The sequence below is a fragment of the Cucurbita pepo genome, chromosome 12, assembly GCF_057944985.1.
Source record: "Cucurbita pepo subsp. pepo isolate OVF chromosome 12, ASM5794498v1, whole genome shotgun sequence".
In the NCBI taxonomy this organism is placed as follows: domain Eukaryota; kingdom Viridiplantae; phylum Streptophyta; class Magnoliopsida; order Cucurbitales; family Cucurbitaceae; genus Cucurbita; species Cucurbita pepo.
Genome location: NC_141809.1, coordinates 3,108,916 through 3,252,364, shown reverse-complemented (window position 1 = coordinate 3,252,364; position 143,449 = coordinate 3,108,916). Strand labels below are relative to the sequence as shown.

The window sequence follows — 143,449 nt, the reverse complement described above, 5'->3', positions numbered from 1 at the left end:
TGCGCTGAACTTGCATCAGTTGTTGTCGATCGTCCCAGATCTTGAGCTGTCCGTGGTCGATGGAAATGTACTAGGTGGCCTCATCGAGTTGACCCAGGCTCACAAGGTTTTAGCCTTGAGCCTCGGGATGAAGTAGACGTCGGTCAACTTGTGATGCTCACCTCCCTTGCCAAGGAACAGGATGGTGTTGCGCCCTTCAATCTCGACGATGGAGCCCTGTCGAACTTCACCGTCCCGCAATCCTCGAGTCAAGCTCAAAGAATGCAGACCTGGGCCCAGTCATGTGGTTTGTTGCCCCCGGGTAGAGGACCCATCACTGGTGCTCATGTTGCTCACCCCTTTAGTCGATCTGAGCGAACACTCGATCCTCCTTCAGCTGAATCAGCTCCCCAGCCGGTGCCTTAGGTACGCCCAGCTGGAGCACTTCTTCGGGACCTATCAAACCCTCATCGACGAGGCTCACCAGAGAAGCACCACCGTCGGTTGCTTCTGTGGATTTGGAATCGAAATTGGGGAAGACACTGTTTCTTGCCACCTTTGCTACCGGAGGACCCGTTGCTCTCGCCGGAGTTGTCGCGGAGCTTCAGGCGTGCAAGTCATTCCTCATCAGTGAGGAGAAGACAACCCTGCTTGTCTACAACTGAAGTAGCATTCTTCTTCCTCTACTTGATGTAATTCGTTCTTAAAGCGGATCTCCGAGAACTCCTTCCGCAACTGCTCGATGTTGGACTCCCGCACTCGCTGCACACCAACCCGGCGGGATTTGATACCCTCCCAGGCCGATTACGCGGTGCGCTTGGTGGAGAGTGACGCCAGTATCTCCTGTAGGTTGTCGCGCATCAACAAAGCCTACTCGACGTGTGCATTTTCATGCTTTGATGCATTTTCTTCTAACTCATAATTCTACCTTAAACATGGCCCAAATAGCCAGCTAAAAATATGCTACTCCATTGGATCGTGTATGCGTCAAATTGTTAATAAAATATTCAACTAACTGATTTAAGAAAAACATGAATAAACTAAATAAAGAAAACCCCGAGCTTTTAACTAACAGATTAGCATTTGAACAGTTATAAAGTTATGTGTAGACCCTATGGGCTTTGCTATTGCCCATGACCTCGATCTCTGCGATAGGTGTTAACCTGGTGCTATAGGCACACTTTTGTCCTACTGCGGCTGTCAATGCGAGCGGCCCTTGATGTTTCCCGACTATAGCTCTCTCCATAGCCTTAGCTATTCTCAAGAGGGCAACGTATGATAGATGTTAGGGCCTTAACAGTACAACGAATCTTCTCTTCCAAACCTAGGATGAACCTTTGCGCCAACTTCATCATCGTGTTAACCAGTTCAGAGGCAAACCACTTCAATCTCATGAATTCTCTACTGTAGGCCATGATGAAGCATCCATTATGTGTTAGTTAGGTAACTTCTTGGTTTCTTTGGAGTCGAGCTACCTTCGAGTAATATTCCTACTGAAAGGCCTCTTTAAATTACAACCATGGTATCACACCTCCAACAGGGTTAAGAATCTCTCGAGTTATTAAGAAAATTGATTTAAGATATAAGATTAGTTGGGAATATATTTTATACGGCTGTAATGAATTAGGAATTTGTTGATAGTATATTTTATATTATTTCTAAGAGTTGATTATGAGTATATTTTATCTTATTTGTAGCAGTTAGTTGGTAGCTTGTATCCTATTTAAAAGTTGTGAATATTAAGATTGGACTTTCAATCCCACTTTTCTTTCTCATTCTTAACACGGTACCATACCAGAGCAAGAGAAGAGGAAGAACAGAATAAAAGTGACATAGATTGGAATAGATGACGACGGATGAATTGGGATGACCTTTCACATGATAAATCATCCTTTTAAGGCTACATCTCAAAAGTTTTAATTTCTGGTCTCTATAGCAATTGTCTCTGATTGAACACAGCAAATCATCAATATTTTTCCTGTCAACAATAAAATCAAGAACATATGCATTGTCAAAATGTTTGTGGCGAGCTATCCAGATTCTCTTACCAATAGCTAGCTTCCTAATATCAATCTGGGTCTTGAATTGGTTACAGATATTCTCAATCATTCTCCTAGACTGAGAACTATGATTGACAAACTGTTCTCGATCGTCCAATATCAAGACTATGTTATAAGCATCTTCAAATTTCTCCCCAAAACTCAAAGGTGACATACTCAAGATGTTCGTATTTTCTTTCACAACCTCTTTACGGGATTTAGTGATGGAATGATTAGAGGATGAGCAAGATCATCTCTCCATTATCACTAACAACTATCTTTGGCACATGCCTCTCATTAGGAGAACCTGTCAACCTATTTTCCTTTCCAATTGCTTTTACTTGACGGTCAACAAGATCTCATGAGCGCGACATAAGACTGCTGACCAAAGTGATGAGATATCCTTATTTGATTTATCCTCTAAAACTTCTTGAAAGGAATAATGAACTTGATGCTTAGAGTAGCCCATGCACATAAACCTCTCTAAGTGATTCAAGGGGAACATCGATCTTGATGTTCATAAATATTAAAATTTTCTTTTGGGCGAAATTAGTCAAATCCAGCTTCAAAATTTCGGAGGTTGATTTAACCCATCCTTATTACATTCATCACTCTAATCAGCCAGGATATTCACTTGTTCCAATAAAATTAAATATAAATAAGACAAATTACAAATGCAGTAGTAAATCATTGTAGTCTATTTCTGGGTTTTGCATCATCCTATACAATTGAATTATTTCTTGTAAGCCTAAAAAGCAAACCAATGGGTAAAGATCATCCTAGTTTTGCATATTCTTGAGAAATTCAATTATTTCTCGGAAGTCTAAAATACAAATCAATGTGGCAGATGTTTTCACTAGCAGATGCAGTTTTGAGAAGACAACAAATTGATTTTCTGAGAGACAAGTTGGGTGTGACTGACACTCTCAAACTTGAGGGAGAGTATTATGAAATTTGATTTAAGATATAAAGTTAGTTAGGAATATATTTTATATAATTGGAGTCAGTTTGGTAGCTAGCATCCTATTTAAAAGTTGTGAATATGAATGAAGATTGAACTTTTCATCCCACTTTTTTTTCTCATTCTTTAACACGAATATCTACCCACAATATCTCTCTCTTGTTCTGTAGTAGGAACGAAGCCCAAGATACCTTCTAATCATCAAGACAATTCATCAACTAAAAGATTATTTCCATTGATGACAACCATAATTGTGACACCATTAGATCCTCTAACGTTAAAGACACGAGGGTCATACCTCTTTAAGTCTCGTAGGTATCTGGCCTCTCGTGCCGACAACGACTGTTGGCCTACTTGGTGGCAATTATTGTTTGCTTCATAGCCTCAAAGAACTCACATATCAAGGTAGTTGTGGGGTCTACTTCAACTTGAGGCATTGCTAGGGTGGCATTATTGGTTCTACTTGAGCGACCGATCCCTCACGGATCGAGCTATCTCTGCCTTGCCTCTTCCACTTGCACGGGGTCATCCTCTAGGCAGCATGATCTATAACCAACGCATAATATTTTATCTAAGTCTATAGCCCTTAACACATGTATATAACATACACATCATAGTATAAGACTCTTAGGATACAATCCAATATATAATGATACCATATATAACATTGCATTGCACACATGAAGCAACCATAAACAACAGGCATACCTGAAGGCAACAGTGTATCGGGATGGAACTATAGGAGCATGTTAAGCCTACGTCGAATGCTTATCTACAGAATCTATAACCTAGAGTTCTGTTACCAACTATAACATCCCTATTTTTACTACGGAAATAAAGTCTCTACTACATACCTGATATGACTATTAAGTGAGAAAAAATTCATTTAAAATATTTCATAACAACGTAAAAGAAATATACGTTCATAATAAAGTCATTAAAACAATATGATGAAAAAATAAATAACGTGAATTTAAAATAAAACAAGAAAATAAAGCATTGTCGTGATCTACCTATAAGGGATATGAAAGAAAAATAACATGAATGCAACTACCCTAACTTCAGTCCCATCGTTGTCACTACGACATTGTCATCCATGTAGACGCACCTTACCTTTACCTGAAAAATAAGAGTAACACGAGGCTTAAGTATTTTAAAAAATACTCAGTAAGTAACCCCACTACTAAAGTCAGAAATTGCAATTATATGCATTAATATTTTGGGACCTATCATTTCATAAAACATAATTTCATGGCCTTAGTCTAAACTTTTAGTTCAGACATAATTGGATGTATAAACTTCTCTACACATGATCCACGCATGTGCATATGGATCGAAGGCAAGCTCGTATATGTACCCCCTAAAACTGGCCTTCTATTAGCGTACACTCACGTTGTCGAGTTACCACAGAGGGAGGGGAGTGCACATAGCATCATGGTGTACATAATATCGTATCATAACATCGTAGTGGGTGCATCCGTACTAAACATAACAAAAAAGTATCCCAATGCATGTAAATATGCAATATGCATGAAGTCTCATAATTCAAAATCATGCCATGTATCTGTTGTGCAAGTTATTACTTCATTCATTTCATACGTAACATAATCATTTTATATCGTTTCACAATATAGTATATGACATGGTATCACACTTTCATAGCATAACACAGTCACCAATGACATAATGTGTCAACAAGATATTCCATTACATGATATACCTCATAATTACCACATAACATAACATAATTAACAAACCTTAAACAATCACAACGTACAACATGCATAAGGACTATAGGGCAAGCACCATTCATATTTCAAGCAATTCATCCAACCAAACCAACCAAACCATAGTAAAGCCACTTATTTGAGTAGCTTAAAGTAGAGTCGTTAATTTATCTTTGGTGTTAGTCTAAATTTGTCTCTTGGAATTCAAGTCAATCTATGTAAGTTCTTGACACCATATTAGAACATGTTAAATGCCGTAGTCTACCTATTACTCATATTTAAACTCTAATTTAGTATTCAATACTTTAATTTGGCAAAAAAAAAAAAAAAGAAAGAAGAAGTAGTCATACGCATCTCATCTCGGATGCTTTTCAAAATTCTAAAATCAGCTCCAAAAGGGTGAAAAATGGTTGGTTATGGTCTAAAAAATGTCGAATGAGCCTTAAAATAGGTAACCTGAGTTGAATGCACCAGAGGATCTACTGTCGCACTAAGCCGAGCAACAACAACATTGAGTCGAGGATAGAAGGCATGGGTCATAGCTGGTATCGAGACATGTGGTAGGATCAAATTCTGGCGCACGCTCGTGGGTAGGAGTCAGGCCAAGGCGCGAGTATCGGGTCACCGCAACGGGTTATGGATGAGCTGGCCCTTAGGTCATTGGGATTGGGCTAAGGCTACTAGGCACATGGATTGGACATGTCTAAGGAATGGCTGACAAATGCGTGCACCACTAAGTGTCATGGTTGTGCTCATGCAAGACGTGTTGCCTGTGGTCAAATGTCAGATGTCCTGGTCATGCTTGTCGACGTGTTTTCCATGGTCACATGCTCATTTCAAGCCCCTTTCACTTGCTCTCATGTTATATATGTCTTTACTATTATTATTGTGTCACTACGGGGGCGTATGATCGGTCACCAAAATCATGTCTACACCCGCCAAGGCTAAAATGCCTCAAAATGTGAGTAGTTGTCAATTCTTACTATCCGATTTATATGCTATCAAATTCGTTGTTGTTGCTCATTCACTTTTAGCTTATAATATTGTTTTCTTTAAAATAGTATTCAACATATTTCCTCGCTCACATTTTCAAAAACATCCAAACGTGACACGAGGCACGAGATATGTCGATATTGTCCACGAAGTCTGAATCTCAAACAGTTAACTTGTTTGCTAGGTTAGAAGAAGTGTCGCACAATCGTTGTCCCATTGCTGCAAGAGTGTGATTGTGACACTCGGCTGGCAAAGCTAGTTCCATGCAACCAAACATATATTTTATTCACATACACTTATCGTAAACAAAACTTTCAACAAAACGACCTTTGAGGTGTTGAAACACGACACTTATTGCCTTTATTACTAATTATTTCTTGGAGAGCGTCTTAAATTATGGAGTCATATAAACCTTAATGATTTAGATTAAAGTTTCCAAATTTTCAGTTTCCAAAAATTCAATCTAATCCAACCTAACATAACTTTAATGATTTGGTTTAAGTAGACTGAATTGATTAAATTATAGAGTGAAAGGACTGAATTGATTAAATTATAGAGTGAAAGGAGGGATAATGAAAAAAGTACTAGTTTAGTTTCATGTACATGCGTGTACTTAACCATAATAATTGGTTAAGTACAAGTGAGTGTACTTATCCACAATAATTTAGATAGGTACAAACACTTGACCAAGTTGCTTGTACTAACCACGCAGTGCTTGACCTAAATTCACAATTTCAAAGGAAAAAAAAAAAAAGCTTAAAATTGGCGGTTGACTACGTAGTGTTTTTGTTCATTGTCAAGGGAGAAAATGGATGTTCTGAAGTTATGGATAAAATGGAAAGTCAAAGTAAACGCAATAATGCATGATAAAGATATTTTAAAAGAGAAACAATAAAATAATGAGGAAAACATACTTAATATGCAAGTTTTGGTATGTTTATTATTAAAAAGGTGGTAGCAAACATGACTTGATGAGTACACAAGTCATCTTCATATCGATTATCATAACATACTAGATCTAAATTTTAATCATCAACGGAGATAAAGAATTTTCTCATTTAGGTATATATTTGAAAATAAAAAATTAAGATCCATTGTGTTAAAAGCTATCTGGAATGATATATATATATATATATCTATATTTTTTTTTTTTTTTTTTTTGGTAAAGGAGACGATTAACATGTCAATAAATTATTTACAAATTGTCAATTATAAATTTGGTAGGTTATTAGGAGTTTCCTTGTAAGTAAATGACGAAAAATTTAAAACCAAGAATAGAGATTTTTGACGAACGGGAACAAAATTTATTAATATCAATGTCTATAAGATAAAATGGTGGGCGTTATTCCCTTTAGTGTGCGTTGGTCTGTAGTGCTGGGGTAAGTTTGCAGCTGACCTAGGATGTTTGCCCATAGTAGGCTTGTGGTATGGACTCCTATGGATGGGCTTTCAGGCCATTGGGCTTGGTGGATTTTTCCATAACATTAGCCCCACTAGTGAGTCCATCAATGTTGTCAGGTTAGGTCTTCCCTTCATATGGTTAGGATCGATACCAGTTGTTAGCTCTAATACCAATTGTTATGATCGTTCAACAATGCACACACTTGATCAAGATGAACATAAAGAACAGGAGAGAGAAAATACAAGAAAGAATGTTTGCTAAAGGTTTTATTACTGATGACTTGAGCACATGTATGTACAACAAGATAAAATACAGAGAAAAAGAAAACTTTTTGAAAGCACCGTCTAATAGTATATATATGGTTTCAATTTACTAAATATAGATTCCAAACATTTAAAGATATGTCTATCAAATCTTTACCAAATATCTATCATATATATCTATATCAGATCTCTATGAAATATCTTCCAAATATATCTGTACCAAAACTATATTTGATGTTCTAAAAGTGTCTAAGATCCAAATTGCTTCCGCATGTGTTATATTAACACCATCAAAGTAGCTATGTATTCACCGTCGAGCATTCAAACCCGGAACCATCAAAGATTCCTCAAGCAATCAAATGCGTTGAGTGGTGGGGTATGCCGGATGGGACTCGAGTAAAAGCGTGACAAAGGAACGGAAGACCGAGAGCATGGGATGGAGGAGATTGGAGCCATCGTTTGAGGTAAGCTCGGTTTCTTTCCTTAATAACTTTTGACGCTCATATATCTCTCAAATCTCAACCAAAATCATGCAAATCTTAGCTCATTGAACTCAGCTTTAATAAGGCATCATCTTTGCTAAAGAGGGTAGGAGATTTCGAGGATCGAACGCGATTGGGACGGGAGTATGAGCTGATGGATGTGCGGGTAAGTTTGAAAGAAACCCCATGAACTTTGAACACTCATAACTTACACATTTCTTAATGAAATAACGCAATCTTAGTGTCTATGGATTTAGAACAAAAATTCGTCCAAGGCCTAGAACGAGAGATACGAGCAGCAAAAGTAAACAGTAAGGAAAAAAGAGTAAGTAAAAAGGAGGGTGGCGTCAATGCGTGTCAGCAGATGACGTCAGTGGGTGCAGCAAGATAAAATAAACCTGTCGCAGAAATTTTAGCCTAAATTGAGTTAATTTGGTGTACGAAAAAGTATGTTACATTTTAAGCTTTAATTTGAATGGAATTAAAAACATGTCTTTAGTATGATCATTAGCATGTTATAGATCAATAGCATCTTATAGGAAACATTTTATCAAGATTTGAGCATGGAAGGAGTGGATTTATTGTATGTAAGAGCACGTTACACGTTAGATGCACGTTTTTCTAGAAAGACATGAGTTGCTCGAATAAGAGCAAAACTGAAATCATGACTAGGGGTTCACCAATAAGATCACGTTAAACGTTATGCTTAGGTCACTATGTTGCGTCTCTTTTATATATGTATATGATTTTAGCGGTTATAAGAGAACGATTAGGGGTTCACCAACTAACCCTTAATCATAAACTTGACTCGATTGTGAGGGGTCTAGATAACTATAAAACTGACTTATGATATTTTATGATTTCTGAATGTACCCTGTGGGGATTACTGGAAAGTTTATCAGTTAGCTTTCTTGTAGTGAACATGTCACGAGCGGTAAAGGTCGACAATTGTACCCAGAGTTGGTTGTCCTTGAGACTTATGATTATTGTTCATGCATGCAAGTTTAGCAATTATATGAAGACGGTTAGGAATTCGCCAACTCGCTTCTAATCGTAAATCTAACTCGATATCTAGGGTCCGGATAACTATAGAACTCGTGTATGATATTTTATGACATGATTTGTGCTCTATAGGGATTATTAGGAAATTTGTCCGTTAGTTTTCCTTTAGTGATCTTATCACAAGGGACAGGGGTCCATAGGTGTACCTTAGAGTTGATTGGGCCTTAGCATACATGAATCCTATGAGACTAATATCGGGGTCGTGCCTCAAGGGCCTAAAGTTACGATGATGAAAGAGACTAGCAAAAACGATTAACCAAGAGACCTACAAAACTTAAGAATATTTCGAGGGTTGGAGGTCCATATAGGACAAAGAATCAAGAAAATAAAATAAGTAAACCTAAGGGTAACCTAGGAAAAGCCTATACTTGGGAACGAAACCCAAACGAGAATAAGACACCAAACGAAATAAGATCAACCAAACTTAAGAACGAACTATAAACTACCAACAAGGTGCTTATTGAGTATATTTTATATACTCGGTTCATGCTTCTTCAATTTCCTTTTTATGTGGAGCTTGATGTAGCAGTCGAGGCGAAGGTGCATGTGGGATTTGGCTATAGGGAGTCCCGTCACACTTGAGTCTAGATTTCCTTTGGTACTTATCTTTAAATCTTGTATTTCATGTATTTTAAATAGTTTGATCTTGTAGTAGTGTATTTTTGTGGTCTTCGTTTATTTATTTATTTTGGTACAAAAAAAAAAAATTATTGCTACTTTAATTGAATTTCAAAGTGGATGCACGTATGTAAGTGTTTTGAATTTTTCACATTTTTACTTATTTCTACACCATTGTGTAACCGTCCATGGCTTGAGTCCCTCGAAAAGTGAGTTGTAACATGGTGGTTAAGTTTGGCGCCATAGATTTGTTGAGTGACAAATCCCGTCTTTGAGGAGAATTATTGTTATCTTTGACTTTAATATTTGACTTTGCTTATGTAGTAAATGTCAAGCATCTTGGGTTGAGGCACTACTTTATAAAAATGTTGGGGGTGTAGTATGGTGTGAGCTAATCTAAACATCAACCAAGAAAGGTTAGCTAGGTAGACCAAAGTTTAGGGAATGTAATCCCCACGTGCCAGCCAGCTACTAGGTCAACCTATATGCTCCCACGTCCCCGTTTTCAAGAATACGTTTATAACACAGTGACGAGATTCATGTCTAGCCATTTTCTCAAGGTTGAGGCACACACTACCCTAATCTTGAAGTAGATAGGGTAGTGGAGAGATTGATGACATCTTTCATACTAACTATAGTCTGGTGAGCTACCTTGGTCGTCCTTGATGGTCGTGGAGATTTACTAAGTTCTTACAAACATTTAGACGATTTGATTCTCAACTATCATTTTTAAGATGCTTAAGATTAACCTCTCGACTAATCCATACTCTAGGTGCATACATTCGACTGAGGTGTACATAATCCTTTGATAGTCGTATAGTGACAACAATTTTTTGACAATGGACCAATTCTGAGTTCAACTTTCACTTATTAGTAGCAAAATTTAAAAAAAAAATATATATATATTATTATTATTATTATTTATGAATATAAATCAACCTTATAAATCACTTCTAATGTTATAGTACTTTAGTCAATCAGGCTTCCGTAAAGTAGGTCAAGTGTTCATTTTAAAAAAATCACAACCAAATATTATACTAGAATAATTCTTATTCTTATAGTATTTAGTTACTATCAGTTTGGTCAAGTACATCATTAACCGTTTTAACTAGCCTTCTGTAAATTTTGACTCATCATTTTAGATCTAGTAATTTTATTCCAACAAGTATGTGTTTAGTAGATTGAGTATTAGAAATAAAATTACAATCCTATCCTTATCAAGAGTTCATCCCGATATTGATCCATGAAAGCAACTTGTGAAGGGGGCGATCCAAAAGTGATCGTGAAGGCCCATATAAATCTCACGTTATGAACCAATGATGGAAGTTGTACGATATGTCGACATATTTTTTCCATTTATTATTTTGAAGATACTTTCTCTATTACATCTTCCAAAGAGAATGATCTAAAAGCTGCCATGACAAACATCTTCGATAGGGAGGATGATCTAAAAGCTGCCACGAGGCTCTTGCATGACTCTAAAGTTGTGATCAATAGTAAAAATTATAGAACGGATGATGAAAGTCCCACATCAGCTCATTTAGGGAATGATCATGGGTTTATAATCAAATAATACTCTCTCCATTTGCATGAAGCCCAAAGCAAGGCCATGAGAGTTTATGTTCAAAGAGGACAATATCATATCATTGTGGAGAGTCGTGTTCGTCTAACCTGGTATCAGAGCCAAAGGAGTTACAGCCTCGATTAAGGGGAGGTGTTGTGTTGAATGATGAAAGTCTCACATCCCTAATATAGGAAATGATCATAGATTTATAATCAAAATGGACAATATCATATTATTGTGGGGAGTTGTATTTATCTGACCATGGGTGGAAGAGATAAGTTCCTAAAATGAACCCAAGGACTCGATGAATATATACATTTCAAATGGATCCTTTCATCCGAACTACCATGACCCTGTAACGAAGTCCGAACGCAGGGTGCTGCTTATGACTCGTGCCCAACACGACACTCCAATGTCTGATTCCAAGCGCAATGAAGCTCCTAATTCTTCAAGCACTCACACAAAGAAGACGCCCAGAGGTTCCATCAGTGGCGGAGACGTCAAGGATACGCCGGAGTATGAGAAACAGAGGCTTTCTAGAATCGCCGAGAACAGGAAGAGAATGGAAGCCCTTGGATTGGCCAAATTGGCGACCTCATTTATGGATTCTTCCAAGACTCTGAGGAAGATTGATAGAAAGGGGAAGCGTAAGTTCGATGAAGATTATAATCCTGGCGAGGATTCTTCGAATTCTGAAGATGATGACTCGGAGGAAGGGGATGAAGGTTTTGGAAGTGAGAACGTTTCTAGGTCTCGTGGAATGAAGGTAATCTCTCTCCATTTTCTGTCATTGTGTACTTTTACCATTGTACAAAAATTAATTTGATGGTCGCTGCATTGTTCATGATTCAGCAATGTTCCTTAGGTTGATTCACTGTTAATTTCCTATTGGGATCCTTAAGTCGAATATTTAACAATTTGCCTGTTTCTATGTCTGTAATATCCATCAAAGATGGATATAAATGCTGAGAGTATATATGTTTTTAAAAAAGAAGACATTATTCATTGGTATGATGAAAAGATGAACTCTGTGTCACCTTTTATCTCAGTAATTAAGGCTTTGAGTGGGGAGCTGGCTTCATTGTTTCATTTTAGTGAAGTGGAAAATATAGGTTTTGGTCAAGGAGTTGAGGGTGCCCTTCTCCCTTCAGAATTGGGGAAGAACCTATTGATGCTAGAGTGAAAATGGTATCAGAAGCTTTGGAAAAGTATTAGAGTTCGAAGGAGTTTTTTAGTTGTTTTGTTTTTTCTTTGAAAGAAAAAAAGTCGAACAAATTTTGGTTCAATTTTAAATGAAAAGAATGAGAAATAGATCAAAGGGGCGGGAGGGGGGATTGAAGAAGTAGATAAGAGGGCTTTCTGGGTTTGTGGAGGATACATCTAGGTTTTTGGGAGTCTTCCATTGGCCTTTGTATTCTTTCTTTTGAGGTTTTTGGTGGATTACCAAATCAAGTATGCCAAAAACATTGTTCAGACCCACCAGCATGATTGTAACAAAGAAGTCTTGTTTGGTCTCTGTCTTTAGATCAAAGAGTTTCTTTCTTTGGTTGGAAGGGATTGATGGAGCAGTACTTCGTTCCCTTCCTACGAAGGAAAGTCGTATATCAAGTAGAGAAATGATGACTAGCGCTTTTTGTTTTCTCAAGATGGAACCAAGATTCTGTTTGTACCTCATTTGCTTCCAATTTGGTGATCTCGGCCAACGAATGCCTCTTGTTTGAAAGCTTTTCAACCCATAATAGCTTGTAATAGTCAACTAACCAGGACATGGTTCCCCAGTGGAGGGTGAAGGAAAAATCATATTATCTTGTCCATATTTGATAATCCATGCTTAACTTTCTTCGTAATTTTCATCACCTCACTGGAGTAAGATTTCCTGTCAACAGAGATCGTGTGTTTTGAGTAGTTCCAACCCATTGGAAAGAGGAGGGAGCTTGTATTTTTGTGCAGGAAATTTCCTCGGTTATAGCTTATATGCTATTGCCTTTTTCTCTTTCTTTTTGATAAGAAACCAGAGGATAACATTAATAGCAAAAAAGGAAAAAACAACCTAAGGGTTGTAGAAAGAGAGCCCCCTCATGAAGAGCTAATCACAAGAACACCTTCCAGTCATGGAGAAATATGTCACTGTCAATTGTATGCTGTATTATAATTTGAGTTGCTGAAATGGGGAACAATTTGATCTGAACTTATATTCTATCAAGAAATTGTGGTGTGGGCTAGTCTTGATGAGTATCCCTTATGTTTACCAGTTGAGAGAAATGACATACAAAATGGTTGCTAAGAGCTCTGGCTTATGTACAGTCCAGTTCTTGCAATTTGACTCCAGATTCCTCAGTCTCAGGTAATTGACAGAGAACTAGCTGGCTGTGTTAAAAATTCCTAACGCAGTTGGGAGTTTTCTTTTGGGCTTCAACTCTTAACAGCATCAGCACTATGAAATGAATATAGTACAAAGGAGGAATGTCTTGTTTCATGCACCTTAAGCTTTCCATTGGTGTTTTTTCCTGGTGTAAAACAGTAGGATTTCTAAAAATTCCTTTAGTGAATGGATTGGTCAAATGGTTTGTTTCTAGCTCGACGCCTTCATACTAGACTGTTCCCCGATGTAAAACTGTTACTCATAGATAGATTATGAAGTCGAAGGGGAATTATTTTTGTACTTCTTTGACTAAACCATGGGCTATAGCTTATCTCCCTCCATCTTTTGCGTACTTTTTCTTTCATTTTATAGATGAAAGCCTTCTTCGTTTCCCAAAAAAAAAAAAAAAAAAACTACTTGTCCTCAGAAAACCATGTATTGTTTCTAGCTTCATTTCCGAGCAAAACCTTTTTTTTAGTTAAACGGGGATATATATTATAGATGAAAGCTTTCTGCCTGTTTTTTTTACGTACAAAATGTGAATTTCATCTATTTCAGCACATTCTAATTCGTGCAGTCTGAAAACTGTTCAAATTTTATTTCAGGGAAAGAACAGAGGTTCAAAAGCAAAAAGGAAATCTTCTGTCGAAAAATCAAATAACTTAAATGATGAAGATGATGAGGCATTACAACAGGTAGATTCATAATATTCCATCAGTACTTTGTAATTCAAGACAGCACAAACAGGCTAACAATATCATATGCTTCCCAAGCAGGCGATCAAACTTTCACTACAGGATTCTGGTGAAACCTCTGATGCACAGATGCAAGGTCCTTTTGAAAATGTTAGAAGGAAAAATGTGAAGAATCAGGAAATGGGAGGAGGGATGAAGAGAAAAGGATTGGTACCCTTTTTACTCATAACATAGTATTATAGCCTTAGTGATCCTTTATTCATCTTTTCTCTTAATTCTTTTTCTTCACGTCTGAACTGCAGTTCACTAGTCGGATGCAGATGAACGAGGATGAACTTATCATGAACTTCTATTGTTTTGATGGTATTTTATATATCTGGTATGATATTAATGCACTTTAAAGTAAGTTTTACTACTGACCTGGTGAACTTGGCTAATAGAGTCATGGAAAGGGAGCATTACTGTAAGTGACCTGAAAAGAGTGGCAGCTGTTCATGATTTTACTTGGTCTGTCAAAGAATTAGAGGATATGATTAATTGCTTTGACAGTGATGGAGATGCCAAGGTTAGTTTCTTGGATTCACGCTCTCTTTTCATATTTCAATTCCATTCTCTCTTTATAAGATGAATTGTAATCTTCGTATAGTTTTCGAGTCTGAGATATATGTTCTCGATTGTTTCATTCAAGATTCGAAATTTTTAACAATACCATCAAACTCAACGGGGATAGGTGATACATATTTAGTTGACTTGCTTAGAAAAAGACATCTTGACGTCAAAGACAATGATGGACATGAGAACCTTTGTATGTTTATATCTCAAACTACTGAAATATTTTTCTGAAGGAAAGTTTTGTTACCAGTTACTTGTGAAGGTTTGTGGCTTGTTTCCGTCAGTAAATATAGCTACTTTTATCTACCATCATGTCCAACCTATCTTGTTTGAATTAAGCTTTGTTTGATCATCCTTTCCGAGATTACGTGTCCATTTTCGTTTCCATCACAGTTAAGTATGGATGACTTTCGAAGAATTGCTAGTCGATGTAACATGATAAAGGAGTCCATTACATGACCGACGCAGATGACGACCAATGTGCGGAGGAGGATGGATATAGGAAGAATGGAAGAGGATGGCAATATCGATTGTCTCTCCCCCTGCTTTTTTCTAGAACAATCAAATGGAGGCATGCTCTTTATCCAATCATTCATAAGCAAATTATGAGGTTTGTTGCACAGAGCATCAAAATTTTCTTTTTGGAGGACAAAGCTCTAACGATCATCATAAGATGAGGGGGCATGATTTTGTTGAAATCCCAGGTATTGTAGAGCATTTAAACTTGTTGTCGTAATTGTGAAATTCTGATCCCATGTGTTTCAATCTTCGAGATCTGTCTTTCAATTTTGATACCCAGGGAAAAGATGTATGATTGCATTTGGCATTGTCATGGGTCCTAGAGTGTGATATTCCTGCTATACTGGTTTCTTGGTTCATTTGGTTTACTACTATTTTGGTTAATATGGTTAGAGGGCACTTATTTATGATTGAATGTTTTGGAATGCTGAATCTGCAAGATCTTTCATTCTTGCGTCGGTTTTGTCGGTTTTGAAGGTTTATTACTGTAACAGCTCAAACCTATCGCTAACAGGTATTGTCCGCTTTGGTTCGTTATGTATCACCGTTAGCTTCAAAGTTTTAAAATGCATCTACTAGGGAGAGGTTTCTTCATCCTTGTAAAAAATATTTTGTTCCTCTCTCCGACGACCGTGGGATCTCACAGCTACCTTCTTTTTTCCAGTTGAATGAGATATAAAATACAAATTTGAACTCATTTTCTCCAAATGATCTTTGCTTTTTCGATACCGATCATTTGGCTTATAGTGATTAGCTTTGACCATACTTTAGAATTGGATTGGTAGGAATTGTGGATATGTGGACCCTCTATTAGAATTTTGTTTTAAAATTGTTAAACGCTCAACTTTTTTACACGTTTATGAAATTTCTTTAAATATAAAGATCGATATAAATCTTTCTCTATTACTTTCTACTTGTTTAGAAATAATTTCTTTAATCAGAATAGCTATAAAATCTCAAACAATTCTCTATTACTTTCTACACGTTTATGGAATTCTAAATAATCCAACTCAATCCAAAGCTTGGTGAAGATCAACTTACTGAAATGGTGAAGATCAACTCAATCCAAAGGAGGTTTATGGTGACGAACATTTTTTTTTTGTAAAAAATAACTTTTACCGTAGAAAATCTTTTGAGGGTAAATCTTTTTTTTTTTTCTGAAAGAAATGAAGAGGTTACATACCTTTTTCTTTCCTTTTTATTTTTATTATTATTATTATTTTTTTTTATCTTGGTTGATTGTTAAATGATCTCTATCAAATAGGATCATTGTAAGTCTGGCTCATTCATTCAAACATCTACCATTTTTCTCATATGGTGTCCTAATCATGGTGTGACCTATCATTTCATAAAAATATCATAGTCTTGAACTCTACTTTTTAGTCCGTACAAGATTGGATATGAACTTCTATACACACAGCACACACATACACATATAGACCTACCAAGGGGGTTCGTATACGTATCCTTCGGAATGGCCTCCAACTAGCGCACGCTCACGTTGTGAAAGCCACCGAGGGAAAGGAGCCCACATAATATCATGCCATACATAAATATTGTATTGTCACGTCCATACTCATCATAACGGAGAAATATCCCGATGCATGTAACATACATAATGCATGAGGTTCTATAATATCAAATCATGACATATACTTATGATGCAAATTATACCTTCATTTTTTTTCATAACATAGCATTTCTATGATACATGTATACTTATAATGAACATATCTTTCATGGTTAACATACATGACATATTGTTAGCATGGCTTATCAATGTCCCTATCCTCTGTCTCTCTGTCTCTGCTCTGATTTCAATCTCCTGTCAAGATCGAGGCTGAGATTCCCCATGAAAAAATCGTAGGGATCGGATTTCCATGGAGAATTTTCTCCATCTTTTTGTATATTTTTTAAAAATATATATATTAATTTTAATTCCTGTTTTTTAATATAATTTCTATTAAAAAAAATAAATATCCTAATAAACTCAATAGTATTTCTTAATTAAAAATATAATATAATATATAATATAATTTCTAAAAATTCAAATTTCAATTTTATACACGTATATGTACGTATATATGTATTTGGCGAGGTTGGAGCATGGATCAAGATAGAGAATAAATCTCTCTTCAGTCTCTTACCATAGGATAACTTTCACACCATTTAAGTAGGGTGGATTAAGCAAACATTCTCAAATTCAAGCGATTGGTGGACAACAATCCTATTGAATATATAAACAAATATCTCAAATTTACCCTCGAGTACCGATTATACAAATCATAATCTTAAGCAAAATCAAGTATAAACAGTAAGTTTATTTTCGATAAAGAAATTAGAAATTCAAATCCTTCAAACAGAAGTGAGAAGACGAGCATTGAATTTACCTCGGCAGCATTCTTGCAAGATCAAGGTGGCTAAATCATCACATAAACTGAGGTCAGCCATAGCCATGAGCTCCTTCAGCTGGTTTCGAGTCATCACTACTTTGATCCTTAAAGGCCTCGAACAGCTTCTCAGTCCTTCGTGGCCTTCAATTGGGTGTATCACTCTTCTCTTTCCAATCCAATTCCCCATCTTCTTTGCCTCTCTCTCTCTCTCTCTCTCTCTGTTTCTCTTCTTAATTGGCGTTTGGAAACTCTCTCATAGAACACCAAAAGCTGAGGGGGTTATTATCTCCATTATTTTGAGCATTAAAGATGGCGGTTGAAACTTAATTGTTCTAAGCTTTAAAGTGGAGTCCCCATGACATTCAATGCATTTAATTCATTGGGTTTGTAGTTAGCAACTTAATGATCTTGTGTAATTCAATTTGGAACGTTGGAAAAGTCTAGAAGGAAAAGAACAATATCTACTAACGGTGAATTTCGACCGTTACAAATGGTATCAGAGTCAGGATCCAACTGATGTGCCAGTGAAGAGGCTGAGTCTCAAAGGGGTGGACATGAAAGTGGTGTGCCAGCAAAGACGTTAGTCCACGAATGAGGTGAATTGAGGGGTCCCACATCGATTAGAGAAATGAACGAGTGTCAACGAAGAGAATATTTACGAGTGGGTGTGGAAACCTCTACCTAAAAAGGGAAAAGTCCAAATAGGGTATTTATATCCATTCATGTCCATTTATCTTCAATTTAGTTTCCAGCCCCTATGTAATATTCAACTTATCCGTTTCTCTCCCACGTCTCGCTGATGCAGTCTGATCTTAAATGTTTCAATTTAGTCATCGATCCAATTTTATTATGGTCTTAGAGCGATAAACATTTTAATTCAGTCTCAATTGAACACATTTTCTATTTTTTTGACGAACGGGTTTGTATAGTTGTAGATGCTAAGTACCATCTCTAGCAATTTGCAAGATTAATAAGGATTGTGGAAGGCTTAATTTATGTACGTAGTGGTGTTCATTGGTTGGGTTGGACATTTTTTAGACCGGATCTGATTGTTTAAGTTGTAAAGTTTTTTAATCTAAACAACTCTCGTTAAATAATGAACCTAACTCGACTCTCGTTAAATAATGAACCTAACTCGACCCAACTATAATTTTTTTTAGTTGAGTTGCTTTAGTTCAAACATTTAATTAAATTTTGGAACTCAATTTTAAAATATATTTTTAAAAATTATCTTATAAATGGTTAAAAAAATAATTAAAAAATATGAAATTAAATAAATATAGGTATATATAATTGTATAGCAAACAAAAACATATATATTTCATAATTAATAATAAATTGGGGTTGGTTTAATGTATGTGGGGAATTTATTAACCAACTAATTCATAAAATTTTCATTTATTTATTTAAACTAAACTCCCTCCTCTTTTGATTATTTTTTTTCTTTTACTGTATTTATTTAATTTAATTCAATCGTGTAGCGTTATGATCTTGACACGCTTATAACAAATCAATTTTAAGGGAAACTCAAGCTCTATATACATTTTTCATCCCCCGCTTTGTAGTTTCGTTGGAGCTTCGACGAGGTTTGTTTCTGTCAACTAAACATTGTTCATTTGAAATTTAATCTTGTTCGGCCACACATGCAGCTCGTGCGTGCATGTTCAATTGTCTGCAACCTTAATCGATTTGGCTCTATACTAGGCTAAATCATTTAACTCGACCTTGCTTCTGTAAAATCCCACTTTGACTAACTTAAGGAATGATTATGGGTTTATAATCAAGATGTGGAAGCCTAAATCAAAGCGATAAGAGCATATGCTTAAAGTGGACAATATCATACAATTGTGGAGATCTGTGAGAGCTTATGCTCAAAGTGGATAATATCATACCATTGTGGAAATCCGTGATTCGTAACTACTCTAGGCCAAGGTCATTTATGTCATCTCAAGTCTCGAGAAATGGTTCATTAGGACATGTTTTTGAGAAATTTAAAAGATAAATTAAAATTTTAAACTTTTAGATAAGAAGATTTTAATTGAATGTTTGATAACAAATTATTTAATCATAGAAAATTTATTTTTTTTAAATTCAAATAATTTTTTAAATTAGATATTTCTAAATGTTTGTGAAGTTGAGTTTAAAGTGAATTTTAACATGAGTTAATAATTAATTAATTAATTAATTATTTTTATTTTTATTTTTTTAAAAACCCTATCCCCTCTTTTCTTCTGCCCTTAGGTTTATCTTCAGTCGCTACCCATTTTCGCAGAAATCCATCACCAGCCAGTCTCCTTCTTCGACGTTAGCAGCTGGTCCTCCGACCAGTGACCCAGCCGCCGGCGACGGACTTGAGAAGTTTTCTTCTCTGGCGCGAGCACCTATCACGAGCCGCAACGCACAGGTCAGCAGCTGGTCCTTCGACGAACGCACGTCCACTGATTTCTCTTCCGAGGTGACATTCGGCAGCAACCCACAACCCGAATGCCTCAAATCGGATTCCCCATAACCTGTAAAAGTGAGATTTAGTTCGAACCTGTTCGAACACATTCCAGCAAAGACTAAAGCCTTGGATAGTGGGTGGGCTCTTTACGAGTTTACTAAGTGTATTAATTCTGATTCTAACTATTGGAAGTTTTTTGTATATAGGTTCGGACTGCTCGATTCAAGTTTAAGGTTGACATTGGGTAAGAAATAGCTGTCGATTAAGGTTTAAAACGGAACTTTAACCTTGAAATCTTGTCTACAATTTCTTATAGTAGCGCTTTATAACGTAAAGTAGTTCTTACTTGTGAAGTCTGTTCCTTGTTATTTTTATGATCTATAAAATTTAATTTGTATGCGATTATAAACTGTTGTGGGTTCTGGTAAGTATAATTATGCTGTAATTATATGATAGTATATGATAGTATATGATAGTATGATGCTTGTGATGATGGACATGTTGGATGTTGAAATTTTCTGAAATTATATGATAGTATGATGCTTATGTCGGAAGCAGGTTCATGTTGTTAATTTTCAGAAATATGGCTCAGAAAGCATGTTAGAATGTGCATACATGGGAATTTGGGAGACTGATTAGTGAGGGAGGGTTAGAAGACCTTAAAAGTGAGGACAATGTCTGGGCGTTGGATATAAATGATTGACGGTTGGTATTGTGTTGAGGAAAGTAAGTGGATATCAGGCCTCAAGTATGAATTGTTAAGGATTGGCGTGTCACTTTTGGGTGTCAAGGCCTGAAGTATATATGGTCGGGAGTCAACATGCCAATATTGGATAAGAGATGTAACAAGGCCTTGGGTATAAACGCTCAAGAGACGGTGTGATGAGCTTTTAGATAAGCATTGCGGCCTTGGGTGTAAATGGTCGAGGGTTGAACTTTGCGTTTTGTAGAGAAGTGTTGAGGATTTCGGTATAAATGATCAGGAGTCAATGTGTCTTGCAAGAGTAAATCTCAAAGATGTGGAAAAGATTGAATGGAATTAGAAAGAGCTAGAAAGAGCTATGAGAACTCACTGATGTTCGAGAGTTTGTTAGAACTTGAGTTCGAGGATAGGCATGCATGACGTGAATATTGTGGACGAGATGATTATGATTCATGAGCTGAATATGTCACATATATTTACTTGTTTTCATATTTGTTGTGAGAGCATGATGTGATGTTTGTTGTATGCTGTTGGTGAAAATTGATACAACTTGCATTATAAATAGACCAATATAAATAAACCATGGGTGAAAGTATTTAAAAGTTCTTGCTCACTGAGTCAAGTATTACTATTATCAAGTTTGTTCAAGAAAGTAGAGCCATTTGTTAGATAAGAGAGTTACTAAGATGAGAATGATCCTTGAGAATTGGGGATAAGAACTTTTCTAATCAGAACGATTCCTAGTTCATTTTTAATGAACGTTTTCAATATCGATGTTGATGAAAATACCAAAAAAATTGTAAATAAAGAATTGAAAAAAGAAAATTAAATTGGACTTAAGAACATAAGCATTGTTCCCTTTGTTTTTCATGCGGCTTTGTTCTTTACACTCTGCAATGATGTTGCTTAAACAGGTAACTTCGATATGATTCTCAATGGATGCACCACACCCACTGGCTTCTTCTTCTCAAATTCCAGGTTGTCTATTCCTAACCGTTCTGCGATCTCACGTAGTCCTGATTGCAGTATGCATGCTGCTGCTAGCATTAGAAGTTCAAGGGAACCTCATTTAGAGCATCAAACATGTCGCTATAGAGGTGCATACGAAGCCTTTCATAATTTTTATTCATCTTTTATTTGATCTTTTTATTGAAACAAGTATAACTGTGGAGGAGACGTAAATGTAAAGAAATTACTGTCTGACTTTTGTGACAATTGCTTCTTGAAGTAATCCATTATTTTCCAAATGTAGGTGTCTTTCCCTTAAAACTAGGTGCTGGATCTTCCCATTTCTTAAGCGGGGATCTAGGTGGCTTGCTACATACAATCCCAAGGTTACCAAGGAAAAGAAATGTTGGCATGACACCACGGGCAGCCAAAGATATCCCTACGAGTTATCGTTTCCCTCCGATGACCACTAAACCAAAATGGTGGTGGAGGACATTGGCATGCTTACCCTATCTAATGCCCTTTCACGAAACTTGGATGTACTCTGAAACAGCGTTCCACCTACACCCGTTCCTGGAGGACTTCGAATTCTTGACATATCCATTTCTCGAAGCCCTTGGACAACTACCAACTTGGTTCTTGATTGCATATTTCTTTATTGCCTATCTAGGAATTGTAAGACGTAAGGAATGGCCACACTTCTTTAGATTTCACGTAGTCATGGGCATGTTGTTGGAGATTGCCCTGCAAGTGATTGGTACAGTGAGCCGTTGGATGCCCCTTGCAGTCTATTGGGGTAAAGTAGGGATGCACTTTTGGACAGCCGTATCGTTCGCTTACCTATTCACGGTTTTGGAAGCCGTTCGCTGTGCCCTTGCAGGCATGTATGCCGATATCCCTTTCTTCTGTGATGCAGCCTACATCCAAATTCCATACGATTAAGAACTCTTCGGTTTATAGTCTCGGTGCGAGTAGACTGTGATATGGACATGTACTTTTGTTACTGCCCTTGTAAAGTGCAGTCGGAAATGAACCTCAAACATTCTGAACTCTATTGGCATTTTGTTGATGAGCTTGTGGGCGAAGTAAAGATGGAAATTTATCCTTGCCGCCTTTTGAGGGTAAGTCTCTTCACTGCTTTATTGTTTGTTTCTTCTCTTAGACTCATTGCCTTTGCTCTTTAACATCCACCTTATACATTTTTTGGTTCTTTTTCCAGCTTAGTTTTCCATGTTCGTTACAGTATTGCTATATTCAGTGACACATCTTTTAGTTGAGGTGTAGTTTGGTGTAAGATTGGTCAGTTCGTCTAGTCGTAGTGACACTCGGATTGATTATGCTAGTTTGAATACAATAATATTTGAGAAAGAATTGCCCAGATACTGAAATTATCAACCTTTGTAAATTGGTTATGCTGAAACGTCCCTTGAAATAAATAAAAAAAACAAGTAGCAAAGGTGAGTGAAATGATTTTTTTTTTTTTTTTTTTTTTTTATAATAAAAGACTGAGTTTTTCACCAACTATATAACACTCAGATTGTCTGTGTAAAGAATGTGTAAAGAATCTTCTCGCATTGTGTCTAGCGTCTAGCTCTTCTAGATAATCTGTCGTCCATATCATTTTCTTTCCAAGTTCAATCATTGATAGGTACTAAGCTTTCGTAGCTTTCGTAGATGAAAGAGAAAAATAATTCTGAAGCATAAACATCTAACTCAGTGTTATTTCATCTATAGTATAGATGTATCCGGATGTGCTCTTGTTAAAATCTACATCTCCACTGAGATTAACATCCACAAAACTTTGCATAACTATTTTGTCATTTTTATAACAAAGCGAAGTACTAGATGTATCTCTCGGATATCTCTGAAATCAGTTCACAGCTTCCCAACGTTCTTTCCCGAGTTTTCCATGTACCTGCTAACAATTCTCACTGCATATGTTATATCAAGTATAGTGTAGGCCATAACATACATCAAACTCCTATATGCATAAACATATGGATCTAATGTCATGTGGTCACGTTCTCAACTATCTTGGGATGACAAAGAGCAGCCTTGGATTGAGCATCATCATGAATTCGGACAACATCTTATTTATGTACTACTTCTAAGATAGATTTAATGTATCAAAACATCTTCGCCTTTAGATTGTTTGTCTCCCTCGTACTGGATACTATAATTAATATATCATCTGCATACAAGAGTAGAAACAGAGAATCAGTTTATTTATTGAAGTAGAAACACTAATCCTTTTTACTCCAATGAAAACCACTGTTGCTCGTGAAGGAGTCAAACTTTTTGTACTACTATCCTAGTCCTTTTTTTCATTCCATACAAGCTCCTATTGAATTTGCACATCAGGTATTCCTATTTGGAACTACAAACTCTTTCGACTGATGCATATAAATCTCCTTATCTATATCTCCATGTAAAAGCAGCTGCTCAAGGTGTAAATTCTCTAATGCAACAATATTTCATAGAATTCCGATACTAGTTAATTTCACAATCGGAAAAAGGATTTAAGCATAATCAATACATTTTCTTAGTGAATATAATTTAACTACCAATCGAGCCTTGAACCTCTTTTTGTCGTTGGCAACCTTGATTCTAAGTACACGCTTATTCAACAAAACTCTCTTTCGTGTATGTAACTCAATCAACACCCACATGTTATTCTTTTAAAGTGAATTCATCTCACCACCTAGACTTTGTTAAATTCTCTACGTGGGTCTCTTCAAAAAAACTCTAGTTCCCCTTCATCAGTCAGCAACAAATAATGTAATGGAGGCGAATACCTATCTAGAACTTGATGGTTCTGGATGATTTTCTCAACACATGCTTAAGTGTTATTTACTAAACTTTTAGTTCCTCACCTAGAAATGCCACAGATATCCAACTCACCAAAGTTTTGTGAGTCAAACTTCCTTTCTTCGCTACCTCGTTCCTGATAGATGGTCATCCTCTTCCACACCATGAGGCAACATGACACATGATCTAGTATCCATACAAAAGGAATTTACGTTTCTCAACAATGAATTTCAACCATTCACAACATAACATAATTTATTATCTTTTACTGGACATATTTAATGGTGACGAGGTGCTTCCGATAAGAATATATAAATACCTTAAACTTGTATGGTAAGTTAGTCTATAGAATCTTTAAGCTTGGAGTTCTAATACCAACTATAATGATCCTACTATTACTTCATGTATGCCTTCACTGATTCGAGTGAAAAATATTTTAAAACATTTTAAGTCTAAATTTTTCATGGATTTAAAGAATCTTAAACTTGAAATCATAGAGAAAATATAGTTGAAATAAGGCTTATAGGAGAGTTTTAAAATTGAAACGTTATTAGGTTATCCTAACAATTAAAACTACACGATCTATGGCTTTCTTAGTGGAGGTCGTAATTTGTGTCTCTTGTCTGTATTTAAAAAATACAAACACATAAAACCATTGTTTCTTTTTAAAATGACCTAAAATCATGTCTATTATCCTAACTTCTATTTCATAGTACATCTACACACATGGTCCACGCAGATCACGTAAACTCATTAGGGGAATACCCAATTTTTTTTTGTAGACCTTAGGTTTCCAAATAGGCTTGTGGACTCTTTGTGAGATCCCACATCGGTTGGGGAGGAGAATGAAACACGTTTTATAAGATTATGAAAACCTCTCCCTAGCAGACGTGGTTTAAAAACCTTGAAAGAAAGCCCGAAAAGGAAAATATCTGCTAGCGGTGGGCTTGGGCCGTTACACTCTGACATAGTTGAACTAAAGGAAGAAATAGAACATGAAATCATTTTTATAAGTACTTGTCCTTACCGAAACTAATCTATGTTTAGTGTAAACATAGTGTCACGATCATGCTCATCCAAGGCGTGTTGCCCATGACTGCATGCCCATGACAAGCCAAACCCTTTATGTCTTTCCATGTTGTACTATTTTACTTTTGTATTTCTCGGAAGTATGACGTTTCAGAAAAATTATGTCTAGGCTTGCCAGACATGAAATGCTTCAAAATGTACTATAGGTGGATATGACTAGTTGTCAACTTCTTCCTACCCGATAGTTATATGCAGTTAGCCGTTGTTGTTACCTTTTGCTCACATTTCCATGTAACACCAATCTTAATTTCTCAAATCTTGCTTTCAAAACTCTCTTTTAAAATCTCTCTGCCCCCGTTTTCTAAGATCTTCTTCTTGAACTGGGGCCAGAGGCTCGAACATACGTCGCTTGGCCGTAGGCGACGCCATAACGAATAGATTTAACTCACTTGTTACTAAGAAGTGAGTGTCGTACAATCGCAAGTCCACTACCATCAAAAGTGCGATTGTGACACATAGCATGCATGAAGGATTTCATAGCAGAGTGCATACAATAATTCCATAATATCATGACATACATTCTCTACACAACTAACATGTATACTCCTAGCATTTAAGTCATATACATTTTAATTCCTCTAGTCTCAATAGTCATAAAACTTTCGTAGGGAAGCTGTTAGAATTAGATTTGATTTAGTTATTTGGAATAGATTTGATTTAGTTATTTGAATTAGATTTGATTTAGTTATACTAGATTTAGTTGGATTTGATTGTAACACTCTAGCCAATTTCATTCTTCAATTAGATGAGAGATTTCTCCCCCATTCCTAACATTTGGTATCCGAGCAAGTTGGACCTGAACAAGAAATACACTAGAGTGAGAGGGAAAACACTCAACTAGAGTGGGAGGAAAAACACTCAACAAATGGCAAGTGATTTAGGAAGCTTTGCTACACCATGTGTTCCTAAATTCGATGGAGACTACGAGCATTGGAGTTTGGTCATGGAAAATCTCTTGCGTTCTAAGAAATATTGGAGTGCTATTCAATCTGGTTTCGATGAACCAAAAGCAAACGAAGCACTAAGCGTAGTCCAGCAAAAGAAAATCAATGAAGCAAGGCTCAAAGATCTCATAGCAAAGAATTATCTCTTTCAATCCATTGATAAGAGTATTCTGAAAACTATCCTTCGAAAGGATACTTCCAAGCAATTGTGGGATTCAATGAAACTCAAGTATCAAGGAAATGCTAGAGTGAAGCGAGCCCAGCTACAACGACTTCGTAGAACATTCGAAACTTTAGAGATGAAAGCAAGAGAAGGCATTTGGTTTCTCGATTCCAGGTGCTCAAATCATACGACAGGGGACAAAACATGGTTCGTTGAGCTTGACGAAAGTTTCAAACACACTGTCAGGTTGGGAAATAGCTCAAAATTGGCAGTTGAAGGAAGAGGCAGTGTCAGATTTGAAGTTAAAAGTATCACACAAACCGTGACAAATGTCTACTATGTCCCCAATCTCACCAACAATTTGCTAAGCATAGGGCAGCTACAGGAGAAGCGCTTGGTGATCTTAATCAAAGAAGGAACCTGCAGAATCTATCATCAACAAAGGGGCCTGATAATAAACACACAAATGATGGCGAATCGCATGTTCTCAGTTCATGCAAAGATGAAGCCATTGGTTGACAAATGTTTGAAAATAGAAGATGAAGACTTGGAGGTCCAGAATGTGGGGACGGAGGTAACAAAAGCAGAAGGGATAAAAGAGAAGGAGCGGAGGTAGCAAAAGCAGAGGGGATAAAAGAGAAGGAGGTCACCTGTGACGACGAAAAGAAGTTAGAAGAAGATGCAAATAGGAGGATGGAAGAATTAATTCAGAAGAATGTGGAAGAAAAGCTAAACTCTGAAGAGACTAAATTAGAAATACAGAGGCGAATAGAGAAAGATCGCAAGAAGTTGTTTAATGATGTTGATGTGCAGCTTGAGAAAGAGAAGGAAGCCGCTCTTACTGCTACAAGACAAAAAGAAGAACAAGCACGGAAAGAGAGAGAAGAGCTAGATAAAATGTTGGAAGAGAATAGGAGAAGGGTAGAAAAAGCTAAGCGACGATTAGCTCTGGAGCTGCAGCAGAAGGAAGAAAAACAATATTGTGAGCTCGAGTTGATTCAGAGACAAAAAGAGGAGGCAGCTCGAAGAACTAAGCTAGATGATAAGAGTTTGAGTTATGTTTTGGTGGGAGTCAGTGAAGAGTCAAAAGTTTACCGACTCTATGATACAAAAGCTGCATATGAAAATACTCAGAGGAAAATATTTCCTCTAGCTCTTTGGCTGAAGCAAGCTCTCCTAGCTCGAATAAGGTGAGGAATAAGAGACCACCCGTCTAGATGAGAGACTATGCAATAGGAGAAGAGTTTTGTGAAGAAGATGATGAAGCGGTCTGGATGAGAGACTATGCAATAAGAGAAGTTTTTTTTGTAAAGAAGATGATGAAGCTCACTCGGCCATGTTTACCACTACTAAACCTGTAAACTTTGAACACACATTGATTTGAAGACGCATTGAAGAGCAAGAAATGGAGGTAAGCCATGGATTTGGAGCAATAAACAGAAATGACACAGGAGAATTGAAGAAGTTACCTCAGGGTGGAAGTCTGTTATGAGGTTGCATGTATAAACCGATTACTATTCGGTGTTCCGGGAGGAATAATTGTTAGGATTAGATTTGATTTAGTTATTTAGATTAGATTTGAATTTGGTATAATTGAATTTGATTTTGTAACGCTATACAATTTCATTCTTCAATTAAATAAAAGATTTCTCCCGAAGGGAAGCACCATACATCAAATAACAACATAGTCATATCAATATACTAAATATTTTTAATCCTTTTCCAATAAATGAATCTTTAAATCACAACCTGCGGCCTCCAATTCAAAAGTAGCCAAACCCACCAAAGAATTGTTTAAACTTAGAGAAACCAAAATCCAAGAACCCCAAGAACCCCAAGAACCCAATAACACCAAGAATCATGTTCTTCTTCATACTAGACCAAACCCATGAGCTAGCCGAAGCACTGTACGTAATCGCCAGCGTTACTGACATAGCCTATCTCAAATTCTCAATGGAAAAAATGTCCATAATGGGCAGTGCCTCACCAGAAACTGCTTGCATCATAGCAATACAACTCTGCCCTCCATACTTCCAAAATTATAGCTGCAACCATCTTCATTATTCATGGATTAACATCCACAAAATCTTCCCTCTCATGTCCGATCTCAACCGAGCCGGCTTCTCTTCCTTGTCCTTCTCTTTTACAGCCCCGAATCTTGCCAACCTCGTATTCGAGGGCCCATCCCGTTTACGTGAAGCCGATTTCGAGTTAAATCCGAGCAATGGTTCGAGGGATATCGGGCCATATGACTACTCAACTTTTGTCACCTTGGAATCAAAAGAGTTCATAAACATAATCACAGACTTTGAATTTTATCGTTATGGTAATACCCCCTTTAATCAAAAGATACACATTTTATGTTGCTAACATGTTCTTGAGTTTCTTGATGTTTGTGGCAGTTCTTGTTACTCTCACCAGCTCGCAAGTCAAATTCTCGTACACGAGGTTTCAGACTATTATTACTCGTGAGGTATTATTATTTGTTGAGGATTGTTAGGAAATGATCATGGATTTACAAGTCGTTATTAAAATTTGGAATTTATTGCATGTAGAGTGGACGATGCGTTATTGGAGGTATTGAAGAATCGGGTTTGATTAAATATATAATCACTGTTCATCCAATGCATACTTTCTGCAATTTGGTTCGTCAAACTGAAAGGGTATGGCTATTCAAGTCCGATGAAGCTGCCAAAGGTGTAATTGCTGCCCCTCTAGGACTGCATGCTCGATTTGTGACCTATTTTCCTGATGATTGGAAAGAATGAAATGGGAAAGTTTGTGTAGCCTTACAAAACTATGATCAAATGCCATTTCTTGACATTCTTTTTTTTTTTAATTGTTCTACTCTTGAATTTGTTATAATCACGTGTTTCAACGTTGATCAATTCGGAAAATGAATCATCGAATGGAGATAGTATTACTTCGATGATCTAAGTGCCCTCATCCTCACCCGCCGTCAAGATTGAGTTTTTTTTTCTAAGTAAGTTGGTTTTGAGTTATTGTTTCAGTACTTTAGTTTTCTTGTTTCGATCAAGATAATTGAGAAAAATCAAACCAATTTGAACCGTTCACATTACAATAGTAGTAGCGTAAAAGCTATAAGTCAAGGGCGGTCGTAACATAAGACTATTACTTTCTCATGGTTTCTGTAGTGCATCCTTCAAGAACTTAGGAACTTATAGACCACTTTATAGCTTTATGGGCGAGTTATGTGGTTTATAGATTCATCTTTGATACTTTATAGGTGTTAGGGTCGACACAAAGAGAAATATACATGGAGGCACTAGAATGGAAAATCCTACGACGGCCGTAGTTACAGATAAATTTAACTAATAAGTAAACATCAGGCTCCACAACCTAAGCATTCTCCGTTTAAAGATTGATACAGTCACTGCATTATTTGTAGAAGCTACAAAAGACTAACTAAGGTTTGCTCAACATCAACACATTTTGTCAACGTTTATATTAGATGCACCTTCTATCTTCTCAAAACATATATCAACTTCATCCACGAATCTGCGAGTGAAAGGGTATTCTCTTCAGATATGTTTTGTTTTTAAATGATAGATCGGGTTCTTCACCAACTATATGACACTTGTCTTGTCTTGTTCCTCACTTGATCGTTTGGGAGCCACTTTTGTGTCACCGCTTTATTTGTTTGCATGTGGGGGTCATAACATATTGCCTCCATAGTCTGGTTATGAAACTCTCTTCTACTTAAACTAGTCATTGTTCACAATAGAACTGCATCGTGGATTATGACATTCTCTCCCTTAATCTCGATATTGTCTCAATGATGACTCGAGTATCAAAATGTCTGATAACTGACTTGCTGGAAATAAACATGTCTTAGAATGAATAGGAAAACTGTGCACCACTTATGGACTATCCCACTGACAGACATTCTCAAGACTTGTAGCACAGTGATAAGGAATCACTCTAAGAGAAAGTAAGATTTGGATTACCTTGTTGATCAAATATCTCACGGTAAGAACACTTGTTTGAGATTCGAATCACTCCACAAGCAAGATTGATCATGTCAAGCTTGAATGATTCTAAACACAATCTAAACAACAAAAAATTGTAAAAAAACTTAGTCCTTCGCCAAAAAAAAAAAAAAAGACACAAATGCACTTTTTACTGTATTTTCCAAGTCTCCTTTACAACTTTTTATGTCTCCCTATCCTGATTTTGACTCACAACTGCTCTTTCAAATCTGATACTCGTGACTCACTATTGAAGTCTTCATTGAACTCTCGGGTTTAATTTTTCTGGCTATCTTGCCTTACAGTTTGCCATACATATTTGACAATACCTTCAACAAATCCAACGTTGTCTTCTCCTTGACAATGTTGAACACCACATTTCTCAAACTAGCCACTGGATAAATCGTGGATTCTACTAATCATTGAGTTTCCACTACATTTCTAGACAGCATCAACTGGATCAACCTTAGAGCCTACCTTTTCTTGAGCTTCCACTACGTTTCTAGGCAACATCAACTAGATCAACCCTAGAGCCTACCAATCCTTAAACTTCCACTCCGTCTCTAGAAAACGTCAACTAGATCAACCCTAAAGCTTACTGGTTCTTGAGCTTCCACTACACTTCTGAACAACGTCAACTAGATCAACTCAAGAGCCTTTCAATCCTTTAGGTTCCAATTCTCTTCCAGATAGTATCAACTAGATCAACCATAGAGCCTACCACTGGATCAACCATATACCTTAGCAATACTTAAGCTTCCGTTGTGCTTTTGGATAGTGTCAACTGGATCAACCAAAATATGCTAATCCTTAAGCTTCCCCTATGTTCCTGGATAACATCAAACTTGATCAAACCTAAATCCTACCAATTCTTGAGCTTCCACTATGTTTTTGGAGAGTGCCAACTGGATAGCATCTCACTCGTACAAGGGTTCATGAAGATTTTTTTAGTAAGATAACTTTTAATCCGCATCTACTAATGTCGGATCCATCAATCTTCTTTATCCCAATTTTTGGACTTGTTATCTTCACAAATCGTGGTAATTCGAAGTTAATTTCTCAATAATTTTCATGAACAACATTATATGAATATATTTTGAAAATTTATGAGTAAAAAAAAAAGGGTAAATTTTCCAAAACTAATACAAAATGGTATTATGATCCAATTCTTGAAGTGGGGCACTAGTATATAAGGAGCAAAAGGCAAAAGAATTGTTCAAACTCGAAAGAAACCAAAACCCAAGAAACCAAGAAAACCAGCGAGTTTAGCAATGGCGACCCCAATCATATTCAAGTTCGTTCTTAACCAAATGCAGGACCTGGTGGACGCGGCGTCGGTGGTGGCCAGCGCTGACGACATGGCGGACATGAAATTCTCCCGGGAAATGTTTGCCATAATGGCGGACTCATACCCTGCCCTCGGCGGCGTGATAGCCCTCCATTTGTGGCCTCAATTCTTTGACGAATATGTGTGCAATGAACTTCTTAAGTCATGGACTTTCGTCAAGAACCTTTTCCCTCTTATGATCGACATGGAAGAATCTGGGTTTAATTCTTTGACTTTCACTGTCACATACCCTGAAAGCGCCGAACTCAAATTTCAAGCCCCAAATGGTTACTTACTTACTTACTTCTTTCACTTTATTTACCTTTACATTCCATTTCTTATGGTGTTATTGCTTTTTTTTTTTTTTTATTTTTTTTTTAGGTCTTTCCAATGACGTTGAGTTCGAATTGATTCCTTCGCTTGACCCGTTGGAGGTCGGCGACTTTGATTTTTCGTCCTTTGTGAGCTTGGAATCAGAAGAGTTCGTAAACATTGTTACTGAGTATCACATGTTCGATTACGGTAAATACGTTTCGAAACTATAGTATGAACCCTTTCTTCCTGCCCTCTTGACTTATATTCCCACTGAGTATTAGATGTTCGATTAGGGTATCAATCCCTTCTTCATTCTTTCTCGATCTAAACTCGTTTACTCTAAACTCTTAATATTATCACTGTGTATCACATGTTCTATTACGGTATCAACCCCACTTTCCTTCCTTCTTGATTTATAACGAGTTTACCCTAAACATTGTCTCAAAGTAATGCACGTTTTGATTCTAGTATGAACCCTTTCTTCCTTCCCTCTTGACTTATATTTCCGCTGAGTTCCGATGTTCGATTGCGGTATCAACCCCTTCTTCATTTCCTCTCAATTTAAACTCGTTTAGAGAAATTATCACCAAGTATCACATGTTCTATTACGGTATCAACCTATTTTTCCTTTCCTCTGGATTTAAACTTGTTTACCCTAAACCCTAAATATTTGATTACGATATCAACCCCTCTTCTTTTTCTTTCGATTTAAACTCATTTACCCTAAATCTTAAACATTGTCGATTAGGGTATCAACCTCTTCATCCTCATCCTTCCTCCTCGATTTATAACTAGTTTCTAACAAGTTTGTTGCCCTTGTCCCAGTTCACGTGACTGTAACGAGTACCCGAGTCATATTCTCTTACGCAATCATGCTAGAGACGATTCTTACCCAAGAGGTATGATTAAATCTTAATTATAAGAGTTGAAGAAAGGAAAGAAAATGAATTGGTTGGGTTGATGTTATGCAGGATGGAGAGTGTCTTATTGGAGGCATTACAGCACCAAATCATATGGAATTTATGATCACTCTCAGTCCCATTGAAGCTTTCTATAGTATGGCACATCGATCCAAGAGGGTATGGCTATATAAGTCAATGCAAACCACTAAAGGTGTAATTATTTTCCCTCTTGGATTGTATTATCGATTTGTGGCTTATTTCTATAATCCGGGGGAATGATATATATGGGAAAACCCTCTCTAGTTTGTGCCAAAATGTTGATGCCATTTCATACTCATTTCCTCTCAATGAAGTATTCAAAAAAAAGTTGTACAACCCTCAATTTTACACACACTTATTGAAATTTCTCGATGTTGCAAATGGATCATTTGAATATTGTTTAATCAACGTATTTGGGCACATGAACGTGTCACTTAAGTACGAGAAAAATTAGACCTCTCCTTCAATATAATTTGCTCGTTGAATTGACACGCTCATGCAATCAATAAAGTGTCATAAAACAATATAACATAACTTAGTCCTATTAACATGTTAAATTTTAGTGATTTTTTTTAATAACAAAAAAGAACATAACTTAGTCCTATTAACATGTTAAATTTTAGTGATTTTTTTTAATAACAAAAAAAAAATGATGGTTCGTTGAATGCCAACCCCAAGGGGGCCAGTTTGGATCCGACTAACATGGCCCGTTATCCTTTGCACTACACAGAGAGGGAGGTGATCGTTGCTCTGTTGAAACCAGCCTCACGCATTGCCCTCCCGCTTTAGAAGCCAATGAGACATGGGCCTTCGCCCAAACCCCATTGCTCACTCTGTGCTTGCAATGGGCGAGCCAATACAAAGTCAATATCGGATCCGGCCCAAGCGGGAGAGGTGGTACACATTCCATCACAATATCGCCCCCACTTGGGTCACAAGTTTGCGCAACCAAACTCGGCGATGGCTTATGCTTCAAGTATTCTCATAAAGAAAAGCAGCGCTTGACACTCTTCCGATGTGGGAGAAATAGTAATCTAATCCAATTAAATAAACATTACCTAATTTAAACAAATAATGAGTTTTGCCACATAAACATAATTTTAATCACTTAAATTACAAGTTTAGTTCTTAAATTTTAAATTTTGTATTTACCTAATTTTCGAAATTTTAAAAGTTTCTAATATATCTTTCAACTTTCAATTTTGTATTTAATAGATATGTAACAAATTTAAAATTTTAATTCAATTGATTTATTACTATAATCTTAAATGGTATGTGGCTATATTAATAAATAACTTAAAAGAGTTTATAATATATGGATAAAGTTGAGTGCATTATCCTAGTGATACTATTGATACAGTCTACTTAGTAATTGATAAATGATTCGATCCAAAATTTTTACGTGAAAATCTGTGAGTGAAGGTATCGTATACAATAAGTTTATATAAAACTCGACCACAAAATATTTATTAACTTCAATAATTAAAAATATTAATATTTTACTAGGTAATCATATGTGAGTCTCTTCTTGGTCTTTACGTGTGATTAATCTGGACCTTGACATACATAAGACAACGTCTCATTCGTCCCTCTACCTCTTCCACTCTCTTCTAGAGAGCAAACAAGTATTTTAGTGCTCCCACGCAGGGTGTTCAACATTCTCAATTAACGGTATTTCTATTTAGGTTTTTTATGGGCCTCTTGCATATGAAGCAAGACGGGTCATATATTTGATAATTAAAATAGTTTAATATATTTGAATATATTATAATGTTTAAATATTAATATATTTGAATATATTATAATGTTTAAATATAATTTTTATATATATAAAAAAATAGATATTTAAGAAAAAAAAACCCTAAAAAGTTTCCAAATAAGTTTTGTTATTGTGGTGGCAGATAAAACGATTTTAGTAAAATCGTGTTTTGAAAAATACCATTTTTTGACAGAGGGATATAAAAGGCTTATTATAATCACGTACCTCCATTTCTTCTTTTACACTTCTCAAACGAAGACGAAAACAAAAAGTCCCTGGTTTTGTTCTTCTTTCTTGAAGGATCATCAACTGAACGAATTCATTCTTCTGCCATCGTTATTCGAATCAAAATGAGCTCCCACCCGTTGCAGAAGACCATGTCCCGCGCGAGATCCAGGCGAATTGTGTTGCCTCCGGTTCAAGAGGTAATGAATGCTCCAAACTTGTTGTTACAGATCTTTTCCCTCCCTCTTCTTCATTGTTTACGTTGTTCAAGAACTATTTTCAGCCTTGAGTGGGAAATTGTAGTGGTATAAGAATTTTGTGACTCTATTTTTGTTATCGCGATTCATTTTGTAACCATTTCTTATGATTTGTTTGAAATGAAGAAATTGCATGACGTTTTGTTTTTGCGATTGCTATCAATTTCTGACCGAAAGCGAAGATAAGCGGTACACTAATCATTGAGGATGTCGTGTTTGGATCAAAAGAATTTCAGTTTCATGGATTATTTAATTTTAACTTTGTCATATACTCGTGGCATCATTGTTTTTAAATCACCCTTTTAGTTCATTCAGCAGAAGCCTTGTCCTCCAGTTAATATGTTCATTGTGTTTGTGTGTTTTTCTTGCTTTATAGCTGGTTTTAACCTCTCCCTCATTGAGAATCGATTAGTTTCTTTAGGCAAATGCATTGTTTTTTAACTGAGTCGAGGAATGTTTAGACTGCATTAACTTCTTTGAAACTGTGATTACAGCATATTATTAAAATAGAAGACGTTGTCGACAGTGGTGACTACTACGGTGCTCAACAGATGTACAAATCTGTCAGTGCAAGGTACAGTAATACCTTCTTCATTTGGTTTTGATCTTAAAAAAATAAATCCTTCCAAATTATTATGCAAAATGGGCACGTAGAAAGTGATTCTTACTAGTAGATAATTAATGGTGATTAGTTGATAACCAGTACTCCCAATGTCTCTGGTGCACTCCTAGTTAAACTGTTTATTACTGGCAATTTCTATCAATCACAAATAATAATAGACATATACTTCTTCAATTATTGTTAAAACCACTGTCTTCACCCAAATGATTATGCAAAAAATGGGGAATCAAGAGGCATGTTATTGAACATGTGTTTGTCTCATTTCAGATACGTGGCTGCGGAAAGGTACTCAGAAGCCTTGGATATTCTTCAGTCAGGGGCTTGTACCCAGTTGAAACATGAGCAGGTCAAAGCTAGTTGCATCTTTTCTGCGTATGTAATTACTGGATTGAATGTTATTTTAGCATTTGTAGCACAGTGTATCCTTATTTTAAAATTCTGAATGGCACTATTACTTAGGCTTTGAAATTGAAATTTCATTTCGTAGCCATATTTGAAGTCCTCAACTCTTGAGAACTGGTAAAACTTGAAAGTATATTGGTTTAAATATTATTCATGAATGTAGACATGACACATTGATAATAAACCAAATTTCATCGAAACTATGAAATTGAAAGGGGTAAAAGCAACAAAAGAGTTAAGAAAACAATAGCTGAGGGGGAGTAATTGCAAGAAAGAAGGGAAAAAAAACAAGAAAATATTAAAGCTTTCGAGAGCTGAAAAACTAACGCTTCCATCCTTAGGATCCTTGTTTTCTTTTCCCCTTTTCTTTTTTTCTTTTTTCTTTTTAGACAAGAAACATAACTTTCATTGTAAAAAGCAAGAATACAAAAGGAGGAGGATATGAGATATCTCCACACACCAACGGGTTACAAAAAAGAAGCCCAGCTGGTGTAAATATGAGTTAGGCTATAATGAAAAAAAAAAATTCCTTTTGAAGTATGAAGACCAAGTAGAAGCAAAAAGAGTAACCAAATCCCAAAAAACGCCCTTGTTAGTTTCTTAACCATGAAAAATTCTGGAATTTTGTTCGGACCACAGTCTCCAAGGGAGAGCAAATACACCATTGAACTATAGGATTTTAGTCTGAGCCTTAAACTGAGGGCTATCAATAAGTCGAAGGAGGGCATCCGATGCTTTGTTGGGCCAACACCACTGCATATTGACCAATTTAAACAACATTTCCCAGCAATCAGCAGTAAACGGGCATGAAAGAAGAGATGCATCAAAGTTTCCTCACCTCTTTTATAAAGATAGCATTAGCTGTGGGAAGGGAAGAATTTCGATGTACTCTTTGGATTTTTCAGCAAGTATTCAGCCTCTCAAAAAAGAAAATCCATCAGAAGATCTTGGCCTTCTTAGGACACTAGGCTTGCCACGTAATATCAGATTTTTGTTTGTCCAAAGCCTCTTGATGCAAAATAAACTTGTGAAAAAAAAAAGAAGAGATTTATTAACCTTCCTTTCCCAGCATTTGCACTTTCAAATCTTCCCTGTTATTCGGTCTAAAAGCAAGTAAGTGGTTCAAGAGAGTTTCCCACTCTTCAATCTCCACATCAGTAAGATTCCTTCTAAACTTTTGATCCCATACACAATGAGAATCCTTGTTTTCTAAAATAGTCATTTAAATAAAAACTTTAAAATTGGAAGAAAAAAAACTAAGCTTTTATATGCTGATGTACTATTCTCCCTTAAAAATAAAATATCTAACAAAAACAAGCCTTTCAAAAGGAAAGTAGTCATATCTTACAGATTTTTACTCGTATCATCTCAATCCTTGTCAACTCCAGCACCATAAGTTTGATGAGTATGGTCTGGAGAACTATAACCTTGTATTTACTTTCTCCTTGGTTACCCTCCGATTTATTATTAGGGATACATTTTCATCTTGGATCTTGTAGGGATGTTTGTTCTTAAAGCTCCAATCCTTTGGTTGGGTTTTCTTTTCGTTCTTTTCCATTTATGTGGTTCCCCCCTCCAAAGCCCTCCTCTTTGTTTTCTTCCTTGTGGAATGTTAAGAGTCCTAAGGATGGTTAGATTCTTTGTCTAGTAGGCCATGCATTGGTGGATTAGCACTATTGAATCTATTCAAATAGGTTTTTCCATGTTGTTGGGTCCGAAGTGGTGTGTTTTGTGTAAGTGTTTTTAAGAGTTTAGACAGTGTGCTGTGGAGTTCGTGTTTATGCCACCTTGATATGGGACACATTTTTTTGGAGACTTTTGGTCTTCTTTTGGTTTGTAGTTGTTCTTGTTGCTTGGTGTCAGAAGAGATGCTATTCCATCCTTAATTCAGAGGGGCATGGGAGGAGCCCTGTGGAGAACAACCTTCTATTTTGTAGAACACTTGGTTCAAGAGAAATAGGACTTTTAGGGGTTGAAGATGTATAGGTGTAGCTGTGGGCTATGACTAGGTTCAAAGGCTTTGTGTACTGATCCTTTGTCTATTATCATCATTTATCAATATTGGAGCGTCTTTTGTGATAGTGTTTTTTTTCCTTTTTTCTGGCTTCTTTTGTTATTGACTGTTTTTTGTATTGCCTGCTTGTATATTCTTTCATTTGCTATCTGAACGTAGGGCTTTTTATTCATTTATTTTAAAGAGAAAGAAAAAAGGAAAAATAGCCTTCAACTTTTGTGCATAAGAGATAAACATAAAGATTTTATAATGTCGTTTTAGGGGGGTCAAATAAGTCTTTAGCAATGTTTCTAGCATTGTCATCGGCGACTATTTCTTTATACACTAGATTAGTAGTGAGTCCAATGCCGGCAAAGAAGCTATACTCCATTTAACTAGATTATATCCTCCCTCCTTTGGAGGCCCTTTCCATGTGAAGTTTTGTATGCATTTTCAAGGTCCTTAGTGACTTTCTTAGGGAATTTGAGAAGAAAAAGATAATAGAGATGGACACAAGATAATACCATTTTTGCAAGTGTCAACATCCTGCCTTTTGAGCAATCAAGAAAGATTACTCCTCATATAAAAACTCTAGCCAATTGGATCTAAGAATTCTCATGGATATGCAAACTCCTAGATCACAAATTCTAAAACCTCCAAATCCAGATGATTTCATCCCAAATGACTATAATTCTTAAACTATAAGTCATGGTAATTCAATCTAACAACCTTATTGAAGAACATTACCCTTAGGTCCAAAATAACCAAGAAGGCTAAACTAATAAAAATACTCCTAAACTTTTTACATTTGTCTAAAAAATACTCAAACTTTCAAAAGTTTCAATAATACCTTAAACTTTCAAAAAGTCTAAAAAATATCCTTACCGTTAGTACTTTGTTTCAAAAAGACCCTTGAACTTTAAAAAGTTTCCTCAATACCCTTCAACTTTTTTAGAAAGTTCAAAAATACCCTTACCATTAGTAATGTGTTTAAAAAATACCCAAGAAATTTTAAAAGACACCATTTGCCTTAAAAAAGAAAAAAAGAAAAAAAAAAAGAAGTTAAAAGAAATCTTACTGTCAATATAACGAAAACCTTCTATCAACATCCCATAGATTATCTTCAAATTTTTTAATGTTACTTTTGAAAGTTCATATTCATAAGTGTTTTTGAAACGCGGTACTAACGGTAAGGGTATTTTAAATTTTTTAAAAAAGTTTAAAGGTATTTTTTTGTAGTTTTTAAAGAAGTTTTAGGGTAATAATTTTTTTTTTTTTTTAAATTCAAAGTGGATTTTTGAAACACTTTTGAAACTTAAAGTGTGTTTTCTAAACACTTTGAAAAGTTAAAGGGTATTTTTGAAATCCTTTTGAAAGTAAGAGGGTTTTTTTGAAACCTTTTTGAAAGTTAAAGTGTATTTTTGAAACAAAATATTTATGGTTTCCATCCAAAGCTAAATGTTAGGGTCTTTTTGAGATTTTCTGGAAGGTTTAAGGGTATTTTTGAGATTTTTTTAAAAAAAGTTTAAGGGTATTGTTTGGACTATTTTTTAAAGTTTAAGAGTATTATTGAAACTTTTGAAAGCTTTAGGGTAGGTTTGAGACAAAGTGCAAATTTCAAGGGTAGCTTATTAATTTAGCCCACCCATGAACCCCAAAACGATAAGTAATCACCCTAAGGGAAAGTAAGATCCAGATTGCTTTGTTGATCAAATATCTCAAGGTAAGAAAACTTGTTTAAGATTTGAATCACTCCACAAGCAAGAAATCATGTCAAGCTTAAATGCAACCTAAATTACATAGGATTGCAAAGAAACTTAGCCATTGGTTAAAAGAAAGCACAAATGATATTTTTAAGTCTAGTTTACAAAAAACAACATACATGCTTTATATAGCCTCAAAATGAAACCTTTGACCTTTCAAGAGTTTAACCTTTAACCTTCCGTGAAATTAAGCCCATTTTCTCTGTGAAAAATCCTTGAACATGGGTCTTCCACTCTATTATTTCCTTGCAGAGAATACCAAATTTCTAAAGACCCTTTCTCGCCTTTTCTGGCCATCTCTATTTGAGATGATAAATCTGCTGTAAATCTTGGCAAAAAATTTCTTCATTGAGAGAGACCCCTTTCTGACCCCTGGTTCAGCCTACAATGATAGTGATTCTCCCATCTTTTTTTTTTTTTTTTTTTTTTTTGTGGGTTTTTCAAATTTGTTTATTAAAATATCTGCATAAATGATCGATTTAACATAGGATTTGTGTGGAAACAAACAATGCTTTTAGTGTTGAAAATGGGGAAAATGAAGTTCATATTTTTCATCAATTAAGTTGCAAATGGCTAACGGTTACTACTTTTCAGGTTACTTGTGGAGGAGAGCTTGCTGTGTTATTTGTGGAGACACTTGTTAAAGGCAAAGTTCCTTATGACGATAATAGTCTTGGTGGGTTCCTTTGACATGCTTGATTGTATTTCTTTTATAAGAGTATAGGTAGATATTGAGGATGTAACTTGGATCTTAGTAGTGCCATAATTGTAATTACATAGGAAGTTCTCAAAACCAGAAAAAAAATTACCTTGGAAGTTGGTCAGACTGGATGGTTAAATAGAGTGCGTTGGAGGTTTGAAAGTTAGGCAAAAATTTGGAATGCCCCATGGTGAGACTTGAGAGTGAAATAGCCCTTTTGAAAGGATATTGTTATTGTAATTTCTCATATTCAATTCTCTTAAATTGTTGTTTTCTAGTGATCTGAATCCTATCATTTTTCCATTGCAGTTTTAGTGTTTGTTATTCAGTATTTGCATTTCAATTTTAGATTCCGTTTCTTTTTGTTAACTTCGTCGTATGTTCCTTATATTTCTTTCTAAGACAAGTCTATTTGAGGATTAATTTGGTAAGCGCAATATGGAAGATTTTTTTTCATATCTTTACTACCTTTTATTGTCTACTGTTGTTTATGAAGTTCTAATGCCCATCTTTTCATGATTATGACGAACATTATGTTAGATCGTGTCAGGAAAATTTACCAGAATTTCCCTCAGATTCCATTGCCTCAACATTTTGGGGAAGATGATGATGTGCAACAACTTTCTGAAGCACTTGGTGCTGCAAAAACACGTGTAGAGGGATGTTCCTCTTTTCTGAAAGCAGCTTTAAAGTGAGCCATTGCCCATTTTCTTCCCAGTAATAATTAGTCATTTCTTTAGGGAATAAGCAAAAAAAAAAAAAAAAAAAAAAAAAAGTAGATTATTTTTAAGTGCAACTTTTTGAATTATGTCATACATTCATAGGTATCAAGTTAGAATTTTGCTGTCTCATCGAATCATTTATATATAGTCCTTCTGTGCTAAAAAAGAGTTCATGCTTTCTACAAATCCTCAAATATATCAGGTGGTCTATGGAGTTTGGATCGCATAAGAGTGGATCTCCAGAAATTCATGTCATGCTTGCTACATACGTGTATTCTGAGTCACCAGAAGTGGTAGGTTTGACCGGGAATATCACTCTTTTAAGTACTTGTTCTTTGTTTCTAAGAATTTGTGTTCTCTGTGTGTATCCACTTCATTTTAGAGGTAAATGACAGGTCTAATGTTACTTCAGTCCCTTTGGGGATAGAATAGTTGTGTTACTTCAGTGTCTAATGTCCATAATGTCAAGATTTTTTAGAATTGACTTATTGGACTTGTTAATAGAAACAAGATGTAGCATTTTGAGAAGGATTGTTGATTGATTTTTTAGCTAGCCTCTTAAACAATTTGGATAGTTTGCTTTATAGCCCAGCAAGACAGATCTTTCATGAGTATGTAATTTGGCAGTGCACGTTGTACTACTGCTGTAATTTATTTTGCTAACAAGTTTATAGAAGAATTTGCATGACCTTTCAATCATTCATTCAATATGATTGTTGAAGCGTGGTCCAGTAACATGAATTGTGAAACTGTTGTTGCTTGTCCACTTTGAATGGTTTATTAGAATCTTCCAGTATTCTACTTGTTGCAGGACATGACCAGAGTAACATATCACTTGGTTCGAGGAAATAACCCCAAGAAGTTTGCTTCTATGTTAGTGAATTTTATGGGCAAGGTTATAAGAGCTTTTCTTTATCTCTCATTTTTTAAGGATCAGTATGCAATCTTCATTCAGTCTCCGTACTTATTTCCATGGTTGAAGTAAGGTTTAAGTCGTGTATTATTCTAATTGCTCCTGAAATTATTATTTTCCTTAGGTGTACCTATTTTCTTTCACATAATTTGCGACCCTTGCATCTTTCAACAGTCATTTAGTTAGTACTTATGCAGCTATTAATCTATATTTTTCAAAGATAGTTTGATTTGATCTCTTATTTTCTAACGGCATGAAAAATTCTAATGATGATGACTATGGCAATGTCGGTGTCATTTTCATGGAACAGAAAACATTTATAAAATATAATGTTAATTGATATTTTTTTAACAAATCATTAAAAATATTTGTAACAAATTTTGTAAATTAATAAGATATTGACATTTTTAAACATGTTAAAGCCTTTTTTTTTTTAATTAGTTTTTATCTTTGATATTTTGTTAATAGTACTTTATTTTGTCAGTACTGTAGAATGAAAATATTGACATCATTGGTTATTTAAACCTTAAGTCTTGATTGTAGATAGTTGGAGTACAGGCTTTCTAGTGTTTGCTATGTTCATGAGTAGAAATAAGATTTTGTTATTCTTTGGAGACAGAAACAACAATAATATAATTTCTTGATATGATTAAATTACATACAACACCGGACTTCCCAGGCCATCGGAATTACAAGAAAAGTTTCCGATGGGATGTAAGATAAGAGGCAGCAAAATTCTTAAAGAATACGTATTTTTTACACCAGGACAACCAACAAAACTAATGAATCAAGATTATTTTTGTTGTTTATCTACTCGAGGTATTGTATTCTGTCTAGCGGATCATTTTGTCATCTGTTTTCTTGTTCTGTTTTCATTATTTAACTGAGCCAATGCTTTTTCCCTCCCTGCAGTGTTATCCAGGTGAAGATGATATGGCTATTGCACGGGCAGTTTTAATGTAAGACTATCAAAAAGTCACTTATAAGCCACCATTTGAAAATTCTCGAATCAAGGAAATTCTCTTGGGTTAATGTAAATTGGAGTGATAATGAACTAATTATATGGAAAAATATTGACACATAGAAAATCTGTTGAAAATGATGGAATTTTTGTATTATGAGTATAGTTGCCAATAGTTTTAGTGGGTACATACTAAGCAATCAATTTTTAACTTTAATGAGTCAATTTTAAAAGTCAAGCTTCGGGGATTTTTATAATTATTGCAAATATTGCAATTTTATTATCAAATTTTCTTTGAAAATTGAATATGAGTAAATAACCAGCATTATGAACTTGCAAACCCTGGAACTATCAATTGATTCATGGTCCATGTGTTTTACTTTCATTAATACGGGTGTATAGAGTGAAGAATTGGAATTTTCGACAATTTCAAAGCCACTAAAATGGAGCATGATTTCACTTGTGACTATACTTATATAAGACTAGAACTACTGTTTCATAGAGCAATGAGTACAGTTTTGTTCTACTAAGAGGTTTCCTTTTAAAGTGTCGAATAGTGTGTAGTTTGCACAAAAGAATTTGAGGATATTAGCCGTAGGTATTGTGGTGTATTGCCAAATCATTTCCCTTGGGTGTTGTATTTTGAGATATTATGGACCAAGCTATGAAACTATTGATAGACTGCAATTGGTTCATTACATGTAGCCTCTTAGTAGCCTTTGAGCGATGGTCCTTCTTGACATATATTTTTTCTCTGTGCTTTGGACGGCTAAAATTATATTTTTGGAGGTATTTGTTTGGCTAGGTGCTTGAAGAAATATTTGAAGATAGGATGTTATACATGTTTGTGCTTACTTATTGGAAACTTCAGAGATTTCCCCCTTTCTGTAAATGATAGACAGCAATTGGTTCATTACATGTAGCCCTCTCGAGCTTTCGCTCTCAAGTTTTTTCTCTCAAATTAATTGGGAACCATGGGTAGTCTTGTGGGCTTGACAATAGTTCTCAATCTCATCCCAAATCCGAGAAATTAGGGAATAGGGTGAAGACAAAAGTTAAAATCCCTTGCGGGATCGGGAATTGGGAGGGATGTCATTGCAATTAAGCATGTCATTTCATGTCTTTGAACTTTTGTGATGACTGTAATGTCCGTGCTAATTTTCCTCTAGACCCATCTATCCTTCTTCTAACCTCTAAACACTGTGTTCCCCCGGTTTGAACTAGGAAACCGTTCCTACAAAGATTGAATGGAAGTCTTCCATGGAGGTTGACAAAAATCATAGAGGATGCGGAGTAAGAATAGTTGAGTTCCATAAAGATAATATTTACTTCATCTCCATCCATTGGCTTTGTGAAACCTTCCAGACACTTTTCTCAACTCTTCTCAACTTGTTCAAGGAGCTAAAACTTGAAAGTTTTATCTTCTAGGTTGAAAGGCTGATGACAAGCGAGTAAGTCTTGGGCTGCATAAATTGTATTATCTCTTCTTCGAAGAATAAGATAGATTGGCCTTCTTTCTTCAAACTTCTTGTACCATTATCTAGAGTGGTGGATGCCCCTAGTGCACCCTACATCACTCACTGAGCCTTTGTCCTATTTTGATTCCAATGACCTCTTTTGAGGTTGCATATGTTGCTTAGAAGTGCCTTTTTCACAATGATCGGCTCAAAATTCAAAAAGCTTTGGAAAAAGTTACTTAGTCCCCTACTGCACCCTTAACCCTTTCCACCTAGTTTGACTGTGAGCAAAAAAAGGTAGGTAAGTGGTTGATGTATTTGAACTTTCTTTGGAGTTTTGGAGTGTGAACGAGCAGTCGAACCAGTTGACATGCTGTCTTATTGAAATCGGATAAAAGTAAGGAAAATCTGTCTTCATCCGTTGAACTTGGAGATTTTTTAAACACATAGGCCTGCCACATTTAGGCTTTATGGATTGCCCCAAAAAGAATTCTTAGAAAACTCAACATTTTGGAAGCCTTGATCAAGGTTATACACTTGGCATGAGATTTTGTTTCATAAGAGATTGTTCTCCTTTCCTCTAATGATTCATCAAGCTCTGTTGCGCTTGTTGCCCCTTTTGTTGATGCATGCTTGCTATCATTGTCACTCAAAATTGTACTGTTCCTTCCGAGCCAAAGGGACCAAGAAGATGCTCTAGTTAAGTGGATCCACATTATTCTTTTAACATTCTTGAACAGATGTCCCGTAGTGCAAATGAGCAGATTTTTGGATCCGTTGGTTCCATATTTCAATGGAAGGTGGAGGGGATAAATGCTCAGGAATCTCCGGCCTTACGGGCAATTGATTTGTGTTTCAGCATTCACCTTGCGAAGAGGGCACCATCAGGGTGAAAGAGAGAATTTTGTATCCTCCATTATATATGTGTGTCTATACACACACACACACACACGGGTACAACTGTGATAGCCTCTACTCCATGTCCTAGCTTGTATGAGAGCTAAATTTGCCTCTATTGTTTGTCTCTTACCCTCAGCTTTCATCGAGCTAGCTTTTGATATTTCAAGAGTTTGCACCTTGAGCTCAAAGGCAAAGTTATCCCATAAAATGGCCCACTTGCCTGTTCCTTTTTTTCCTCAACAATGGAAGAAAAATACTAAATAATTGATAAAAATGGAAAGAGAGGGATTTGAACCCTTATCATTTGGGAAAAAAAAAAATGTCTGAATTCTGTATCCTCTATTGTCTTTGGATGTAATATATAGTAGAATTATTGCTGCATCTAAAATGTTTGGGCATTTTTTTTGGATCTTTTCAGTTATTGTGATTTAAATGATTACATTCAAGGATGTAGACTTGCAGTTACCTTATCATCAAGTGTTCAAACAATTTTTCATCTCGCTGGTTAAGGGTAGTTGACCACCTAGTTTAACTCCAACAATGCCCTCCAACTTGAAACAAAGCTCAAAGATTTTATACCTTAGAAAAGTATCATGGAATAGAAGACAGGATCGAAAACACATTAAATATTAAGAAAGAAGCCTTTTTTTCCCAGGACTTAAAATTATTTAATGTTCAATGAGAGTTCAGAGCTTCATCTCCGTTGGTGCATCCATATGGAATTTATTTCAGATTTTTATGGTTCTAAACTGAAAAGAATGCTTTTTTCGTGATGTAGGTACTTGTCTCTTGGTAACCTAAGGGATGCTAATTGCCTCATTGATGAGTTAAAGAAGCAAGAAGAATGTGGTGAACTTGAGTTTCCTGATTCAGAATTGATTGAGTTTATCATCTATCTTTTGCTAACGTAAGATCCATTTTCTTTGTTTTGAATTAACTAGGCAACAATATGTCTACTACAGCGGATGTAATGTGTGAAGTGGGAATAATGATGGCAATAAAATCAATTTACCGAACAAAGATTAGCTCTTATATGGTTAAAGAACCATCAAATAGTGTATGATGTAAGAAGGCAACTCACAATCCTAGTAAATATATAATTATAGTGTGGCGGTTTGTGCTTTTTCAATATTGCCAAAACTCTTTGATATCTTTCAAATTTTCAAAAATACTTAAACGTACCCTTTCTATTGAAGTAAGTGGTAAGCAATTTTGTTTCTTTTTCTTTTCTTTTCTTTTCTTTCCTTAATATGTTTCTGAAATAGTGTTTCAATTGATTATAATTAGAAGAACTCCCAGACACACTTAGTCTGGCTTGCTGGTTAAATTTTTAGTGTCAGTTCTTCTAGTTCTGTTCCCAGTATTGCAGTTGCCGGTAGATGCTTCTAGGATGGCATTTCGGCAGAACTTAAAATATGCATTTGCAGGTTGCAGAGAGATGCTTTGCCTCTTTTCAATATGCTGAGGGCAAATTACAAGCCGAGTATCGAGAGAGAACCTGCCCTGAATGAGGTGCAACTCCTGTTACCGATACTTTGATAAATCAACACTTTTTGTAGAAAAAAATTGGTTGGAGTTATATAATCGGATTTTAACTTTAGCATTTTGCTTCAGTTTCTTGATGAAATTGCAGAGAAGTTCTATGGAGTAAGACGCAGAAATCCCTTGCAAGGCATCTTCGGAGATTTCTTGAAGGTGATTTTCTGTCTCATAATCTGTGTCCTATCGATTTAAATCTTCCTGAACTCTTATGCTTCTTCTATTTTGGTTTTTAAACTTTCGTGATATAGTTTTGATAAAAAGTTTAGAGACAAATAAAGCATTTGCATGTTGAGAGACTAAAATAGCTCGTTTGGAAGTCAAAACAAAAATTAATATGAAAAATCAAGAACCATAATGGAGTTTAAACCTAAGCCATGGAATGTAGCCATGGAAAGCTTTCTTGAGTGGTTTGTGTAACGATTTAGGTTGTCTCGATGGATGCAGTGCAATGGCTAAAGTTCTGCCAGCTTCTTGTAGACTGAACTCTCTTCTCTTTAGTTTAGGCTCCGAGTTGTTTTTGGGTGGGGGATGGTCGAAATTAACTTCTAACTAGTGGCAACGAAGTTCTTGGTAATTAAGAAGGGCTTATTTTTACTGTATCAATGAAAAATTTGTTTCCTTGTTTTCAACAAAAGAAGAATCTAACCATGGATTGTGCAGATGATGGGGTGATGACGATTGGCGAATAGCGAGGTCCAGTCAACTTCCTACTACTGTTGGCTGGTAAAGCTTCTGTGCTTCCATGGTTCATTACAAAGATGGAATTGGATAAGCACATTTTGGATTGTTTTCCAAATATAGAAGGTCACACTTTCCCTTTCTTGCATGCACTGTTTGTTATTCTTTTATAAGTGACCTTTTTCCTTGAACATTGATGATGAATGACTTGAAAACTCCGCATTATTTAGCTTTATCCTTCCAAAACCTCTCTCTCTCTCTCTCCCTCGCTCTCGTGTGGAATCAAGTAATTTGGTTTGACTGGGTTTTGGGGGTAATCTATTAGAGCTTCTCCTTTTCACATGCCCATCCAAAACTTTGCTCATGTGATGGGGTAAGTGCATGAATACTTTTCCCCCTTGTGCAAGCCACTTTGAGATTAAGTACAAAGAACCAAATATCACTAACTTATGCAATGAAGTTGATAATGCAGGGATTAGTTGGTGATATTTGGTTTGATGAGTTTATTCTTAACAGCTTTTTGGATTATATTCAGATTCTCCCACTCAGAAGGTGAAAATTTTGAAAACAAGTATTATACATTTTTAATGTTTTTCTCACACATGATCTTTGCTTTGCTTATGAGTTTGATGTTGAATGAATAGCTAGTTTCTAAAAATTCAAACAATTAGTAGTGAGTTTTGTGGTATAAATACTGATTAGGTTTAGGTTAATTATCAATTTTTGAATTATGTCTAATTGGTGCTTTAAAATATGTCTTATTTCTAGCTTTCAATTTTTTGTTTAATAGATTTTAGATCTGCTTAACATTTTCTAAAATTCAGGTTATGTTTTATTTAATATAAGAGTGAAATGTTAGGGTTTTATTATATACAAAAATGATGGTAAATGTCTAACTAAATATTAACGTTTAAGTTTAAAGACTCTTGCATATGTTTTTAACGTATAGGAATGTATTTGACATAATTTTGAAAGTTTGTACATATACTTTAAAAAGTTTTTAATAATGTTTTGAATTTTAATGTTGCATTTAATATAGATTTATTATCAACTTTGTCAAATTAATGTTCGTTACTTTCATTTGATTTGAAAGATGGTGTATTAATTCTAGATAAAATTAGGCTAGACCTAAAGTTAAATAGTTTTACTAAAAAGATTAATTTCACACGAGCTTAAAATTTAGACATTTGTTATGAACATCTTTAAGCATATTGTTTTTTTTTTTTTTTTTTTTTACTGGTTAAGGACATAGTTTAAAATATATCTAGTTCTTAAAATGAAGAACGGATGAATAGATTATGTACCATATTTTATTAATTTATCACCTAAATATTGGTGTACGTGTACTTTGTTTAATGATACTGAAGGGGCATTTTTGTGTTGGAACTTTAAAGTTAGATATCACCAATACATATACTAAAAAAGTTGACTGGTACTTCTTTTGAAAGCTTAATCTGGGGCAACAATGGAAATGAACGGTTTTAAAGTTCTATCTTAAAAATTCAACGTGTTATGTCAATGTCCAATCTTATACCTTTATACCCCTTTGTAGTCTTAAATGATGTTCACGTCGAGTATACAAACTAAAGTGGGAGCGTGTATCGTAGTTGACTCAAAATAATAACAATTCTATCTCAAGATAAAAGTATTTTTAAATACGGTATAATTTTTCTATTAAAGATAGATTTGTATCAATGACTTGATAGACCAGTAGCATATTAATAATAAAACATAAGAATAACATATTAATAATAAAACATAAGAATAACATATTAATAATAAAACATAAGAATAACATACGAATATACGAATATTCATGATATGTAAATACTTTTAACAATTTTATTACCTTAATTTTAGATAATTAATGGTGGTTAATTACTTGATTTTTATCCATGAAATTATTAAAACAATTTTAATTTAGTTATTATTCATTAATAAATACACGAGCAATATGTCTCAAAATTTAGATTTTAAGTTTATTTAGTGATATAATCCATCTATTTTTTAAAAGATTATTAAGATCAATTTGAACATAAACAAAATGAATAATTATATTATGTCGATATTTTTATCATAGTTTCATGCACATAATGGACCATATAAAGACAAGGTATGGTGACATGTTAATTCCAAATGAGATTTGATTATTACACCAAACAAATATAATGGTCTTCCATAGCCTACCATGGACATGCTAACTCAAAATACGAATACTACATCATCTAATAATTGCACGACAAAATATAGAAAAACTCTAGATATATAAAAGAGTCGAGATTGTGAGATCCCACATCGGTTGAGAAGAAGAACGAAACATTTGCCATGGTGGGCTTGAGTTGTTACAAATGATATTAGAGCCAGACATCGGTTGATGTGCCAGTAAAGAAGTTGAGTCTCAAACGGGGGTGGACATGAGGCAGTGTGCCAACAAGGACGTTGGGTCTCGAAGGGGGATGGATTGAAAGGTCCCACAACAAATGGTATCAAAGCTAGACACGGAGCGATGTGCTAGCGAAGAGGCTGAGCTCCAAAGGGGGTGGACACGAGGGGTTGAACTTGGGCTGTTACAGACACTATTGATGCCTAAAGTTTATCACAGACAAATATCTACTGACAATGGACTTGGGCGGTTAATAACATCATCCATATCTATGATTCTCTTTACTCATAAAACATCCCAATTGCTAAATTATCACTCCCGTTCGTAAACTCATTTGAACTTTCAACATGTGTTATTTAATCACGGCTTACAACTTCATCTTTTCATAAGATTATGAATGAGAGAGTAAAATGTGATCACACGACATTGAACCATTACTAGATAATAAGATTTTCTTCGAAAAATAGCCCATCAACCTTTTAATAGTCCAAATGCTCGTTCTTTTACATTTTATTTTGCTGAGAAATGCAATCGGTATCCTTGCATCTAATCATTTTAAATGACATCGATACCCTTTGTAAGGTGCCAAAAATCCTTTTAGTATTTGTACGTAAAACCTAAATATACCAGAAAACAACTATTTCGAGTGAGCACACGTTACTATTGCACACATGACTACGTCAAAATCGCTAAATACTTGTATGACTAAAAATTCCATTTAGAATTCAAATCAACGAAAAAAAAATATAATAACAATATCGTATTATATTTATTATACTGTGTAAAAATAAAAAAATATAATAACAATATTAATAAATTATCACTAATGTAAACAATAGGCATATTATTAAAATTAGAATTAAAAAAAAATGCATATTTGTTAATTTAAATATAGGTATTTTTTTAATGACTTTTTTGCACGTGAGAAAGGGTATGTTGACATAACTGAAAAAATTGAAATTATTTAATAAATAATATTTCCGCCAAAACCCCCTAAAACCCTCACTTCACAGTCTCTGCCGCCGGAGATCGATCCATCGGCGTTCAATCAACATGTCGGGTTTCTCCTTCGGTTCTTCCTCCTCCCAATCTTCTTCTTCTTCTTCTCCGTTTTCGTCAACCACTGGTTTCTCCTTCGGATCCACCTCCGCCTTCTCGTTCGGATCATCCCCTTTATCTCTTTCATCTTCCTCCTCCTCAAACCCTAGTTCCTCTTCCTCTGCATTTTCCAATCAAACCTCCAATCCTCCCTCTTCCACTCCCTTTGGCTTTGCCTCTTCTTCTTTTCCCTCTTCCGCTTCCTCTCCTTTCTCTTTCTCCCTTCCCGCCGCTTCCACTGGGGCCTCTTCAGGAAGTTCAGGTTCTTCATTGTTTGCGGCTTCTTCATCCTCAGGTGGGTTGAGTTCTTTCGGGTTTGGGGTTTCATCTTCATCAGGAGGCTCGTCTGCTCCTTCATTTGGGGCTGCTCCGACCTCTGGGAGCTCACCTGTGCCCTCATTTGGGGCTGCTTCGGCCTCTGGGACCTCATTTGCGCCCTTGTTTGGGTCTGCTCCGTCATCTGGGAGCTCACCTGTTCCCTCATTTGGGGCTGCTCCGGCCTCTGGGAGTTCAGTTGCGCCCTTGTTTGGGTCTGCTCCGTCCTCTGGGAGCTCCCCTTTGCCCTCGTTTGGGGCTGCTCCGTCCGCTGGGAGCTCATCTTCGCCCTTTCTTGGGGCTGCTCCATCTGCAGGGGCCTCGGCTCCGTCCTTGTTCGGAGGGGTGTCTTCTGCTGCAACTACTTCCAGTGCACCATTGTTTGGCACATCTGCACCCACTGCAAGTCCGGGGTCATCGATATTTGGAGCTTCTGCTGCCGCTTCAGGTTCAAGCTCCTCCCTGTTTGGGTCTAGTCCCTTTGCTTCATCTTCTTCGGTATCCACTTCGAACTTGTTTGGATCATCTTCATCATCTGCATCGACTACTCCATTCCAGAACTCTTTTTCTTCGAGTTCTTCCCAGAATTTGAGTTCGTCTTCACCATTTGCGGCTTCTTCTTCTGGGTTCTCATTTTCGACCACTTCTTTGTCCAAAACTACTAGTATTACCGCAGCATCTTCTTCTTCTGCTCTTACATCAGCTTCTACTAGTTCCTCGAGCTTCTCATTCGGAACACCTGCTTCATCGGCATCTCAATCTTCTTTCGGGTTCAGTATTAGCAATGCAGCATCGACGGGAGGGTCTTCTGCTCCGGGCACTACAGCTGCGAAGCCTACTTCTCTATCGTTTTCAACTTCTGTGGCACCTTTATTTTCTACGGTTACTACCACCAGTGCTTCCACTCCGGCTGCAACTAGCACCGCTCAGCCATCCTTCTCCATGCCAGCTTTTAGCTTGAGTTCTTCAGCTGCTACTACCTTATCCATAGCAGCATCCTCCGCTCCCTCAGCTACTTCTTCAGGTGCTGCGAGTTCATTCACCGGTTTTGGCGTCACAAGCACGGCTGCTTCATCAAGTGCCATTGTTTCCTTGTCGTTGCCAACCAAATCATTGACTGCTGCTTCATCATCCCAAGCACCAGCCTCTTTCGGTAAGTTTTTCACTTTCTTCTTTTTACTTCGTGATACTTAACTTATTTTATTCGCTGTTCGGAATAGGTTTCTTGAGTCATCTTGGGCACCATTCAACAATCAATTATTATAAAGTTTCCTCCACATTTAAAGTGGATTGCCTTTTCCCTTATGATTATCTTGTGACGTCGTAAGGCGTTTAGAATTTTGGGAAACAAGAGCTCTTATTAAGAATTTTGGGAAAAAAGAGCTCTTATTAAGAATTTCATCTTAAGACATAGTCCCTCTATTGTCATCCTCCAATATTCGTGCGTCTCTAAGATCCTCAATAATCTTGAATCTTTGATATCGACCGGCTTTTGATAAAATCTATCTGGAGTTCAAATCACATTGATTGGACTGCCCTTGATGATTGTGTTCCTGTGGAGGTATTATTATCCTTCGGAACGATCGTTATTTTTGGGCTATAGTCAATTGGTGCTTTAGAAGGTTCTTGGGTCTCTAGAACAGACCTCTCTGCAGAAAAGAATTGTCATATAGGATTAGCTTCTTTTCCTTGCATCAAAAAAAGAAATGTTAGAGAGGCAAAGATTTAAAGGATGGTTGTTAGAGGTGGATGAAAACTTTTTTTCCACAGGGTCATGGCAACAAGGAAATAAAAAGGAAGAGTTCTATTGTTGAAATCTTGTCCAGAGATGGAGCTAGCCTTTTGGAAAAAAAAAAAAAAAAAGAAAAGAAAAAAAAAAGAAAAGAAAAGAAAATAAAAAAAAAGAAATTGAAACGGAGTTCATCATTTCTTTAAGAATCTTTATTTAAAAGCATAGTGGTGCTCGTTCTCCCCCAGCTGTCCCAAATTGGGATCAATGAGCATGACACAGAGCATTGATCTAGAAGGTCCCTTCACAAAACTTGAAATTTGGAAATTAATCAATGACTTAGACACTAATAAGTCTCTGGAACTGCATGGATTCATAGTGGAATTCCATAAATAGTCTCAGAACACACTCAAAGGCAATATCAGTTTCAATTTTTTTTTTTTTTTTTTTTTGAGAAACATTATCAACCGAAGTTGGAATGAGACGTATATTTGTCTTCACCCAAAAAACATTGATGCAAAATTGGTTGGAGATTGTTGACCCATCAGCCTTACCACTTGTCTCTACGAAGTATTGCTCATGTTCTATTTGATAATCTAAATAAAGTGCTATGCTTCATCATTTCTGAAATCCCGCTAGCCTATGTGGAAGGTAGAAAGATTCTAGATGCTTCTCTTGTAGCTCATGAATTGATTGATGTGTGGGAAAACAAGAAGAAAAAAGGAGTTTTGGAATTTGATCATGTTGACTGAAATTTGATAAAATTCTCCAAGCCAAGGCTTTTGGAAAAGGTGGAGGCGATGGATAAAGGATTTTGTCTCATCAACCAACTTCTCCATCATTGTCAATGTTTGGCCTAGGGGGAAATCCATGCTTTAGAGGACTTCGACAAGGGAATACTCTATCTCCATTTTTGTCCATTTTAAATATGGACACTCTTCTCCAATTATGGAAACTAAAGGCTTTATCAGAAATTCAAGGCTTGATTAGATGTTTTCATGTGGGCATCCTTCCAATTCATATAGACCATCTCTTCTTTGTGGATGACAACATCATATTCTCTTGGTGCAAGGAAGAAGTCTTAAAAGAAAAACCATTTCCTTGTCATAAAATGCTATGACAAAGCCTATCAACCGAACCTTCTCCATGTCATAAAATGCTTTTGGGACTGGTCATTAGGAAGATCTGCAAGAGGCTTTCCTCCGCGGGGGGGGGGGGGGGGGGGGGGGGGGGGGGGAGAGAGCTTCTTTCTGAAGGGGGGCAGACTCATTTTGATCTAATTGGTCTTAAGTGGAATCTCGATTTACTTTATGTCTCTCCTTAGAGCTCCTAGTTCGATAGGTAAGGGTCCTTGTCCGTCCAATCGTCTTTTTTGTAGCTCTGTCGTCCAATATTTAATTTGTCTATCCTTGGGGGGGGGGGGGGGGGGTTATTCTATTTAAGAAAGTAAAGTTCTTTGTGTGGTAGGTTTTGCACGGAAGAGTTAATACCTTAGATCAATATTAGCTAGAGGGCCTTTGGCGGAGAAAGTTGAAAGAAGGTTGACTCACTCTTATAAATACCACTCTCACATGCCTCCCGTATTACGTATCTCTGTTAAGCATTCGAAGACTAAAAATGATACTGAGTTTTGAAAAATTATACAAAAACTTTTATGTGGCATGACAATAAGGAGAAAGAAGTATTAATCTGGTTCGGTGGAATAGGACAACTCCCTTGATGTGTTAGGATAAGGGGTTAATTCATATTAATCTTGGTTAAGTCATTGGTTGATCCTTTTAGTTTCCTTGTGGGTTTTTAGTTTGCTTTTAATTCTTTATTAATATGGAGTTCGTCTCATGTATTCTACAACTTGATCTAATTTTGATTCTAGTGATTTAGAAGATGAACTTCAACATAACAACTCCACCTTGCTTGATTTTTTTCAATGATCCTATCAAGATCTGCATTGGAATTCTTATTCTAGTGATTCTAGTTATTTCTAGGAAAACTGTGATGCAATTTCAAGAATGTTCAAGTAATTACCAATAATGAAAATTTACATCACAAGAAAGAAGTTCAAGGTCGGAAAAATTTCCTTCGAATGTGGATCGCACCCATGGGAGGTAAAATTTGAATGAAATCAAGACCGACACTTGCCGTTGAAAGAAATCAACGAAGCATTGATCGACATTGAACATAAGTTGGGGAATTAATTTACAATTTGGATCGACTTTCAACAAATCGACAAGTTAATTGCAAAGAAGAATTCAGCCAAAGCCAAAAACTCATCATCACGTGAAGAAAATTCAAGAGAAATAGGAACACCCTTTTGATATAAAGAATATTGGCCCCCTAAGACCTATGAGGTTGACGTTAGAAAAGGTTCACAAGAAGCCAATATGGTTTCACTCGGAACTTCAGGAGAATTTTAAGAAAATTTCCTCACCAATCTAATTCTACTTTGTTGTTACATACAAGCATTATGCTTGAAGAAATATTATTAAATGGAAACTTCAAGCTTTGGGAAGCCAAATTAGACGAATTTTGTGTTCACTCCAGCTGGCTCGAGTGCATACGTTTCAAGGATATTTTTTCATAACATTATGTAATCACCCATTCCTTCAAGAATATTGGGTCCACTAGCGCATTCAATTCGAATGACTAGACTTTTTTCATGGAAACCAAACCTTTGGTCCGATTGGTATACTTTCTTGACGTGATGATGGATTTAGAAAGCAATTTTTTGTTGGAGTATTTTGCAACCGTTGATTGAGGTGCGTTTCTATTCCGACAGTTTGCTTGGTTTCCACCTATCTTTGTTTCTTGTTTAAACTTGAGAACGAGTTCTTTTTGGAGCAGATAGAATGATGTGGTAAGATAGGATTTACTTGTGGGTTTTAGTTTATTTTTAATTCTCTAAAAATAGGGAGTTCCTCTCGTGTATTCTACCATTTTCATTTTGATGAAGATCCTTGATTTGATTTGGGGAGAATTTTCTCCTTAGTCACTCTAAGGCTATATCATCGCTATTCACGGAGGAGGCCTTGACATTCTTGGTGTCAAATTGAAAAATAATACTTTCCTTGCTAAATGGAGTTGCCATTTTCACTTGGAAAAAGATGCAATATGATTGAAGAATTTGCTAGCATTATTGGTTGTAAAAAAGGAGAATGGCTGAATTGTACTTTGGATTACCCTTAAAAGGAAACCCCAAATTTTTATCCTTCTAGAAGGCTACTATTGAAAGAATAGAAAGAAGGCTGTCAACATGGTCATCATGTTATACTTCAAAAGGCAGAAGACTCACCCTAATATAAGCCACATTATCTAGCCTCCCCACTTACTACATGTCTCTATTCGAAATGCCACAAAAAGTGGCTTCGAATATAGAAAGATTATTCAGGAACTATTTGTGGAAAGATGACCCACACCTCGTTTGCTGGAATATTGTAAACCTCCCAATAGAAAAGGGAGGCCTCGATCTTTTCTCGATAAAGAATAATAAAGCTCTCGCAAAATGGATATGGGGATATCATCACGAAGAAAATGCCTTATGGAGAAATCTTTTAAAGGCTAAATATATTCCTACCTCAGACAAAAATCAACCCCCTTCATCATCGGTAAAAGGGCCTTGGAAGTACATAAAGAAACATCAAAACCTCGTCACCAACCGAATTTGCCATGGGTGGGTGATGGAGGAAGCACATCATACTGGAATGACTCGTGCATTGAAAACACCATGCTAGTCTTGCAATATCCACTTTTGTATAGGCTCTCTCATAGCAAAAAAGCCACAATGAAAGAAACATGGAATGTTGTCAACAAATTCTGGGACTTGAAGTTTGGTAGGAATTTAAAGGATAACGAATCAATGGAATGGACCAAATTAAGTCTTGACCTTGCCCCAGTGGTATTGTCAAACGAAACAGACTCATTAACTTGGTTCCCTTGCTGACGAGTCTTCTCTACAAAATCCTTGATGATGGACATGGGGGAAAAAGTAGAAGCAATAAATCCCACGCTAGCAAAGACAGTATGGAAATGACATCACCCTAATAAGGTAAAGTTCTTCCTTTGGGAAATAGCACATAAAGCCATTAGCACAAGCGAAAATCTTCAAAAAAGAATGCCTTACATTACTCTTTCACCAAATTGGTGTCTATTATGGAAGAAAGAAAATGAATCACATAGCCACTTATTCACATACGCTCAGAATTTTTGGACAACAATTCTCAATATATTCGGATGACATCTCACATTTTCAATGGAGGTAAAGGATCTATTACACATGACCTTAACGTACCACTCAATCCAGAATGCAAAAGCCCTATTATGGAAGAACCTCATCATGGCTTTCCTTTGGAATTTGTGGAAAGAACGAAATCAAAAAATATTCATGAAAAAGACACACTTATACAAAATTCTTTGACAATGTTGTTTACCAAGCTATATCTTGGTGTAAGCTGTCTAAGATTTTTACTTTCTATAGTTATACCTTCCTCATTTTAAGTTGGGAAGGTCTTTTATAATCATCATGGATAATATTACATCCCTTTTTTAAATTTCAATCTTCAATGAAATTGTCTCTTACAAAAAAAAAAAAAAAAAAAAAAAAAAAAGAAAAAAAAAGAAAAAAAAAAAAGATCATGAATCGGAAGGACCTCCTTTATAGTTGATAGGTTCTATGTTTCTCTCTAAGGGTAAATGAAGAAATCATTTTGGGTCATTGTACTTAACTGGAGTCCCTTCATTTAGTGGGACCACCTTTTTTGGCTTGCCCTTTTATTCTTTTGAATAAAGATTCAGTTCTTTATTAAACGAAGACATGTACAGTCAAGTAACCAGCAAAATTGGGAATGGAGTCTCCACATTCTTTTGGAGAGACTTGGAGTGGACAGCAGCCTCCTATATATCATTTCCTCCTCTTTATGCAGGCTTCACTAAAGAAGAAGCCACAGTCAGAGAAGCATTGAACCAATCAAATCAGGTTTGGTGTTTATGTTGTTTGAGAAGAAACTTAAAAGGATGCAGAAAATGAAGAGTGCTCCGCCTTAAATCATTAGTTAACAGCATTCCATCTTGAGCGAACGAACATTTATGGATTTGGAGTTTAAACAATGTAGCCATCACAACTAAATAATTAACTCTAAATCCCATCACAAATAGTATTACTGAAGAGGATCCTTTCTACAGCCACATTTGGAAAGGTACTTACTATAGGAAGGTTAACTTCTTTCTTTGTGAATGCAGCCACTCTAGTATAAATACCATTGACAAACTTCAGGTGAGAGGTCCATGGGTTTCCATCTCCCCAGGCTTGTGTATTTTGTGCAAAGGAAGTTCAAAACTCAGAGGCACCTTTTCATAACTTGTCCTTCTGTGGCCAGATTGGATGTTTCGGTTGGACTCTTGCCTTTCATGGTGACCTTTGGACTCTTCTGTCTCTTTTGTTGGTTGAGCACCCTTTCAAAAATGAAAAGGACATTCTCTGGTGCAACCTTATTAGAGCCTTCTTTTTGAAAAAACAGCGCATTTTTTTGTGATGAGTGAAAATCCTTTATTGTCTTTTTTTTTATTTATTTTTTTATCTTTTCTGGTTGTCTTGGTGAAAAGTACTCCTTTGTAAACATACCTTCAGTACTTCGTTAATGTGTCTGTTTCTACATAATTTGTGTTCATTCTTTGCAGGTTTCTCTTCTCTTGCTTCTGCTTCCGCTGCTGCCACCACCACGTCTGGTTCCAATGCTTCCAGTCAGAGTCAGACTTCATCAACTCTTGTTGTAGCAAGCAGTAGTAGGTATGTATACGATCCTGCTGTTTTTCAAGTATTTCTACTATATAAGAAAAAACGTGAGGAAGGCCATGCATTTGAGCTATTAGCTATTATGTTTACTGTCTTTAAGGTTTTGTAAAATTTATTCTTCCCGTTTTATAGATACATCTTTCTCGGCATTGTTAAAATATATGATCTACCACAACACATTTCTACTGTATATATACACATTTATATTGAGAAGCCATCTTAACTCAATTCACTATATATTAATACTTGCATGGAATGGTTATTATTAGGAATTCTATGATTTATGTTTTCCATCTGCTTCATCCTTCATTTGTGCAGTGGTACAACTTCAACTGTGAGTGCAACAGTGTCTGCTATACCAAAATTACCATCTGAGATAACAGGGAAGACTGTTGAAGAGGTATTCCTTTCTTCATGATCGGGTTCTGCACTGTGCATTTTAGTGGTCTTATTTTATCAGACAATTATTTATGTTTTTGTAACAAAAGTTTAAATTGGGTCTATGAAAAGAATCAACACATGCTTCATTGCCAGAGATGGCATGTCTTTGTTGATTTTAGTGCTGAAAATCAATGTTCGAAAAGGCTTTCGAGCTTATGCCTTGAGGCTGACTGTAAGTCTTAGCCTCAAGATTTACGCCTTCTTTGGACCATGAGGCTTATGCCTCCATGAAAATGCATTGAGCCTTAAGTACCTGAGGCTTTAAAAACAATGAGAATTCTTTTTTTATAGAATAAGTGAATCGCATCGGTGATAGTAGTATCTATGTTAAGGATGTCCTTTTAGAGCTTTTTTCCTTGTGGAAATAGATAGGGTGATTGTTTTTATACTTCTATATAAATATTATTTTTTACGCCTCACCTCGTCAAGTGTAAAGGCCTCAAGGTCACCCTGGAGACGGTCATAGACCAAAGGGAGTTTATGTGCTCTGCTTGCTTCTGGTTGGAGACTGGAGTCTGTTTGACCGAAATTTGTAACTCTTATTTTTTCTTTCTTTTAGTTTTAGTTTTATTTTATTTTTGACTATGGAGATCCATTAAGAAGATTTGAGTACTTCGTAGTTGGTCGTGTATCCACCTTCTCTCTCTTTGCTTTTCTGTACTAGCATATTTTAATGCAAATCTTGATGCAACTGGAAGGAAAAAAATCGGAACAAATTATTGTTTGGGTATTGGGTTTGGTAAATGATATTAATTATCTTTTCTACTGCAAAAATAGTAATGATATAGGAAATAAATTGATGGCTTAATTACGCATCTAGTAATGAAAATGTCTTCAAAGACTTGTGATGCCATTTGTTCCGTCCAAGAAGGTACTTTTCTTTCAGTTTAAGTTGACCTTAGTTCAAGTAAAATTACTTGGTTCAAAATATTTGCGTAAATCATGTTCTTGCCTTCTTTGTCCATTGAATCTTAATACAACATATGTCTCCAACCTTGTTCTATTTTGATAATTATTTGTTTTTATTTTATGCTTGCTTCTGTCTTCAATTTCTTTATAGATCATCAAGGAATGGAATGCGGAGCTTCAAGAGCGTACTGGAAAGTTTCGGAAGCAGGCCAATGCTATTGCTGAGTGGGATAGGAGGATTTTGCAAAATCGGGATATTCTTCTTAGACTTGAGGTATTCTTTTACATAATTTCAAGATTTGTAATCTTCAACGAGTTATGTAATTTGGTTGGCCATTATATCTGTTCTAATGAAACATGGATTATCAAAAAGATTACAAAAAAAAGGATTATAAAAAAAGATAATTCTAATATGTGAATGAATTTTTGGATCATCTATTTGGGTTCATAGGTACTATTCACCCTGCCTCTTCCACAGGGTCCTAATTTGCACGGGTTGAGCTCTTAACATATTTGCTAGGAAGTTTTGAATTAAAAATGTTCACATCCTTAGTTTATTTCTTTATTCCCTGCTTTTTTTTGGACAATTCTTAGTTCAATTTTAGCTCGATGTTTCCTTTCTCAATTGATTCTAATTTTTTATTTTTTAAATGGTCATTTAAAGAATTAAAAAGCTATAACAGAGAAACTGGCCAAAGGAGCTAATGGAAAAGTAACCCAATCAGCACAAATGAGTTAAAGGAAATAATTACAAGAGACTTTTTTGATAGGATAGACCATCCTGAAGTAACATTAATGACTATAAAAAGAATATCAAAGTCAGCATCTCTCTTTCTAATTTCCTTAGCTTTTTTTTCTAATCACCATTGGGTTCTTATTTTTTTGTATATATTTTTGCTGGGAACTTCTTTTCTTAGGCTTATAGTTTATCTTTTTTTGTAAAAGGAGAAAAAACAGATACAAAAGCAATGGAATATTTCTCGAAATCTTAGATGTGAAAGAAAGCATCAGTCCACTGGACCTCTTTACATCTTACGGATTCTCTTTTCTTTTTTCTTTCTTCATAGATTAGTCGGTTATCTTAAACTCTCATGATATATTTATTTTTATTTAGAAGTCTTGTCACTCCTTCTTGATGAGAAACAAATATTTATTGATAAGATGAAATATACAAAATAAAGTAAGAGCCCATAGTGGAAGAGGGGTTCTCTATCCAAATGTTAGAAAAGAGACATATATTTATGGCTAGATTGCTTTATTGCCTTTATTTTTAATTGCTAGGTTTCTGTAATGGGTTTATTTTGAATTTAGATTGAAGTTGCAAAGGTTGTTGAGACCCAAACTGAGCTGGAGAAGAAATTGGAGCTGATCGAAACTCACCAACAAGAGGTATTCACCTGTGGCCTTGTGTGCCTTTCTCTTTCAATACTTGCTTTTAGGTAGACATTTTACCAATGGCCTTGTATACCTTTGTCCTATGAAATTGTATACCTTTGTCCCATGGCCTTGTAATACTTTCTTTTGGTTTCAGTTAAATCATCATGTAGGATGTTGTCAAGATTCGGTGGAATTCTTGTTTGAATAATTGTTTAGGAAATCATTGAACAATGTGAAACTACACCAAAATATGGATGCCATTTGAAACATAAGATGATATAAATGGTAAATTTTTTTGTGTGGTTTTATTTCTTTAATTCAAAATAGATGGACGTTGTCCTATACAAAGTTCGAGTTATTTGATGAAAGCTGAGAAAAATGGTGTGTGATTATAGCTCTCTTTTGGAAGGTCTTGCCTAAGGAATTTAGTTTGAGCTGGGTTGAACAATCACACTCTCAAAATACTCGAGGGTGTGGGTTTGGTTTCCTACGCCTAACCCACGTTCATGAGAGGAGTTGACTTTCTTGGATCTTTTTTTGGAAAAGACAACAAGCTAGGAATCATGGACTCTTTTCTCTTGAATGGCTGTGTCAGACATGTGTTGCACACAAATACGCTGAGGTTTACTTTTGCTTTTCACAATTTCATACACAAGGACGATGAATAATTTAAAAAGAAAAAAAAAAAAGTGTAACCCAACTCATTGCTACATGCGCCCTATCCAACCCATAACTTATGTTATTATGACCAGCCTTTAAATTTAACCTAACCATGAGAACTCATTTGAGTGATGGAAAGAAATTTTTAGGAGGGAGGTCCACGCTACTCATTGTACAAGTGCATTTTAATTTTTCATGTTAAATTTATGTTGTCTTATCTACTTTGAAGGATCAAAGTTGTTTTCTTTTTATTTTTTGCAATTTAATGGAGTAGTCTTTGGTTGGAGAGGAATCGTAGGATCTTTGGAGGGGTGTAGAGATCTTGGGAGGAAGTTTTAGGAGTCGTTAGGCTTAATGCTTCCTTGTGAATGTCCGTCCATTGAGCTTTTCATAATTTATTAGCTTGGTATAGTTCTTTTGATTGGAATTCCCTATTCTGGTTAGTTGTGAGATTCCTTTTGTGGTTGTTGATTCTGATCTATATAATTGATGACTTGCCTCTTGACATACAACAAATTAATGTGTACCGATCATGAAAAAAAATCGCAAAATGGAACTTTCTATCTGTTCCTAGCCTAAGGTCTCAATTTTTTGGTTTCGGGATGTCTTTCAATTACTCCCTATGATGGACAAAATGGAAACGCGAATAACGACCCTCTTCAAACAGATCTATGTGAACCATTCTATGGAGGAGATATAACTTCTGAAGGAAGTTTCTAAGCTTTGGACATACTTCTCACACAACTGGGTTTAACCCATTAATGAATATACTTCCTAATATTTCACTTGGCAGTTGAGGTAATGATGCCGCCAGTGCTTCGAATTCCTTTCTAAATTCGATGGCCGTTCTGCTCTGTTTGATTACCAGAAATCACAAACAAAGGCTACCCTGATGGGTTGGCCTGAACCTGTCAAAAAGTCGAGCCTTTAATTGTTCCTAACTGTGAATATGTAATCAATTTGTTGCCCCACGATACCATGATAATGCTTCTTCTTCAAAACTGATGACACTCACTATCACTTTCTTGTAATTGGACAGTTGGTGAATCTGTAAATATCGTTCTGCCCTAAACATCCAAGTGTATGGGTCTTCTCAACACCGGCATCTCAATTTTTTTGTACTTCTATTTTGTCAATATCCTTTGCTAATTACTTGTGCTTCTGAACCGCGATTCCCATCTTGTTTTCTGGAATCGTCCTTTGTTAATACACACTTTCCATTCCCATTGATGATGAAGCTCAAATCTTATTAGCTGCCATCTCTGTAACCAGTGAAGCCAGTGCTCGCTGATTATCTTCCATCTGATTCGACATTCTTTCTATAGCTTGCTCTAGCTTTGGAATTCTTTGTATTTTTGTACATATCTCACTTATTTCCTTATCTGTTGATCCCAATTGTTCGTCCACTTCTTCTGAGCCATCACGCAAGTAATTCCCAGGATGTATGCTCTGATACTAGTTTGTAAGGTTTTCCTTACAAAATAGATGAACACAGTAAGAGAAAATGATAGCTAGCAGATTCCAACTGCAAATTTGAGAAGGGTTGATCTCTCCACAGAACAATAATGCCCTTTTCCCAAAATCAATCCCATCTTCCTCCAACGATTACTCAACTAAATACTAAGATGACCATGGGCTTTAGCACAAACAACCCAAACCACACAATGTAATTATAACAGAATTCAACATAGACTAACAACAACTAAACATTTGACCCAATACTTGGCCCAACATTCTTCTTTCTAACATGAGTATTATGAATTGTGGGGACCTAACAAGATGCTAAAGTTCAAGTATTACATTGTTACAATTCTATACTATAGGGACTATATTGTTATATTATACTTTAGAGACCAAATGGTAACTTCAATGAAAGTTTAGGGACCAATAGTTCTAACCTAAAAAAGATGAATAGGCGTAGGGAAAGCGGTAGAAAGGTGAGTCCCAAAGGTTCTTCCTATAACCTATGTCTCATAATTTGAGCTAAAATATTGGGAGAATAGCACCTAATGTTGGCTTGTCTTATTTGTGATTTTTATTAACAAAGCGTGCTTTAAGATGTCAAGTTCTTAGGTTAATTGGAAGTGAGTTCAGACCATGGAAATTGTTGAGAAATTTTGAAGGTACGTATTTTCATCTATTTGTAATAAACCAATTGCATTTATCTGTGTTCTATTATTAGGTTGATAAGGCATTGCAAAGTGTGGAAGAAGATGCTGAGCGCATTTACAAGGATGAACGTGGTTTACTCCTTGACGATGAAGCTGCATCTACTAGGGATGCAATGTGAGTGATCAATTTTATGTGGTTACGATATTTACACATTATAGGTTACTATCTTTTATATAAAATACATTCATTCTGTTTTGATCTTTATGTTTTTCTAATAAGAAAATTTTCATTGAAAAAATGTAAAGAGGCTAATGCTCAAAAGATACTAATTCCACAAGGAAGTTTGTTAAAAGTGGCTATTGTTTAGATCTTAGAAGTTGGTTTTCCATTCATGAATCGATTACATCTTGTCAAGTGATGATATGGTTAAACACTAGTTTTTGTATCTATGAGAAAAAAAAAAACCAGTATTTCGAACTTGGGGTTGGGTTGTCGTGTTTTTTCTTTCATTTCTTTGTGTGGAAATGTTCATACAAAGAAGCAATAGTTTTAAGAAATTCTCATCTTATTGGCTAATACTTTGCCTATACTTATTAGATAAAGCCAATTGGATAATAGAAACTCAAACGGAGGGATGATGATGGAACACACTTTCTAAAAAGGCTACGAAGTAGTAGATCTTCATCTTTCCGATAGTACTCATTTCCAATTTGGGTGTTCTTAGTAAAATGTTAATCATTGTCAACAAGGGTCTAAAGAAGGGGTTCCATGTATATCAAGGGAGACTTCATTTTTTTTTTTTTTTTGGCTTCAATTTGTGAATACTAGGATCTTCTTTTTTTCAGTTACGGAGGATTATTTGTTAATTTCAACTCCGTTATGGTAGTTTTTGGGATTATTTTGGTAAGAGCCCCCATGATATTAGTTGTGAGGCTTCTAAGCTTTAAATGGGTTTCCTTTAACAGCATGGAAGGCTAGTACCATTGTTTATCAATTAGGGTTTTCCAGTAGGAAGTCGTCCTAATCGATCACTTTCGGTACCCGCTAATGGATTTGGTCTTGAGGTGCCTCTCCTCATGGGAGAAAGATTTAATTCTCTATGGTTTGGAGGTGGATACCTATCTAATCAACTCTTGGTGGGATTCAAATCTATTTCATAACTTTATTTAGTATTTCTTCTCGTGTGCCAAGGTAGAAATGTCCACTAGGAATCATTATGGGAAAGTGTCTCAAAGGGTGGGGGATCTCATCTGGTTAGATGAGAGATTGTTTGTTGCCTCTTTATTCATGGTGGGCTTGGTATATTGAATTTGAGATATTTTCATGAGGCCCTTCATGCAAAATTGTTATGATGGTTTTCTTTGGATGTCAAAGCTTTATGGCATAGGATCATGGTTAACAAATACCATCCCTACCCTAAAAAAGTGGGTTTAAAACTGTAGGGTTAAGGGCACTATCTTTAACATATGGAAGCCCATTGCTTTAGGGTAAATGGCTTTCTCTAACTTCTTAAGGTTCTCTATTGGAGATTGGTTGTTGATTCTGTGTATGGAAGGATTGTTGGATGGGGAAAGCACCATTTGTATTTTATTTTTTTTCTCTTTTGTTTACTATCGATCCTCTTTAAAGTTTTCTTTTCTTAGATAAAAAAAAATATTTAAACGGTTGAACGAATGACCTTGATTTAAGGAATATTTGTGAAATTCCTAGCCTACTGGTTGACAATATTTGTGTAATTCCATTAAATAAGGGAAGCAGTTGACCATTCTAGTTTATCCGTTAACTAGTGTCGTGGATTTATTCAAAATTTTTGGTACCTAGTATCTCAGATTTATTTAGCCTTTCTCTGTACTTTTCTAAAAACTAATATGAAAATATACACTTGCAACACATACTTTTATCACAAAAAAAAAAAAAAAAAAAAAAAAAAAAAAAAAAAAAAAAATCTGAAAGAGTTGTTTTTTCTTTATAAAAACACATGTGAAGTATAAATGGAAAGTCAAGGGGTGCCACGATAAGTTTAAGACTAGGTGATTCCCTTTCTCTTTCCTTTTTTTTTTTTTTTTTTTTTTTTTGTTGGTAGTGAATACTTCGACTAAAAAGTAAACTGCAAGGACAGTTCTATACATTTTGGGAGGATTAACTTACGGTGGTTGAACTGAAATTACAAGATCAATTGGGCAGATTTCCTACCAATTCTTTTCAAATAGGAAACTTGATCAAGAATTGAGTTTGAACATTTTATTTATTTATTTTATGGATGAATTTGTAACTTCTAATAATTCCACCACAGATTAATTTTCCGGTATTGTACTGAAGGTTCAAATTTCAGTCTCTTGTTTTCAATTCTAATCTTATTGTAGGTATGAGCAAGCTGAATATATAGAACGAGAACTTGAGCAGATGACAGAACAGATCAAATCAATTATCCAGACCCTAAATGCAAGCCAGGTAAAGGAGAATAGCTTAATGATTCCATTCTTGCCTTGAATTTTCCTCTACATGGTAATCGATGCATCATGGCTACTTATTTTCTTTATCTAGGGAGGAGAACTTGATGTGATTGATGGGATGACGCCGTTAGATGCAGTTGTTCGAATTTTAAACAATCAATTGAGTTCATTAATGTGGATCGATGAAAAGGTTAGTGTCCCTTGTATACATATCTTTATCCATATGCAAAACCTCTTCTACTGCGAGGACCATAGTATCTTAGCTTCCTAAGTATAAAAACATTTCATTATTCTCTATATTAGGCCTTCATCACACTGCATTACTCTTACCAAATTTGTAAATATGGTCAAGTATTTTTGAAAATTCTAAATTACTTAAAACACTTGATCAATACTCATATCATAGTTACATGTTGTTTCGTTCAAGAGCATCACTTTCAATCGTCATCCACTATAGAAATCATTATTCACAAAATGAGTTTCGATGATTCAGATAATTGAACCAGTTTTTTTTAAAAAAATTATATATATTCCACTTTCCATTTCCAAAGCTTTAAAAATTAAAAGGTCTTTAATGATTTGTGTCGGTTGGTTGGGTGGGGGGGTTTTAATGTGAAGTTTAAAAGGTGGAATGACTCTAAAATACTCGATGCTCTTGAAAGTTTGGTAGGAATAGTAATCAGACTTGAGGATGAAAATGGATGAAGGTGACACTTTGGTCTCTCCGATTGCATATGTACGCAGTGGTAGTGATGTCTACTTTTAGCGTGGATGGAGTTTCATCTTAGGGATGTGGAAATTAAAGAAATTGAGTTACAAAGTACGAGAGAGAATTTAGGGATGAGGATGCTGGTCATGTCATTAGTAAGACTTTCTCTAGGTGAAATTTGGTCTGTCTCCATAAATAAGAAAAAATGTCCGTCTCCTTAAAGAAGTGAAGTTTGGGATGAGTGTGACTGAGCAGAGTCATGGTGTGGGTGCAAGACATGCTACATACGAACTGGTACTTATGCTGTGAAAATGAGCAACGTGAATGAATGGCTCTATGAAGGGAGAGTTTTTGAGGGGATAGGTGTTTCATTTGATTGAGGATCAGGGGCTTTAGGAACCACGCTTAATTGTGAGTATAAATAAGTTCAATAGCTCCACAGCGTCTTTGGATTTTGGCAATTTTTTTTTTTTTTTTGAGATGCATATGAAATGTATGTTAGAGTTTGGTCATCTTCGTCATCATTCTACCTCTCTGAATACAGTCCTTATAGCATAACCTACCATGGAAAAACGCATTTAGATCCATTAAGATCATAATTTTATTTTAGTTTCCATTATTATTATTTGGAATCTGCATAGAGCTCTGACATTAATCTTCGTCAGGCCGAAGAGTTTTCTTCACGTATTCAGAAGCTTGCTGCTACCCAGGGTCCTGCTGCAGATCGTGAATTGTTGGGTCAGAAGTTCTGGATGTCTTAATCTGTAAGCTGGTTTCTGTTTTAACTGTTGCGAAGATGATTTTGAAATTAGTGTTCACAGGCCTTAACACATTCACAATTGAGGTGTTTCCATTTTTCTGCTTTTTTAAAGGAAGCATAAGTATAAGGCGGGCAATGGAATTTACGACTTTTTAAATGAGATGGGGATATTTTAATTCACAAATTATGCTCAAGTTGATGCACATAAACTTTTAGTTCTCATTTATGTATCTGTTACAACTTTCCTGTGCCAGATCTCTCCATTTATTCTCACATGGTGTTTGAACTAAAAAGAGAAAAGTTAACTCTAAATTATTCTCCAACTAAATATAAACTTTGGAGCTTAATATTTTGATATTTCTAACTTTCTTCTTAGTTCTTTTTGGTATATGAATTGTTAATGTATTGAGATTGAAATATTGATCTTTTATATATATATATATATATATATATATATATATATCAATAGGTGCAGGGGAGGATTTGATCCTATAATTGCTTGGTTGAAAGTACATACTTATGTCAGTTGAGCTATGTTCATAGTTGGCGAGTGAATATATTTCTTGAATAACGTAAAAGTTTGTGTAAATACGTAATTTGTTCTAGGATTAAGGTGACAAACAAGATTTCATAAAGCCCTAATTTGTATGTTTGTGTAGGTAAAATTCACTTTATTGGAGCATATAATAAGAGTGTTTCATATTGCAGTCTTGACAGTTGTGGGACTCTTGACAGATGTGTAGGTAAATACATAACTTGTTATAGGTGTTGGATGGTGGAAGTCCCACGTCGGCTTATTTAGGGAATGATCATGGGTTTGTAAGTGAGGAATACTAACTCCATTGGTATGAGGTCTTTTGGGGAAGCCCAAAGCAAAGCCATGAGAGCTTATGCTCAAAGTGGACAATATCATACCATTGTGGAGAGTCGTGTTCGTCTAACATGGTATCAGAGCCATGCCCTAAACTTAGTCGTACCAATAGATTGGTAAATCCTCAAATATCGAACAAATAACTCCAAAAGAAAAGGAGCCAAGCCTCCTCGAAGGCAGTAAAAAATGACTAAGACTCCAAATGAGTCGAGCCTCGATTAAGGGGAGGCGCACTTTGTTCGAGGGGAGGTGTTGGATGATGGAAGTCCCACATCGGCTAATTTATGGAATGATCATGGGTTTATAAGTAAGGAATACTAATTCCATTGGTATGAGGTCTTTTGGGGAAACCCAAAGCAAAACCATGAGAGCTTATGCTCAAAGTGGACAATATCATACCATTGTGGAGAGTCGTGTTCGTCTAACACTAGGATTAAGTTGACCAACGCATGCAGTTTTATTGAAGGAAACCGATTGTTTTTGGGAAATTTTGTTTCCGAATCTGCTCCTATTCCCATTGGGAATTCTTTTATGATTTGATATTGCTGATAATGAATAGGAATGATGGTCACACCACCATGGTAATGTAATGGAAACTTTGTCGTGCTTTTTTCACTACGCTCCCATTCTATCTATTTCCAGGACTCCAAAAACATGGGCAACATCATCATCCTGCCTTCAAAATCGTTGCTGGTTTAAATGTGAATGGATATTTACTAATGAAGCTTTTATTTAATAACAATTTTGTCATATTTTTTTATTTTTTTATTTTTTTTCTCTTTTTGGTTATGTTATTTACTTTTCTTATAATCACAATATCTAAAGTAAGTCTTTAAAGAAAAATTAAGTTTATAAGATTTTTTTTCCTTTTTTTTCATTTAAGTTTTCCAATTTTGGCTTCTGTTTTGAAAAAATTAAAGACTAAATTATATAAATATGCTTGGTCTTTGTACTTTTTTTCATAAACACGTCCAAGTAGGCTTTAAACAAAAAAGTTAAAAAAATATCCTTATTTTTAATATGTAGATAGAAATAACTAGTATTTTGTTTATAAACTATTCTAAAAATTTTTAAAATTTTATTAATAAAATGGTTTGAGGAGAATGAAAATATCTATGACTTGTTTTTAAATGGGTTCTTTCCCAAATCAAGATAACTTAATAAATTGACTAGTTAGATTTAGATTTTGAACGTGCTGTGAAATGACAAATTGATTCTTTTCCAAGTATTGATATTGAAAGAGAAAAAAAAAAAAAAAAAAGAGAAATTGGAGAAGTTTTAGAGATGGAGAATGAGATTAATAAAGTATTAAGAATGAAAAAAAAAATGAAGAATGAGAATGTTTATCTACACCTTATCTCTCCCTTCCATTTCTTCTCTCCTATGGTATCATTAAAAATAATAATAATAATAGTAATAATAAAAAAGAAATAGATAATTTTGGAGCGAGTTGAAAAGTACTACTCAACTTCTTATCATTGTGGTTTCAATGATTTTTCATATATTTATTTTTAATAAAAGTTATCAAAATAAACTAAATAGTTATGAAAAGTATAACTATCCTAGTATAGGTATGAATATAAGGATTTGAACGTCTGATCTCAAAAGAAAAATTATGTCAATTTATCGTAGAATTATACTCTTAAGTAATAAGAAGTCTAAGTAAGGAAAGGTTCACAATAAATAAAGATAAGACAAGACAATAAGAAGTTTAAGTAAAGAAAAGTTTACCATGAATAAGGATAAAACGATATAAGTAATTTACCGAGAGTAAAGATAACACTACAAGAGTATAAACATATATGTTTAGGAACTAGACAAGAAGTAAATATAGGTTAAAAGTAGAAGCAAAGAAGCTTCTCACAATTTAGGTTAAATAAAAGTTTGGGTAAAAGCGTGGAGCAGAAGGTGTTGAAGCCACGAAATTCATGCAATCTGAGCCCGAGAGACAACCACAATCAACATGATGATCAAGGACAGAACAAATGAAGATTGGATTTTTTCATCTATCTCCTCTCTTTTCTCTGCCTTAAGTTTCTCTTTCCCAGGAAAAAGAAATGCATTGTTCAACAGGACCACAAAGTTTTGTATTAGCTCCCAGATTTTTGTTAGTGACATCTGCAAAATCCAGCTTAGAATGACACTACCAATGTCAGCTCCCGGTTTGGAGCTCCCAAGGTTTCCATTTCCACCTTCTGAAATAAGAAACAAAACAATAATTATAATAAAGTAGGCACTCCATGTCCTGAGGGAAAAGGGAGACGGAAAGAAGGTGTCCAAGCCCACTGCTAGCAGATATTGTCCTCTTTGAGCTTTCCCTTCCGAACTACCCCTCAAGATTTTAAAACGTGTCTGCTAGGAAGAGGTTTCCATACCCTTACAAGGAATACTTTGTTACAAATGGTATTAGAGCCAGAAATCGAGCAATGTGCCAGCAAGGATGCTGGTCCCCAAGGGAGGTGGATTGTGAGATCCCACATCAGTTGAGAGAAGAACGAAGTATTATTTACAAAGGTGTGGAAACCTCTCACAAGCAGACGCGGTTTAAAAACCTTGAGGGGAAGTCCAAAGAGAAAATCTAAAAAGGACAACCTCTGCTAGCGGTGGACTTGGGCTATTACAGATTGGTCAGACTATATTACAATTTCGTTATCTCAATAACAGATAGTAACTAAATTTGTCAGACTATATTACAAACCTGAAGAAGGTAGCTCCTGGAGCTTCTCCACAATTCCATTGTTTTTAATAGCATCCCAAACATTTTTGTCCAAACACAATGAAACTACCAGACCCTGAATGAAACGGTGATCCTTGAAAAAAAGAACTCCCAAGAAAAAACATACAACAAAGAAAGATGATCGGGTTATATCCATTTATTTCAATAATATTTAAATTGTTCTGCTGGTCTTCTTGCCTTGAATGTATAAATACAGCTAAAATGTTGTGAAGGAGATCCAAATATGTCCTTACAGCTCAGTTGGTAGGTTTTACGCCGAAAATCAGGAGAAATTTGAACCTTCACTTCTGTTTTGTGATTATGTAGCAGGTGATTTTGGAAACTTTCACGTTTTTTTTGGATATTGATCAGCACAATGAAGAACAATATGATTCAAATGCAATCAAAACATGTTTGACAGTTTGGTTAGAAAGAAATAATAGGAATCATAATGAAAAGTTCAGAGATTAGAGGAAGGTCAGGGACTTCCAAGTTATTCTATAACTCTTGACTCTTTTGTTGAACTTTTGGGTTGCTTTTGAGATGTATCAAAATTTTCTTTATTAGATGCTATTTATGTTGTAAGCTTTCATTGTCAAAGGAAGTTTTGTTTCTGTGACCAAAAAAGATGAATAAAAGAACTTGTTGAGATAAACAATTAGTCATTAAAGAGGCAAGGCATCCCTGATTCGTACCTTCAAAGTAGGATCTGTTAGCAGCCATTGAAAACCTTTGCAAAGTAATTGATAGCCACGAGAATGCAAAATGCTTGAATCGTAGGAGTTCACCAGCGGCTGAAGCCATTTTGACAGCGATTCAATTGAAAAATATTCCTGCAGCAAACTGATAAAGATTGCAACTCCATAAGAACTTTTTATCGTTCCCATAATTTCTTATGAACAAATTTAATCAAGAAATTCTAAATTCAAGAATGAGGTAAAAATGGTAAACAGAAAGCTTCATATAACATCAAAAGGAAAAACAGTCTTGTGGATGCACTTACTAGGGTGTTACTTTGAGTAACTTGGCAAGAAGGGAATCAAAGAATTTGTGAGTCCCACGTTAGTTGGGAAGGAGAATGAAACACCCTTTATAAGGGTGTGGAAACCTTCCCCTAGCATACGCGTTTTAAAGTCTCGAGGGAAAGCCCAGAAAGAACAATATCTGCTAGCGGTGGGCTTTGGCCGTTACACAATTAGTGTAAATGTTCTCTCCTTTCATTTATATAGTTTCTCATCTCTTTTATCCAAATTGAGAGATACTCATTTTACCCAATTGTAGAGTCTTTTTGTAACTCTTTGAAGTGGGGTTCTTTTCCCTTTCTTTTGATGAATTTGTTTCATAAAAGACTTGCAAGCACCTGAAAGACAGAGAGATGTCTCATCGTAGGTGTAACAACTCAGGCCCATCACTAGCCGATATTATCTTCTTTGGGCTTTCTCTTTCAGGTTTTCCCTTAAGATTTTTAAAACGCATCTACTAGGGGAGAGGTTTCCACACCCTTATAAAGAATGTTTCGTTCTCCTCCTCAATCGAGGTGGGACCTCACAATCCACCCCCTTCAGGGCTTAGTGACCCCAACCGACTCGTTGGTTTCAAGAAGCATGGCACAGCCAGAAAGGGAGGAGGAAGGGTGCAATTTGCCCATTAGACTGATTTCAAATGAGCTTCATAAGAAAAACCCTTGAAATCTCCAAAGTTTGGGCTGTGGGGTTGGCATATGTGTGTGTGTATATATATATATAAGAGATGTAAAATTTTGGCTATCCCTAAAGCAAGAAAACATCAGGCTCTGCCTCTGTCAAAGGGAATATGAAGAGGAGTAACTAATTTGGAATCTTCCATCTTGCTTTTGATGAACTGAGGGATACAAATTGGCAGAGGAAAACTGAAGGAGCTTTATGTATCCATGTGCGTGCAAATATACCAAGAAATGAACGATTCTAGTCCAGATTTCATCTCTTCCTATAATATACACCAAATCCACAAGAAAAATAAAGCCCTAGAGAATTCACACAACAGAAACCAAACATACAAAATCAACTGTTACGTAAACTCACCTCTGAAGCGCAGTAACTGCAGCATCAACTTCGGCACGCGATGGAACAGGTCCTAAATCAAATTTGTGAAGAGATTTCCGAGCTTTGGTATCTAAACTCTGGATTTCTCTTCCACAGAAGTAGCTCTTGCAAGTGTCGCAACCGCAGTTGTTGCAGGTGGATGAAACTACAGGAGGCGATTTGAAAGCCATCGAAGAAGAAGAAGAAGAAGAAGAAGAAGAAGAAGTGTAAATTGTTGATAAGCCATCTGAATTATAGTGAAACGGGAATTTATCCGTACATGAAGCTTCATTTTCAATCTTATTCTTACGCAAATGAAACTTCGATCCATAGGCTGATATTTTTCACGGAAATTCCCATTACAAATTCATATATTAAATTATATTATATTATATTATATTATATGCCCAAAATATACCTGGAAGTCAAGGGAGTCAACTCAGCTGTCGAGCTTCTAGAATGAATCGAGGATCATTTCATTTTACTCCCAAACCAGAGTGGAGAACATTTTTTAGCCGTTAGATAAATAAAGTTGAGGATAACGATTATCTTCTCCGTCCCCACCTCATTTAATATAAATTATATTTTTATATTGATAAAAAAAAAAAAAAAAAAAAATGGATCTAACATGTCCTTGGGTGTTGTAGTTTTTCTTTTCTCGAGTTGTATATGTTACAAATCATGCCCGGAACCCTAGAAGAAACCTGCCAAGAGAAGAACAAAAAAAAAAGAAAAGAAGAGAGAGAGGAAGTTGGAAGCAAGAATCTGTCGAAGAACACCTTGAAAATTACCATAGGAGTTCATTTCCGACCAAAATCTAGACGCAAGAGTCCTTTCTGAGAAAGAAGAAGATCAGAGCGATGTCTCATCCTTTTTCTAAGAATCGAGGATTCTCAACAAAAACAAAAGTGTTTGGTAAGTGTACTGACTTCCGATGCTCTTAACTCAATTCGAGAATACTTGTAGGATTCGCTTGGTTTGCATGCATGCTAGAATATTTACCCTAGGTAGATAGTTTTCCCATGAAATGAACGTAGATAATTGCTACATTAAGAATATGGAAGCATGTAGTGAAGAATGCTATTATGTTTTACGTTTCCATTATATATCTGTTAACTGATGCTGAAAGGAGGATGAAAATTTGTGATCTGCACTCCGGGTGATTGATAGATGTTATCACCACGTTGAGAATGTGTGTTTATTTTGTATGAATTATGTATGAGGATTCTAGATAATTTTTATGTGCACATTTAGTTATTGTTATTGAACAAGATTTTATGTTAAGATTAGAGAATTATGATTGGGGTTAGCCCGTTGCTAAATTTAGACCTAACATTTTCCTAGGAGTCTAATATACCAACACGACCACCTTAAGAGTTGTCCTTAGGCTGCAAGATGTTTGAACGGTGTCAACAGTTTCATGGGAGAACAGGAGTTTCTGATCAAAGCCAACTTAACCTAGTCGTTTGCATTGGGAAAGAGAGAGGATTAGATAAGGGAGGGGTCGTGCTCCCAAGGAGGGTGACTTGATGGACCTGGGAGGTTTCAGCTCACCCCTTAGGTAAGATACCATAAAGTCTCATAGAGTCATGCATGAGGTAGCGTCTCACAGAGGGCCACCAGTCATTCACAGCTCGACAAAAGGAACTCTTAGGGTTTAAAATGAAGGGACGAAGAACCAAAATAGCCCCAAGAAGATAAGACTTGTAACGACCCAAAATTTTCTACTTAATTTAAGGTCGCTACTGTATACATACCATAAACATTGAATGCGGAAGACTTCATTTAAATTCCATAAAACATAACCTTTAACTTAAAACACAGCCATGGACTTACGTGTTTCGAAAACATCTTTAAAACGACACAACAAAAGACCCGAAATAAAATAAATAAGCGTTTAAGTTTAAAACATCCTATTCTATCCTAAGTCTAAGAAAATAAATACCACTATCCTATGCATGTGCCATGATCTCGAGTTGCGATGCCGTCGTCAGCCGTACAGGAATGTCTTGCCTTAACCTGAAAAATGTAGTAGCACATGGCTTGAGTATTTAAAGAAATATAAGTGACCCCACTATTGGGGTTAAGTGCAACAATCACATGCAATGAAATGATGGGACCTATCTTTCGTTTCGTTTCGTTTCGTTTTCCCTACGGTGCTGTCCTAACGGATAATCGTGAACGTGTACCATATACTCTACACACAGCCCATACGTGCGAGTATGGACTCACCAGCTAGTTCGCACACCGTTGGGCCACTGTCCTTAGCCGGTGGGCATACTTTGGGAGCCCCTTATGCCGAGACCCGTTAAAACTAGAACCGTCACGACAGCGCTATGCAATGCATAACGATCGTTGTCCTGCCATTGGATGTACGCGTCCGTACCCTCGTGATGGGATGGGGGTATCCCCACAGATGCATGAACACACATAATGCATGAGGTCCCCCTATTTCTACATTTATCTTTAATGACCATAACCCCTGTCCAGGCTTCATGTCATTCTCATTTTCATTTCATATTTCATACACATTTCTATCGGGGTTATGGTTCCAGACAGTTTACCGTGTTTCATGTCATACAATTCATGCGGTTCACATATTCCATACAAACATGTCATAATCATTCAAGGACCTCATATCGTTACATGCATTACACTTCACATTAGACTAAAAGCATACATAACATACACTCACGTTCACATAACTACGTACTTAAGCACAATAATCTAGCATACAATGTATCATATCATAAACAAGTCATAACGTAAACACTTCATAGTCATATCATTCTTTAACATACCATAGCCTTAACGTTCTTATACCTATCGCAGACATATTATTACGTAACGTACCTTAGTCATATCGTCACAAGAACGTACCCTAACGCTATCGTTCTATCAATCTATCACAAACCTATCCCTTTCTACCCATAACCTAACCATATACTTTCATCAATCTCTCCTATCCATAGCATTCCGGTATGTAATCTAACCTTAACGTTTCATGAACGTATCTTACTCCTATCGTTACATTTCGTTTTGTGCATCCTTCTCGTATCCTATCTCAAACATATCCTTGAGCACATCGTACCATAATTATTATCATACAAACCACATATTATAACATAACATAACATATAGGAAGCATATCGATCCACAAACAATTCACACATATCAATATATATGACACGTGCAGAACCACAGGGCACGTGTCAACATCAAATATAACCATGCCTTTAGTAAGGTCACTTACCTGGTTAGCTTAAGTCGTTGTCACGAATATATATCCTTAATGAAAGTTCGATTCCGTCGTTATCCTTAATGAAAGTCCATTGAACTCCAAATCAACCTATGTGAGCCCATGAAATCAGTTTCGAGTTTGAATTTCTACAAAATTGTTTCTCTAATTTATATTGATCCATGTATTATACTTCATGCGAACGTTAGAGTTTTTGCCTGAGTTAGGTTTTGAAATACTTATATATGTTTGTAATAGTATTATTTTCACACAAACCATTTAATACCCATTAAAACTTTCCAGATATTCTATTTTCTCTTACCGTGTTTAATACTCTTTAACATTTTCCAGATATTTCAATTATATTCACAATATTCCTCCCTGTCTCTTACTGTATTAACATTTTCCAGATATTTCAATTATATTCACAATATTCCTCCCTGTCTCTTACTGTATAAACATTTTCCAGATATTTCAATTATATTCACAATATTCCTCTCTGTCTCTTGCTGTATTAACATTTTCCAGATAATTTCAATTGTATTCACAATCTTCACTCCGTGTCTTATTTTCCTTCTTTTTAATTATCCCCTATGTCTTAGGATGACTTTTAATATCATTAAATAAAATAGAAGGAAAACTATTGACCTCTTCACATGCAAAATCTCTTTCTAGCAAAATATCTCTTACTACCAAAACTAAATCTGATTTTTTTTGTTTGGTGTTTGTTTTTGGGAGAGAAGAAATTCCCATAGGTTAAATCTGTTTAACCCTTCCTTTTTCTATTTTTGTTTGTTACCTTTTCAATTAGGTTAGTTACCTTTTTTTAAATCTGATATTTCTGAAAAATGCTAAATAAAATTAAATAATTGGATAAAGAAAAAGAGATCTAAGATATAACTTACAGAGAAATCTCAAATCTCTCTCCCATGTAAATCTTGATCATCTCTGCAAACCCATCTCCTGTAAATTTGATGCAGTTTTCTCAAATCTGACATTTTTCATGTTTTATTTTTGCGATGTGTTGAGGAGAGATTATTGGGGAAAGTGACTATGGAAGGATGAGGGAATAATTATTTTTATTTACTTATTAATTAATTAATTATTACTTTTTTTTACATAATAATAATTTTTTTTGTTTATAATAATTTTTATTTATTTATTTATTTATTTTTGGGCTGTTACAAGATTAGAACCGACGTCTTATAGCAATGAGAAGCCCGTGAGATTCTGTTAAGCCTAGAACGCGATGAGAGTCTACAAGTAGGTGGCTTACTAAGTATAACTTTTATACTCATCTTGACTATATTTTATCTTTTCAAGTGTGTGATGCCACAGGTCGAGAGAGTGCTTATTTGAGAGACGTGGATTGTCACAGAGGAAATCATGTCCGGGGGCGTTAGCCTGTCATTTTACTTTTACAAACATCCATGTATCTTCAATGTCAAAACTGGTCACATTCCATTGTATTGAAATTCTCTTCTTCTGAAATAAATGATTTTTCAATTGATATCTTTTCAAGTATTTCTCGCATTCACACTACATCCACATTATCGTTTTGAGTCATGACTCATTGAAAAACTTGAGCCATAACACTCCTAGGGAATCATCAACTAATCTCCAATAGACAATCTGTCTCTATTGACATGTCTATAATATGATGAGCTACGAGTAAGAACCATGATGAAGTCACATCTCAAATACCTATGTATATGTATTATTCGAAACCTATTGTAAAGACTAGTAAAAGGTATCCCGACAATGCCATCAATCTTTAGAAACGAATCCATTAAATAGACATAAAAGGGAAATAGTGCTTAAAATTCATTGGGGTTAGGCACATGACCCACTAAACTATTGATGTTAGGCATGAATTTAAGGCATGTGACTCATGTAGGGCCTAGTTTGGACAAGTGATGACCAATGTACCTCATGATTCATTCAAGTCCCAATAACTTTTTTAGCTACCTTCCCCTTTAGCTTCACTAAGTGATAAATTATTTAATACAATTGAATAATAATTCAATAAGGTCCTTTATATTACATGAGTATATATTAAGCAAGTGTCGGCAAATGAAACAATGATTCAAAAGAACCAAACACATTTTAATATATATTATCATATAAACTATACAAAAAAGGCAGCATCTTTGATCTTTACAATGTAATACGAGCCATTTGATTAAATGAGGCTTGTTGGCTTTGTTTAGACTTCAACTCTTCAGCACATCTTAATGTCCTCTCTATATGGTATCCTCCTCCAATGCTTACTTCTCTCTCCAAATGGCAACAATAACTCTCAAACACACTTACATTTACATGGCATTTGAATCCCATCATGAACAAAAAATCCAGCTCTAGTTGATTCATCTCCTTTGTTGTCAATCCCCCGACTCTTGCATAGTACGAATTTCGATAGTTCCTGTTTCAAAAGTAACATTAAATTGAGATTGAGCTAGAAGAATACCTATCACGAAAAGACAACAAACATTATCAACATAATCAAAAGGGATTCCGTGAATTTCTCCCCTGTCGATATGAAGTGATTTATCAGGTTGGTGGGATCCTTTGTTCGGTCAACTCAGTATTGGAATATGGAACAGGTTTGTTCGAGGACTCGTTGGTTAAAGAAAAGGGAGAAATGGCAAAATATAGGTAAGAGCTCTCGTGGGTCTTGACCCGAATGGAATGACAATGTGTTTGGAAACTCGGGACTCAGTATTGAAATGTTGAACAAGTTTACTCGAGGACTAGTTGGTTAAAGGAATGGGAGAAATGGTAAAATATAGGTAAAAGCTCTCGCGGGTCTTAACCTAAATGGATTGACAATGTGTTTGGAAACTCGAGACTCAGTATTGGAATGTTGAACAGGTTTATTCGAGGACTCACTCGTTAAAGGAATGAAAGAAATGGTAAAATATAGGTAAAAGCTCTCGTGGGTCTCGACCCGAATGGAAAGACAATGTGTTTGGAAACTCAAGACTCAAATATAGGTAAAAGCTTTCACGGGTCTCGACCTGAATGGAATGACAATGTATTTGGAAACTCGGGATCGTCACCGATACCTTAATCATCAAATAAGTAACCTTTTCGAGACTTTCGAACACAAAAACCTATTACTTCTACAACCCAAAATCAATCCAAAGCTTTAAAAAGAGAGAGAGAGAGAGAGAAAAACAAAACTTACATATCCTCGACATATTTAGAAGCGACCATGACAGTAGTGATAAGAAGGCGATGAACATTCCTAAGATTGATCCGAAACCCAGGATTTTGTTGGCAAAACCGATCAATATAAACATAAGCAACAACGTAAACAGAAGGACCAACTTTAGTATACCGAAAAATCCTCTCCAAATAAGACTGAATGGACATGTCGGGAGCCTCACGGCACTCAAAAACAAGGGCCCTGGACCTGGAATCTCTAGGCATGGACATGCAATTCTTGGCAATCCGATGGTTCCTGGCCATGCTCCTCTCGATCAAGGACGCAACAACGCCGATGACCAAAGGGGTACCCGAGCGCTCCTCGTAGGAGTAGGAGTACACATCGGATCGAAGGCTTCGTGGGGAAATTGGAAGGGCCATTGGGGTTAATGGGTATTGGTTTGAAGGAAGAAATGGGGATTTTATATGGGGATTTTGGAAGGTGAGTGGAAGGTGAGGGAAAAGGACGAAGATCAAGAAATAAGATATGGGTGCCTGTTGTTTAGAGCGACAAAGTACAAAGGAAACAGCTAAGCTTGTAATGAATTGAATATTGCACAAAAGGATGATCTTCTTTTTTTTTTTTTTTTTTTTTTTTTTTTTTTTTTATGGATTAAATTATGGGTCGCCGACAGTGGTGAAAGGGGAGGGAGAAGGGGATATTAATGGCTTATTTGACCTTGTGGGACTCGAGATTTGAGCTGCGGAGGATTCTAAGTTTTTTTGTACGAAGGGTACCACACTCACACGTGCAGTGTTTTTTGTTTGAGTAATTTTTGGGTTTTCATACTCCATGTTGTTGGTTGTTTTTGAGGTGATGAGCAAGCCGGCGGGGAAGTTGCAGAAGATTACGATCCTTGTCTTTTTATTATTGTTGTTTTTTATGGTAACTTTTTCGTGGATTTTCATGTTGTATTGGAGTTTGATTCTTGTTGTTACATTTTTTATGTTTATGGTAAAATATAATTTTTTTTTTTTTGTTCTTTTAAGTATCTTCTATATGGGAATTTCGATTTCGGGAAAAATACGTGTCACGAGTAAGAGGAAATTTGTCATAACTCGATTCTTCAGAATAGAGTCCCGACTATTTTAGAACTTTTTAAAATAAAGTAAATTACGGTAAATATATTGGACCCGGTAAATAAAACAATTTAAAATATTCAAGCAGTTAAAATATGTTGTGACTTTGTATGTCACTTGCTCCGAATCTGCATACATCCATGACCTGCTCCTTCTTGTCACCTAAAAAACAGGGAAAAAGTCGAATGAGTACAAAGGCTCAAGAAATAGTCCACTTGTAAGAAATCATGGATCTACACAATGGTATGATATTGTCCACTTTGAACATAAGCTCTCAAGCCTTTGGTTTGGGCTTCCCCAAAAGGCTTCATACCGATGAAGATGTATTTCCTTACTTATAAACTCATGATCATTTCCTAAATTAGCCAAGGTGGGACACACTCCCAACAATCCGCCCAAGGCTTCATACGTTCCAATTAGCATAGTCTAAACACTTATGTCCAAGGCTTCATACGTTCCAATTAGCATAGTCTAAACACTTATGTCCAAGGCTTCATACGTTCCAATTAGTATAGTTTGAACACCTATGCTCAAGGCTTCTTAAGTTCCAAGTGGTGTAGTATGAAACCTGCATCTGAAGCTTCTTACATTTCAACTATGTAGTCTGGAAAACCTACATTCAAGGCTTCTTATGTTCCAAGCAATGTAGTTTAAGTCATAAACATGTTGTACCGTGTGGGAGGTCTAGGGTTTCTTGGGTTTTCCAGTCTTAGAACCTTAGTCCTTCATTCATGAATGACACCCAACATTTTTCTTGTCTTAAAGGAATTAGGACTTGTGTTTTACTCTTTATTTCTTATTCTTATAGCATTTTCTTGGTTTCTCCCAGTGTTATTCTTGAGGTATAAGTCTTAACCTACTTTCTTAAGCCCTATTCCAAGCTTGTAGGTGGTAAGAATTTCATATTAACATGCATAAATCCATCAAAATATTATAAAATCATAAGTGTGCCTTGAAAAATTTAGAAGGGTCTTGAATCTTGGTAAGGAGTCATGACTTTTTACGTTCCAAGTGATACAACCTGAAAAATCTACATCTAAAGTTTTTTTATGTTCCAAGCGATGTAGTCTAAGTCATGATCATTTCGTACTGTGAGAGATCTAGGAGTTTCTTGGGTTTTCAAATTTTAGGACCTTGGTCCTTGTCTTAGTAGAATTAGGGCTTGTATTGCATTCTCTTCATTTCTTGTTCTTAGAGTTTTTTCTTGGGTTCGTTCTTACGTTCTTGCTTCTAGAGATACTCTTAAAGCATAAGTTTTTACTTACTTTCTCATGCATAAGTCCGTCAAAATATTATAAAGTCATATTGTGCTCCTTGAAAATTCTAGAAGGATCTTGTAGTTAGGGTCATTAAGGGTAAATTTGTCATTTCTTTCCTATAAGCGTGGGCTTATACCCTTAATGTGGGTCATACTTATATCCTTGACGGGGCATGTTGGTCGTATATCTCATTTCCTTGGGTTAGGTTCTCAATCTCTCCCAAACTTATTGAAATTTTGAGTAAACTTTATGTTCTTATAAATAAGTCTTCTTAAATTCTTGAGTCATCTGGAGGGCGTTCAATCCTTGAAATATCATAAAGATCTCTAAGGGCATTTTGGTCATTTTATGTCTAATTCTTGATTTAGTCCCTAATCGTGCTTGAAACTTTACATGATCTTTAAAAACCATAAAAATAAGGTCTTTGATAAAGTTTCATCACATTTGGGGTCATGAAATGGAGGTAGTTTATAGTAAGGGCATTATGGTCATTTTGCATCATTATTTGGTTTAGCTACTTATCCTTGTACAATGAATACTGAATTTCATGTATAACTTCAATATATCATATCATACCTAGCACTAAAATTTCATGGATGAGAGTTCGTTTCGTTTAGTAAGTTATTTTAACGTTACTTGGTTCTCAAGCAAAACACTCGATTTTGGTCCTTAACTCATGGTTATTTACTTATTCTTTCATATTCCTTTAAACTCACTGAATTTCCAGCGATTTCTACCGGTATTTCTTAAGAAAATTCTAAGAAATTCATTTACCTTATTGTTCACGTTCCGTTCCTTAGTTATCACATTTTTGATATCCGAATTGCTCCAAATTTTCTTTGATAGATCCATTTTTGAATCGAGTTTTAGGAATGATAAGGAATTTTATAAAAACAGTTTAATTTGAGAAGCACTAAGGAGTATCATAGTTCTGAGCTGTGTAGCCAATTCAATTACCATCATCTTCTCCCCCAAAACAAGGGAAGAAGTGTGTGGCCCGAGGTTTCTCTTAATGTCACCTTCTACAGCTCAAAATAGAGCATTTTGTCCCTCAAACTTGAAAACCATGTAAACCATGTAGCAAAGATGAGCTAGGGACCAAAAACTCACCTCGTCGTGTATTATGTATGATGATGCGTGTCTTATGGCCTTGCACGTGTCATGTATGATTAATAGGTTATGTTATGCCAAGTTATGTCATGGTATGCTATGATATGACATGTTATGCTATGTTATGTGAAGTTATGCCATGATATGCTATGTTATGTCAGGTTATAAAGCTGTGTTATTTTGTGATCGTACCATGTTGTATAAAGTAGTTATATAATCATTCATTATGCATAAACCTCCTTAGACCATGTTATGTAAGCATAATTTACAAACTTATTATGATAGACCATGTTAAGTCATGATTATAAGCTATGGGGACTTATGCATATATGTGCAACACATGCATCGGGATACTTCCCTACTATGATGAGCACGAACGCATAAATTTTGACTTATGATTTATGATATTATATTCACCATGATGTTATACGAGTCATTTCTTTCCGTGGGGTTTGGCATAGAGCCCATTAACAAGTGTTAGCCTGACAAGTTAGGCCTAAAGGGTGCACGAGACCATCTCGTGGGTTCATGCTAACACGCGTGGGTCATGTGTTGAGAAGTATCACACATCCAACTTTGTCACGACTAAAAAACTGTCTAAGGTCATGCTATGCTATGCTATGTTAAAAAGATTAGTCCCATAATATTGCTTGTGTTTGTATTCCCAATCATGCTACTCTTACATTTAGGTAAACCTTATATGGATGACAATGATGTCATGACGAAGACCATGGAACAAGTTTTAGGGAAACTGCATTTATGTTTATTTCATAGCCCTTAGGCGAGAGGAAGACATTGTCTTATTTTTCTTTATATTATTTAAACTTTAAATTATTTATTTTCGGTTATTTTATTTTAAGGATTTTATTTCGAATGTCTAAGTCCATGACATCATTTATAAACTGTTTAAATGAAGATTTACACCCTTTACAATCATGTCATACATGTGATGACCTTATTTTTAATAGAAAAATTGGATCGTTACCGTTTGTATCATATAAAGAATAAATATGTGGGATTGATCATTAGTTGTGAGCTTAAAAAATGATTTTGAGAAACGTGAAATATACGATAAAGCTAAGATTATAAAAGACTTCATATTGTGAATAACAAGTTAGCTATTTACTTATTTACCGAGTAAATTACTTATCAAGATTAATTTAACTGTTCTCTCTAGATATAGAAGAAATAGGCTAATCGAGGACGAGACCAGCGGACTAGAGACTATAAAGAATCCATTTCTGAGCCTGTTTTATGTACATGTGTTTTCGCTGTTGAAAACTTACCCTAGTTATTTGTATACAGTAAAAAGTAATCAATTATCTATGTCAGTAGTAACCCCGTGAATCGAGCTGACGATGAGTGGGTGTTACCTGATGTTGGGCTCTCATTAGCTTTGTTGATGATCCTATTGAGAGTGCCTTAAAGTTCGATAGCAAATTCAAGAGGCCCACAGCCCATAAAAGACTATGACCTAAAGCAATCCCAACAAATGGGAGCCTAATTATTTTCTTTTATTATTTGTGATCATTGACATTAATCTAATAAATTAATATTAATTATTAAATATCAATATATTATTTACACATTAAATTTTAACTAATACATTTATAATTAATCTTTTATATATAATTTTATTATTAAGATTATTATTTAGTTAATGTTTAATGTAAAAATATTTCTTCATTTTTATTCAAATTAATTTATTAATTAATTAAAGTATATTATGAATTAATTAAATGTTAATAAAATTTTAAAAAAGTTTTAAAGTATTTTTATTTAAAGATTTTCTAATCGTAAAAAGTATTTTTAAAAATTTTAAAATATTGAAATTTGAAGTATATTTTAATTAATTTAATCTAAATTTTTTTATATGGTTAGCACGTGAAATGGAACCATCGGAAAAGGAAGAGAGACGGGCTTCGATAAAACCGACCAATGAAAAAGCTCCACGACTGCAAGACGCTGTAGGAACAACACGTGGCAAAATAATAAGGAACGACCTGCTATATCAACCCTAATGTCCGTACACGTGTAACGATAAGAACAAACTTAAAAGTCTTAACTATATTATTTCATAATAATAATAATATAACATATAAACTTGGGTTAAAAAAAAAAAAAAAAAACATAAAGCATTAAAAAATTATTAGTTTTAAATTTTTGTCACATACCAACATTTCCATATGTTTATGGAATCGATATAAGCACGAGGAATATCTTTAAGAAAAATTAATGAAATATAATTAAAATGTCAATAAAATATTATTAATTCAATAAAAAAAATTAATTTATTTTAAAATGATAAAAATATTCATTTCTTAACTTAAAAATAGTTATAAACTTATTCATCGATATTAAAATTTTATCCAAAATCATTTTCAGAAAATTAATTATTGAAATTAATATTCTATTTTTATTTATTGAATCATCTGTTTATAAATAACTATGACTTTATTATTAATTTATTATTTATTCAATTTAATAGAAGCATTACCTGGCTCCTTCTCCTCCAACGTGTCCCTTCTGCCACCATATGTCATCTGGATATTTAGGCAACACTCACTTCCACGTGTTTGACACGTGTTTCCACACACATTAAATTTATAATATAATGTTTTCATTTATGTTGTATTAAAATAATATATTTTTTTACAGGTGAAATAATATAAATTCACTTCATAACCTATAGTTACATAATTAATCATTTTTTTAAAATAAATATCTTTTAAATAACTAATACTTGGTTCTCAAATTAAAGCTATTATGTCATCTTTTTTTTCATTTTTATTTTGAATTTAATATGGTCGGGTGAAGTTTGGATTCGTAAAGTTCTTCAACCAAAGTAACTCTTATTAAATAATCAAACCAACCAATGAGTTGAATAGACATATTAAATGAAGAATGTAACAGTCGAAATAAGATAAAAAGGGGTCAGATTATCCAACCATTTAAGAAAACTTTTGTAAGGACTCATTGGCCTTTAGGCGTGTCATATGCTCACTAGCTCTTCGTTGAGACTAAAAGCTATCCCCACAAATTAAGTAGTCTTTTTCAACACAAGTTCAGACGTCTTAGACGTATGTCCTTCGTATATCTCTACAATAATAAGTCAGTTCCTAAAAAAGATTATACAAAATTGTAATAATGAATTATTTAATAAAAGTTATTAAAAAATATAAAACTTAGAGGAGAGAGAATTGGAGAAAGAGCATCGGGCAGGATCTAAAACAGAGCAGATGGTGTTTGTTGTTAATTATCTTCGTTCTTAAATCACAAATACCACCGTCTCTCTTTTTTCTCCACCACCGAAAAAATGAGTCAGTGTGTTCCTAATTGGGACATCTCCGACCCGCCGCCCTCCTCCGCCGCCGCCGCCGCCGACCGTCTCCCCTATCATTCCTCTTCCGCCGCAGACGACGTCGTTCCCATGTACTTTTCTCTCTCTCTCTGTTCTTTAAAGGGGTTTTTTGTTTTTTGTTTTTTTGTTTTATTTTTGAATTTTTTGTTGATAGGTTTGAGTATGAAGTCGCGGAGTTGACATGGGAAAATGGGCAATTGGCTATGCATGGGCTGGGGTTGCCGAAGGTAACCGGCAAGAGTCACCACGGCGGCGGTGGCGGTGGTGGTGATGGGTCAAAGTACACGTGGGAAAATAAGCCGGCACGTGCGAGTGGCACGCTTGAGTATTTGGTGAACCAAGGAACTCGCCATGGTAAGATTGGTTTTGATGTTAACACCGACGACGCCGGTGGTGGCGGTAACGATTTGGTGCCGTGGTTTTCCGACCACCATAAGCAAACGCTACAAACGCCGGCTGCTTCCGCCGCCACGACTATGGACGCTATGGTACCATGCGATGGCGATAAGTCGGCGGCAGGTGGCGCCGGCAAGGCAACGGTAGAGTCAAGCGATACTCCGGCGGTGGGACTGGAGGACGAGGACGGTAGAGTTACCAAACGGGGGAGAGTGGTGGCGCGTGCAGTCCACGCAGAGAGGGAGTGGAGTGTCTGCCAGAATCAAATCAGCGTGAGTGGCAGCGACGCTACGTTGAACACCCACGATAGAAACTTCGCCGCCACCGCCACCACGTCTCATGGGTCGCTTGATAACACGAGCTCCGGCAAGCGGTACATTAATACGACCACCGACGACCATGATTCCGTGTGCCATAGCACATATCAGGCAAGATTTTTTTAACCAAATCAAAATCTAAAATCCCCCTTTGTGTTTTTTTTCCATAACAATTTTGAATTATAATACAAAATCTTTGGTTTTTGATTGGTTCAATGTCTGATTAATAAAGTTCATGTTTTTTTTTTTTTTGGGCAATGATTTTGAACACGTGAAGGTGGAAGAAGAAGATGAGGGAGACAGAAAGAAAGAGAATCCAAAATCCTCAATTTCCACTAAAAGAAGTCGAGCTGCAGCAATACATAACCAATCCGAACGTGTAAGTATATATATATATATATATATATGGAATTTCTTGTTCTTGAGTTAATTTTTGTTATTATTTGTTTATAGAAAAGGAGAGATAAGATCAACCAAAGGATGAAGACATTGCAAAAGTTGGTCCCAAATTCCAATAAGGTACTCAATTCAGCCTGCCGTTTTTTTTTTTTTTACTAATCTATATTAAATTTCTGACTTGTCTATGATATCTTAATACTTCCCTCCGAAGTAGTGTTCGGACTTGAATGTCGAAGAAAAAGAGCCTGTAGTACTGTACGAACCGGATTAAAATCGAAATTCTAGTTGGGCCTGTTTGAGTCAAAGTCGATAATTTTTTGGAATTTTTTTTAGGGAGGTTCAATGCTCACAATTGAAGCTCACTACTGGGAGATATTGTCTTTTTTGAGTTCTTGGGTTTTCCTTCAAGGATTTTAAAACACGGTCAGTTAGGAAGAAGCTTTCACACCTTTATAAAAAATGTTTCATTCTCCTCTCCCATCGACGTGGGATCTCATATCGAAGGGGGTGGATTGTGGATCCCACCTCGGTTGGAGAGGAGAACGAAGCATTTTTTATAAGGGTGTGGAAACCTCTCCTTAGCATACGCATTTTGAAAACCTTGAAGGAAAATCCGAAAGGAAAAGCTCAAAGAGGACAATATCTATTGGCGGTGGGCTTAGGCGGTTACAGATAGAGTCTTTTGACAAGTTGGATAGGCATGTTCGGGAATTGTCGACGTTAATTAATACCAAAACTTGTGAAATAGACAAGGGGAGGGGAGGGGGTGGATTGTGAGGAAAAAGCAATGGGGTTTGATTGAACCATGACCACAAGGGGTACTTACAAAAAGATAAGAGAAAGAAGGTGAAGTTTGACAGAGAGTTGAAAGGAACACGACAGGAAACATTAAAAGCTTCTGCTGTCTTTGGTCCCATTGCCTTCATTTCTATACCTTTTTTTCTTTCCCTTTTCTTGCTTTTACAACGTTTTTTTTTTTTTTTTTTTTTTTTTTTGTGTTCATTAATAGACAGACAAAGCTTCAATGTTGGACGAAGTAATAGAATATTTAAAACAATTACAAGCTCAAATTCAAATGATGAGTAGAATCAACATGCCAATGATGCTCCCAATGGCAGCAATGCAACAACAGCTTCCAATGGCGTCGTTAATGGCGACGCCGATGGGGTTGGGAATGGGCATGGCCGGGATGGGGATGGGGATGGCATTAGGAATCGATCATTTGAATATGATGGCTACCCGATCCGGCCTCGCTGCCGGGATGTCTCCAATGCTTCACCCGACCGCCTTCATGCCCATGGCTGCATGGGATGGAGGCACTTACGACCAACGTCAACCTTCTCCGTCCACAATGATCGCAGACCCCATCTCAGCATTTCTTGCCTGTCAATCGCAGGTTACTACGCTAAATCACTACTAAACTTAAAAGCTTTCGTGTTATTAACGTTTACGTTTAACGTATGCAGCCGATGACGATGGAAGCATACAGTAGAATTGCGACCATGTTTCAGCAAATGAATCAACAACAGCCCACGGTGGGTGGCTCCAAGAACTAATTGAATTCATGTTTTAATGATCTCTTTGTGTTCGATTGTATTTTAGAAACAAAAAATAATAAAAAGAAAAAGAAAAAGAGAGGAAAATGTGAAGTATAATAGCTGTGATGAACTTTAGAGTTTAGAGTATGTCGTGTTGGAGTAATCTTAGCCGTTGGATTGTTCTTTGTTTTCACCATTTTTTTTTATATAGAGAAGTACATATTGTATAAATATGGCTTTGTCAAGGACACAAGTACTTGGATTGTATTATAGTGTTGCCTTACTCAAAATTTTCCTTGGGTTTGGATTCTATAATTCCTTTGTACTTTAAACCGTGTTTTTTTTGGGAGCATATTGTTCGACCAATAGAATTTTATCACCGATTTTTACTCTGAGATCAGGTTGCAATATATCTTCTGTACGTGTTGCATTAATAAATAAAATTTTACGAAGCTCAAGTATCAAATGTTCGTAAGTAACAACGTATCACGTATGCTGGGTTAAGTTGTGACACTATTTGACTTGACCTTTAAGGCTGGCCGCTCTCGACTCTTGAAGAGAGATAAATGAATGCTCTTCAAATTGGTATCTTAACCCTAGTAAGTTCTTGCCACTTTCCCTGTTGATGGGTGATCAATGGAGACTAGTGCTTTGTTGTTGTCTCTGCCATAGCTGCCTCTACTGGTTCGTTTGGATGTTCCAGTGTCTGCTTCAGCTGGCGTATATAAGATCAATTTCAATGGACTTGCGGCTTCCTTGACTATAACTCTCCCGCCATCTCTGCTATTACTTATGAGACTAAATCAATAGGAAAAAATAAACAACTCGATCAAGTGTGTATACTCCTTCCGTAGGGTGAATGGAGAATCTAGGATTTTTGTCGACTTAGACCTGCGAACGAAGTTGGTGTACGAATCAGTTAGCACCAAATGCAAGAGTTTCTGAAACTGAAAGAATTTTTCTTCTCAAACTATGTGCAGCTGCTCTATTAACAAGTTTTTATCTCGATTTTTGCTACTAAAGAACTTTTTAAGTCAATGTTTAAGTCGGGTTTTGGGTGTCAATGGTACAACTCGATTCAACTTAGTTTAATACGATTTAATTCGGTTCGACTCGATTGAACTTTGTTTGATTTATAATTGATGGATTGAAATCATTTCAGGAGTATTGTCATCGTTTCAGTTTGTGATTTTTCTCCGGGTTCAGCTTCATTTACTACATTTCAGGTTAGTTTCCTTATATTTTAGTCGATTCAAGAGTCTTTTGGAGTAAGTTTAAGGAATATTTAAGCTTTCATAATATAATATATTAATTATAAGATAAATTTCTAATTGTTTTGAAACCTCTAAATATGCGTGAACGTGTTTACTCTATAATTTATGATCTGATATTTCTAAATGAAATTGTGACAATTACTTATCTAGCGTATTGATTATTTGAACCACAAAGACATATGTTAGTCGTCCCTCTTTTGGATCATTATCATGAGCTGGTTGGCTAGGGTTCCAATTTTTAGGACCACAAGCTGGTTGGTAATATTTTGGGTCTGGTTACAAGATAGATGATTAATGCTTGTCGGTTTAAATAGAGACATGGGTTGGTTATCCTATCTCAAACTAGGTCACAAATTGGTTGACTATGTTTGGATTTAATTTATATTTTTCGAGGTTACTCACAAGGACTCTGGTTTTGCTCTAGAATGCTCCTAGTTCGGTTTAGTTTTGTTGCAAACTTGAATGAATGGTTTTCTTTTCGTGAATTTAGTTTATTAAAGGATTTGTTTGTATTATTTAATAAATGCACTCTAAAGGTACCTTGCACATAGAAGGATGGAAATTTTGTGAAATATGCACTCCGGGTGATCAATGGACGTTATCTCCCGTTGAGCATGTATGATTGTCTATATGACTCTATGTGTGTTAGCTACATGTGTTTGAATGAGTGTACTTGATATGAACTGAGAGACATCAATCATACAATATACTTCAATGAAGATGTGAAGAAAAGGTTGTCAAAATTATCAAAATATGTTTCAATTCATGCTACATTGAAGAAGAATAAAGTTTGATTGTTGTAAATTTTGGGTGGGTTATAATTTAGAGTAATTTAGAGTTATTGTATTTTAAGACTTTTTATTTCATTTCGGTTACATTTACATAATGGCTAATTATGGCCATAAAGTGTGAATGTTACAACTTTTGGAATGCCTTTAATAGTTTCATTTTGAGGCTATATAAAGCCATGTATGTTGTATTTGTAAGGAAGACTTGGAAAATAGAGTAAAAGAAGCATTTGTGCTTTTCTTTAGCCAATGGCTAAGTTTCTTTGCAATTCTATGTAGTTTAGATTGCATGTAGAATCATTCAAGCTCGACATGATCAATCTTGCTTGTGGAATGATTCGAATCTCAAACAAGTGTTTGAGATATTTGATCAACAAGAGTCATTCAAGCTAGACATGATCGATCTTGCTTGTGGAGTGATTCGAATCTCAATCAAGTGTTCTTGTCTTGAGATATTCGATCAACAAGGTAATCCGAATCTTATTCCCCTTGTAGTTGATTCCTTTATCTTATCATTTGGTATCAGAGCTTCAGGCTCAAGATCGGATATATGTTTCCTTTGCGTTTCTTCTCAATTTGATTTTTATTTATTTTCATCTTTTTAGTTTTTAATCGACCCAGAGTTCAAAATTCAATCTTTGCTCTATTTAAAATTTTGAGAGGTGAGAATGAGAGCTTCATTTGTGTAACTGAGTGTAAAAGGAGTGTCCTAAAATTTCCTTGAGCGTATACTCGTGAGGAGAGTGTTGTGAGGTCCTTCGTATTTCCATAACTTATTTTTTGCAGCAAAGTTTCACAAATAGATTCGAGGACGAATCCTCTTGAAGAAGTGGAGAATGATATGAACTGAGAGACATCAATCATACAATATACTTCAATGAAGATGTGAAGAAAAGGTTGTCAAAATTATCAAAATATGTTTCAATTCATGCTACATTGAAGAAGAATAAAGTTTGATTGTTGTAAATTTTGGGTGGGTTATAATTTAGAGTAATTTAGAGTTATTGTATTTTAAGACTTTTTATTTCATTTCGGTTACATTTACATAATGGCTAATTATGGCCATAAAGTGTGAATGTTACAACTTTTGGAATGCTTTTAATAGTTTCATTTTGAGGCTATATAAAGCCATGTATGTTGTATTTGTAAGGTAGACTTGGAAAATATATTAAAAGAAGCATTTGTGCTTTCTTTAGCCAATGGCTAAGTTTCTTTGCAATTCTATGTAGTTTAGATTGCATGTAGAATCATTCAAGCTCGACATGATCAATCTTGCTTGTGGAATGATTCGAATCTCAAACAAGTGTTTGAGATATTTGATCAACAAGAGTCATTCAAGCTAGACATGATCGATCTTGCTTGTGGAGTGATTCGAATCTCAATCAAGTGTTCTTGCCTTGAGATATTCGATCAACAAGGTAATTCGAATCTTACCCCCTTGTAGTTGATTCCTTATCTTATCATTTGGTATCAGAGCTTCAGGCTCAAGATCGGATATATGTTTCCTTTGCGTTTCTTCTCAATTTGATTTTTATTTATTTTCATCTTTTTAGTTTTTAATCGACCCAGAGTTCAAAATTCAATCTTTGCTCTATTTAAAATTTTGAGAGGTGAGAATGAGAGCTTCATTTGTGTAACTGAGTGTAAAATGAGTGTCCTAAAATTTTCTTGAGTGTATACTCGTGAGGAGAGTGTTGTGAGGTCCTTCGTATTTCCATAACTTATTTTTTGCAGCAAAGTTTCACAAATAGATTCGAGGACGAATCCTCTTGAAGAAGTGGAGAATGATATGAACTGAGAGACATCAATCATACAATATACTTCAATGAAGATGTGAAGAAAAGGTTGTCAAAATTATCAAAATATGTTTCAATTCATGCTACATTGAAGAAGAATAAAGTTTGATTGTTGTAAATTTTGGGTGGGTTATAATTTAGAGTAATTTAGAGTTATTGTATTTTAAGACTTTTTATTTCATTTCGGTTACATTTACATAATGGCTAATTATGGCCATAAAGTGTGAATGTTACAACTTTTGGAATGCCTTTAATAGTTTCATTTTGAGGCTATATAAAGCCATGTATGTTGTATTTGTAAGGAAGACTTGGAAAATAGAGTAAAAGAAGCATTTGTGCTTTTCTTTAGCCAATGGCTAAGTTTCTTTGCAATTCTATGTAGTTTAGATTGCATGTAGAATCATTCAAGCTCGACATGATCAATCTTGCTTGTGGAATGATTCGAATCTCAAACAAGTGTTTGAGATATTTGATCAACAAGAGTCATTCAAGCTAGACATGATCGATCTTGCTTGTGGAGTGATTCGAATCTCAATCAAGTGTTCTTGTCTTGAGATATTCGATCAACAAGGTAATCCGAATCTTATTCCCCTTGTAGTTGATTCCTTTATCTTATCAGTACTCCTTGTAGAGTGTGAGTAACAGTCGCGAATTAAGAATAGGGCATTAGAGTTAGGTTGGCTAGTTGATGACTTAGGTTCGAAAGCCTCTAGTAGGTTGAGCGCCTTAGGATCTTGAGCGTCTGTCATAGGAAAGAGTCCATGTCAAGCCACCAAGACGCCCTAGGAGACTAGTAGACCTCCACGACCCAAGAATGACTAAGGTATCTCTCAAGGCTATAAGTTATGTGAATAGTATATTCAGGCTCTCCACTACCCTATCCAATCTAGTAGCAGTACGGTCGAGTTAGACATAGGTCGGTAAGGTAGTGTGTGACCCAACCTAGTGGAAATGGTCGAGGTCTCCTAAACAAGGTCACTGTGCTATAAAACCGTTCTTAAGAGAGAGCGTGAGATCACTTAGGATTACCTAATAGATAGCTGGGACATGGGAGTTCACATCCCTCTTACTTAGGTGACTCTATGGTCACGTGGGAGGCACCATATAACCTTTCATAGATGTTCAGACTAGATAATACCCTACAACCTCATCAAAACTTTATGAGGTAGCGCTTTAACCTAAGTGATAAGGAATCAACACAAGGGAAAGATATGATACCAAATAATAAGGAAATCACTACAAGGGAAGTAAGATTCAAATTACCTTGCTGATCAAATATCTCAAATCATTTCACAAGCAAGATCGATCCTGCCAAGCTTGAATGATTCTAAACATGCAACCTAAACTACATCGAATTGCAAAGAAACTTAGCTCTTGGCTAAAGGAAAGGTAAGAACACATTGCCCTAATGATAAAGAATCACTCTAAAGGAAGTAAAAATTCAGATTACTTTGTTGATCAAATATTTCAAGACAAAAACACTTGATTGAGATTCAAATCACTCCACAAGCAAAATCGATCATGTGAAACTTGAATGATTCTAAACATGCAATCTAAACTACATAGAATTGCGAAGAAACTTAGTCATTGGCTAAAGGAAAGTAAAAAAATGCTCTTTTTACTACATACATGGGTTTATATAGCCTCAAAATGAAACCCTTGACCTTCCACGAAACATTTTAAGAATTTGTAACCTTCATACTTTATGACAATAATTAGCCACGATGTAAATGTAACATTTAAAAATAAATAAAAAGTCCTAAATACATTAATGAAACATCATAACTCTAAATTATGATACATCCAAAATGTATAACAATGAAACTTGATTTTTTTTCAATGTGGCATGAATTGAAACATTTACAATAATTTTAACAACACTTTCTTCACATTTTCCTTGAAGTTTATATGCATGATTGATGTTTTGGTTCATATCACAAAGTCACCGGTCATTTAGGGTTTACAACAAAGCAAGCTACCTTAGTCAAGGATAGAAAGGTTGAAGAACCTATACAGACCCCTCGGAGGTAAGATTCAAAACAGAGAAGCTCAGAACTTTGAGGCTCTCTAGATGCTCAAATAGCACTAGAGATTAGGCCCGAACATCCTATAGCTCAAAGAAAAGTCCGTGTAAGCCTGTTAAGATAAAGGTGCGATGACAGCCTACAAGTAGGTTGCTTGCTAAATATTTTTAATACTCACCACTTTTTACATTTCCTTTTCAGGTGATTGATGCTACATGTCGAGGTTAGGGTGTACTTGTTGTAGCCACAAAGAGGCGTTGACCCGAGATGTCCATGTTGTCCACATAGTCATGGGTAAACTTCATTAAACATCTTATAATTTGTAAATAAGTGTATTGAATTTTTGTATTGACCGTGAATGGTTTAATATCAATTGAAATTTTATCGTATTTTCATTGTATTTCGTTTATGCATGATTTTAATTTGCATTGCTTATTAGTCTCGGTCTAGAGCAACGGGGTTCCTTATAACTTCTTCTAAGAGTGAAGACTATCCCTACGAGACAACACGATTTCCTTCCGCATGTTTTGTTCTCACTCACATGCATTCTAAGAAAATCTCTCAGGAGGTCATCGAACATAGAATTGCTCAAAACAAAATACGGTCAACTCTTGAGTTCTTATGGTTGAACCAACGTAAGGAAGGTGCACATTGTCAGTATAGATAGTCACTTTCATTTCCTTTAAACCTTTATTAGTCATTCTATCCTCGATATCGCTCTCATTTAAATGTGGTCTTAGTTCATTTATGTACCTCTCATTTACTCGAGTGTCAACCAGGAGAGAAGACCAAAGCATGTGGGCATTGAATCAATCATTCAACTTCACACTCTAATGTGGTGAATGACTCAAAACTGATAGCTTTTTATCTTCAATGTCTAAATCAATAATCATAGGTTCCATACACAGCTGGTTCTCTTGTCCCTTTACCCAACAACCCTCCAAACAATCTTTTCACTCCCCACTAAACGTCAACTGCAACCAAACCTCATCTTTTGTTCATACACTTTTGACTCGTATTCCTTATCCCTACCTACCTGTTCTATTGCCGTTGCTTCTTTTGAGCTACAGATCGTTTAGTTAGAAATTTTATTTAGGAGAATGTCGGTAAATAAGATGCATGAAAATAAGATACCTGAAAAATGAGATAACTGTGTTTGGTGTTGCATGAGAATACTATCCGAATTTAATAAATAAATAATATTTCTGTTTAGTTTCGATAACTACTTATAATAATCTTTATATATATATATATATATATATATATATATATATATATATATATATATATATATATATATATATATATATATATAAAAGTAATAAATATACTCTTTTTACCTAACACGTGGTTACTACAACCACTGCCAAGATACTATATACACTCTACACGACCAACTGAGTACTATGTGTAAGAAAAAGAATGTCATTATCATTTTTCTCTCCCATATTTAATATGCTAGAATTACCATTTCTCAGAATCCAACAATCGGTCTGAAATGACTATACTTTTGGTATTAAAAAATTACCATGAACACTTCGTTTGTTTCAACCAAAATCTCTTTCTTTGTCGCCCCGTCTCTAAATGAAGTTTGCAAATGAAAAGCTTCTTTAGGAAGAGTAAAATTATTGGGGATTGTACCTTTTCAACGGGCGAGAAAGATGGGACCACCTTGTTAGAATTCAACAATCGATACTCGCTCTTGAGAACGGTCGGCCAATGATTTTTTTGTTGTTGTTGTGGATTGTTGTGATGTGCTCGGGTCTATCATCATTTAGAGCATGTGAAGCAAAAAATGAGGCAATCACCAGATTGCATAGCTTAACTTGCTCTAGTGTAACGTGAGTTCTTAAGCTTAGTTCTTTCTTAGTCCTTAAAGGAATCTAGTGAAGTTTTCTCTCTCCCTCGAACCACACTTTAATAACATCGGAATTAAAATTTTGTTTGAAATTGACTCAATATTTAATTTAGAGATGCTCATGGGTTGAATTAGGTCGGACGAGACATTTTTTAAACCAAATCCAAATTATGTATTCTAAATTTGTTTGAGTTAGATTGATTCATATCATTTACTTATCTATTTTTAAATATTTAATTAAGATTTGTAATTCAATATCAATATATATAATTACCCACTAAATAGTAAAATATTAATTTAAAGAATAAATAATAAATTAATATTACGAAATTAAATAAAAATAAATTAAAATTTAAAATTATTAATCTCTAATTTAATTTAAATATTGCTATAAAATTTATGTTTTCCCTAAAATAAAAAGCACGAGGAGACAGCCGGGGCTGCCAACATTTGAGAATATTGTTTTGCGAAGGGCTCAGCACAAATACGCCAACGGGAGAACACTCTGTTGCAATGGCGATGGATGCTGGATCATCGTCCTCCCTAGAAAATCAATCTTTGCTTTCCAATCACCATGAATCTTCTCCAGGAAAACCTCAAGCATTGGAAGACTTGGCCAAGTCTTGGGCCGGCTACGCTGCCCAACAGGCGATGCTATACCAGCTCGCTATCAACCACTCCTTGGAGTCTGCCGTTGAAGCCTCCAAATCTCGCCTTGCTCAGATTCGTTCCACCTCCTATCCTCATTTCCAGAAGGCTATTGTAATTTCTCCAATTCTTTTTTTCCTGTTGTTGTTTCTTTAGTTTCCAATTGAGAATGGATGTTAGCTTATGTCCAGGAGAAAGAGGTTGAAAGGTTTTGAATCGTTACTGAGCGTTTTTTGATTGGAGTCAATTCGTACATCCACATTAGTTGATCGATGCTTGTTGTGTACAATTTGATTTCATGATATCTAATGTTTGAAATTACCGAATTCCAGACCTTGCCTGTTGAGTGACAATTAAGGCTCTCTTAAATTTTTTTGACCCAATTGTTGGGTTTGGAAATAAATGATCGCCTGCTTACATTTCTTAGTTCTGGTTTTGTTCTTTCTAGGTTCGGTTATGAAAATGGTTTTCTTGCCTCTTGCTAGAATTTTATTTTCTTGTCAGTTAGCTTTGTAATAGGGAGCTTTTATACAGTTTCTTGCTGCAGTTCTTTCCCCCAAGTATAAGGGAGGGTGGTCGAGTTGCAGGCTGTCTAAAAGTTGAAGTGGGACTAAGAAAAAGACCTGTTGATCTGTTTTGATATTGGTTGCATGGGAAATGTTAGGATGCAAACGTTTCTTTGTTTAATTGGTAAAGTCATTTTCATCTAGTGGATAGATTTAGACGCATTAAACAAATTATGTCACAACTTTGGAGGCAGACTATGGTTGGAAAGTTAAGCTTTTCAACAAATAGAACTTGTTCTCTTTTGTGAAGATATAATTTTATTGGACATGTCAAATGGTTTTAGCAACCCTCTTCTATGTTTGAAGTTTGCACTTTTGGGGTTACATTTTGTCTATCTTCAACCCTCTGGCATGAACACTTTAGTGAGGGCTAAGTTGGGTTGAACTATGGGGGAAGTGTTCGAAAGGTAATGCATGGTACTTTCCGGAAGCTATTAATGATAGATAAAGATTTTCCCCATCAAAGGATTCATGAAAAGTTTAAGTGCAGACTGATCAAAATTCTAGTTTTGAGGAAATAGCAAGAACTCTTCTGCGAAGAAAACAAACAGAACACCACATTCTTAATTTTTTAGCTAACTGGATGTTGTTGGGTTCGATGTTTATCTTTTTCAAGAAGGTTGGGCAGTAATATAGCATGCAAGATAGCTTTTGCATGTGGGATTGGTTAAAGCAGATAAACCACTTGCTAATTAACTCTTAGTTATATAGGAAAATTTCCAGTCCCATGAGCACTATTTTGTGATGTGGTGGGGTTCTTGTAAAAGAGAGTAATAACATTGCTAGATCTTTCTTGGGCTAGACGTATGACTTCATTGAAAGTTTTTGTTTCTCGTAATAAATAATTTCAAGTCATTTTATTTTCTTGCCAGAATAAATGATACACACTCTTTATAATGGTGACCTCAATTGATAGTACCTTGTTCATTCTCTGATTGCCTACTTTTGACTCTTCTGTTTTTTTGTTTTTCTTTTCTTTAACATTATTTTCTAAATTTATCATTTTATGCATTGAAAATATGCCTCTAGGATTCATTTCAAGATGTGAAGTCAGAGGTTGCTGATTTTGAGAATTTATTCTTTGGAAAAGTTAGAGGTTTGTTCCTCAGCTATCATTTTGATGGAAAATTGATTCTTAACTTACCTTACTTCTTTCTTTCTTTTTCTTTTTCTTTCTCATCAATTATGTAAATTACTGAGAAGTGTTATTTTTAATTTTTTCTGCAGATGGCATTCTTGTCGCTGCATCACATCCGCTGATCAGTTGTGGAGTTGCAACTGGCATGGGTTTGTTAGTCTTTAAAAGTATGACCTCATTTATTGATTAATTTTAATTATATGATAAGAGACTTTAAAAGTGAATTATAATTTCATAAATTCGTTTTCTTACTTCAAATACTTACTTTGTCCAATCATTTTCCCATATTTCGTATCTCTCTCCCAGAATTAATTGCTTTCTAATGACACCAAATTATTCAAGAATATTAGTAGTGATTTTGAATTCTATCTACTTAAATCTTCAAAAAAAAAAAAAAAAAAAAAAAAACGCGCACATTATTCCACTACAATAAATTCACAGTTTAACTAGATTTGGAGGCTACTTATGTGGTCAGCACATGAAACTTGAAACAATCTGAATCTTGAGCATTTATTTTTCAACCATAGTTCTAATTTTCTGTTTGATCCTGCAGAGCCCAGAAATTTCTTATACTACAAAACCGTTCGACTTTTCGTGAATGAAGAGGTGAGCAAATTTTTACTTATCACAATTACACACACAAAAAAAAAGGCTTAATAATTTGACCTCCAGGTAGAGGTTTTATGGTGGCTTACTTTTATTCAGATATGTACTAGAGTCGTTGAAAATCCTTAGTTACTGGTCCCTTCTAAGTTTCCTAAAAGATGTTTTTAATTTGGCCGCACGTTCTCATAACAATTTTGATGCTGAAAAGGTTATCTGAGATCTCCTTTTGTAATAAATTTCCACCGTCTCTTTGGATTTTCCCATGCTTATTTGTGATTTAATGCTGGTTATCAACCCATATTTACTAACAATTATCGATTACTACATGGGGTTCTATTGTTGTGGAAATCTCCAAACCTGCTTCCTCATAATCTAATGTTCTTGTCTCGGAGTTTGCAAATGACAAGTCCTCTTTTTTTTTTTTTTTTTTTTTTTTTTTTTTTTTTTAATCGTTAAAAGCTTATGCCAGCCAATTCGATGATGGACCATCAGTAGCTCTTACCTAACCATTCCATTTTTGTTGAAGGCTTTGAACCAGAAACAAAACTTTTCATTGAATAAATGAAAAGAGACTAATGCTCGTAGGATACAAACTCCACAAGGGAGTGAACAAATAAACAGAAAAGATATATAAACAGTACAAAGAAGCACCTTGAAAAGAAAGAATAAAAAAGGAACAAACTTTGCGACAATCTTGAGACATGAACTAAACTGGGAACTTCGGAAAACCACCTAACGAAAGAGAGGAAGCTGAAAGATCCAGTGAGAATCTTACAAAGAAAAAGCCATTGAACCCGAACACAAAAGAAGCCCATTGAAATTGCACGCAAGACACCAAAAAACATAATAAAAACCTCCTTGAAAACACCCTGAGATGAAAATTACAGCAATCACAGAACAAGAAACAGCAAAAAAGACCATCTGGAGATAAGCTTGACTGAAGCCACCAAAGAAATCAATTGGCAACGAAGCTGAACTTTTCACAAAAACAGCAGGAAAAACAAAAATCATGGAAACTTGAAAGAAAACCACTAAAACAGGTCAGAAGAGTTTAAAGGGGCAAGGCTTTCATTGTTTCCTTCTTTAACCAATAGGGGAATTTCACACATCCTGAGACCACAAACTAATAAGAGATGCAAGTTTAATAGGTATTGAGGATGAAGGAGGAAGATGATCAGCTTTGTCACCGTCTTCAAATATAGAAGAAAAATCTTCCAAATAATAATCTTCAAAAACATCATCTTGTAAGTTGCTATTCGAAGGATGCAAAGTCACTCCACACCCCTGCTCAAGTTTACGTCAGAATCAACTTCACGGGAGGGGAAAAGTATGGCCTTTTGATCACTCCTCTTGATAATGAAGAAACTGGATTCAAGGGGAGACAATAACTTGGCTGCAAGGAATGGGGGAAGAAAAGTGAAGGGTCAGAAATTAAAAGGGCAACCTATTTCACTGAGTGGGCTAAAAAAACTTGAACAACTTTCTTCCATAAAATCTGGAGATATTGTTTTCCTTAAGAATTGGATGGCATGAAGAAATAGGTCTTTTTTTTTTTTTTTTTTCGAGATTATGACAAGGATAGGCAGCAATCAAAATACTTATTTACTTCATGAACCTAGTCTTATTTGATATTCAAAAACTAACGTGAAATATTGGGGATTAGATAGGAAAGGTTGCATAATAGTTAACGTCCCTCCCTTTGGGAATATGATGATTTTCATTTCTCTGATATTCTAGAGAATCTTTCCACTAAAAGGTTTCAAAAAGGGAAATACTTGCTTACAAGGGGCATGCCAAGATAATTGAGTTGAAAGCTTCCAACTGCAGCAAAGGTTCCAGGTTTTCCTGAACTGTTTTGTGATGGTCAATAATAAAGTCTGGGAGAATAATTTTGGGTAACGTTGATCTTCATACCAGGAGCTAACTTGGAAATTATCACAATGCTAACGATCTCGTGAAGCTCATCATCATTTTAGTCATTAAAAAGTAAGATAGCTACGGTGGAATTTGTTTGATGGGAATTTGGAAATTTTAAATACCCTGTTGCTCAGGGTGTGAAATGTCTCTTTAGAAACCAGGCAGCAGCCTGCAGGTGTTCATTCACTAACATTAAGACAGAGGCTTCATCATAGCAACTACATCCAACAATCTTGGACAAGATCACAAACTTTGGTCCACACCTTCTGGGTACGCTAATATCTGAACTGAGTTGATTCCTTAAGGCTAACCACTCTCTTATGCTTGGAACCACACGAACATGTTTCAGATTGACTCCAAGGTCATCACTCATGGGCTGGAAATTATTCTTTTCCACCAGTTAGGCCAAAACATAGGAAGTTTGTGCTCAAGTGCAACTTGATCAACAGGAAGGCCCAATGCCTGGCTAATTGGTGCTAGGTTCATCACATAGGTGAAGAAGTACCTAGATTGGCGGCAAACATGATAGTAGTTAAGAAGAAGAACAAGAAATAGAGGCATACAGAGACTGACTCAAAGGTTAAGGTTGTGAACAACGCATGCCCCAAGGATTATTTTCCACTCTCATGGACACCTTAGGCTACCACTAGGTTTAATGCTTCCAATTGACCCAGAAAATATTGCATTTTGTCACGAAGACACTGAGTATTATTAATAAGTAATGCTCTTTGACCTGAAGAGTGGGAGGGCAACCTAGACTACCTAACCAAATCTCAAGGACCAATTTGACAAGACAATGGAGGTTCACTGATGACATGCTTGTCAAATTCTGTTGAGTCAAGGACTGCATTTAACATTTGAAATAGGCTGTTGACATTTTGAACACATGACCGAAGCTCATTGAGAAACTGTACATTAGGATTGTCTTCTGGCAGGTTCTTTGGATACATGGTCACCTAGATGAATACTGAAGCAAGCCTCACCTAGATTCGCTCCAACTAGAGATGGAGCTATCCAAGGTGATTGAAGAAGCTAAAAGACTGGTTGGACATGTAGCTACTTTCAACATATTCATTTTGAAGTTGTCCAGCCATTGTGAGACCTTCAAATCCTTTGAAGAAGTGCCAACTTTTGTTTAATCAAGAAATTGAATTCAATGGAGTCAGATTCTGCTATCTAATCCTATAATTATTAGACTTGTTATCCAGGTTCTCACTAAACCAAAGTCACCTACAAAAAAGAAGAATAGAGGTGTGATTAACTTGCCAGTAGGTGGTTTGATTTCCCACCTTCAAATGCTGCTAGAGATTTTCAATGAGCAACAAGGGTGAGGGGATGGTACCTAGATAAAAAAGAATGCAGGCTCAAGGAAGACTATGTAAAGGATGATCAATTGCGTACGTTTTGAAATTATCACCTTGGATAGTCGAAGAAACAAGGTAGCCAAATCGATCAAACCTCAGATGTCACAGCACCCTTTCTATTGCCACCAACTCATATTTTTGACGATGATTGTATATAAGACTTGATTTTTAGAAAATGAAGGTGCTATGTATTTGAGCACATTAATCATCTGACCCCTTGGATTAGAGATAGGTGGCATGGTCATCATGACCAAGCACGAACATCGCTTCTGCCAGAAGCATTTGACATGATGTGTTAGAAAACTATAATGGATATGACATCTAGAGCAGACAAGCATGAAGTTCCACAAACAACATTACGGTCTTGGATTACATTACCCAGAAGACTTGGGAAAGCTTCACAGTTTTCTCAAGGTAAACCTTTTTAGTCCAGTTTTGTAATGACCTTGAGAGATAGATCGGAATACCCTTCTTCACGTATTTGGCTCATATGGACGTGTAAATCCTCAACTTGTATGGTCTTCCCTCTGAATGCATGCTTTACTTCAGTGCAAAGTGCAAAAGGGTATTTTTTAATTTTAATTTTATTTTTTTAATGATTTTTAATAGAGTGAAGTGCTCAATTAATAAAATATAAACATTTGTATGCAATATTAAAATCTAGTATTAACTATGAAGCAGGCGCTCAAGTATCAATTAGTCTAGATATACAATATTTAGTTATTACGAAACCTTCAACCACAGAGAGGCTACAAAATAATTGATTAAACTACAAAACTACATGAACTCGGAAAAAAAAAAAAAAAACGTACAAAGAAAAAACTACTCAATTACATCTTAGAATTATAAAAGAGAGAAAAGGTGTTGGTGGACAGGTTAACAAAAGTCCGTCCTTAAGATTTATTTTCAAAAAGGCTAATAATCATGTGGATTGATATTTTTTTTCAGTAAAGTTATGTGAGAGAAGGGCTTTGGGTATAAATAGAGGTCCTAGATTTGGAGTTGTATAGCATCCTTAATCATGGCAAACCGATAGAATTCAAGTTTTGAGGTTTTAGACGAGGACAACCTCTTTCTCCCTTCTTCTTGTTGTTTGTGGATATTTCAAGTAGTCATATCTAGGAGGGTGAAGGACAATATTCTTGAATGGTTTTTGGTAGGGACCAATGACCTGTCTTTTGTATCATCTTCCATTTGCTGATGAATACCATCTTCTTCTGCTCGAGTAGGTCGGAATCCTTCCTTAAACAAAATATATATTATTATTCTTTTAGTTTTATCTCCAGGTTGAAGCTATAGATAATTTCCCGATCCCTCTCATTCTCAATCTGCAGCTTATTGTGTTAGTGTTGCTCAAACATTGAACCAAAGAAAAAAAGTTAATTTATTCCATTATTTTTCTTCTTTTAGTTGGAAAAATGCATATTTTTCATAAATAGTCACCTACTCAAAAACTAGTTTTTAATGTAATTTATATATTCTGTTATTTCAAGTTTTACAAATTTACAATTTCTTAAATGGATGATCATGGGAAGCACTATCTTTTAATTGATTTTGCAGGCCTTACTGTCCAAAGCTGATGCTAGAGTAAAAGAGCTGCGACAATCAATTGATCGGATAAAGGTTGAAAGTGAGAGGCTGGAGGTAGGATTATATATTTCTCTTAAATTCTCAACTCATTACCACTGATCGAAAAATTAGTAAAATTGCCACATGAATACTTTTGTATTCGTTAAATTCAGAAGAGTGGTTATTTTTAGGGAAGTGATGCTCTTACTATGTATAGGATCTTGTTACAAGATTTGATAAAACTTATATAGTCTTTGGGTAGAATAAAAAAAATTCAAAACCAAAAGAGTCATAAAAGAAAAAAGTGAAAAGAAAGCCTTCATGATTTGTATGAGACTGTGAAGTTGATGGAGAACTTGACGACTTGTATAGAACATTGGTTTGTATTCAAAATAAGCGGTTTGTTGTTCTAGTGGAATCGTGGGAATCTAGGATGCTTGGTAGAGACGATGAAGATGAATTTAGCAACATAAGATACAATTGGCAATGAGAGAGAAGTTTGGAAGTATGCAAAGTTGCCCAATGGTCGATGATAATAAAGAAGGGAGAACTGTACGAACTCAGATGTGCTTCCATGATAATTACTTCTCCATATTGGAAGCAGAAAAAAAAGTTAATTATTGAAGATTCTATTAATTATTAATCCATTGATGACTAGCTACACCACCATGTTCACAAGAAAGGCCTCATCTACAAGAATGGGGACACACGCTTTACAGTGAGATTTATACCAACATAGAAATATCTTGTTGGAGGCAACCATTTGCTCCCAATAGCTCTTGGCTTTTCACTTTTGATACCTATCTGACTATGTGGATGCATAAACGAGGGACTTTTCTCACATGGCATTTACGTAATCAAGGATGTGGTAACTTGACTTAATGAACTGTACAAAAGAAGCTCACATGGAATGAGTATAATTATGGATTGTATGGTTCAAACAGAAAGCATTCAGGAAAGGAATTATATTTCTCGTCTGTACAATTTGCAGCTGAGTTTTCAACAATTTCAATCATTTGTACTCCATGAATGAAAAATTATTTACTTTTCATTTCAGAAAAGAACCCTTCAAGCACAAGAGGAATTGATACGAGGAAGAACAAAACTCAGGTTTGCACTAGATTTGCTGCTAATGAGCTGTTAGAAATAGTACCCTTTATTGATACCTATTCTCATCTCTTTTTATTCTTTTGCAGGCAAGCAGGAAAACAGATCGAAGGTGTGATTCAGTCAGCTCATAAAATTGAAAGGAAGGCAAGAGGTACGCAAATGGTTTCTCTAGCCATGCAAAAGTTGAAGGATGATAGAAAAGTGCACTAAATTTTTGCTACATCTCATCTTACACTATTGTTTGTACCATGGTATCAGGTTTAAAAGATATTCTTGCGGATCTTCCGACAAGGGAAGCTTCACGATTTAGGACTCAGGCAAGTGTTCCATTTGACTGTTCACTTTTTTTATAGTGTTACATCCCCGTTGAAGACTGTTGATTGGGCGCTTTGAATCCTCTTTTTCAAAGTATTGATTCAATAGAGAAATGTTTAACATCTGATTAGAGGAAATTGCAGGATAATACACCCTATGAACTTATAGTTCTTCACGGCATTATATTCTTTTATCATCAATCCCCTATCATTTGTGATTTATCGAAAACCCAGTGACGTGTGCATATTGTTTAAAAAAAAAAAAGTTCATTTTTTACTCTCTCAGTTCTGTTGGATGTGACACTTTTTCTTGATGGGTATTTACTCTTCTAATTGTGTTATTTTGTTGCTAGATTGATTGTTACTTTAATATTTTTGATTCTAGGATTAGGTTCCAAATATTTTTCATCTTTGACATTATTTTGGTTTCTTTATTCATTAAATTTTCTATGATTTATTTGCTGGTTCAGGGGAGATATTAATTTTAATAGACTTATTCAAGTTCAAGGTTTTAATGGATAGAATTAGAAGTTATAAACCATGGTATATATCAATAGACACTAATCTTGGGCTCTGCATTGCAGGTTTCTAACCTTGCTTCTGAGGCAAAGAAGGAAAGAATTGGCTTGAGCAAGGAGGTCTCCAAAATTAGCAACTACGGCATCTCTGTCTGATAAATTCAAATTTAACACTTGGCTCGGTCTGGTCTGAAACTACCTGCATATCCTCTCTCATCTTTGTTTTTCTTCTTTTTAAACTGTTCGGCCAAAATAATTTTTGAAAGCTATCTATTGAGTTGTACCATTGAAAGGTGAATTTGATTGTTCAGTATAATAATTATATATGCAATACCAATAGAGTTGGTTCTTTTGATAGAACTTAATCTTAAATCTTGACAAATTCTTTGTATTGATGAATTTATCTTCGAATGATTCAGGGAGTGGATGGAAAATTTAAGCAATAAATAAGGATACCAACTCAAAATCATCCAATTGCATGTCCTGTCCATTGTGCATGACTTGTTATGATACTATTGTATTGGTCATGCGATCCCCATTGCATGCTTTGATACCAACCTTGCTGCAATGGTGGGTTGTTTGCATATCCATCACTTCCTCATGAGGACCTTTCTGTAATGTTGGGCCTAATGGTGTGGCGTCCAACAATGGTGATTCTATGACGTAGTAATTTTGTGATCTTTGGGCACATTCTCTTCTACCGATCAACAACGTTCAATGTCATATCTCTAGGGATCTCAATTTTGGATTTATGTTACCAATTTATCTCTCATCAATCGTAGTTGTGTTAAATACTTAAGTTGGAATGTGTCGTTGAGCAATCCACATCCACCCTTCTAAACCCTAAACCAACATCACGAGGCATTTTTACCAGCTTAATATGTGATGGCTCAAGTCCATTGACCTTTTGGACTTTTCCTTTCGGATTTTCCCTTAAGATTTTTAAAACACATCTGTCAGGGAGAGATTTTTACACTCTTATAAAGAATGCTTCGTTTAGTTTACTATCTTTAACAAGTTTACTATCTTTTAAGCAAGATAAACGTAAAAACGGGAACTAAATATAAAAACGTGGAAGGAAAAATCAAAGGTAGCCTGTAGAATTATTGGATAACATGGGAAAAAGTTAATAATAAACCATAGGTATATTGGAAGAAATGGGAGAAGGGTTAAGGATAAACTTACCAAAAACAAGAAAGAAGGGATGAGGGAGTGGAGGTCTCCTCAAAGTCTTACAAAGTGAGAGAGCATATATAAAGAGAGAGAAAAGAAAGAGTGATTGTTAGCAAATGGGTGAATGCAGTTATTTTATTATAGCCCATTTAATTAAAACCGTGGAAAAAGATACAGTAAAATGTGTGTCAATAAGCTCGACTTGTTCAAAACTTGTTCAAAGTCGAACATTAAACCTTACGTTAGAATCATCCGATGTGGCGGTCATGCATTAAGAAGTTATCAATCATGGAACATTTTTAGGAGAAATTATCAATTGTCGAGCATTTATAAGAGAAGAATGATTAGTGTTTTTGTTTCTTAAATATTCATCCGTTGTATGCTTTATTTTGCAAGTTGAAAAGTATTGTGATTAAAGTATTTTAGTATAAAATGTGTTTCGTTCTACTTCGGTATACTTCTATGAGGGTTCATAAACATGGATTGAACAAGTTCGAGCAAGTACGATTCAAAAATAGGCCTCGGAGATGCATCATATTGATGGATTGGAATGAAATTTGAAAGTAGATAGTTGTCTACAAAGAACAATCGAATATCATGGGACAAACTAACAAAAATAAATAGAAAAACATGTACAAAAGTAAAGACAAAAACACGTACATGAATTCTTTTCATAAGGTTATGTATGAAATTTGGTAACCATTAGATTACAATGAAGGGGTTAAACCAAGGGTATGCATAAAATGACCAAAATGACCAAAATGCCCCTATAATTATGTACCACTGACTTATGACCAAAGTGACTTTTAAATGGCATTAAATTTCATGTGGAGCCTTATGTCATGGTTTAAAAGTATTATACAAAGTTAAAAGACCATTAGAATATCGGGAGGATTTAAACCAAGAATTGGGGTGGTAGATGACCAACACACCCTTATAAGAATTTTAAAATGTTTTTAAGATTCTAAAAGATCCGTACGTGTTCATAAATTTTTTATGGGACTCATTATGACCCTAAGAATAAGTATGCGAAATCTAAGGAGAGAATTAGAACATGTTTGAGGAATGAACTCTAAGGAAAAGAACGAAACTATCCCTAAAGACTCTTTATAAGAAATCAAAGTTTATTATGAATACCAACCGATAAGATGTGTATTTGAAGGATAAAGTAATACATAAAAACTAAGTCATGATTTAGTTAAAGGAAGAAAATAAGTCCCATTGAAAAAAAAAAAAGACGACCTTGATTTCAATAAAAAGTTTGAACCTTGAACCTACAAAAGTATAGACGGAACAATTTAGAATTACTATACATAGTTATTTGCGGTATATGTATTATATATATAGACTTATTATATATAACTATTGAATAAACTATAAATAAGCAATCGTCTGTCTTTCTAACCTAACATATTAGTCTCATTATCTATAGCTATTGAGCAAGCTATAAATAATGTTTCATTTTAGTATGAGAGTTACCATTGGCCCTCCTCTTCATAGAAAACAAAATAGCAATTTTGAGTCATCAAATATAGAGGTTCTAAGCGAAAACAAAACTTTAACAAATATTTATTATTTTAATGGTCACTACGATCACTGAAGTGAGCTGATGAAAATTTTTCTTATAGCAAAGGGTCTATAAAATTTGGTGAAGATTCGTTTTTCAGGACTAACACAATAGGCGCATCTTGATGATGCTAAACTCAAATATCACCAAGAAAAAAGTTAAAATTATTGGGTGAGAATATAAAAAAAACCCCAAGTAAATTGTTTACCAAATTTCAATTCAAACACATTGTTCATATCCAATTATCACTGACTGTTAAAAATAATTTAACTTTTTTCTATTCTTCAACTTATTAGGAAAAGTCGTAATAAATGTAAACCCTAAAAAATTAAGTGAATCTTCCAAAACATCACCATCAATATATTTATTATCTAATTAATTAGTCACAATAATGTTTCATTTTAGTCGAATAAGAGCATTATCAACAACCCTATCTTTATTTTCGAGAGCCTATTAAGAAGTTACACACCCGACCCGACTCAACCCTATCGTACTTAATTCAATAAATTACGATAATTATCGATCATAACATAAAATCTCAACGAACTTAAATATATTAAATTAATGCAAGACATGAATGAATGAATGACCCGAATCAATAACAACAAAAGAGTAGAGTGCATGCATTATTTCTGTCTGACTTGGGGTAATTTTTCAGGAAGGCATTCAGTAAATTTTGTATGTGTGGGTTAAAAAAGATAAAAGTAAAAACATTTTTTTTCTTGGTGTTCTTAATGTTTACCGTGTTTCTCTTTGACAGTGGCGGGCCTTAGCCATTAAATTAGGAATCAATGAAACTGCAAAGAGTTTAAAGAAGGGATTGGAAAAAGGTACTGTGGGAGATTTTTAAGCCGCATTCAATTTTCATGAGTGTTTTTTACTCAATACCAACCAACCCGTCAATTTTCTAAGCCTTTATGTCGACCTGAATATAAGCTCAATTCACATAAAATATGTCATCTCGATCAACAATTCCCTTCGGGTTATGAGTGTATCTTACCTAATACTAATAAACCCGTCAATTTTCTAAAGTTTTATGTCCACGTGAACATAGCTCAACTAATGATATAACATATGTCTTTTCGATCAAGAAGTTAGAGGTTTGAATCTTTCACATCGCATTCAATTCGGATTATTCTTCAAGAAACCTAATTAATATCATGAGTGTATCGTACTCCTCAATACCAATCAACCCGTCGATTTTCTAAAGCTTCGTGAACCCTCAACTAATATTAGTGTATGTCCTCTCGATCAAGAAGTTAGAGGTTTATGCCACATCGGTTGGGGAGGAGAATGAAACATTCTTTATAAGGGTATAGAACCCTCTCATTAACAGACGATTTCGGAAAAACCCAATGAAGACAATATCAGCTAGCGATGGCCTTAAGCTAAATCACTCGTTTTGCAACATGTTGAAAAAAAAAAACAAATTTGTGTTCCATAGGTTTTGTGTTAAGTTTAGCCTTCAAACTTTTAGGTCACTTTCTCGATTATTTGGGCACGATTATGTAGCGATCTAGTTCTAAGCTAAGCAAAAATTTAGGTATTTGTATTGAATTTAACGACAGAGACCTAACCGATACAAAATTAAAAGTTAAGAAATATTTTAAAACAAACAATATTACACCATCGAAACTTAATAATTAATTAATAACATGATAATCTTTAAATAAATTTGTTCGGTTTCATTCTTTTATTTAAGAGGTTTGCGTCCATTCGGTTTTTAAATATTAAAATTAAAATTAAAATTAAAATTAAAATTAGTTTGTGACATAAGTCCTTAAATGATGTAATAACATGTTGCATAAATCAAATGAAATAAATGAGGAAATTATTTGATACTAAAACGTTTTAAATAATATATTTGGCTGCAAATTCAGAGGACACAGAAAATAAAAAAAAAGGATAATAATTACATTATTTATTTAAAAATCAACCAAAATTCATGGAGTCTACAGAGAAACCCACGCGCACACAAAAGCAAACTATATTATATATATATATATATATACGTTTTTTCTTACATAATAATAATAATATTATTATTTATTAATAATTAACATTTGAGAAAAAAAAAGAGAGAAAATAAAACCAACCCCGTTCGGTCATATCGAAACGCTGCGTTTTATCAGCACATTACGTCCTTGAGAAGCTTATACCTCCGCGTGGTCGGCCTCGGCGATGGGACGCTGCCGGCGGCGCCTTGTTTGCCCTTGTCGACGGTGGCGGCGGCGGAATCTTCATGATGGTGTTTGATTTTGTCGCCGGAGTAAACGGAGCGGCTCATGATTCCGGCGGGTTCGGTAGCGGTCGGTGGCGGTCTTCTGGAGGAGGTTCCGTGTGATCTGGAGGAGCTCCGGCCTTCACACTGGCACCAATCACACACCTCAATTGGCTCCGCCGATTCGCTATAGTAGTTGCTGCAGTACCTGCGGATTTTTAACCAAATACTTTTTATTTTTATTCTTAAAACAAAATTAAATTAATTTCTCTAATACCCTCTTAATTTTTTTTACTAATCCACCACAAATTAATATAATTATCCTCTCACGACCAGATTTTCACTCTGGTAAAAAATGTTTTGATTGTTCTCCTACCTACTAAGGTGAGATCAAACAATCCACCTCCTTCAAGGACACACATTGTCCCCTTCTCCCGTTGATGTAAGACCCCAGAGGCCCAGCATCTTTGTTGACACACTGCTTCGTATTCACCCACTTTAAGACTCAGTCTCCTCACTGACACACCTCAGTATTTGGTTTTGATTCCATTTGTAACAGTCGCAAGCCCACCACTAACAAATATTGTCATTTTTTGGATTTCCCTTTTGTGTTTTCTACAATTTGTAACAACAAGCCCACCACTAACAAATATTGTTATCTTTGGATTTCCGTTCTGGGGTTTCTCTCAAGATTTTTAAAATGCTGATAGTAGAAATTTCCACACCCTTATAAAGAATGTTTTGATCTCATTTTCAACCGATCACATAAATGATACCATCTACATTATTAAGTCTTTGGAGAAGATCAAAAGCAAAACTACGAGAGTTCATATTCAAATTAGACAATATCATACCCTCCAATAGTATCCTAATCATACATTTAACTTAGCTATATCAATAAAACCAATATCATAGTCATTCACTCAACTTAACTATACGAATAAAATTGATATCAGAATGATGCCCTAAACTTAAAATCGATATGGGAGTGAAATACCCATATGAAGAAAATTAGGATAGAACCGAAAAGGTTGAACTGGTAAATTTAATTAGAATTGATGAGAACATGCATGTGACATAGAAGGAAGAAAGAAGAGAGAGAGAGAGAGATAGAGAGAGAGAGGAGTACGAGTGTTGGAAGCGGTTGGAGCACTTGATACAGCGGAAGAGCTTGTCAGGGAAGCCGACGTCGCCGCACAAGCAGCAAACGATCTGAAGATCCACCATTCTTAAATTTATATCCAACAACAAACAACACAAGAACAACCAAGATGAAGAAGATGAAGATGATGAGAGAGAAAGCTAAGAGAATGACTTAAATATAAAACAAAACTGGTGGTGTTTTCAAGTCGGTGTATAAATCCGTTTTTAACCATAATTTAACCTCTTTTTTTTCTTTTTTTCTTTTTTTCTTTTTTTCTTTTTTAATTTCTAGAGAGAGAATGGGGGTTTAGTGCTAGGTAAACCTTAAAAATAAGATGGGGGGGGGGGGCAATATGACGATTATACCCCTATGCCTATGTGGCCTATTCTACTGCCTTCTTTTCCCTGCTATATGCTTTTCTTTTTTTCTTTTTATTTATTTCTTTTGTGCACTTGGGAATGTAAAATGTGTGTTTATATTAGGAACGTGTTCACACGGCCTTCTTCCACGGTGTGGACCACGCGCCTCCTCTTCCCGGTTGCATACGCCATTCTACCTTCCCTTATTCTACACATTAAATCATAAAATATTGTGTTCACTTTGTTTACTTTTTTTTTATATTAAATATAAATAAATGTTAATTAAGCACTTCAAATTTTATTTTTTACGAGTTGTTCCAATTGAAAAATACTTATGGGGTAAGATAACGAGTGTCAGCGAGGACGTTGGACCCCGAAGGGTATGAATTGCAAGAACCCATATCGGTTGAAAAGGGAAACGAAACATTCTTTATAAGGGTGTGGAAATCTCTCTCTAACATATATGTTTTAAAAAACTTGAGGGAAACGATATTTACTAACAGTGGAGTTTGACTATTACAAATATTATCAGAGTTACACACCAAGTGTGTGTGCCAACGAAGACTCTGAACCCTGAAAGAGGTGGACACTGAGCACTTTGCCAGCGAGGATGCTGGGCAACGAAGGTGGTGAATTGTAAGATCCTACGTTAATTAAAGAGGAAAACACAAAAGTGCGTGGAAAACTAAATCTAAAGAGGATAATATAAACTAGCTGAATAAAAGGAAGAGATATATTTAATTTATATTTTAATTTTAGAAAACATTTCCATAAATGTGGGAAAGAAGAGGTGTAAAAATGTGAATTAAAGGAGAGAGAGAGAGAAAAATTATAACAGTTAAAAAGGTGGTCTGTTTTTACTTACTTTTTTACCTCGTTTTGTCGCCTTCGGTAGGGATATGATTGTCATTAAACTACTTGTAATGGATAACTGATGACTTAAAAATATTAAAAATTAAAATTAAAAAAAAAAAGAAAAAGAAAAAGATTATTTAAAAAAGAAAGAATGAGCAAGTACAGTACTGAAAGTGGTTTGTCTTCCAACAAAAGTCTTATTCGATATTATTAATATTTTGTATGGGTTACACTACCCTGCTTTTCACCTCTATTATTTATCCTACACCCTCTACTTCCAAACTTGTCTCTACCGTCGGATCATCTTTAAGCAAAATTAAACGAAAAATCTCCACCTCTTATTTAAGTTCTAAATTTTAAATTAAAAAAAATGACCATATATATTAAGAAAATTGATGGGACGGTGGGACATAATTAAAATTATATTTATATATATATATAAAGTGGGGCCCAGGTGAAAATGTTGTCTGCGTGGAAAGGGAATTATGATACGAGAAAAATAAAGATTTATAATTTTGGGACTTAAATGGGATCATCTACCACCATTGTCAGTGCCACGGATTCTATAACAATCCTTGCAAATCTTTACCCTTACTTTCATATTTCAATTTTCTCCCTCACAATAATTTCAATTTTTAACCTCCATTCCTTACTCCGTTAGAATTTAGTACAACTTATTTAGTTTGAAAAAGTCAAGATATTCGTAATCAGTTAATATTTTAAAAATATATCTTAGATATTTCATAATCAAATAATATTTTTTATTTGATTAATAGTATATTTTATTTTATTTATAAGATTTAGTTAATTTATATTTCATAGGTATTAGATGGATCCATATTTACGAAGATAAAACCTTCTATCCCAATTTTATTTTCTCATTTTAATATGTAATAATAATATTTTGAGATTTATTCACACTTTACCGTAGATATTGTGTTAGTGACTTGATAATCTGACTAATACAAATTACTCCAATCAAATGATAGAGGTTGGATTTGTCAAGTAGATTTTTTTTTTTTTTTTTTTGAGTTGATTTTTTTTAAAAATCGAAAATTTGATTGCCTCCTGAGTTAATATTTTTTGGTCGGGTAAATCAAACCAATTTGAAAATATTTAACATAACCCAATTTTACCTTTATTTTGAAGATTTAAAATATTTAACTATGTTAGTAATGTGTTCTGACTTGTGAATGTTTGATTTTTTAAATTTACTAAAGTTATTAGGGTGACAGTAAACAAATATGATTTTTTTAAATAATTAAAAAAAAAAATAGATAGTTGAGTTGAGTTGAACTAGGTTAAGTACTTTATCCAAGTTGCTCGAGTCACCCATCCAATCAACCCAAAATTTTAGATTGATCCAAAAGACCACGAGTATAATTATGAGTGTATGTCATTAATAGATCCACATCCCATTGCATTTACTATTTTATTGGTTGTTTCCATTTAACCAATGAATCAAAGTCACTTTTAATATTATATTATTGTTGTTTATAAAAAGTTATTTAAAGTGATATCAAATCTTGAATACCATCAATATATTTTAATTAATTCTTTTTTAGAAGTCAAATATGTGTAAGATATAGCATTAAATAAAAGTTAATATCACTTATTATTTTTTTTCTAAAAAAAATCAAAATGATTGTGAAGGAGAGAATCAAATAAGAAGATACTCTTTGATAAGAAACAAAAGCATTACACAAATATTATCAAAGACATTCTAAAAACTTTTAAGAAATTTTTGTGAAAGTGTCTAATAATCAATCTCCATTCTTCCATACCATCATGATTCATCTTGAATACCATAAAATCAAAAATCTCCCTTTCATAACCAAATTTTGTAATAAATTTTTAGTTTTTGAATCGCTCATCGAAAAAGTCTGAGCAATTAAAAAACGATCAATAAATAAATTGTAAGAATGATCTTTCGGTTGTTTTTTTATTTTATTTGAGAAGTTGAAGAACAACAAGACTAAAAATAAATCGATCAAATCATATGGATAATATAAGAATCATGTGTATTAAGAATAGTTAGACACAAAATTGGATCGTATTTCGACTCTTAAGTATCATGTACAATGGTATGAAATTATGATATAATAGGAGAAAACAAAACTTGGTTATGAAAATAAATAACACGCTTTTAAATAAAATAAAGAAATTAAAGTATTTGTCATAATCTAACCTAAGGGTTAGGAAAGAAAAACATTATGAATGCATCTACCCTAGCTTTGGTCCCATGGCCGTCAACATGATATCGTCATTCATACATTGATGCCTTACCTTTACCTGAAAAATAAGAGTAGCACGTGACTTGAATAGTTTAAAAATACTCAGCAAGTAACTTCACTATTATCGTAACGACCCTAATTTCTAATTAAAATCAAGGTTGCCACTGCATGCATAATATCTCTACCATGTGTAGAAAATTCATTTAAAATATTACATAATGAAGTCATGAGCTTACATTTTGTAACAAAAGTCGTTAAAAACATAGTGGCACGATTTTAAATAGATCAAAAAATTAAAGTATTTGCCCTAATCTAACCTAACGGCTATGCAAGAAAAACATCATGAATGCATCTACCCTAACTTTAGTTCCATGACCGTCACCACAATATCGTCATTCATACTACTGCAGTGTCTTACCTTTATCTAAAAAATAAGAGTAGCATGCTGTTTGAATATTTTAAGAAATATTGAGTAAGTAATCCTACTATTAGGATCGAAAAATGCATACGTAGGTAATCATGGAGGTTAATGTGCGCAGAACCAAGGTGTGCATAGTATATCATATAAAAGTATAATGTATCATACGACACAAAAGTCACTAATATGATACGTCCTGTTTTCTCAAATACTTTTCTATCCATTAAACTATTGCTTTTCTTATATGTTTTCTAGCCTACCTTAAACTATTAGCCGAGGATGAGGAGGTCGAGCCTAGTGTGGACCAAGCATGTCTGAAATGCATCTCTAGCTCGGGAAAACCCCTAATTCTCTGGTTCAACCTCCTTCAATCCAATTCAAAGGAAAAAAGTTGAAAAAACCTAGGTCAACCTCGAATAATAAAAAGTTCATAGCGAAATAATATTTGAAATAGGAAGTGGGGATCGGAAAAGCTTCCCCAATTTCTGCTCGCCTCGTGACCATCTCTAAATATTGATAGAATAATATTTTAGAGAAATTATGTAGTCATTCTATTCCTATCAAAGATGTATTTTTGAGTGTTGATTGTGAATGTTTAAGATTGGAAGATTCCCTTTAATAGAAACAACGTGATGAACATGGAACTTGTGGAAAGAGTTTGAGATAAAAAGATGAAACTCTTAGAATTAAAGTAAAAACACATTTCAAATTTAATAATTCAACTTTCTCCTTTGATAAGTTATTATGTGCGTTTTTTTTTTCCATAGTCATTTGGTTTTTTGTTGTGACACCCGAGTAAAAGAGAGGTACATGAATGAATCCGGATCACATCTAATGAGAGGGATTTTAAGGATATGATAAGTAAGAAAATCTTAGAAGAATTGAAAGTCACTACCTATTCCAATAAGGCACACCTTCCTTTTCGGTGGCTCAATCATAGAAACTCCAAAATTATGCTTGTTTTGCTTAGAACAATTCTATATGGGGCGATCTCTTGAGAAGTTTTTAAAATGTATATAAGTAAGGACAAACAGGCTGGTCTGACTCATGATAATTTTCTTAGGCAGTCTCTTGAATTTTCTTAAAATGCATGTGAATGAGGACAAACATACAGATATGACTCGTGTTAGTCTGTGGAAGTAGCCTTCACTCATAGAAATAAGAAGTAATTGATGTGACCATGTTGAGTAGGTTGTGACCCTCATATTAAGACAAGCAAAACGACGACCCTCAAGTGGTGCCCATCCAACCACGTGAGGGCCAAGATAGACAAGTGTCATGATGCGACTGAGGAGGACGGTGCATCATCTAACACACCAAAGAGATGGACATTGAAGCCAAGATGAGACATAGGCAAGATGAAGGCAACAACAAGCAAGAGGGACAAAGATAGACTTGATAAAGGGTCGGGTAGGTTGGAGTTCCGAAAGGAGTTTGGGGATGCAGCTTTGAAGTTAAGTCCGTGTATATGAAATAGGAATACTCGCCAAATTTAGTGTTGATCAGACACTGTAAAAATACTCCACGAGACTGTATGACCATTCACCAAAATTATGTTTACTCTACCGGGATTGAAAATACCTCATAATATACCTTAGGGGGAGGCATAGTGTTAGCTTCTACTACTCCTAGGCCTTGTGGTGCATACGTGTGTTACAGTAAGGATGAGCATTGCACTCAATGCTTGTCATGAGTATATCAAGATCATGATGCCGCACAATTCAAAATGTACAACGGTGACACTAGGCATGCAGAGAAATGTCAGGGTCATCAAATGCCAAAATCTACGAATTATTATAACAATTAATTCTATAGAAAAATACACCCATATTCAAAGTAATGAATAAATAAAGTATAAACAAGCTAAATAGAGAGTTTTGAAAATTCAAATTAAAAAAAGAAAAAAGTAAATAAATAATTCCTTTTTGAAGAAGGTCCTTGCATCATTGTGAAGCAAGTACAACTTCATAAAGTTGTTCTTCTCATATTTCAAGTTATAAGATTTTAATGTATTTCTTACATTCATGTATCAATTTCTTTAAATAAATAAACCATCAACTCTAATGTTTTCTTCCTTAATAAGCCTCTAAGGTTTTGAAGCGAAGAAAATCATATAACACGGGTTACATTTCTACTAGCTACGAGTGAACACGAGTTGAGTTGAAAAAATCTTTTGGACCAACTCGAAATTTCAGGTTGATTGAATTAGCTAGTTCGAATTGATGGGATTATCAGGTTATATGAATACCCCTACTACTAGATAGCTACTGATTTAGTTGAATTTCTTCTTTAATCATCTGCCAACCGAAGCTAATGATCTTCTTCCTAGGTTAAGTAAGACGTCAAGAATAACTCATTTGTACACACGAAGATTTTCATTAAATGTTGCAATTAGTTGATTTCATCCCGAAGTCATATCAAAGAACTAAAGTAGCATAGACAGTGAATATGATAGTTTAATATTCAAATCGTCTCAATATGATTATCTTTACGTCAAATAGTTAAAATCCTTTTATCACTTATAAAAACATACTTTCAATAACTTCAAATCAACTTAGTGTTCGATTTTATACTTTTAAACGCGATTTTCGAAGACTCAAAATGTGAGTTTCAGATAGTTTCGAAATCGGTGTCGAACGTGGTGAGCACGTGTAGAAAGGTGAGAGGAGAAAAGGAAAAGTGAAATGAGATGAGTTGGTGAAGCAAAGGCGAAAAGGCAATTGTTTCCCAAAAGAAAGACAAATAAGGGCATTACTAACCCTTCCTAAGGACACTTCAACCACCACACACTTCAGTTTATCAAATCTCAGAATCTCTCAGTATCCTGTCCCTCTTCCATCTCCACCGTCCACGTGTCTCCCACATTCAATTATTGTATTCATTCATTGTAGCCCCACGTCACCCACTTTTTTCTTCCAAATTATTCATTTATTTTTGTCTATTTAGTTTTAAATTAAAATTTTAATAAACATTTCTACATCTATACATTTCCATCTGTCGTCGTTGACAACATTCGTACTCTTCTCTGATGGATATAAGACCTTCAATTGACGGATCCAGCATCCTTGCTAGTACACTGACTTGTGTCCATTTCCCTTCGAGACTCAGCCTCCTCGCTGACACATTGATCAGTGTCTGGCTCTGATACTATTTGTAACGACTCAAGCCTACCGCTAGTAGATATGTCCTCTTTGGCCTTTCATTTTGGGACTTCCCCTCAAGGTTTTTAAAACGCGTTTGGTAGACAGAGAATTCTACACCCTTAAAAAAGAGTTTCCTTTCTTTTTTTTTTGAAAAAACAGATAGGAAAACAATTTCTTACTATCAATCAATGCATGGAGCTGAAATCGAGATTTGTTTTTTAGTATTACAATTCAAAAGCGGGATGAAAGTTTAGGGTGACAACATGTAAAGAAAGCGACTATCGCATTACAAAGTTGAGGTATGATGGGGTCGAGAATGATAGATAATTGAAAAAAGGGTGATAAAGTACAAAATTGGAGCATTTGGGGAGATTAAGGGTGAAATTATTGGGGAAGTTAAAGAGGGACACATACCCGACATAGGGGATGGATTAATTTTGGGAGGTAATGATTTTAGAGACATGGAAATACACATATCACTCTCAATCTTAATTATAAAACTTGTCCCATTAGCCCCACCTTATTTTCAACATCAATTTCCTTTTATTTCCCATGTCTTTTATCTCGGTGAATGTTGCTTTTTTATCCTCGAAATCGAGTATTTTGCCCGCTTATAGAAATAAAATAACAAGGTTTCAGTTTGTTTTGTGTCGCTAGTTTAAAGAATTTGCAGTAGTTATTTTTTAACTTTAAAATTTGTATATTTACTTTTGAAGTCTTCCACTAGTATTTCTTGATGAAGGAAGTTTACATGGTATTATGGGTTACGTGTAGGTGAGTTTAATTTATGCACTAGTTACTATTTTAATTTATGCACTAGTATTTGGATCCGTCTCTCACATCGCAATTAATAAACTCGGAAAAAAAAAAAAAAAAACTCAGAAAGTTTCGAGTTTTTTTGCGCTCGTTATAGTTTTCGTACAATATTTAGTGGATATAATAAGAGATCACATGAAAAAATAAACTTTTTTCTTTTAACGTTTCAATAACACTCGTCTAGAGAATGGAAAAAGTCGTCAATGATACATTTATGTCTTCGGTGAAAAATGACCTCAAAGTAGTTTGAAAGCAAAACCATTTTTAGATACTTTTCTACGGAACACGTGGGTGAATTTAGTCGAATTTAAAAATTTGGAAAAATTTGGAAAAATTGTGGAGTAATTTGATTATTAAGATGTGTGAAATGGGACCATGAGGTACAGAACATCACATGTAAATGGCAGCTACTAGTGGACCATCACAAAGATTTGGGCAAAAATAAAACATGGGCTCCACACCATTTTTAAATTTTTATAAAAATTATGTTACACCAATGTTTTATCCTCATGTCTTAGGGCCCCAACAACCTACGAGCTTCGACCCACCAAAGTAACTTCCCCCACATCTGTCCTAAAATTGTTTTGTTGGAAGTTGGAACCTAACCACCACTCTCTATTTTTAAGTTGAGCGAGAGCATAGATTTATTTTAAAGGTGCATATGGATCTGTCAAGAGGCTCAAATTAAAGATGAAAATTGAAGGTTGAGAGAGAGACTAATGAACGTTAAAGGAGATGCCGACTACTATGATGTGCCGCTTCGAATGATGATATGTCATAAGTGTTGGATGATGGAAGTCCCACATCGACTAATTTAGGGAATGATCATGAGTTTATAAGTGAGGAATACTAACTCCATTGGTATGAGGCCTTTTGGAGAAGCCCAAAGCAAAGCCATGAGAGCTTATGCTCAAAGTGGACAATAGCATACCATTGTAGAGAGTCGTGTTCATCTAACAATAAGGAGAATTAATGAGAGTGATTATTATAATTGAGAACTAAGAAGTATTGACCAACATAAACCACCTATGAGAGTATAAAAAAAAAAAAAAAAAAAAAAAAAAAAGCTTCAGATGTGGAATCTCACACATATTAATACTAAAAACATTTGGATGAACTACACGTTAATAGATATGTACCTGTGCCTACATATATTTATCAATAGATATGTAGATGCGTACATATATTCATTAACCAGTAAAATGAAGATTTGATACCAACATTTGAACCTTTAACTTTTGACATGAATATCACCCCATTATCAATTGTTAGCCCAAATAATAGTAATCGAGGTTTACAACAACAATACCTGAACCACACTAATACAATCTATTGCATCGTGTTTCTATAGCAGCAATGAAAACTAGTGATCTAGCTTTTCATTCTTTCCAAGTGTAGGGAGCACGTTCAATGATCAAATAATCATCTCGAACATCTTTTACAACCCAGATCTCGTCATCGAGGTATACCGTCTCAAACCTATAGAAAATAAGACAAAATGCCACATTTATGCTCATGATTGAATAATAAATAAAATAGTCCAGCAATGAACCGGAGAAAATCTAATACTCTTATCGGTAAGATCTAGGCATAATCTTTTGTTTAAGTTTAGGTATAAGCATGAACGCCCAACCATTAGAGGTTGCTGGAGATGTGAACATGAACATGTAAGTTAAAAATGGACAAAAAGAAAAAAAAAAAAAGAACATTTCATTTTTAGTAAAATCCAAAAGTAAAATCAAACAATTGGGTGCAAAGTAAATAATATCAATACATTCACTTGTATAAAAGAAGTAGAATTTGTTTAGCTCTCTGTATTATAACCAGAGACATAAGAGGATAAGACATCTATCAACATGTAGTAAATAGAATCGAACTCTAGTTTTCACATCTCCGTGATTCTTTGGAGGAATAAAAGAGGCAATGGTGCTGTAGGTTGTTTGGTAAGTAGTATTGGTTCTTTTGGAATAACCTCAACAAGCTAATGCCGTACAATCAGATCAGAAACAGAGAAGTACAATTTAAAATAAAGAGGACTAATGTGAGATCCCATGTTGGTTGGAGAGGGAAACAAAACGAGTGTGAAAGCCTCTCTCTAGCAGACGCATTTTAAAACCGTGAGGCTGACGACGATACGTAACGGGCCAAAGAAGACAATATCTGCTAGCGGTGAGCTTGAGCTGTTACAAATGAAATCAGAGCTCAGTTCCAAATGGTGTGCCAGTGAGGACATTGGACCCCCAAAGTGGTGGATTTTGAGATCCCACACTGGTTTGAGAGAGGGAACGAAGCATTCCTTATAAGGGTGTGGAAACCTCTCCCTCGCATATGCATTTTAAAACCATGAGACTGACGTCGATACGTAATAGCTCAAAACGGACAATATCTAATAAAGTCAATAGGAATCTGTGTAAGATAGGAAAACATGGAATGTATTTCTTAGATTCGGAGTTGTTGTTTCTGTAAAACCACAACATATCTTCAATAGAATTCTCTCTTTGAATGATTGTTCAAACCCCTTGGATTCATATTGATTACACCATATCACAGAAAATGAAGGAGTTTTTAACGTGAAGGATGATATTGTTCGAGAATCAGTTATTTTTGTAGAGACAGAAGGTGGAGTTTTTTATTATAGTATTGATCGAACAAAATCAATTCTTACCGCAACAACATCGTGAACTCAGAGTTTAATATCAAATATTTGAGACATACATAAACATTAACCATATATAAAAAAAAAGTGAACAAAAGGGAACTCATAAAGATAATGAACTCACCAGCCCTGTCCGAATGGTGGCAAAGGAATTTCCCAGTTTCTTCGTCGCACAACAGCACTTGTAAATCTAAACAATCAGATTCAAACGCAATATCAAATTACAGGAATGTAGTCTCTACTTCATTGGTGTTAGAAAATTAAAATAAAATAATAATAATAATAATAATAATAATAATAATAAAATACTCCAAATTTTGCATTATTTAGGGTAACAAAATTTGGAAATAATCTTTAATCAATAAATATCATATAGAACCATAAAATAATAGGAACAAAATGAAATAAAAAATTGTTCATATCGACTTAAATTGTCTTTGGTTTTAATTTGAAAACTCGATCATAATAGACAGATTTTGGGTTTTAACTTTGAAATCCTTTCGTTGTAGTAAATGTTGGACGTTAGATCTCCAATAAATACAACATTTTCGCTTTTAAGTCATTAGTACTCTTGAAATTGAAGCCAGAGATGATTTGTCAATGTAGATAGACATTTTAAATCTGTGTATTAAAATATTTTTAATAAATTAAAAAGGATTAATGCTATTTTTAAAAGTTAATTTAGATTTTTTAGTATTAGATATTTTTTTTAGAGTTGAAAGTTCGAGAATAAGTTAACCAATTTGTCCTATTTTTAGACTAAATTTATATTTCTTCATCTATAAATGGTATCAAACTCTTATTTCTTCTTCACTTCAAACTTCACTAACAAAGCAAATTCCACAATGAATTTCTTCACTCTTCTAGCTATTCTTCTCGGATTCTCCTTTTGTTCTTTGTTCGTTAACAATGGCCCCGTCGTCGTCCAAGCTCTCCATAAATTCTATCCCAAATTACAGTCTATCGAAAACGACAACGACACTGAGATCAAGCAGCTCCATCGAACCGGTTTCCACTTTCAACCTCACCGTCACTGGATGAACGGTTTGTAATAATTTCTACATTTTACACGTGTGCACATTGTTTTTATAATAATTTTGATATGGGCTCCATAAACATGTCATCTTACGCAGACCCGAATGGCCCAATGTATTTCAAGGGAATTTACCATCTCTTCTACCAATACAACCCCGAAGGCGCGGTTTGGGGGAACATTGTCTGGGCTCACTCAATTTCCAAAGACCTTATCAATTGGAAGTCACTCAAACCCGCGCTTTCCCCCTCAAAGCCCTTTGATATCAATGGCTGCTGGTCTGGCTCCGCCACCGTCCTCCCCGGCCTCAAGCCCGTCATTTTATACACTGGAATCGACTCCCAGAATCGACAGGTACAAAACTACGCCATTCCAGCGAACCTCTCTGATCCGCATCTAACTGAGTGGGTCAAACCGGATAACAATCCGATTGTTGACCCGGGTACGGAGGTCAATAGTAGCGCCTTTCGAGACCCGTCGACGGCGTGGCTGAGCTTCAACGGTCACTGGAACACCATCATTGGCGGCAGGAGCGAGCAGACGGGAATGGCGTATTTGTATAAAAGTAAGGATTTTTTGAATTGGACTAAGGTGGAACAGCCTTTACATTCTGTTCCGAATACCGGAATGTGGGAGTGCCCTGATTTCTACCCAGTTTTCCACTTCGGTAGATTTGGTTTGGACACGTCTATGACGGGAAATTGGGTTAAACATGTGTTGAAGGTGAGCTTGGAGATGACTAGATATGAGTATTATACGGTGGGGAAGTATTATCCGATGACGGACAAGTATGTTCCGGATAATACCTCGGTGGATGGGTGGAGTGGGTTGAGATATGACTATGGCAATTTCTATGCTTCCAAGTCGTTCTATGATCCGATGAAGAAGAGAAGGGTTTTGTGGGGTTGGGCTAATGAATCTGATAGTGTCCAGGATGATGTTTCCAAGGGATGGGCTGGAATTCAGGTCTGTTTTAGATGCAATGTGCTCTGTTTTGTTCTATTTTTAATTGAATTTGCTCTATTTTGTGTTTGGGGCGACCTTTTCTTTGTCCTTTTTGTAGGCGATTCCTAGGACGGTGTGGTTGGATCCCAATGGAAAGCAGCTCTTACAATGGCCAATTATGGAGCTCAATAGGTTGCGACGGAAGATAGTTATGATGATAAATCAAAAGCTGGTTAAGGGACAAAATGTTGAGATCAAAGGAATTACTGCGGCTCAGGTCAGTATGTTTAATTCATAACCAACCTGCTCTTAACCCAAATCCCCGACACTGTGGTTTGTAGCGGGTTAAGAAGATGTGAAAGCACCTTTAAGATTAAGAAACAAATTTGGTGTCATTCGATCAATTGTTTCTTGTGTTTTATACAGGCCGATGTTGAAGTTATCTTTAGCTTTTCGAGTTTGGATAACGCGGAGACATTTGATCCAAGCTGGGTGGACGCACAAGCTGTGTGCAGTCAGTTGGGATCAACGACCCAAGGTGGTGTCGGACCCTTTGGGCTTCTGACTCTAGCTTCAGAAAACCTTGAGGAGTTCACTCCTGTGTTCTTTAGGATCTTCAAGGCTGAGACTAACCATGTGGTTCTTATGTGCTCTGATGCAAGAAGGTAGCTTCAATTCCCTTATCAAATGGACCTTATAATTATTTTTTCATGTTTACAAAGCTCTTGTTTCTCTCTTTTGGTGTAGCTCTTCTTTGAAAGATGGATTATACAAGCCGACATTTGCAGGTTTTGTTGACATCGATTTGTCGAGTAAAAAACTCCCATTAAGAAGCTTGGTATGTTAAAGTCATAGTCTAATGCGTTCTCGTAGCATATCGGCAAATCTAAACTATGTATTATTGTGTAGATTGATCACTCGGTGATAGAGAGCTTCGGAGGAGGAGGAAAAACATGCATAACTTCGAGGGTATATCCAACAAAGGCAGTGTTTGAGGATGCTCATTTGCATGTGTTCAACAATGGAACAGAGTCTATCACGGTGGATTATCTAAGCGCTTGGAGTATGAGAAGTGCTTGGGTGAACTAACTCTTTTTTAAGAACAAATTTCTAACGGCTAATAGTGTTAGAACTAACTCTTAGTTTTTGTTTAATTAAGGCTCGAAGGGCAGATTAGCCTTTTTTTTATTTTTTATTTTTTATTTATGAATAAAGAGTTAGATTTTTAGAATTTCCCTTTGTTGATCTTTATTAATTTATAAATACTTTTTAGACATAGTATTATAACAATTAATTCTATAGATGGTTCACTATGGAAAGATACTTTTAAAAAATTCAAATTAAAAAAAAAAAAAAAATAATAAAGAAATAATTCCTTTTTGAAGAAGGTAACCTTGCATTATTGTGAAGCAAGTACATTTTCATAAAGTTATTCTTCTCATATTTTAAGTTATAAGATCTTCATGTATTTCTTACATTCATATATTAATTTTTTTAAATAAATAAACCATTAACCCTAATGTTTTCTTCCTTAATAAGCCTCTAAAGTTTTGAAATACCCTCCTCCTCTTCAATAAGAAAATCATGTAACATGGGTTACATTTCTACTAGTTAGGTAGGAGTGAACTCGAGTTGGGTTGAAAAAATCTTTTAGACCAACCTGAAATTTCAGGATTGAATGTTAAGCAATGTGAGATAGTCAATAATTGTTCACTTTGAATCGGGTAGCAAGAGGGCGCTTATGCGTGGGGCCTTGTGGGGAAGGGCCCAACCCAATAGGGACAGCACACCCCCACTTTAAGCACACCTCTGTATCACTTTTTCACTCTTTCTAGTTGGAATTGGTGACCACGCGAGCAGGTTAGATGCGTGGGGCAGAGGGCTCGTAGTACCCCCTTTTCTTGATCCAGCATTTTCTTCGTTGAATCACCTACTAAGATGATGCGTGGGGCAGAGGGCTCGTAGTACCCAATCGGTGAACCACGTGAGCAGGTTAGATGCGTGGGGCAGAGGGCTCGTAGTACCCCCTTTTCTTGATCCAGCCTTTTCTTCCCCCTTTTCTTGATCCAACCTTTTCTTCACTGAATCACCTACCAAAAGGCAGGCCTGCACGCTGAGACTGACTACTAAGGTAGGCGGTGGACTCTTTCATTAAGGAAGGGAACTGACTACTAAGGTAGGCGGTGGACTCTTTCATTAGGGAAGGGAACTGACTACTAAGGTAGGCGGTGGACTCTTTCATTAGGGAAGGGAACTGACTACTAAGGTAGGCGGTGGACTCTTTCATTAGGGAAGGGAACTGACTACTAAGGTAGACGGTGGACTCTTTCATTAGGGAAGGGATTTGACTACTAAGGTAGGTGGTGGACTCTTTCATTAGGGAAGGGAAGAAGGGGCCTAAGCACGGCAGATGTTGTACATACACTTGAGTGGCAAAGGAAAGCGAGATCGTACATCTTTTTCCAGGCCTGTTCGGACATACGGTTCCTGGGGAAGATCAAGTTGGTGAGCCGTGTGATGGGAAACCTTCCCGCACGATTCGGAGAGCACTGAATTAGAATGAGAGGTTCATCACCACATCAGTGCATGCAAGAGGAGCTAGCTCGATTTGCAAATTAGTCTGACTCGTAATTCACTTCTGACTCTGTGTTCGATAGCCTAACCGTAGTGATGTTAATTGTGGTTACATTCATAAGTAGCTTGGTCCATCTTTATCCATTTCATATATGCTGAGGACCCGCATAGCCCTCAATTTATGTGTTATTTATCAATTTTTACTCAATTTATGTGTTATTTATCCATTTTTACTTTTTTTTTTATGCCAATGTTGGTGACTGGAGATAACTCTCTTCAATTATTTATGGGATGGGAAGGAGTAGGTCTTGCTTCATATTTGTTAATTCATTTCTGGTTTATACCACCTCAGGCAGATAAAGCAGCTATAAAAGCTATGCCCGTCAATCGAGTAGGTGATTTTGGATTAGTTCCTGGGATTTCGAGTCGTTTTACTCTATTTCAAACAGTAGACTTTTCAACTATTTTTGCTCGTAATAGTGACCCCAGAAATTCTTGGATTTCTTGCAATATGAGATTGAATGTCATAACAATCATTTGTATTTTACTTCTTATTGGTGCTGTTGGGAAATCCGCACAGATAGGATTGCATACTTGGTCACCCGATGCTATGGAGGGGCTCACTCCAGTATCCGCTTCAATTCATGCAGCTACTATGGTAACAACTGACATTTTTATGATAGCAAGGTGCTCCCCTTTATTTGAATACCCACTTACGGCTTTGATTGTTATTACTTTTGCAGGAGCTACGACGTCATTCCTTGCGGCAACAACTGGATATTACAAAACCATCTAAAGAGGGTCATAGCTTATTCAACTTGTAGTCAATTAGGCTATATGATCTTTGCTTGCGGCATCTCTAACTATTCGGTTAGCGTCTTTCACTTAATGAATCACGCATTTTTCAAAGTATTACTATTCCTAAGTGCAGGTTCGGTGATTCATGCCATGTCGAATGAGCAAGATATGCGGAAGATGGGGAGGCTTGCCTCCTCGTTCCCTTTTAAACTATGTCATGATGTTCATGGGCAGCTTATCTCTAATTGGATTTCCTTTTCTAACTGGATTTTATTCCAAAGATGTGTTCTTAGAGCTCGCTTACACTAAGTATACCATCAGTGGGAACTTTTCTTTCCGGTTGGGAAGTGTCTCTATCCTTTTCACCTCTTGTTACTCTTTTCGTTCACTTTTTCTAACATTTCTAATACCAACTAGTTCATTCGGGCGAGACATCGTAAGATGTCATGATGCGCCCATTCCTATGGCCATTCCTTTAATCCTTCTGGCTCTCAAGAGTCTCTTTGTTGGATACTTGGCCAAAGTCTGACCTGTTAGCCTATAAGTCAGTACTGTGACGAAGCGGCTCTTGCTCACCCGACATGATTGTACGAGGTCACAATTCACCCAACACGATCATCGGTGGTGAGCAAGAATTGGGGATCGAATGTGGGCGAAATTTCTGCCAATGGCTGATGTTCAGTCGACTCCCTCCCCCTTTGTGGGGGTCTGGACCCTATGAGTGAGCAGAAAAGGGAGGAGGAAAGAGGCCCTGACGAACCGTCATAACTAGTGAACAACTATAAGCTTCGCTACCCAATAGTATGGAGTACTGACCACACTGACGGACAGGCCTTGAAGCGAAGGACGAGAACGAGCGGAATCAATGTGTTCAAATTTCAGGCCTTGCACTGACCATCTAATGGACCATGGACTAAACGGCCACTGCTTGAAAGGACTATGTCCAGGGGACCGCCGCCCCCCACACACAAGGTACATCTTGCGCCTATGGGCCGCTATAACTATCCAACAAGACACTCGAAACTGCAAGGATAAAAAATCCACCTGGTAGACTGCCGAGCTACAAGTCCCACGACACAGGAGCGGGATTCTCTAAAACGCCAAGGTCGCGGGTTTCCAAGAGGGCCCACATGGAGACTTGGGATCTCAGCAGGAAATGCAAAGGTTGCAACAATGAAAGCCGGCCGGCCGATAAGCGGAAGAGAATCTACTTGTTGAGTTATGATTTGAGTAGGCTGATAATAAAGAATACTCTAACCTGGGAACCGAACTGTGGCTATACCAAGCCCCATCTTTTTTGGTTGGGCTGACAATTTGTGTCTAACGAGATCAACAAAATTCTCAACGAACTAGTTTCATAACATAATTGTTATTATGTCTTCAAGGATTTGGTTCTAAAAAAGAAGAAAGAAGAGAGTGGGTTTCCTCTTCTTCTTGTGTAAGCAAAGAATGAACAACAACCTTAAATGTATTAAAGCAGGTCCACTAGAACGTGGGAAATTCAAAAGGACGACAACTATCTTATTCGATCATGAACGAGTTGGTCTAAAAAATCTTCCTTGAGGAGATAGTGGAAACATATACAACCTTGGCCTATGGATTTCTTAACCTCGGGTCAGCCAAAGCGACCCCTTCAAATCAGTAAGTATTCTGGCGGGTCTACCTAGTGTAGCGCGAGCTAAAAGGATCTTTCAAGAAATACCTGATCGAGGTTTAGAAGATATGTTTTCATATTGGGTTTTAGACCTTATTCACTGGCCTTATAAGAGCTCCCTCGATCTTATGCTCACCATGTCCCTTGTAGTAGGTGCTTTTTCTTTTTGGGCACTGGTACCCCAAGCCATTCTCGAAGTGGACCCGACCGTCGTCCAAGATCCCAACAAAGCTACAATGCGTAAAGAAACCCAACTCGATAGCCCTAACTTCGTTGCCTGGAGGATATATATCACTCTGACCAAAAGCATACTGAAACAATATCATGAGCTGATAGGGGATCAATGTATCGAGGATCCTTGGACTGAAGTAAGGAAGCGAGCATTCGCGTACACGTTAATTTCGATAAACATTGGTTTAATGCAAGATTCGGTGTGTACTTCCCACCTAAATATAGGCCATATAGAAAAGGAGGAACAATGGTTCAATCTAAGAGCAAATACACGAGGATATCATCGATGCAAAAATAGAATGCAAAATAGAATCATAAAAGTAGAAGAAAATGAAAGAAAAACTCAATTAAGATCCAATCAAGAGAAAGAAAAGAAAGAAGGGACAGGATTGAATACGAGATAAATCCTACTGTGAGTGAATATGATCTGATTTTTAGTTAACCATTTTTTGTTAGGTAACTATTTTTACGTTCTACTGTGAGTGAATATGATCTGATTTTTAGTTAGGTAATTATTTTTACGTTCAACCCACACACAATTGAAGTAAATGGGAAGTACACGTCGAGTTTACTTTTCTATTTTTAGGATACTTTGTTATTTAAATATACCAAATGAATCAGAAATCAGATCATCGGGTCTTCAGGCAAATATTCTCTCCTTTGTTTTCCATTATTTTTTTTTCTTCAAAAAAGTTTTCTTTCGGCCGTTTTTTCTCTGTTGACGTTTTCCTCTCAATTGCCAAGAGTCAACAAACTCCAGTGATAGGAAACATAAGAGACCTTGTTTACCTTGAAAGAAGTCCATTAGATTTGAATGTGTATAACATATATTTTTCCTTCCAAAAAAGAAGAAGAAGAAAAAGAACGGACTAAAGCCTAAAAGAAATGAGATAGTGAAACCCGAGTGAAATAAGGGAAGGTAATAGAGTATAAGGTTTCGGTCAGGGAATAGAGGTCCAGGGGAAGCAGCTCACTCACACTAACCCAATCTCTACTAGTGAAAAAAAGGTATTGAAGATAGAAGTTCAATAGAAGAAAATGAAAGAAAAAGAGGAAGGTAATAGAGTCAAAGGTTCAGGAAAGAAAAATGAACAAGAATAAGGAGTAAAAGAAGAAAGAAAAAGAGACTGTAAAGGTTTAGGATAAGGAGAAGTTAAGTTGGATGAATCTCCTCTCTCTCCAAATTCTTCTTTTTTGACTCTCACCATTTTCAGTTCAATCAAGGAAAATAGGGTATAAGGGGAAGGATTCATTCTTATGAACCGAGCTCAAGCTATCTATTTTACTCTCCTGTAAATTCTATTTGTTTAAAGCCTAGAAAAAGAAAAGAGAGGTTAAATTCTATTTGTTTAAAGCCTAGAAAAAGAAAAGAGAGGTGAACGAGTAAAGTCAAATTAATCCTTCCTTAAACCTTCCGAAACAGAATAAGGAGAAAGAGAAGAAAAAGAGAAGTAGTGAAGCCTATTTACCGAGTGAAAGAATAAAGAGGGAATAGAGTCTTTGGTGAAAGTCAGGTTAAATAAAGGTTCCAGAGCGAAGCTACTCGACCAATAGAATAGACAGAGGATTTAATTGACTCAACTGTATTTGTTCGTTTTGATTTAATTATCTTCTTCTGATTCTGTAAAGGTTCAAGAGTTTACCGAGTTTACAGTCTTTGAAGGGAAAACTTTGATTCGAGACGCTTTACCTCATGAAAGAATAGTGAAACCCTAGTTTAAGAAGAATCGTTTGAAAGATAGAAAGGAAGCAAACAAAAATGCTGCTACTAAATCTTTGAACCACCTTATTTATTAACTTGACGTTACTTCTTACGAGAATGATGATTTTATTACGAGACAAATTCTTCTTTTATGACGAGAATCTGAAAGGAATCAAAAGAGAAAGACGAAAGAAATGAAAGAAAAACCATTCTTGAAGAAGCGTGACCAATAAAATAGGTTATGGAAAGAAAAGTTTCGAGACCGAGGTTAATGAGGTAATCCCAGCAGCTTTACCTATTGATTCAAAGGTGAAGGAGAAAGAACCAAACCCCTATTTCCTCGAATTAATAAGGAGTCTTTCCTTCCTTAAATCCTACTATCCTCTTTTAGTCTTTCCTTCCTTAAATAAACCTGACAAAAAAGAATAACAAGAAACGGACTAAAGCGAGGAGCGAAGCCACCTTGTTTACAGTGAGTGAAAGAATATGAGAGCAAGGGAAGAAGAATTTGGAGAGAGAAAGAACCTTTAACCTATTTACTAAGTTGACGAAGATTTTATTGACTCGACTAGGTAATCTCAAACTAGGGGAAGGAAGGAGTGAAACAAACAGACAAGAAATATTAAAAAAAGAAGAAGAAGAAAATGAAAGAAAAACAAAGTCTCATCCCTAACTAAATGATAATAATTCCTCTCCTTTATAGTCAAGCTGCTTTGCACCTTTCCCTCTTCTCGTAACCCAAAGGCATAAATTGATAGCTTCCTTTTCGAGTCACCCCTAGATTATCACTAAGAAAAAGAGGAAGGGAATAGAGTAGAGTCAAAGGTTCCAGTCAGGGAATAGATTTAAAGGTTCCGAAGCTAAAAGCACACCAACATCATTGTAATCGAAGCCTAGTTTACGAGGTTCAGGTTAATAAATAAGGTAAATAGGTAAAGCTGCTAATGAATGGACTCTCCTTTACAGTCTCACATATTCTCTCCTCTTCTCCTGTAAAGTGAAGGAGCGAAGCCGAGTTTACAGTGTTTGAAGAGAGAGGTTCAGGAGCGAATCAGTTTCCCCTTTCCTGACTGAAACATGACTTAATGAACGAAACACTGTGTAGTATATATATCCGCAGTCTCAAGAAAAGAAATAGTGAAATCCGAGTGAAAGAATAAAAGAGAAATGAAAGCAAAAACTCACTCTTTTTCAGCTACCTAACAAAATGATGATAATTCCTCTCCTTTACAGTCGGGTTACTTCGCACCTTTCCCTCTTCTCGTAACCCTTAGAAGTAAGAAAAATAGTTTACAATGTTTGAATGATTTTTTATTCTTTTGTTTCCTGTAAAGTTTGTTTTTGTTTTCGGTCAAGTCTTGACTTGAAACACTTGATTTTGAAGGAGAAAGACTATTATCCTATTTACCGAGTGAAAGAAGCGAGAGGAAAGAAAAGAGCTACTTTTACCTCGTGAAAGAAGGGAGATGAAAGAAGCCGAGGTTCAGGTTTTTGGTTGAGTCTTTCTCTTTTTCTTATGATTTAGAATTGTTGAGGAGAGAAGACGAAGACAGAGTGAAAGAGATGTTTTCAATAAAGAAGGAGAGGAGCGAAGCAATGAGACCGAAGGGAGAGGAGCTGTTATCTATGTAATTGAAGAAGTTGTAGAAGAGCACCACCACGGTTTAGGTCCCGACACATGGGGGATTAATTCACCAGCAAGGATCGTGAATGGAGGAAAGGGAAGAATGTTACCAAAATTTTGAAGTCACCCCCGACCGAGACCTAGATGGCAACCTAACCTAGTACGTCATAATTGAGAAAGGGAACTAACCCCCTAGGAAAAGAAAAATAACAAAACAAAGGTAGAATGTATTGAGAGCCCCACTCTTTGCATTGGCTGAAAATGGTCATAGTCTAGAGTTTTTACTCGGCTCGGTCTGTTACCATCAGCCAAACAAAGAAGCCTTATCCTACAGAGAGATGGAAGAGCTCCAGGTGAAAGGGATTTTTCTTAGCTCCCGATACGCCGAATGCCGAAACCTCAACAAGTGACGATGACCATTTCGGTAGACACCGAAGTCCAGTCCAAGATTCATAAGGAATCTTAAGAGCCCAGGGACATACCTTTCAACCAAATCTAGGCATACCTGTATGAGATCGTTAAATAGATCTTCAGGGACAAAGGACGGCCTCTGAACGATAGAATCGTAAATTTCTTTCTAAGATTAAGAAGAATCCACTTTATTAACAAAAACAAAGATAAAAAAGAGAAAAGTGAACCAGTTGATCCTTTCGCCCTTCCTACTTATTACGATGAAAAGAAAGAATACACCTAGGAATGCCAAAGTGATTAAGTGAGATCGGAAAAGGTAAAGGGAGGTTAATCGTCCTTTCACTAAGAATACCTCTGAAGGACTATACCGCAAGATTGAATATAAAAAGCGGTGCCAAGGTTCAGTAACACCATCTCTGGTTCTTGGTAATGCCATCTGTCATTTTGCACCTTATACGCCGGCTCCAAGAATTTCTTTGATAAAGACTATATGTTGGTAATGCTGGGGCACGCCTTAAAGTAAAGTGCTCCTCCCTAGGTCCACCGTCGTCAACTATCGATGACTTGCCTTCAGTGTTCTTACAGCACTTCATAGTCTTTATATAGTTTTTCTCGTACCCTTGTAGAGCTGCTCATCAAAAAATGTTTCCCAAGTCATGTTGCAACCAGACAACTCCATCTCTCTCTTGTATTGTGTCCTTCCTCCTTAGAATCGTTGTCTGATGGTCTGAATCTCCACTGGAATCTGAACTTGGCATCTTGGCTTCCTCCTTCGATCCGTCTTGCAAGTGCAGGGTATCCCTGGCCGGATCTACTTTCTCGACTGTGTGCTTGCTGCCTAAACCTTCTCAACTCTGGCCGCCTATAGCAGTTATTTTTCGAGTAGCGTCTCGTAAGCATCTTCGTGCTAAGCCGTCAAAGCAAAAAAGTAGATGCTAAACTAAAGGTGCATCAATGGATACCTTCTGCCTCAAACACTTCTCCAGCGGCTTTACTGGTCGCAGGTCTGCCATTCCAGTGTCTAGAACTAGAAAAGTAAGAACATTGGCTTACCGATCGCCTACCATGTCTCCTCTATTTTTGGATTTCACTTTCCCTTGCTTCCACACCGTGTTTTGATTTTACTTCTTTAAAAAGAAAAGTGTCTTTTTCAATCTTTTTTGAATCCACAGCGCAATCGGACAGATATTGATTTTTATGAACAAATAGAAGGAGGATATATAGATTTGCGTGTGGAAGAACTCTACTTGAGAAGTTAGCCCGAGAAGCTTGAGCTTGAAAGGGGTATCGTACACATTTTATATAAATAAGCGCTTTTGTGGGCTACGGGTGGAGGGCTATGAGATCGTTCACTCAATTCCGGGGAAAGAACTCCCTAAGTCTTAGTTGGAAGCTAAACCAAAGCTAAGCTTGTAGGCTCGTAGAGAAAGCCATTTTGCAGGTATATCCACGAATCTATGTTCCTGAACAGTCTTGGAGAAACCACCAGCACCCGATGTTGAACACAACTCTCTGTGGGAAACACTCGCACACTTTATTAAGACCAATCGAGAAGAGAGTACAAGACATTTTGTAGAAACGACTAATTTGTGTTGCTTGGTATTTCTTGGGATGATGAACTAGGTAGAGTGGAGGGGTATTTATACTAGATGGTAGTCAATCTATTCCTAAAATTTCTCCATGTTTTTCCTAAAATACCTAAATCATTTTCCTAAATTTATTCCTAAAATACCTAAATCATTTTCCTACGTTTATTCCTAAAATCCTAAATATAATTACTCATACAATGGCTGGGCTTAATACTATTGGGCTAGTGATGACATTTTAACACTCCCCCTCAGCACTAGTCCTCATTCGTTGCACCATGTTGAGCTGACAGTGAAAACTCTCATGTTTGCCGGTATTCAACCCTATTGTAAACAAGTATGCCATTTGATCATCTGTCTTGACCTACTGCATCTCGATTTCTTCCTTCAAGACTCTCTCTAATGAAATGGTAGTGTACCTCCACATACTTTGTTCTAGCATGAAACATTGAATTTTCTGCTAGGCGAATCACAGATTGGTTGTCGCAATGAATTGGTATTGGATAGTCAATTTTCTGGTGCCAATCTTCCATCAAGAGTTTCAGCAATGTACTTTCCTGAGCTGTTCCAGCTGCTGTTATGTACTCTGCTTCTCTAGTTGACAATGATATGGTTGGTTGTCTTTTGTTACACCAAGAAATTGTTCTCGAACCAAGATTGAACACATACCCGGTGCTTTACCTTCAAGTATTGTGATATTGTTTGACATATCTCAAAGTCCGTCGGGCCGCATCCAAATGAGGCTTCTTTAGACTTCGCATATACTGACTAATGACACCAACTTCATTTTCGAATCCATTTGGTTGGTTCATGTAGATCTCCTGATCCAACTCTCCATGCAAGAAAATATTCCTTCATATCCATCTGCCAAAATTTCCAATCTTTATTAAAAAGTGCTGGAGGAACCTGTACAATAGTCATCTTCGCCACTGGACTAAACATTTCATCATAGTCTAGTCCATATTGTTGACAAAACCCTCGAGCTACCAGTTGAGTCTTGTATCTTTCGATTGATCCATCCGGTCAACGCTTTATTTTGTAGACCCACTTGAAAGAGATGGGTTTAACATCTTCTAATCTTGGCAGTAGTTCCCAAGTTTGATTCTGCTCTAGGGCTATAATTTCTTCCCCCATCGCTTTCTGCCAAGTTGAGTTTTTTTATGCTTCTTCATATGTCTCCAGCTCATTAACTTCATCTTCTACTGCGTTGGCATACTCTGGATTTGGCTTTAGGATTATTTCTGAATGTCCAAGCTGTTGAGGTGTTATTTCATTTTCACTAGGTTCGCTTGGTTTTGTCACTTCTTGCTCACCAACACTAGTGTCACTTGAATCTTCAGGCACATCAGCACTTAAGCAAATGTGTACAGTTTGCTCCCCCATCTTCTGTGGAAGAATCTCGTCAGTTTGCTCCTCCGTGTTCTGTAGAAGAATTTTTTCAGTTTGCTCCCCCGTGTTCTGTAGAAAAATTTCTTCAATTTGCTCAAGGCTTGGTAATACTTCCTTCTCTGAGGGCCACCCCTCTTCCATTGCACCACTTTGATCGTCAATCATGTGGTTTGAGTATCCTGAATCAATGATCCAATCATTCTCATAATTGATATGGTCTCCCATCATCGCCATGAGTGCTAGCTCATCTTCTTCTATAGCATACAGTACCTCTGCATCCCATTCCTCCTCCATCTCCATGTTGGAGGATGCCACATTGCTTTGGATAGATTTTTTATTGGACCAACAATCTTTGGACATGTGGCCCTTCTTCCCGCAATTGTAGCAAATGCCCTCAAATCTTTTCACTTGAGAGTTATTAGTATCGTTCTTTGAGCTCTCCCTGGTTGTACAGTTCCTTGGGGACTTCTTTTGTCACCATTGTATCCGCGTTTTGTAGATGGCCTATTATTGCTCTGGCTTTCACTTGTGTAGAGTGCTTCTTCTTCACCCTTCAATGTGATGCCTCCTATTTGTTTAGCCATGCTTCTTGGCTAGCTAACAAATTTTCGAACTCTACAAGTGATGGTTGAGTGGGCCATCTTTGTACAGCAATAATAAAGCTTCTATATTCTGGTTGCAATCCGTGGATTATAATCCTCTTCATTCGAGATTCTACAATGGCGAACTTCGGGTCTGGTTCAGTAATCTCCCGACAGATCGACTTGACCTTGTGGAAGTACTGAGCAATCGTCATGTCACGTTGTAAAATTGACAACAACTCATTCTCCAGAAGTTGTAGCCTCATATCATTCTTCTTTGAGAACAATATCATGAACGTGTCACATGCTTCTTTCGGTGTTTTATCATCCCAAATATGCTCTAACATCTCTTCTCTGATTGTGGTCTTCAAGGCAAACACTGCTTTGCCTGCTTTGATTCACCATTTGCACAAGGCGCCGTTAGAATCATCCTCTGACGGCGTAGTTTCGCACCCGCCAACGATCTCCCAAAGATCATGTCCTTGTAAATAGGACACCATGCATGTTGCCCACGTGTTGTAGTTGTTGTTGTTGAGTTTCTTGATTCCTCCAACGATTTAGAAATCACCCATCGTGTTGGCTATATCTCAGTAATACCAAACAAGCTCTTTCGACACAAGACTTGCAGAGTCACAGACTACTCACGACACAAAAGAAACGCACTCACAACTAATCTCAAGAAATCGTTTTTGATGTGGAAGATCAGACAGAGCTGCAACCACAAAGCATACTAAGAATTCCAAGAGATCAGATAACTGACACTAACCTCGCTCTGATACCAGATTGTTGAACACAACTCTCTGTGGGAAACACTCGCACACTTTATTAAGACCAATCGAGAAGAGAGTACAAGACACTTTGTAGAAACCACTACTTTGTGTTGCTTGTTATTTCTTGGGATGATGAACTAGGTAGAGTGGAGGGGTATTTATACTAGATGGTAGTCAATCTATTCCTAAAATTTCTCCATGTTTTTTCTAAAATACCTAAATCATTTTCCTAACTTTATTCCTAAAATCCCTAAATCATTTTCCTACATTTATTCCTAAAATCCTAAATCATAAATATAATTACTCATACAATGATTGGGCTTAATCCTATTGGGCTAGTGATGACATTTTAACACCCGACTTACCAGAATGTCCTGTGGAAGCACCATGAAAGTCTTGGTTCCTCTTGGAAGCACCACCACTATGAATTTTAACCGGAAGTCAATTCCCAAGCAAGAAACTTGTTTACCTTCATACTTTGCTCAGTTTTCTTCGAATAGAAAGCAGAGATAGCAATTTAAACATCATTAGCAATCCTCCGATTAGAATCATGAGGGAGAATCAGTCTCCATAAAAAACAACTCGACGCCTTCACTCAAAACCAAAATCTTTCATGCTATCGCACAGAAGGTCGTACGTCACTGGCAATCAAAACCAAACTTCATATTCTTACAAGAAGCATTGCTACATAACCAATCCGTGAATGCCAAGGAGTAGAAGGTACTTGCAGCTAAGGCCAAAAGCGCACTTTATATATACTAACGCTTTAGAGTTAGAGGCTACCACGGTGCGAAGTAGAGGAAAAAAAACTTGCGAGTCTTTAAGTTGCACATTCATGCCCAGAATAGAATCTGCTGGGTGAATATCCCTTGCTATTAAATCTGCTACAGTTATCTCATCTATAGAAGAAGCTGGTATAGAATAGGTTTTTTTTTTTTTTTTTTTTTTTTTTTTTTTTTTTTTTTATCTTCCTTTAGCCTATCTTTTCGTGATAGCTTAAGTTGATTATAGAACGTTAGGAAGCCCTACTGGCACATCCAATCAAACTTGCTCTTGGCTGCTTGAAAACTTGGCTTTATCACACTCGATAGCGGGGAACTTTACGATCACTTTTAGAACTAGTAAGAAAACTAAACAGAATGGGGTTTTCTTTTCCCAAAGGTTTCTATCTATCAATTACGAGGGTAGGTATGTCGAGTCAAGTAATCAAAGACTTGGACAATACCGCATACCAAAACAGAACAACAAACAACTTTCCTTCCGGGTGGTCTACCCGTCTCACTTGCTTAGTTGACTAAGGTAAGGTAGCTTAACCTTGAAGAAGGGGCATTTCCCTCTCGTCCTACTGCGGTAAGGTAGCAGTAAAGTCTTGGAAGCAAGCAAGTCTCTTAGTGAGTATGGTAATCTAGTCTGGATAGGCAGTCTGGTTGTCTGATTAAGTAGCCCCGCAGTCTATCCAGCCTAGTTTCCTAAGAGTGGTCGATGTCGGCTAAGTTCCTTTTCTTTGTTTAGGGCCAACTTTCTCTTGTAAGCATAACTCCCCCTCCTTTCCCCTATACTGAATCCTACCGAGAAGTAGAGGAAGTAGTCTTTGACTGAGTCCCCTAGTCTTCCATTCGATTCGGACCTAAGAGCGGTCAAAGTCGTATCAGGTCCAGTTGCTTCTTTTGTTTGAGTTCTTGTCCATTCCTGAAGGAAGGAATTTTGTTGTTGCTCCAGTGAGCGATTTCTCTTTCCAAGCCAATTCTTCGATTGATCTATTCCTCTAATCGGCTTTAGACTAAGGTTCACTCCTTTTTATTTCCTTGAGAATGAAAAAGTCCTCATCCTCACCCGTAGCAAGAGCAAGAACTGAGTTTTCTTTCATTTTGTTCCCTGAGCTTGAAATTGTATAAACAGCAGCCCTAGACAAATTTTTTATTGTGCAAATTGGAGAAAGGTACTCAGAAAAGGGTGTGTGTGATCGAGTCAATGTGCTTTCCTGGTGGATCACCATTTCTGATGCTTTCTTCTGTGTCTGGTAGGTATGATTTTTTATGTATTAACATATAGAACTTCTCTGTCTTTTTTGTGGAAGGGAGAAAAGGAGCTTGACTTTAGGCCCAGCTGATCTTGGAAAACTCAAGAAGGAGTTCCAGCTTGGAGATTAGCTGCTATTCTTTAGTCCTGGGATTTCGAGTCGTTTTACTCTATTTCAAACAGTAGACTTTTCAACTATTTTTGCTCGTAATAGTGACCCCAGAAATTCTTGGATTTCTTGCAATATGAGATTGAATTTCATAACAATCATTTGTATTTTACTTCTTATTGGTGCTGTTGGGAAATCCGCACAGATAGGATTGCATACTTGGTCACCCGATGCTATGGAGGGGCTTACTCCAGTATCCACTTCAATTCATGCAGCTACTATGGTAACAACTGACATTTTTATGATAGCAAGGTGCTCCCCTTTATTTGAATACCCACTTACGGCTTTGATTGTTATTACTTTTGCAGGAGCTACGACGTCATTCCTTGCGGCAACAACTGGATATTACAAAACCATCTAAAGAGGGTCATAGCTTATTCAACTTGTAGTCAATTAGGCTATATGATCTTTGCTTGCGGCATCTCTAACTATTCGGTTAGCGTCTTTCACTTAATGAATCACGCATTTTTCAAAGTATTACTATTCCTGAGTGCAGGTTTGGTGATTCATGCCATGTCGAATGAGCAAGATATGCGGAAGATGGGGAGGCTTGCCTCCTCGTTCCCTTTTAAACTATGTCATGATGTTCATGGGCAGCTTATCTCTAATTGGATTTCCTTTTCTAACTGGATTTTATTCCAAAGATGTGATCTTAGAGCTCGCTTACACTAAGTATACCATCAGTGGGAACTTTTCTTTCCGATTGGGAAGTGTCTCTATCCTTTTCACCTCTTGTTACTCTTTTCGTTCACTTTTTCTAAGATTTCTAATACCAACTAGTTCATTCGGGCGAGACATCGTAAGATGTCATGATGCTCCCATTCCTATGGCCATTCCTTTAATCCTTCTGGCTCTCAAGAGTCTCTTTGTTGGATACTTGGCCAAAGTCTGACCTGTTAGCCTATAAGTCAGTACTGTGACGAAGCGGCTCTTGCTCACCCGACATGATTGTACGAGGTCACAATTCACCCAACACGATCATCAGTGGTGAGCAAGAATTGGGGATCGAATGTGGGCAAAATTCCCGCCAATGGCTGATGTTCAGTCGACTCCCTCCCCCTTTGTGGGGGTCCGGACTCTACGAGTGAGCAGAAAAGGGAGGAGGAAAGAGGCCCTGACGAACCGTCATAACTAATGAACAACTGTAAGCTTTGCTACCCAATAGTATGGAGTACTGACCACACTGACGGACAGGCCTTGAAGCGAAGGACGAGAACAAGCGGAATCAATGTGTTCAAATTTCAGGCCTTGCACTGACCATCTAATGGACCATGGACTAAACGGCCACTGCTTGAAAGGACTATGTCCAGGGGACCGCTGCCCCCCACACACAAGGCACATCTTGTGCCTATGGGCCGCTATAACTATC

General features: G+C 35.9%; 11 protein-coding genes and 1 non-coding gene across 19 annotated transcripts; 8 read left to right on the top strand and 4 right to left on the bottom strand.

The window, feature by feature from the left end:
• Window positions 1-11,418: 11,418 nt before the first annotated feature.
• LOC111806339 (uncharacterized) lies at window positions 11,419-15,372 on the top strand. Its single transcript, XM_023691603.2, has 6 exons — window positions 11,419-11,856; window positions 14,058-14,147; window positions 14,229-14,357; window positions 14,450-14,510; window positions 14,588-14,712; window positions 15,153-15,372. The coding sequence occupies exons 1-6, from the start codon at window positions 11,476-11,478 to the stop codon at window positions 15,216-15,218; spliced, it is 852 nt and encodes a 283-aa protein (XP_023547371.2). The 5' UTR covers window positions 11,419-11,475; the 3' UTR covers window positions 15,219-15,372.
• Window positions 15,373-19,896: 4,524 nt separating this feature from the next.
• On the top strand, window positions 19,897-22,878 carry LOC111807204 (protein TIC 20-I, chloroplastic). 6 transcript variants are annotated; one of them, XM_087128767.1, is made up of 4 exons: window positions 19,897-20,075; window positions 20,321-20,381; window positions 21,732-21,914; window positions 22,070-22,878. In XM_087128767.1, the coding sequence occupies exons 3-4, from the start codon at window positions 21,743-21,745 to the stop codon at window positions 22,705-22,707; spliced, it is 810 nt and encodes a 269-aa protein (XP_086984893.1). In that variant the 5' UTR covers window positions 19,897-20,075; window positions 20,321-20,381; window positions 21,732-21,742; the 3' UTR covers window positions 22,708-22,878. The 6 variants fall into 6 exon arrangements, with proteins under 6 accessions (XP_086984893.1, XP_086984892.1, XP_023548584.2 ...); XM_087128766.1 differs by having other exon boundaries at window positions 19,897-20,189; XM_023692816.2 differs by having other exon boundaries at window positions 19,898-20,075; window positions 20,321-20,358.
• A 9,104-nt stretch (window positions 22,879-31,982) lies between these two features.
• On the top strand, window positions 31,983-33,624 carry LOC111807724 (uncharacterized). The gene is made up of 4 exons (XM_023693574.2): window positions 31,983-32,372; window positions 32,467-32,607; window positions 33,226-33,299; window positions 33,372-33,624. Exons 1-4 carry the CDS (start codon window positions 32,030-32,032, stop codon window positions 33,579-33,581), a joined length of 768 nt encoding a protein of 255 aa, XP_023549342.2. The 5' UTR covers window positions 31,983-32,029; the 3' UTR covers window positions 33,582-33,624.
• A 362-nt stretch (window positions 33,625-33,986) lies between these two features.
• Window positions 33,987-34,300, bottom strand: LOC147789834 (signal recognition particle RNA). The gene has a single exon (XR_015423296.1).
• A 1,010-nt stretch (window positions 34,301-35,310) lies between these two features.
• Window positions 35,311-48,481, top strand: LOC111807709 (protein GET4-like). 2 transcript variants are annotated; one of them, XM_087129270.1, is made up of 12 exons: window positions 35,323-35,525; window positions 36,077-36,156; window positions 36,472-36,550; window positions 40,957-41,038; window positions 41,603-41,753; window positions 41,987-42,077; window positions 42,596-42,679; window positions 43,610-43,656; window positions 46,794-46,922; window positions 47,443-47,527; window positions 47,630-47,710; window positions 48,218-48,481. In XM_087129270.1, the coding sequence occupies exons 1-12, from the start codon at window positions 35,451-35,453 to the stop codon at window positions 48,227-48,229; spliced, it is 996 nt and encodes a 331-aa protein (XP_086985396.1). In that variant the 5' UTR covers window positions 35,323-35,450; the 3' UTR covers window positions 48,230-48,481. The 2 variants fall into 2 exon arrangements, with proteins under 2 accessions (XP_086985395.1, XP_086985396.1); XM_087129269.1 differs by lacking the exon at window positions 42,596-42,679 and having other exon boundaries at window positions 35,311-35,525.
• A 3,121-nt stretch (window positions 48,482-51,602) lies between these two features.
• EMB2766 (structural constituent of nuclear pore) lies at window positions 51,603-69,219 on the top strand. Its single transcript, XM_023692324.2, has 9 exons — window positions 51,603-53,184; window positions 59,431-59,539; window positions 59,864-59,945; window positions 61,047-61,169; window positions 62,207-62,284; window positions 65,115-65,218; window positions 67,408-67,495; window positions 67,589-67,687; window positions 68,872-69,219. The coding sequence occupies exons 1-9, from the start codon at window positions 51,672-51,674 to the stop codon at window positions 68,965-68,967; spliced, it is 2,292 nt and encodes a 763-aa protein (XP_023548092.2). The 5' UTR covers window positions 51,603-51,671; the 3' UTR covers window positions 68,968-69,219.
• Window positions 69,220-71,547: 2,328 nt separating this feature from the next.
• On the bottom strand, window positions 71,548-74,914 carry LOC111807735 (uncharacterized). The gene is made up of 4 exons (XM_023693593.2): window positions 74,614-74,914; window positions 73,249-73,396; window positions 72,536-72,629; window positions 71,548-72,032 (listed from the first exon to the last, which is right to left on the bottom strand). Exons 1-4 carry the CDS (start codon window positions 74,802-74,804, stop codon window positions 71,764-71,766), a joined length of 702 nt encoding a protein of 233 aa, XP_023549361.2. The 5' UTR covers window positions 74,805-74,914; the 3' UTR covers window positions 71,548-71,763.
• A 4,930-nt stretch (window positions 74,915-79,844) lies between these two features.
• CYCP3;1 (cyclin p3;1) lies at window positions 79,845-81,557 on the bottom strand. The gene is made up of 2 exons (XM_023692576.2): window positions 81,039-81,557; window positions 79,845-80,273 (listed from the first exon to the last, which is right to left on the bottom strand). The coding sequence occupies exons 1-2, from the start codon at window positions 81,437-81,439 to the stop codon at window positions 80,009-80,011; spliced, it is 666 nt and encodes a 221-aa protein (XP_023548344.2). The 5' UTR covers window positions 81,440-81,557; the 3' UTR covers window positions 79,845-80,008.
• A 6,151-nt stretch (window positions 81,558-87,708) lies between these two features.
• On the top strand, window positions 87,709-90,833 carry UNE10 (basic helix-loop-helix (bHLH) DNA-binding superfamily protein). The gene is made up of 6 exons (XM_023691802.2): window positions 87,709-87,939; window positions 88,023-88,692; window positions 88,859-88,960; window positions 89,035-89,100; window positions 89,990-90,376; window positions 90,447-90,833. The coding sequence occupies exons 1-6, from the start codon at window positions 87,824-87,826 to the stop codon at window positions 90,534-90,536; spliced, it is 1,431 nt and encodes a 476-aa protein (XP_023547570.2). The 5' UTR covers window positions 87,709-87,823; the 3' UTR covers window positions 90,537-90,833.
• A 7,847-nt stretch (window positions 90,834-98,680) lies between these two features.
• On the top strand, window positions 98,681-108,368 carry LOC111807564 (alanine-tRNA ligase). The gene is made up of 9 exons (XM_023693335.2): window positions 98,681-99,020; window positions 100,502-100,568; window positions 100,700-100,777; window positions 101,164-101,216; window positions 106,058-106,141; window positions 107,124-107,176; window positions 107,263-107,327; window positions 107,435-107,493; window positions 108,075-108,368. Exons 1-9 carry the CDS (start codon window positions 98,772-98,774, stop codon window positions 108,162-108,164), a joined length of 798 nt encoding a protein of 265 aa, XP_023549103.1. The 5' UTR covers window positions 98,681-98,771; the 3' UTR covers window positions 108,165-108,368.
• Window positions 108,369-112,725: 4,357 nt separating this feature from the next.
• Window positions 112,726-114,311, bottom strand: LOC111807219 (uncharacterized). The gene is made up of 2 exons (XM_023692837.2): window positions 114,099-114,311; window positions 112,726-113,177 (listed from the first exon to the last, which is right to left on the bottom strand). Exons 1-2 carry the CDS (start codon window positions 114,194-114,196, stop codon window positions 112,877-112,879), a joined length of 399 nt encoding a protein of 132 aa, XP_023548605.2. The 5' UTR covers window positions 114,197-114,311; the 3' UTR covers window positions 112,726-112,876.
• Window positions 114,312-125,439: 11,128 nt separating this feature from the next.
• Window positions 125,440-127,803, top strand: LOC111806577 (beta-fructofuranosidase, insoluble isoenzyme 1). 2 transcript variants are annotated; one of them, XM_023691948.2, is made up of 6 exons: window positions 125,440-125,638; window positions 125,728-126,593; window positions 126,691-126,849; window positions 126,999-127,237; window positions 127,320-127,410; window positions 127,482-127,803. In XM_023691948.2, the coding sequence occupies exons 1-6, from the start codon at window positions 125,440-125,442 to the stop codon at window positions 127,659-127,661; spliced, it is 1,734 nt and encodes a 577-aa protein (XP_023547716.2). In that variant the 3' UTR covers window positions 127,662-127,803. The 2 variants fall into 2 exon arrangements, with proteins under 2 accessions (XP_023547716.2, XP_086984926.1); XM_087128800.1 differs by lacking the exon at window positions 125,440-125,638 and having other exon boundaries at window positions 125,727-126,593; window positions 127,482-127,802.
• The last annotated feature ends 15,646 nt before the right edge of the window (window positions 127,804-143,449 follow it).

Coding starts and splice junctions, on each gene's coding strand:
- LOC111807219 (XM_023692837.2), bottom strand. CDS start 114,196: ATGGTGGATCTTCAGATCGTTTGCTGCTTGTGCGGCGACGTCGGCTTC. Junction 113,178..114,098: donor TCCAACCGCTTCCAACACTC/GTACTCCTCTCT, acceptor AAAAATCCGCAG/GTACTGCAGCAACTACTATA.
- LOC111806339 (XM_023691603.2), top strand. CDS start 11,476: ATGACTCGTGCCCAACACGACACTCCAATGTCTGATTCCAAGCGCAAT. Junction 14,358..14,449: donor GGATGAAGAGAAAAGGATTG/GTACCCTTTTTA, acceptor TCTGAACTGCAG/TTCACTAGTCGGATGCAGAT. Junction 14,511..14,587: donor GAACTTCTATTGTTTTGATG/GTATTTTATATA, acceptor CTTGGCTAATAG/AGTCATGGAAAGGGAGCATT.
- LOC111807204 (XM_087128767.1), top strand. CDS start 21,743: ATGATTCTCAATGGATGCACCACACCCACTGGCTTCTTCTTCTCAAAT. Junction 21,915..22,069: donor TCAAACATGTCGCTATAGAG/GTGCATACGAAG, acceptor TTCCAAATGTAG/GTGTCTTTCCCTTAAAACTA.
- LOC111806577 (XM_023691948.2), top strand. CDS start 125,440: ATGAATTTCTTCACTCTTCTAGCTATTCTTCTCGGATTCTCCTTTTGT. Junction 125,639..125,727: donor TCACCGTCACTGGATGAACG/GTTTGTAATAAT, acceptor CATCTTACGCAG/ACCCGAATGGCCCAATGTAT. Junction 126,850..126,998: donor AAGGAATTACTGCGGCTCAG/GTCAGTATGTTT, acceptor TGTTTTATACAG/GCCGATGTTGAAGTTATCTT.
- EMB2766 (XM_023692324.2), top strand. CDS start 51,672: ATGTCGGGTTTCTCCTTCGGTTCTTCCTCCTCCCAATCTTCTTCTTCT. Junction 59,540..59,863: donor GTTGTAGCAAGCAGTAGTAG/GTATGTATACGA, acceptor TCATTTGTGCAG/TGGTACAACTTCAACTGTGA. Junction 65,219..67,407: donor GCATCTACTAGGGATGCAAT/GTGAGTGATCAA, acceptor ATCTTATTGTAG/GTATGAGCAAGCTGAATATA.
- LOC111807709 (XM_087129270.1), top strand. CDS start 35,451: ATGAGCTCCCACCCGTTGCAGAAGACCATGTCCCGCGCGAGATCCAGG. Junction 36,551..40,956: donor CCCAGTTGAAACATGAGCAG/GTCAAAGCTAGT, acceptor ACTACTTTTCAG/GTTACTTGTGGAGGAGAGCT. Junction 41,039..41,602: donor TTATGACGATAATAGTCTTG/GTGGGTTCCTTT, acceptor ACATTATGTTAG/ATCGTGTCAGGAAAATTTAC.
- LOC111807724 (XM_023693574.2), top strand. CDS start 32,030: ATGGCGACCCCAATCATATTCAAGTTCGTTCTTAACCAAATGCAGGAC. Junction 32,373..32,466: donor CAAATTTCAAGCCCCAAATG/GTTACTTACTTA, acceptor TTTTTTTTTTAG/GTCTTTCCAATGACGTTGAG. Junction 33,300..33,371: donor AGACGATTCTTACCCAAGAG/GTATGATTAAAT, acceptor GATGTTATGCAG/GATGGAGAGTGTCTTATTGG.
- UNE10 (XM_023691802.2), top strand. CDS start 87,824: ATGAGTCAGTGTGTTCCTAATTGGGACATCTCCGACCCGCCGCCCTCC. Junction 87,940..88,022: donor GCAGACGACGTCGTTCCCAT/GTACTTTTCTCT, acceptor TTTTGTTGATAG/GTTTGAGTATGAAGTCGCGG. Junction 90,377..90,446: donor TTCTTGCCTGTCAATCGCAG/GTTACTACGCTA, acceptor TAACGTATGCAG/CCGATGACGATGGAAGCATA.
- LOC111807564 (XM_023693335.2), top strand. CDS start 98,772: ATGGCGATGGATGCTGGATCATCGTCCTCCCTAGAAAATCAATCTTTG. Junction 100,778..101,163: donor GGGTTTGTTAGTCTTTAAAA/GTATGACCTCAT, acceptor TTGATCCTGCAG/AGCCCAGAAATTTCTTATAC. Junction 107,494..108,074: donor CTTCACGATTTAGGACTCAG/GCAAGTGTTCCA, acceptor TCTGCATTGCAG/GTTTCTAACCTTGCTTCTGA.
- LOC111807735 (XM_023693593.2), bottom strand. CDS start 74,804: ATGGCTTTCAAATCGCCTCCTGTAGTTTCATCCACCTGCAACAACTGC. Junction 73,397..74,613: donor GCAGTTACTGCGCTTCAGAG/GTGAGTTTACGT, acceptor AATCTTTATCAG/TTTGCTGCAGGAATATTTTT. Junction 72,033..72,535: donor CCAGGAGCTACCTTCTTCAG/GTTTGTAATATA, acceptor TTCTTATTTCAG/AAGGTGGAAATGGAAACCTT.